General features: G+C 45.8%; 8 protein-coding genes and 1 pseudogene across 10 annotated transcripts in view; 5 read left to right on the forward strand and 4 right to left on the reverse strand.

Moving 5' to 3' along the window:
• Positions 1 to 7,893, forward strand: part of LOC125368171 — a 36,190-nt pseudogene extending 28,297 nt beyond the window's left edge.
• A 1,443-nt stretch (positions 7,894 to 9,336) lies between these two features.
• Positions 9,337 to 12,126, forward strand: LOC125368172 (zinc finger protein 471-like; the record flags this gene model as incomplete). Its single annotated transcript, XM_048369027.1, has 2 exons — positions 9,337 to 9,392; positions 11,298 to 12,126. Coding segments are annotated over exons 1-2 (885 nt in total), but the record flags the coding sequence as incomplete, so codon positions are not given.
• A 33,186-nt stretch (positions 12,127 to 45,312) lies between these two features.
• On the forward strand, positions 45,313 to 81,633 carry LOC125368173 (zinc finger protein 551-like). Its single transcript, XM_048369028.1, has 12 exons — positions 45,313 to 45,379; positions 45,481 to 45,512; positions 46,160 to 46,277; positions 49,519 to 49,656; positions 50,479 to 50,702; positions 50,829 to 50,996; positions 70,290 to 70,416; positions 71,692 to 72,483; positions 75,325 to 75,443; positions 76,263 to 76,301; positions 77,848 to 77,977; positions 79,208 to 81,633. The coding sequence occupies exons 1-12, from the start codon at positions 45,313 to 45,315 to the stop codon at positions 80,719 to 80,721; spliced, it is 3,468 nt and encodes a 1,155-aa protein (XP_048224985.1). The 3' UTR covers positions 80,722 to 81,633.
• A 220-nt stretch (positions 81,634 to 81,853) lies between these two features.
• LOC125367967 (zinc finger protein 883-like) lies at positions 81,854 to 89,489 on the forward strand. The gene is made up of 3 exons (XM_048368736.1): positions 81,854 to 82,028; positions 83,397 to 83,523; positions 86,483 to 89,489. Exons 1-3 carry the CDS (start codon positions 81,996 to 81,998, stop codon positions 88,309 to 88,311), a joined length of 1,989 nt encoding a protein of 662 aa, XP_048224693.1. The 5' UTR covers positions 81,854 to 81,995; the 3' UTR covers positions 88,312 to 89,489.
• A 945-nt stretch (positions 89,490 to 90,434) lies between these two features.
• Positions 90,435 to 110,706, forward strand: LOC125367983 (zinc finger protein 211-like). Its single transcript, XM_048368759.1, is given in 5 exon segments — positions 90,435 to 90,993; positions 91,374 to 91,495; positions 93,353 to 94,825; positions 99,414 to 99,515; positions 109,274 to 110,706. Coding segments are annotated over 5 exon segments (2,616 nt in total). The 5' UTR covers positions 90,435 to 90,898; the 3' UTR covers positions 110,098 to 110,706.
• A 2,362-nt stretch (positions 110,707 to 113,068) lies between these two features.
• Positions 113,069 to 114,602, reverse strand: LOC125368174 (zinc finger protein 551-like). Its single transcript, XM_048369029.1, is given in 4 exon segments — positions 113,069 to 113,982; positions 113,985 to 114,079; positions 114,081 to 114,236; positions 114,457 to 114,602. Coding segments are annotated over 4 exon segments (816 nt in total). The 3' UTR covers positions 113,069 to 113,563.
• Positions 114,222 to 117,049, reverse strand: LOC125367981 (zinc finger protein 551-like). The gene is made up of 4 exons (XM_048368757.1): positions 116,969 to 117,049; positions 116,387 to 116,507; positions 115,331 to 115,388; positions 114,222 to 115,275 (listed from the first exon to the last, which is right to left on the reverse strand). The coding sequence occupies exons 1-4, from the start codon at positions 116,987 to 116,989 to the stop codon at positions 114,888 to 114,890; spliced, it is 588 nt and encodes a 195-aa protein (XP_048224714.1). The 5' UTR covers positions 116,990 to 117,049; the 3' UTR covers positions 114,222 to 114,887.
• Positions 117,050 to 122,705: 5,656 nt separating this feature from the next.
• On the reverse strand, positions 122,706 to 128,587 carry C20H19orf18 (chromosome 20 C19orf18 homolog). The gene is made up of 4 exons (XM_048369030.1): positions 128,575 to 128,587; positions 126,908 to 127,007; positions 124,251 to 124,417; positions 122,706 to 122,821 (listed from the first exon to the last, which is right to left on the reverse strand). Exons 1-4 carry the CDS (start codon positions 128,585 to 128,587, stop codon positions 122,706 to 122,708), a joined length of 396 nt encoding a protein of 131 aa, XP_048224987.1.
• Positions 128,588 to 132,422: 3,835 nt separating this feature from the next.
• The window catches only part of Znf606 (zinc finger protein 606), an 18,081-nt gene continuing 8,407 nt past the window's right edge, over positions 132,423 to 142,096 (reverse strand). For 2 of the 3 annotated variants that reach the window (XM_048368732.1, XM_048368733.1), the window contains exons 5-7: positions 140,611 to 140,737; positions 140,267 to 140,362; positions 132,423 to 135,570 (exon numbers count right to left, since the gene is read on the reverse strand). In XM_048368732.1, the coding sequence (XP_048224689.1) occupies positions 133,610 to 135,570; positions 140,267 to 140,362; positions 140,611 to 140,737 (2,184 nt within the window). In that variant the 3' untranslated portion in view covers positions 132,423 to 133,609. Of the gene's footprint in view, positions 135,571 to 138,741; positions 138,767 to 140,266; positions 140,363 to 140,610; positions 140,738 to 142,096 lie in introns of those variants that run through there. The other variant, XM_048368735.1, reaches the window with a different exon arrangement.

The raw sequence follows: 142,096 nt of genomic DNA on the forward strand, positions 1-142,096 counted from the left end.
TGGTATATAGCATTGAAATTTTGAAAGTGCTTTTGAAATGATGTAAATGCCGATGAATGACCATCGACTGGCACTAGCTTTGAACAAATATGACTGGTATTTATAATGTAACCTGGCCTGAGCTCTATGTATCAAACTACTTTTGAACTTGTTTTCTTTGCTAGGTATTGTCCACATCTGTGAGCCTTCCTCTCCTCTTCCCCTCTTCCCCACCCTCCTGCAGAGTTGCATCCTATTTTATCACCTGATGGTCAAGAGATTTCCAGTAAAGGTCAAGACACCCTGACCTACATGTGACTGATTCCTATAGTTAGAATATAGGGGAAATTCCTGTGGTTTGGGGGCTTATAGGAAACCTTCTGAGATGGCTCAGGGCTCCATCTTGAGGTCCCAGCCTTGACCCTGCCTGTACTTTCTCTCTCAACAAAATTCTTTACATCCCCGATTGTCATCTGACTGAGTGGTCTCTTTGATCATCGATCCCTGAATGCCATAACACTATGGTAAGTATAGTAATACAATTTGATTGGACTCTACACTCTAAAAAACGTGGAGGCGTATCCCTGATCCTCCCAGGTAAAAGGCACCTGCATTCACAACCCAGGCCGCAGCTGGTTAAAACCAGGCTTGCTCAGTGAGTTTGCAGAGCAGGCTCCCAGAACCAGGCCTGGGTAAGTTACTAAAATCAAAACCACAAACTTGCAAAGCATGTCCTGAAACTTTTTGTTTTGGGCCACCTCCAACCCTACTTAAGACCCTTGAGCCCTGCCTGGAATTGTTTGCCAGGTCTCCTAACACTCCTCAGGTCACTGTGGTTCCAATGGCCCTCTTCAACTGTCCATTAATGTTTATCTGGTCTGTTGAGTTTGCTCTATTTATTCTAATATCCTCATGACACAGGTTTCCCAGCACAAGTTATAATAGAGGCACAGGCAATTATCTTCCGAATAGAAGTCCATGTGCCCTGGAAATGAGCCTGCCCTGGTGGTTGTAATTAAGATATCTCACCAGGCACTGTCTGCTCAGGACAACAATCCTAGCTACCAAGGGGCCGGATATTAGAGGATCAATTTCCTAAGCCAGCTCAGGCATGAACATCTCCCAGACTCTTACCTCCAATAAACTTCTTAGAAAAAAAAAAACAACAACAGAAATGACCCCTTGGCTCCAGTGGTAGAGGGCTATCCTTGGGAAAAAGACTCTCAGGATCAGATCCTAGGCCCTGCGTTCAGGACCCTTGCCAGGTTCACACACCAAATGTTCACACGTATCCTGGAAGAGGATTACTTGGGAAAACAACTCCTCCTTGTGGAACATGCATTCACTCTCAATGACAAACAACTGTTTTTAAATATATGGCAGGATGCATTGTCTCCTAAAATGGATGTCCACATATAATGGTCAACTATTTCAAGAAGAAGTCAGTTCTAGAGACCTGAGCTCAGGTAATAAAAATGTCACACTGAAGGTGATGAAGATCAAATGTAAACATAGCTGTTTACTTAACTACAGCAGGGCTGTCCACCCACCTTCCAATGCCCAGAGGGGAGACAATCCATCCTTTCAATTGCAGATGAAGGGGGTTGCATAGACCTAAAGGGGATATGTAAAGACATAGGGTTGTTTAGCACCAATGGGCACCACCTGAATCCCCAGAGTCTGGGGCTGGGACCTGAATTTCCTAGGACCAACCCCCCACCACACCAGTGGGCCAGTCTCTGCTTTTCAGAGGCCTGGCCTCTGGGGGCTGAAGGACAGCCCTTGGCCTGACAGTTCACCCAGTGCTCCACAGAGTTGTTGATTGGGTGGAGTACCACATGTGGGAGGAGCCAGGATTTCACTTTCCCTGGAGCTGGAAATCCTAGGCTGGAGGTGGCTGCTGGCTTCTTCCTCCCTCCATGCTTCCTTCAGCATAGCACTGGGACTGCCTGGGAGTGAAAGTCTAGTGGAGCACTGTCCTGGGATGATGGCGTCCCTGGTGAGTAGCAAAAGCCTTCCTTAAAGAAATGAGTTTGGCATTGGGTGTTTGTATCTTTTTTTCTTTTACTGTCAGTGGGAGGACTTGAACTCGGCCTCAGCACTGTCTCTGGCCTGTTTTGTTGCAGGCTAGCGCTGTACCACAGGGAGCCACAACTCCACTTCGAATATCCTGGTGGTTCATTAGAGATAAGACTCTTGAGAAGCTTCTGCCTGGGCTGCCATTGAGGCCCGATCCTCAGATTTCAGCTTCCTGAGCAGCCCAAATGGGCTCAGCTTACAGCCTAGAGCCAACAGTCTTCTCTGCGTTATCATATTAAGTACTAAGAAGACTTGTTCACCAGTTGGAATTCCAAGTACTGACTCTGAAGTGGTGGCCACTGATCAGAAAATTGTCCCGCTGCTAAATCATCCGAGTACTCTGGCCTGCAATTCACTGGTGTGTGGAAGGAGCACAGGGAATGTCTTCCTTTCCTTTTTGGTGGCCTCGTGGGAAGTGGCTTGTCACTCGTCACTGGTGAGGGTTTGTGAGGTTTCCTTTAAACATAGGGACTCTTCACTTAGGGTTGTTGACTGTGGAATAAGAATTTCTGGGCAAGGCAAGATGGTAAGCAAACATAGCAGAGCTTAATGGAGTAAGCAAAGTAGTAGACAAACAGAAGGGCAGTAGCACATACTAGCAGATTATGAATGCCACGCGAATATTCCTAACAGCCAAGGATCTGTTTCCCCGACTCTTCAGCTCAGCCCCACACTCTGTTAGAGTGCCCCTTCCCTTCTGACATCCCTTTGTGTGCTTGTCCATTTGCTTGCCTGTGCAATCAATAAAGCTCAGGCAAGTTCTTACCATGGTGACTTGTGCAGAAGTTCTCATTCTGTGATTGAAGTCACTTTTATAGGAAAACTTCACCCACCCTCCCCAATGTCCAGCGACTCATTCATTAATCATGCTGATGTGTGCAAATGACTTAGTGTGGTGCTAACCGTGGCGCCTAAAACTGAGTTCGCACCTGTTCCCACAGGCTAAGAGGCGGGACTTTCAGCGGTTCCCTGGGGAGAAACTAAAAATGGTAATCGCAGATTTGTAGTTACTAACTACTAATATTGCTTCTGTAAATGGCTTTGTGCCTAAGGACCTAGGAAAGACCATAAAATGCCCTCGGGCAGATGGTTTTCAGAAAAACGGTAAACAGCCATAAGAGTGACCAGCAGAGAAGAAAAACAAGTTTTACAATTACCAGAACTCCCCCACCCAGGTGTGGTTTCCTGTATCTAAAACCCTGCAGGGGTGCACTAACCCCCTTGCTACACCCTTAAGGCTTAACCAATCAGTTCTTTTTTTTTTTTTTTTTTGGCCAGTCCTGGGCCTTGGACTCAGGGCCTGAGCACTGTCCCTGGCTTCTTTTTGCTCAAGGCTTGCACTCTGCCACTTGAGCCAAAGCGCCATTTCTGGCCATTTTCTGTATATGTGGTGCTGGGGAATCGAACCCAGGGCTTCATGTATGGGAGGCAAGCTCTCTTGCCACTAGGCCATATTCCCAGCCCCTAACCAATCAGTTCTAAAGGTGTCTGTCCCTTGATCGGACCAATGACCATTTCCAGATTCCTTCCCTTCACCAAATGCGCCAAACATTATTTTATAATTTTCCCGAGGTGTGTATTGATTTGTTAAAAGATGCTATGGTGTATGCTAAGTCCTTTCCTCCCCAACAAAAAAAAATGTATAAAACAGCTGAAAGCCCTAGGCTCATGGCCTCTTAGCATCCGGTTGCCAAGTGCACGGAGGACCAAGCTCGAGCTTACAATAAATACTCCTTTTGCTTTTGCATATGTGTGGGTCTCTGGTGGTTCTTGTGGGTGTCTGGTGTTTGAGCATAACAGTGGTTCCTCTCCCCATGGCCCAGGTTGAACTGGGAGCTCGGGGCATTGCTGAGGGAAACTGAAAGCCTCAATGTAGCTCAGTCACAAGCAGTTGTTTGTTTGATCTAACTTTAAACCAGGTTGTAATGGGGGAAGGATCCGAGGGAGGGGGTCTCCCCACCCCTCGAAGAGTCCACCACTCAGAGACAGTCTACAGTAAAAAGATGGAGTTATTGGGGAAGTAAGGATAAACTGAGCAGCCAGGGCCACAGCCCAGGCGTGCTGGAACTGCTGCTTTATAGAGTTATCAAGGCCAAGGCCGCATGGACAAGCTTGCCGCAGGTACCTGGCCAATGAGGTCACAACACCTATAGAGTATGCTAAGCCACACGCAGGTGTCCAGTAGAGTTACAACCTGTTACATAGTATCTACTTGAACCAACCTTTCATCTAGTTAGAGCTGGCGGGTGGATTGGGGGGTGGTGGGGACAAAGGTTTCTATTGTTTACAGTAAGGGGGGAAAACTTCCCATTCTTCTGAGAAGTTGGGGCAGGGCCCTCAACTCTGAAGCTCAGGGCTGAGGGAGATAATGGAGATGGAGTCAGCTTCTGCCCTCTTTCACTGGCCAGATCTGACATCCAGGTCACCATCCTCCCTCACCATCTTGATGTTTAATGACAGGTTGTTACCCCTAGGAAACTTCATGAGCAGAATTCAGTCTGATGGGATACATGTAGAAGAAAATGGGAATAAATGTAGAATATAGGAAAAAATGAAAACATTAGGTAAAATTTTGAAAATTGGACAGACCCCAATAAAGAGGCTTCTTTTGTACTAGGGAGGTCGGATCTGGCTAGCGCCATCACTGGCCACACCGTGAATTGTACTATCTGCCATCTTGGCTTCATGGTGTGCCTGCGGGCCTATAGGTTACTGAACCTGTCAGTCAAGTGCCTGACTCTGGGAGCTTCCTGTGATCCAACCCCCGGACCTGATCTTATTTAGGGTCAGGCCAGCTCAGGTGCCATTGTTTGTGTCTCCATGTTTGCTTCCCCATGTCCTGTCTCCTGGCTGGTCTCCAGTCACCATGGCGTCCCACGTCAGCTCTCCATTGGAGCTGGATTGGTTTGCTGGTATGGTTTTTGTTCTTTTTTCCCCTCTCTGGCCTGTTTCCCGACCATGTTAAGGGTATGTGTGGGATGCAGGCCTTTCTAACCAGTGGCTGCCTGCAGACTGCTAGTGCTCTAATAAAAACTCCAGAACTCAATCCTTCAATATGTAGCTTCTAGGATAATTTACTATCATATAAAACACTTCCTACTTAGCAGAATGGAAAGAACAAGAAGAGAGACAGTGATGTATAATCCATGAGTTTGCGTAAGCACTGAGGATGACAAATGCCAACAGTAATGAATGGTGATCACTGGGCTCTCAGTGTCCCCCTGACTGGCCTTGCAGAAACTGCAGGTCTTAATGCCCTTGAACCTCATTCTGACCACCCCTGTCATGATCTGTGCCTAGAAATGACACCACGAAGAGCCCATGCTGGGTGGGAACTCCTTCATTCTAAAGAATGTAAGGATCTGCTCCAGCTGCTCCGGACTTTGAATAATACAGTGCTGGCTTTATGTTCTCAAGGAAGGAATGACTACTGTGTTGCTTGCTGCAGTTGCACAGGATATTAGGGCCCGGGCTGCTCTGCTTGCAATCCTAGCTACTCAGGAGCCTGAGATCTGAGGGTGGCACTTTTAAAGACAGCCTTGTGAGGCAACTGTGGAGACTCTTATTCAGTTGACCAGCAAAAAGCAGGTGTGACTCAAGTATTGGAGCACTAGCCTGGAACAGAAAAGCTCTGGTATAGTGTCAAGGCCCTGAGTTGAAGCCCCAGAACCAGCAAAAGAAAAAAAAAAGCATATAATATCATTGAAAGATTTTATTGAGTGATACTCTTAGGTATAGTTATGGAAACCATTCATTGCATCGAAGGTGCAAACAATGTTATGAATGGTTTTCTGAAGTTTTCATCTTTACTTTTTGACAGTGCTGGGGCTTGAACTTTGGGCCAAGGCACTGTCACTGAGGTTATGTGGCTCAAGGCTAAGGCTCTAGTGCTTGAGCCACAGTGCCACTCTTTTATCTTCTGTGCTGCTTACTGGAGATGTGAGTCTCTGAAACTCTCCTTCCCTGGCCTGGTTTGGAACAATGATCCCCAGATCTCTGTCTCCTTGCACCAGATGCAGGTGAGGGTTTGTGACATTTTCCTTTTAACATAGGGACTCCTCTCTTAGGGTCCTTAACTTCAATCCCAGAAAAAGAATTTCTGGACAATTCACAGTGATAAGGAAACTTGGCTGAGTTCTACTGAGGAAGTAAGCAAGCCAGTAGACAAAAAGCAGACAGAAATTCAGAAAGCAAGGGCACACTCTTAAAAGAGTGCAGGTCCTGTCTTGGAGAGACAGAGATAGGCATTTCTTTGGCTGTTGAGACTATTAATATGGTAAAGGCAGGGGGTGTGACTTCAACTGTATGCCAAGATAGGTGTTTTCTCTTTGCCCTAATCACCAACAGTTTGGGGCTGGTGTTATGTCTTGAGTTTCTGGGTGTTTGGGGCTCTCTTGGCAGGTGGAACCCATCCTGCCATGGAGCAGTTCCTTTTCCTTGAGATAAGGAAAGCCCCCTGTTGTCTACATTTTGATTGGGGGTTTCTTAAGTTTGTGGGGAGCGTTTACTTGGGAAGGCATACATCCTGCCAGACAAATGTTATTTCTTGGTTTGAGAAATGCATTTCTCGGGAAGGGATGCATCCTGTTGCGCCTCTGAAGCTGAGATAGTGATTGTATGTTTCTAAACACCACATTTCTGAGTAGCCTTCACCAGGCCTCATTCTTCTGAACTTATCCGGCCTCATTTCCCCATGAATAACTTTGGTCCCTTTATCTTAGGAGAAGTTGATGGACTAGTTTTAAGCTTGAGTTTTTTGATTCCTGGCAGCCTTTTACCCTACTTCCTTTGCTATAGTCGATCCTGCCTTATCCCTGAGTGGGTAAAATGAACCACCAGTGCCTGAGTGCTTCTAGTAACATTTAAGTCTTAGAATTGAGCATAAGTGACTCACAGCAGTAATTCTATCTACTCAGCAGGCTGAGACCTGAAGATCTCAGTTCAAAGCCAGCTTGGGCAGGAAAACCCATGACATTGATTTCTCCACTAAATTACGAAGACGAAGAAGGAAGGAGAAAGAGAGGGAGAAGGAAAAGGAAGGGGAGGAGAGGGATGGAGAAAGAGAAGGAGGGGGAGGAGAGGGAAGAGAGGGAGGGGTGGGTGAGAGAAGGAGAAGAAGAGAAATGGGGAAATGAATGTATAGCTCTGTTGGGAGAACACTCGGGTTTAGCACAGGAAACTCTGATACAGTATGTAGGTCATGTGGTCAAAGCCCAATGCCTGCACAAACATTCTTCTAAAGGAGTCATAACCACGTGGCCCCAAAGGCTGAGGACTGGCCAGTGCTGCTCAAAGCCCTGCAGAGATATCCCCCAGACTCTTTTTTTTTTTTTTTTTTTTTGGCCAGTCCTGGGCCTTGGACTCCGGGCCTGAGCACTGTCCCTGGCTTCTTCCCGCTCAAGGCTAGCACTCCGCCACTTGAGCCACAGCGCCGCTTCTGGCCGTTTTCTGTATATGTGGTGCTGGGGAATCGAACCTAGGGCCTCGTGTATCCGAGGCAGGCACTCTTGCCACTAGGCTATATCCCCAGCCCCCCCCAGACTCTTATCTCTCATCAACCACCAAGAAAAGCTGTAAGGGAAGCTGAGGCTCTATCTAGGGGTAGAGCACAAACTAGCCTTGAGCAACCATGCTCAGGGTCAGCAGCCAAGACCCGAGTTCCAGTCCTAGGAGAGGAAGGTGTTCCATGTGGAATGTGGGTTACTCCATATCGTCTCTTCCACATGCCATGCAGTATTCTGGGGTGCGCCTTTCTCATCTGCCCCCTTCACACCTCTGTACAGTGTGGCCATCGCTGAGGCCACTCACTCCAAGGGGGCCCCATTATTGCCCTGAAGAAACGTTGATTTCTTTTTTTTTTGGCCAGTCCTGATCCTTGAACTCAGGGCCTGAGCCTTGAACTCAGGGCCTGAGCACTGTCCCTGGCCTCTTTTGCCTGAAGGCTAGCACTGATCCACTTTAGCCACCATGCCACTTCTGGCCTTTTCTATATATGTGGTGCTTGGGAATCGAACCCAGGGCTTCAGGTAAAGGAAGCAAGAATTCTTGCCATTAGGCCAGAGAACCATTGGTTTCTGTGCATACCCGAGTCTCCCCTCTACCTACATCAGTTGGCGTCATCTCAAGGCTTGTCTGTTGAACTTGTCCCTGTTGCCCTGTCCAATGGGAACTGTCTTGGGTGTTGTAGGAACCTCTGAACATTGAAGATGTAACTGTGAACTTCACCCCCAAAGAGTGGGACATGATGAACGCAGGACAGAGGAAGCTGTGGAGAGATGTGATGTCAGAGGTTGCCTGTCTGCTGGAGTCCATCGGTGAGTACTGGGACCTGTCTAGTGTGCATATATACTTATCAATGTGAGTGTATAAAATTAAGCACATATATACGTACATATACATCCACTCAGCTTCTTTCCACTGGAATTTCTACGTGAATTCAGTCTGTCAGAATATACTTTTGACGGTAGCTTGTATTTTGTTAAGGCAGAAATAGAAAATGAGGGATTACTTCTGAATCCACCCCTAGACCATATATTGTATTTTCCCATTGCTTGTTTACATGGAGTTACATGAACAGCATCTTAATCTAATTTGGAGCCACTGTGGGATTCCTAAGATTCAGTTGTATTATCTAGATTATAGTTATATTTCCTTCTCTTAGCTACTCTCTTTGCAATTACAATCGTAGCTACACAGGAAAGCTGAAATCTGAGGATGGTGGTTTGATGCCATCCAAACAGGAGAACTCTGGGAGACTCTCTTACTCAGCACAAAAAAGCAGAAAGTGGGGCTGTGGCTCAAGTGGTGAAGCACTAGCCTTCAGGCAGAAATCTCAGCAACAGCACACAAGTCCTGATTTGAAGCATCAGTGATGACAGAAATTATTGATGATTGTGAATATGACAGGAGGTGCTTTTCCTAAGAATTGTTTCCTTTCCTTTGATTCATTGAATGACTACACAAATGCAGATTAAGATGCTTTTAAAAAATTTCCTCCCGGGGGCTGGGGATATAGCCTAGTGGCAAGAGTGCCTGCCTCGGATACATGAGGCCCTAAGTTCGATTCCCCAGCACCACATATACAGAAAACAGCCAGGAGCGGCGCTGTGGCTCAAGTGGCAGAGTGCTAGCCTTGAGCGGGAAGAAGCCAGGGACAGTGCTCAGGCCCTGAGTCCAAGGCCCAGGACTGGCCAAAAAAAAAAGAAAATCTCCTCCCGGTTTCATGCAAGGTATGCTTTTAAACATTTCTTACAGGCATTTTCATTCCACATGGCAAAGATGGCCGTCTTTACATACAGCAAGTCAGCGGTAAGGTCCATGGGACCCCATCAGTGGTAAGTTACACGGATGTGACTCCTGTCATGACCAGTGAAGACCTGGCAGTGGAAAGAGTAGCGGGAAAAGCAAGTGCCTGCCTCATTCTTAGCTGAGGAAATTTCTTGGTTGAACACTCCACATAGTTTGAATTTTGTAAGGACAATAACAGGATTTCAAAACCTTCATCTCAGGGTCTGAGAATGTGGCTTCATGGTAGAGTGCTTGCCTAGCATATGTGAAGCCCTGGCTTTGATTTCTCAGTACTATATGAACAGAAAAAGCCAGGAGTGGTGCTGTGGTTCAAGTAGTAGAGCACTAGCCTTCAGTAAAGAGAAGCTCAGTGACAGTGCCCAGGCCCAGAGTTCAAGCCCCAGGATTAGCAAAAACAAAAATAAAAACAAACTTAAACTCAGATTTGCAAGACAAAATAGTCTGAAGCCCAAATCTTACCTATCTATGTGTCTCTCTATTTCTCTCTCTTCAACTATGTGTATACTCTCTCTTTTTGTCTCTCTCTTTTTCTCAATCTCGCTGTCTGTCTGTCTATCTGTCTGTCTGTCTCTCTCTCTCCCTCACACACACACACATACACACATGCCTATCTGGAAATTAACTTGATTCTTATGTTTTTGACATCTTACGTGGAGTATGTCTTTGGCACTTTCAAGCTGGGGATATAGAAGAAAAAAATAAGTTGATTGTTGTTTTTGTTTGTCCTGAGGCTCAAACTCTGGGCCTTGGTACAGTCCCACTCCTTTGTTGCTGAAGGCTAGCACCCTCCCACTTCAAGTACAGCACTGCTCCCAGCTTTTTGTGAATGGATTATAGGAGGTAAGAGTCTCATGGACTTTCCTGAACTTGCTGACTTTGAACCATGATTCTCAGATCTCATCCATGTGGGTAGCTAGAATTACAGGCGTGAGCTATCAGTGCCAAGTTATAATATGTTTTATGTCTAGGCTAAGTAGTCTAGCATTCTTATGTAGAGAAAAGGCCATAGAGATGAATGTGAACAACTGATAATCATGTTTCATCATCTTCCCACAGCAGAAATCTCTTTATCTGCAAGACTCACTTGACAGGAATGACTCAACAGAAACGAAGACTCACAGCTATTCATTGACACAGAGTTTGCTAAAGGATGCAGAAGCCATCTCCTGTGTTAGCCTACACCGGGGAGAGAACCACCATGAATATTCACGTACTCCTGAGCACATGGAACACAAAGAAATTGATCATCTAAATGGCAATGGCATTATAAAGAATTCGTTAGATATTACACAATGCAGTAAGTCTTTCAAGGAAAACAGACAGTGTGACTGTGGTCTGTGTACTAAAGTCTTTGTTGAGAGCAATGAATGCTGTAAACACAATGTAACTCACACTGGAGGGAAATCACATGGTTGTAGATTGTGTAGGACAGCCTTTGTTCCTTCAAAGTTCAGTCACCATAGGACTGCACATGATGGAGACAAAGCCTGTGAGGATAGTGACCTGGGGCATGTAGTCAGTAAACCCAAGGAGGTCAGTTGGCAGGATGGAGGAGACACTAGCCAGGAAGTTGATGACAGCCACCAGTGTACTGCCCCCTCCATTCAGCCAAGTCACTTCCGGCAGCAGGAGGACATGCCCACTGGAGGAGGGGCAGATGAAGGTCCCCTCTGTGTGTGGGAAGCGGTCACTCAGCGGTGTCATTCTGGAAGTCAGGAAGGAGCACATGCCAGAGAGAAAGCACAGGCATGCCCTCCCGGTGGGCAAGCCTCCCAAAGGCCCAGTGACCTTAAGACACATAACAGAAAACACACTGACGAGAAACCGCATGAGTGTCTCGTCTGTGGGAAAGCCTTCAAATGGGCCTGGTATGTTAAGAAACATAGCTTAGTGCATACTGGAGAGAAACCCTATGAATGTCGCACCTGTAGGAAAGCCTTCACTCAGCCATCTCACCGTGCCATACACGAGAGAATACACACTGGGGAGAAGCCCTATGAATGTCGTACCTGTGGGAGATCCTTCATTCAGCTATTTCACCGTGCCAGACACGAGAGAACACACACTGGAGAGAAGCCCTATGAATGTCACACCTGTGGGAAAGCCTTCCCTGATCCATCTTCTCGTTCCTCACATGAGAGAATACACACTGGAGAGAAGCCCTATGAATGTCGTACCTGTGGGAGAGCCTTCAATCAGCCATCTCACCGTGCCAGACACGAGAGAACACACACTGGAGAGAAGCCCTATGAATGTCACACCTGTGGGAAAGCCTTCCGTGATCGGTCTTCTCGTTCCTCACATGAGAGAATACACACTGGAGAGAAGCCCTATGAATGTCGCACCTGTGGAGAAGCCTTCACTTACTCATCTCACCGTGCCAGACACGAGAGAACACACACTGGAGAGAAGCCCTATGAATGTGGCACCTGTGGGAAAGCCTTCACTGTGCAATATTCTCGTGCCACACATGAGAGAATACACACTGGAGAGAAGCCCTATGAATGTCGCACCTGTGGAGAAGCCTTCATTTACTCATCTCAACGGGCCACACACGAGAGAAGACACACTGGAGAGAAGCCCTATGAATGTCGCACCTGTGGGAAAGCCTTCACTCAGCCATCTTCTCGTGCCTCACATGAGAGAATACACACTGGAGAGAAGCCCTATGAGTGTCACTACTGTGGGAAAGCTTTCTGTTTAGCCTCCAGTCTTTTTCACCATATGAAAGTACATACTAGAGAAAAAAATGATGCGTGTCATCAGGGAAGGAAATCATTCAGTATCTCATTTAAACCTTGCCAGGAGAAGAAATGAGAGCAATCACAGAAATGCAACCTGTGTGTGGAAGTATTTTGTACACCTTTTAACCTTACAAACTAAGAGCAATCCTCCCGGAGGGAGAAATCAGGAATCTCATCTGTATGGGCAAGTCTTCAGTCAATCAACTCATCTAAGACAACACCAGAGGACATACACTAGACAGAAACCACCAACAGAAACCATCTTTGTGAGAGGCTTTAGGCCTGACTATCAGTGGGCGAGAAAGACTATGAACATCACAGCTCTGGAAAAGCCTTCAGTCATCATGGAGGGTTGGCTCCCTCAAAGAACAAACGGCAGAGAGAAACCGTGGGTGCCATTTGGGGGAAAGCTGTGAACTGATCTCCTCAAATACAGAATCAAATGATGCACACTGATGAAAATCCATGAGAACATTTTTCATGTGAGAAATCCTTCTGTCTATAGTCAGCCCTTCAATGTCATGTGGGAATATAAAAAGGAAAGAATATAGCTGTGTGGGGTACTATATCTTGCTCGTATATTATGCACACAAGAACTATGACTATGACTCAATCTTTAGTGTAAATTTTAATATGATGAACTAGAACCAGAAAGGCTAACTAGAGACCCAAACTCAGTTTGGCTAGTCAGTCCCTATACACAAACACATTTAAAGATGTATGTGTGTAATCTGCTTGGATTCTAGCGAATGTAGGAGTCTGTAGTTACAACGTTAGTTTCAATTACCCTAAGGGCCTTAGCAGGAAGGAAACTCCTCATCCATACTTAATGGAAAAATCTTGTGTTTTGGTTCTTTGTTGGTCTTCTGGCTTGAACTTGGTGTGAGGGCTGTCAACTATCCTTTAGCTCTTTTTTTCTCTAGACTAGCACTCTACCACTTTGAGCCACAGCCTCAATTCCAGCTTTCTAGGTTGACTCGAGAACTTACCTGGCCCAGCTGGCTTTCAATTTTGATCCTTATGTAATCAGCCTCGTGAGTTGCTAGGATTACAGGCATGAGCCACCAGCACTGGAATACAATGTATTTCTAAGTAATAGGAGAGCACGTCACTTGACATACCTCATTTGTCTTTAATTTTGTGAACAAATATTCATCTAAGCTTCAGGTATGGCATGCAAAACACCCTCTAGCGACAACTTCTAAAAACTCTTAAGTATTCCAACTAAAAGAATGATGAACTTTACTGAAAACCCCCAAATACAACAAGTGTTTCAACAGTCAAAAAAAAGAATGATGAACTTTTATAATTGATAATTTTTTTATTTAACAGCTAAGTTTGTGGTAAATGCAATGTTCCCTATTGTATAAGATGTTTAGTGTCATGAGTGATGAAAATCTCTGAGTGAATAACGATGTATTTTTCAACAGTAAGATTCACTGAGAAAGCTTGATCTTAAAAAGAAAGTGGAGTCATTTCTGATTTACTGGATGTCAAAGTATCTTTAAACAATATATAAGTATGTATGAATATATATGTACAATAGTGAGATTGCATAAAATTAATAAGAGGAATCATCACGTGTAGATTTGGATGACATGCAATCCAAAGTAAAGGTCCATCAGACAGAACCTAATTTGCAGATAGAATTAGGAATACAGATTTCAAATAATTGAGAGACTAGTTTGAGAAGATCTGACATTTATTTTGTTCTACTTTTTTTTTTTATGGCCAGTCCTCGGGCTTGGACTCAGGGCCTGAGCACTCTCCCTGGCTTCTTTTTGCTCAAGGGTAGCACTCTGCCGCTTGAGCCTCAGCACCACTTCTGGCCATTTTCTGTATATGTGGTGCTGGGGAATTGAACCCAGGGCCTCATGTATATGAGGCAGGCACTCTTGCCACTAGGCCATATCCCCAGCCCTTGTTCTACTTTCTATCATGAAGTTTTAACCAGAACATTGGATCTGAACTCCTTGATAGGTAAGAAGATATTGAGCCCATACTTTGGGCCATCCCTTCCTTCAATATTTTTTCCACTGAGATAATTTCCAACTTCTTCACGTCAGCAGAAATCCCCAAGTGTGCTGAGAAACACAGCACAGGGTTTTGTCTCCTTCCCAAGTGTCTAGGAATCGCATGATTTTGTCAAAGGTGAGTGCCTGGGTATGCAGCCTAAGGCATTTGGGGCTCCTCCGTCCTCCTCAGTAGTTGGGTGTTACCATGTCTTTTGGTCAGGCCCTCAGAATACTCCTGATGTTTGTACTTAAACATGTCCTTTGGGCAGAGTAATGGTGGGAGCTCCTCTAAGTCAAATCATCATGATAGCCCTGAGATAACTTACATAAAATATATGGAAACATATCATTTACATCAAAAGTGCCTGGCTGGAGTGTCTTCAGATATGTAATCCCAGCTTGTCAGGAAGCTGAGAACAGAAGACTTTTGTTGTTGTTGCCAGTCCTAGGCCGTGAACTCAGGGCCTGATCACTGTCCCTGGCTTCTTTTTTTGCTCAAGGCTAGCACTCTGCCACTTGAGCCACAGTGCCACTTCTGGCCATTTTCTGTATATGTGGTGCTGAGGAATCGAACCCAGGGCCTCATGTATACCAGGCAGGCACTCTTGCCACTAGGGCATATCCCCAGCCCCAGAAGATTATTTTTTGAAGCCAGCCCAGGCCGGAAGTCTATGAGACTCTTACTGACTGCCCCAAAGTCAGCTGTGGAAATGATGGCTCAAGGGGTAGAGTGCTAGCCTTGAGTAAAGAAGCTCAGGCCCAACACACAAACCCTGAACTCAAGCCCAAGGAATTAACAGAAGAAAAGAAACAAAATGAGAAGCTCCTTAATGAAAGAGTTTACCGATTTTATGTAAGTAGTCACTGGTGTCATATTTTTAATAATGTAGAAAAAGTGTGCTTCTGAAGAGTTAAAGCAAACCCCATTTTCAGGCACCCCTATTTTGTTGTCTGTTTAAACTATGAGTAAACCCAGGACAAGCTTATTAGGGCCCAGCCAGTCAAGAACTCTAACCACCCCCAGAATGCCTCGAGCCCTGAGCCAATCAGATTTGTACCTGTGTCCTAATCTTGCTTGCTTGAACACCTGATAGCAGTAACTTTTTTTTTTTTTTTTGCCTTTATAAGCTCTGTGCAATCGTAGGTCAGTGCTTCCTGCTAACCTCCGCTGTGTCGGTGGGTAGGACGAGGCCCATGTTACAGCTCGCCTGAATAAAGCCTTGCTTTTGTATTTTGGAACATTTGGCTCTCGGTGGTCATCTTGGTGGTCTTCTCGCGACTGGGCACAACTCTTCTCAAATTACCTATATTCAGTTTACTGATGAGCAAATCTTTCCAAGTAACAGATGGTGCTTAGAAAGTATATTAAATAGCATTATAGTTTGCTGTGAGATGCACATATATTTTTAAAATTAGGAATAAATGACCAAATGCCAAAATACCAAGCATTTTCAAAAACTTTTCACATGGGGCTGGGAATATGGCCTAGTGGCAAGAGTGCTTGCCTCCTATACTTGAAGCCCTGGGTTCCATTCCCCAGCACCACATATACAGAACTCGCCCAGAAGTGGCACTGTGGCTCAAGAGGTAGAGTGTTAGCCTTGAGCAAAAAGAAGCCAGGGACAGTGCTCAGGACCTGAGTCCACGGCCCAGGACTGGCAAGAAATAAGTGAATAAATGAATAATTGTTCTTCTGAATTACAAGTACTCTATTAGAAGTCCCTGGTTTCAGCTGCAGTATAATAAATTCACTTGAGTTGGAGACAACAATCACGTGAAAGGGGTAAATTTTGAGTTGAGTGCCAGTGACTCACTTGTAATCCTAGCTTCTTTATTTGTCTAGTCCTGGGCCTTGAACTCAGGGCCTGAGCACTGTCCCTAAACTTCTTTGTGATCACTCTACCTTTTGAGCCACAGAGCTACTTCTGGGTTTTTATATTTATGTGGTGCTGAGGGATCGACCCCAGGGCTTTGTGCATGCTAGGCAAGCACTCTACCACCAAGACAAATTCCTAGCCCATAATCCTAGTTTAAGAGGCTGAGATATGAGGATAGAGGTTCAATGACCTCCCAGGCAGGAAAGCCCATGAGACTTATCTCCATTAAATCACTGAAAACCTCCAAATTGGGCGGTGGTTCACATTGGTAGAGCAAGACCCTTGGAGCAAAAGAGCTCAAGGGACAGTGCCAAAGCCCCTTAGTTCAAGCCTTGTTATGTACCAAAAGAAAAATGAATTTGCTAAGCATCAGACAATCTGCAAACATTTCGGCTATCATGTAGAAATCTTAAAATCAGCTGTACACCACTGGTTCACACCTGTCATCCTAACTATTCAGGAGGGTGAGATCTGAGGATCGAGGTTCAAAGCCAGGCCAAGTAGGAATGTCCGTGAGACTCTTATCTCCAGCTAGCCACAAGAAAATCGGAAGTGGCACAGTGGCTCAAGTGGTACAGCCCTAGCATTGAGTTGAAGAGCCAGGGACAGCGCCGCGGCCCAGAGTTAAAGCACCCCTCCCCAAATGGAAATTTAAAGTTCACTCAAGGCCAAATCTTGAAGAAGGCCTGGCCTCTTATTAGTCCATAGGGAATTGACCCATCGCACGTGGAAAGTAGAATTCTAACTTGTCTTCCAGCCTCTGGCACAGAATTCTGGTTTTTAAAGTATTTTGTTGACTACTGGTGAGGATTTTGTCTTTTTACTCTCTACCCAATGCTTGAATTTAGACCACTCCACCTTTTTTTCAATCACCTATTTGGATACCATAAAAATGTCGACTAAGGTTTTCTGCAAAAGACAATATCTGGGCTGAGAATATGGCCTAGTGGTCGAGTGCTTTCCTCGTAAACATGAAGCCCTGGTTTCGGTTCCTCAGCACATGTATTGAAAAAGCCAGAAGTGTTGCTGTGGCTCAAGTGGTAGAGTGCTAACCTTGAGCAAAAGAAGCCAGGGACAGTGCTCAGGCCCTGAATTCAAGACCCAGGACTGGCAAAAAAAAAAAAAGACAAACATCTCCGTTTTGAATTATGTATTCTATTGCAGGTCCAGAACACATAGTTCTGTTCCAAAATGCATTTCACTTTTAGAGTTGTTGCAACCTGTCCACAAAAAAACAAAAACAACAATCTACAACAAGTATTAGAGTGTATATAGATAACACATAGTTTCAGGATATCTGAGCCTCTCTGCAGCCCTCTGGGTTTATTTACATGGATGCCTTGTCTAGGTCTCTTTTGAACCTAGAATTACTTCTACTCTGTTGACGGTAGGTGGCACTCATCCTACATTTCTCCTGTCAATTTGCAGCCATAAAAGGTGTTCTAGAATAACTAATGAAGAAAATGGCTACTGGTTTCCTTAAGGCATCATCAATAGTGTTATAAAAACTCTTAATCTAATCGCTTAAAATTCCTCAACTTCTCTCTGCCCAGTGGAATTCTGTAGCGTAGCACCATCATGTTGACTGGCACTCCCCGGCCAGGCTGATTGTATGCCAGGGAGGCACAGATGGCTCAGGGCAAACAATGCAAAGGTCTAATAAAATTACACTGTAAGTTTGTGCACATTTCTCTATGTGTAAAAGTCACATGCCAAGTCATCACAGAAAACATGGCTGCCTGAGGCTGTGCATGCAGATGGAGCCCTCGGGAATTTCCCATGGGTGGACAGTACCTTGCTCTTGCCCTGTCCCCAATTCTGCCCCTGCCCGCGGGGTCACGTCAACAGGAGCCCAAGGGGGAATTGACCTGAATGAGAGTCAAACCTGACACAAGGAAGGAGACCAAGACAGGATTCTGATCAAGGTCTCAAACTTTATTTTTGCATGGCAGCTTATATATTAATCAGCAAAGGGTAACTCAGTAGACAGGGTCATTAGGTTGCTAGGTTACAGAACCGTGGGATGCTCTTTCTCAGGACAAGGACTGGGTAAGGTCACAAGGTTGTTAATTCAAGCTAGACCAGATGTTAGGCTTAACAGGCAAAGTTGTAAAAGTATCAAGTGTTCTTATCAGTTAAGTTTTAGAGTTTCTTTATGTTACAACATGACAGCCAGACCCAGATGTCCTTATCAGTTAAGTTTCGTAGTTTCTTTAAGTTACATCTCGACAGCTGTTTGGGCTCCCAGCATCTCCTCCCTTTTTATTATAATTTAAAAACCAATTATTACTTTGGTGGGGGTGGAAGGCCCACAACATAGCCAGCGCTTTAGAAGACAGTTTTTGTACAGTTATGTCGGGAATGGGGGCATTAACCCATGGAAGGAAGTAGGGACCCATCCCCCTAAAGTGTTTTAATGATCCTTTTTGAGGGGAGAGGATTTTAAACAGATCCAACCTCTATGCAGATGGGTATGCTTCCATGAGCCCGAACGGCAATTGTTTATAGCTCTCGCTGGCAGATACCGCTAGGTTCTATCCTCCCATAGGTGCCCATGGCATATGTGTCTAGCCAGTCCAGGTTCCGGCCGCCTTGGAGGCGCAAGGCTCTCTGTCCTGGCCACACAGGTAGCAGGATACAGTGACCGCACCGCTGTTGTCCTGTCTTTGGCTGGCCAAATCCAGCCTATGATAGTTAATTTGAAGGGGTTTAGATGCAAGGGAGTCAATTTGCTGTTTTACAAGGCTCATAATTCTATTAAAAATACAGGGGCCGACGGCCACAACAATTACAATTCCAAGCAGAGGGCCTACTAAAGGGAGAAGACAGGGAAGGAGTCCCTTCAGTCTGATCCACAATGGGCTGTCAAATAGTTCTTGCCTCCCTTTGATCAGGTCCTCCTGGAGCCTTTTGACCTTGTCTCTAATGATCCCAGATTTGTTGGCATAGAAGCAGCAGCGTTCCTGTAAAGCTAAGCAAATCCCTCCCTGTTCTGCAGTAAGTAAATCCAGTCCCCTCCTGTTTTGTAGGACTACTTCAACCAGGGAGTCAATTTGATCTTGAAGATCGTTTATGGTGCTGGATAGTGCCTGAACATCCTCTAACAGTTGATTAGACAGTTTTGCATAAGAATGGACAGCTAGGGAGGGAGGGGGGCATGAGGGACAAGGCAACAAACAGTACAAGAAATGTATCCAATGCCCAACGTATGATACTGTAACCTCTCTGTACGTCAGTTTGATAATAAAAATTTGAGAAAAAAAATAATAAAGTTTAAGAGGAAAGAAAAAAAAAAAAAAAAGAATGGACAGCTAGTCCCAGGCCTGCAGTTCCTGAGCCCAGGGCAGCAGTTACACCTAGTCCTGCCAAAAGGGGTATAAGTTGAACTGTTCTTTTCTTTCTTCCTCCTATCATATCAAAACTAGGAATGGGTAATGGTTCACTACCTGGAACAAGGTCTATGTCTGGAAGTAACAAAGCAACCACACACAATCCAGTCCAGTTAGCAGGAAGCATGGAGAAAGCCAAGTTTCCTCCACATACAAAGATCCTTCCTTTTGAGGGGCAAAGGGGGCTTGTGGGAAAGGAATAATTAGTTACTTGTAAGTATTTGCCAAATGAGATCAAGCCTACATCTATATCTAGGCAATTATTTTGGAAATCACCATATATGCAAATAGAAAAATTACCAACAGGTTGTGTTTTAAAAGGCAGACTCGGACTGCAAGTAAGATTCTTATCTGTAAAATTAATTAAGTTATCAGAGGGAATAGCAAGGGGCATGGGCATTCCTAAAGATATGCATAACCAGCAATCATTAGCCAATTCGGGGTTGGAAGTATTTAGGATGTTAAGTGTGGCCTTTAGGATATCCGAGGTATGGACATCTAGATCTGTTTCCTTGGGCCTTGGGAGGCCCAAGGGGTGGTAATCAATTTTGGGTTAAATTTGTCTTTCTAGTTCCTCAAGCCTTTTTTGTACTTCAGCTTCTCTAATTATATCTGTAGGTCCTCCTCCATCAGAGATATGAATGGGGGCTTTAGTGGGCCAACAGGCATCAGCGCCTGAGGTGCCCATTCAGGAGGCTTGAGTATATTTATTGTTGCCCACTACTTGAGGAAAATTGGAACAATCGCCTCCCTGAACTGCCAGTTTATTTTTTTGTAATATGGCAGTAAAATCTCTTTTGCCATTTGTGCCAGTGCATTCCTGTACAGTGGAATAACAAGAGGAGTGCATTTGGGTAACATAGCTACAACTCTGGGGACATTTTCCAGGAATGCCATTATTGGATGGTATAATTTTTGGTTTATCAATGCATATCCATTTTTGTTTTCTAAAACCTCCTGCGTTACTAGGCTCCATCTGAAGGTATGCAGTGCTAGTGCCACAGTCAACAACATTAGTATATCGTTTGGGGATGGTCTTAAATCATCCTCCCTGACACTCGCATGGGGGACCAAAAAGGGCTTTAAGCTATTCTTGTTTGTTTATCGGGGCCCCCAATCCAGCATGAGTTGTGAAGGGCAGAGCCAACAGGATTGTTGTTATAAAGGTCCAGTCGTCATTGTTATTCCTGGAAAAGAAAAAGATGTTCTCAGAGGGTCATGTTTCCGTGGAAGAGAGGTTATGAGCAACAGTTTTAATCAAGCATTCAGGAAGCCAGCGTGCTGCACCTTCTTTGTTGTCAAATATACAAGCGGACCCTCGTCCCCAGATTAATACAGGGTCCGGGCCTTTCCATTGAAAGGTCAGTGGATCTTTCCACATAACAGTAGCATAATTATGAATTGTTTGTGGATGCCAGAGACGACCGGCTGCAGATTTTCCATTAGCATCCAAAGTTAAAAAATTAATGACAAACAAGGCATGATGAAGAATATTTTGGGGGGATCCTTTTGTGGGGTAAAATTCCCCCAATTGTAATTTCTGAAAGGTATTTTTAAGAGTTTGGTGAGCTCGTTCAACAATTCCTTGGCCTTGAGGGTTGTAGGGAATGCCACTAATATGTTTTATTTGCAATTGGCGGCAAAACTGCTGAAAGTTTTTCCCTGTATACCCCGGGCCATTATCAGTCTTAATAATTTTGGGCTTTCCCATGACTGTTAGACAATTAAGTACATGGGCAATAACATTTTTAGAGGCCTCTCCAGTGTGGAAGCTGGCAAAAATAAAGCCACTAAAAGTGTCAATGGTAACGTGAAGATATTTAAGATTACCAAAAGAAGGGACATGGGTAACGTCCATCTGCCAAATTTCATTAGGGACCAAGCCTCTGGGGTTGACACCTAAGTGAGGGATTGGCAAAAAGGTGACACAATTGTGACATTGTTTGACAATATGTCGTGCCTGCTCCCTGGTAATGTTATAGAGGAGGCGCAGGGTTTGAGCATTAAGGTGATGTAGAGAGTGAGCTTCTTTTGCTGGAGCTACAGGGTCACATTTGGCCAAAAGGGCAAGTTGAGTTGCTTGATCAGTTACTTTATTGCCTGCTGTCAAAGGCCCAGGGAGACCAGAGTGAGCACGAATATGTCCTATATAAAAGGGACAATGTCTAATTAAAATATGTTGTTGGATTAAGGAAAACAAGGGAGTGGCATTTGTAGTTGGTTTAATATAGGATACAGTTTCAAGTAAGGGGATGGGAGTGGGCAATGTAAGCTCTATCTGTATACAAATTAAAGGGAGTAATAGGTAATTGAATAAACACTTGTAAAACAGCAAAAAGCTCAACCATTTTTTCACCCCTTTGGCCAATCCTGGTCCTTGGACTTAGGGCCTGAGCACCATCCCTGGCTTCTTCCCACTCAAGGCTAGCCCTCTGCCACCTGAGCCCCAGCGCCCCTTCTGGCCGTTTTCCATATATGTGGTGCTGGGGAATTGAACCGAGAGCTTCATGTGTAGGAGGCAAGCACTCTTGCCACTAGGCCATATTCCCAGCTGTGCTCAACCATTTGTGCAGAGCGATAAAGGGATTGTAGGGAAGTGGTTTGGTTGTCAATAGTAAAGGCTGCTATTCCATTTGAGGATCCATCAGTAAACAGCAGGGAAGCATGGGAAAGAGGTTGACAAGAAGTTTGAGTGGGGAAAACAAGGGATTGGTATTTTAAAAATTGGAGGAGTTTATCAGCAGGGTAATGATTATCAAAGATTCCTTGAAAGGAAATACAAGACACTGTCCAAGTGTCATCATTTTGCATTAGCCACTGAATCTGAGTGGGAGAATACGGCAATATTATTTTATCAGGGTCTCTGCCAAACATTTTTCTGCTATGTTCTCTTCCAACTTTAATTAGTTCCGCCACCCAGGCGACATAAGGGGTGAGAACTTTAAGCGGGGAGGCAGGTAAATGTACCCAAAAGAGGGGTCCCTCTTGCCAGAAGGCTCCAGTAGGTGTAAAGCTGGTGGCACAAATAATAAATTGGAGGGGTTTATTGTAACAAATAAAAGTTACTTGTTGATTTGTGATGGCACTTTCCACTATCTTTAAGGCCTCTGGGGTGGGGGCAGTTGGTGACCGACTAGAGGTTGGATTTGGGTCCCCTTTAAGGATGTGAAATAAAGGCTTAAGTTTGCCAATGGTTAGTTTAAGGTACAGCCAAAGCCAATTAATGTCTCCTAAAAGTTTTTGAAAATCATGCAAGGTACACAAATGAGAAGTTTTAATCTGTAATTTTTGACTAGTGAAATAATAAGGACCTAAAATAAGACCATCAAATACTTGCCAGAGTTCTGCTGTAACACTTAAGAAAACAGCAGACTGAATGAGATCCATGTGCCATTAAATCAAATTATATTATTTAACCTTACCTTACCAGTAGGTGGAAGAGAACACGAATGAATAACAATCAAGAGGGCAAAGGATCAGGACAATGTAAAAGTCTCAGCTTCAGTGGATCCCAAGTGGCTTATGTCTTACATCCCGAATCAGTAGGCCAGCAGGAGGGATGGGTTGGATCTGGGCAAGGCTATAGTGGCATCTCTGAGTCCCCTGGATAGATTGTCACACCTTCTTCTGGGTTTCCTGAAAATTTCTACACAGACTAGTTAAAGATATTTGAAACCTTCCAGTATTCCTTGGTTGTTTACCCTGAGTACTCTGGCTTTTGTTGGCTGGTGCCCTACTGGTTTAAGCAGGGTGACAACTTTAAAAGATTTTAGAAGGCTTGGGCCTTTAACCATCTTCTTAGTCACAAAATCCACAAAGACCAAACGCCAACAAAGTCTGCTCTCTGCAGCAGCCACGACAGTTTCTGAGACATGGAGGGGGAAGATACCAATGCTTCCCCAATGCAACCCTGTGGCCACCAAACACACTGTGATGCTTTTAACCTTGGAGTAAATCTCGGTTGCAACTCGCAACTCTGTCATGATAGGCCTGCTATAAATCCAACTCTAATCTTGGGAGGGGGTGGGGCAGAGCTGGGCCTGTCAAAATCTTTACAGGACTCCTAGATTTCCTGAGCAGTTTTCCATGAAAGAGAGAGAGAGTAAGAAATCAGTGGAACCAGGCAGTTTGGGAGCAGACTGTGGAGGCAGCTTCCTGTAGCCACGGACTGCCACAGTCCACACAGCTAGCGCAAGTGCAACTAGCACATATGTCGACCTGAATCCTATAAAGCAAAGTATTAATTCTGGGTCAGGAAAATATAGGTTAGCAGCCACATTTGTATACTTGTTTTAAAATGACTCTGGTCCCTTGATCTTAAAGAGTTTATGAGAGCACAGAAAAAAAAATGGAGAAGCAAAATCTTAATCTATACCAAAGAATTGTCAGGATTAGATGTACACTTGACTTTTAGCATAGATAGAAATAAAGAATAACACACTGGTTTTACATCACTGTACTTACATCATGTGCTGTATATTAGAACCTTTTGGAGTTTTTCTTAGACACATTTGCTTGCACCCAAACATGGGTTTAAAACCTGTTTTGTTTTTGTTTTTGTTTTTAGTTTTACCGACAGACAGACAGACAGAGAGTTGTGCCCAAGCTTTGGGGCGCGCTTAGAATTGTTTTTTAATTGGCCATGTAAGTTTTCTGGAATTCCAGTGGCAAAATGATATTATTTTGCCCATATTTTAGAACCACGTGGTTAGAAAACAACTTTTTCAGCAATCAAAAATTTTCACAGAATATCTGAGAAGCCACATTTTGAGAAACCAGTTTAGCTCCAATGGGGAGCTGAAGTTGGACGCTATGACCAGAGAAGGTCCAGGAGATGGGAGACAGGGCATGAACAGAAAGAACACAGACATGTGGCAAGGCATAATGGCAAAGGAGCTGGTCAGAGCCTTAGCAGGCTCACAGCAAGACAGCTTCACCTCCCAGCATTTGAATTGCAAGGCACCTTTGAAATGCAAGACCATAGTTCCAGAGTTCAGGGTGGGCTTCCACCTCCAACCAATTCTATTGTTCACCATGTGCTGAATGCTAGAGAAAACTTAGGATTTAGCCAAACAAGCAGAATTTAATGCAATCTCCAAACTTAACAAACATCAATAACAAGAATAGAAAACCTTTCTTTGTGTCTTTCAAACAGATGTTAAACAAGCATTGGTACCTTTGGAAGCTAGCACCAGCCCATCACATATCACAAGCAGGCAGGCAGGCAGAGTTTAGAGAGAGGCACAAAAAGAGAGAGACAGAGAGAACTTCGTCTGCCCAAGTGCTCATAGAAATTAAATATAATATTCCAAATTTGTAAGGCTGGGCTCAAACTTGAGCAGCTTTTAGATTGTGCTCCTCCCATTGTAGAGCACTAGGTCAGGAGAAGTTACCTCGGTGGTGTTAGCACTTCCCTAGCCTCAGGTCCCTCCCCTCTGTGAGCAGCCTGCACCTAGGAGAGCTGTAACTCTGCCAGGACTGATGGTGGGCTGAGATGTTAACTCTAAGTCAAGATCTCGCAACTGTTTAAGTAGCTGAGACTTTTCCTTTTGGCTTGAAGGAGGGCTTTTAAAGACTGAGCCTCCCAGGAGAGTTTAACTGTTGCTTGCCTGGTTATTTCCTCCAGATAGGGCAAAGAGGCAGGAGCGGGAGCACAGTTAAGTTTTATAGTTTCTTTATGTTATATCAAGGCAGCTTCTTTGGCTCCCGGCATTCTCCTGTGGATACTTTTGTGGTGAGTTGGACATAAGCAATGTATGTTGAATTTTCCAAGAAGCCTTCTGGAAAGCCATTTCCTAAAACTCCGCACAAGAGCGTTTCCTTCGCTTTCCTCTGGGAAAGACAAAGCCAAATCACAATCACAGCACACGTTTCCAAAGACGTTTTGTTCCCATTCTTTTTCTTTTGTTGTCATTGCTGTTGTTTTTTAATTAGAAGTTTATTATCTTCAAGTACTTGTACAAAGGGTTTACAAGTCAATATGTCAGTTTATGAATACATTGTATCTTGATTGATATCACCTCTCTCTTCATTGTCCCCTATCCCGCCCAACCTCACCCCTCCATTCAATTTTCCTAGTTTCATAAGGAATGCATTGAATATCATGGCTGAATTCTCCCTGCTTCTTCTCTTCATTTATTTACCCCCCTCCTTGACCTCCCCATGCACGTACCTGTAGAACCAGCTTCCTGATATTGATTTGGTTAGAATATAAGTTAGTTGTTCACAAAGGCTATGGCATTTGATTTCTCCCCTGGATACACCACCAAGCAGATCATAGGACGGTGTCCGTGTGCATATGACCTTGTATATGTTTACACAAATACTTGTTGGATCTACCTTCCGTATAAGAGTCTCACAGACTTTTCTACTTGGGCTGGCTCTGAACCGTGATCCTCAGATCTTTGCCTCCTGAATGACAGGGATTACAGGTGTGATCTATCACACTGGAGGCCATGCTTTCTTGGTCCATTCATCCCCTGAAGGGCATGTTGGCTGTTTACATACCTTTCACCATGATGTGAATAGTGCAGCAATGAACATGGTTGTGCAACTGGCTTTCCTGTGTCCTGAATTTTAATCTTTGGGATAAATAGTGAATTTAGGGTAGATCTCTTAGGTTTTTTAAGGAATGTTGAAATGGCTTTACATACTATTGAAACCAAAACAGATGAATTTTTAAGTAATGAGGAATTAGTATATATTCTCTGGTGTGTGTGTGTGTGTGTGTGTGTGTGTGTGTGTGTGTGTGTGTGTATAAAACTGAGTATCTTTGGGAGCTTCTAAGAAAGAAGAGGGCATTAGATGGGAAAGACTTAGAAAGAGAAGAGGGAGGAAAGAGAGAGTCAGGGAGGGCCAGTGTGTGATGAGATGAACATCCACAGGAGGAACTGCTCCATCTGCAAACCTCTGACTCTAGATGTGGCAGGAGGTCAGACAGTACCACACCACAACCATGACCTTCATGTCTGAATGTCTCTGAGACACACACAGGAGACACCTGTAATAGAATTTTTTTTTTTTTTTTTTTTTTTTTTTTTTTTTTTTTTTGCCAGTCCTGGGCCTTGGACTCAGGGCCTGAGCACTGTCCCTGGCTTCTTCCCGCTCAAGGCTAGCACTCTGCCACTTGAGCCACAGCGCCGCTTCTGGCCGTTTTCTGTATATGTGGTGCTGGGGAATCAAACCTAGGGCCTCGTGTATCCGAGGCAGGCACTCTTGCCGCTAGGCTATATCCCCAGCCCCCTGTAATAGAATATTTAACAAGAATAATTTAAAAAAAAAAAACAAGCAGTGTAATTGTTAGAATGAGTAGAAGATATCTCAGCTTCATGATGCTCCTCAGCTATCAGCTTTATCCTTTCTGTGGAGACCTGGGCAGGACAAACATCCACAAGCAGGCAATTTCAGAGCTATAAACTCCTAAGATCAGGTACTCACTTCTCTGAGGTACATAGATGGAAGGAATCGTCTAGGTTGCATGAGAGTTACATTTTAGATATGTCTTGAAAAGCAGTTGATCGCCTATAAATAGGTCTGATAATAGACTCAACTTAAAAGTTGAATCAGAGACCAGGAGTGAAGAGTTCCCACATTAGTTCCACAAAAATAATCTAAACAGCCGATGAAAAACTGAAGATGAAAATCGAGAGCCATGAGGAATCCCTGTCGACAGTCATGGCTGGAATGGTAAGAAGGGAGGAGATGTGCTTGTAAGTGGCAGTTCTGGCGGGAGTTGACTCCTGGGAGCGATGATGGGACCCCCGGTGGACATACCCTGAGTCCGTCCTCTCTCCTGTTTAACCACTTTACCATCAGACATTTTATTGACTGCCATCCTGAACTCGAGAAGCTTGGTCAATTACTTGGAGAAAGTGGAATAACAAGGCTACTATGTCAGGACACAAGAAACAGGACAGTGTCTCCATGATGCATGGTGAAATCTCCACTGGACACCAGATCTGCGGGTGCCTTGACTGTTGACTTCCCTGCGTACAAAACGAGGATAAATAAAGTAGTAGTTTTTGCTTTTTGTATTACCACCCAAAACAGATTAAGATACGATCCTACCTGAGAAACAATTGCTTTCCAAAGTGAAATAGCAAGAGATGAATTGGGCTGGGAACTGGTGGCTGACACCTATCATCCTAGCTGAGATCTGAGGATCACAGTTCAAAGACAGCCCGGGAAGGAATGTCTGTGAGACTCTTTTCTCCAATTAACCACTAGGGAAAAAAACAAAACAAAACAGAAGTGGCACTGTGGTTCAAGTGGTAGAGCACTAGCCTTGAGCTAAAGAGCTCAGGGACAGCACCCAGGCACACAGTTCAAGCCCCATGACCCCCTCACACCCCCCCAAAAAAACACAAAACAAACAAATTGGGACACATAAAAGATAAATAATGTTAAAACTGAGACATCAAGTTTGAGTTCTCTGACTGACCATGTTGACCTTTATTTTGAGAAGTGACAAAGTATTCATTCAAATAGCAAAGGAAACACAATCATTTGTTTACAGTCAGTGACAAGTATTTTAAATTGCTACACAGCCATTTTCTTTAAAAGGAAGAGTAGAAATGTAAAATCAGTGTCACAGACATTAACTGAGTGCATGGGGTTGTTCATCAGATACACTATGAATAGTGGAATCAATAATTGGCCTTATATTACTGTAAGAGAAATCAAGTGGATTAAAGGAATTTCCTGTATCCTGTATCTTTTTTTTTGGGGGGGGAGGGCAGTCCTGGGGCTTGGACTTAGGGCCTGAGCACTGTCCCTGGCTTCTTTTTGCTCAAGGCTACCACTCTGCCACTTGAGCCACAGCGCCACTTCTGGCCACTTTCTATATATGTGGTGCTGGGGAATCAAACCCAGGGCCTCATGTATACAAGGCAAGCATTCTTGCGACTAGGCCATATCCCCAGCCTTGTCCTGCATCATTTTAACTCCAGTGACATAGAGGTGATGCCACTGGTGTCTCTATCTTCATTCTATAAGAATTGGTACATGCAGATAGATACAGAGAAAATGACAGTAGTGTGCACATCATTCTTTGGCTGCTCACTATAGTTCTAACTACATAGCAACCTCCTAGGTCTCAATGTCTTTTAATAGAAAGGGAGATAATAATCCCTACCCTCATATACAACCTTGAGACATAAGAGAAAAGTATTACAAAAGAATAAATTATAAAACGCTCTACAAATATACACCAGTCCCTGACTGAATTGCCATTAGGTATTTACTCATGTCTTGATTTTTGAAGAGATCATCATAAAACCAAAAGTAGACAAAGAAACAAACACAAGCAGAGAATGAAATGAGGTCGATCCAGAAACTCCACCTGTGATCCGGGAAGCAGATCTCTTGTCTTCTCTTGTTCTTCCTTGGAGATCTGTCCACCCCCAGCTCTTGGGCCTGAAGAGGGACAGCCTCCTCCGTCGGCCACAGAAAATGTTCAACTTGCAATTTCCAGCCACTGTCTCGTCCTCCATGCGCAACTACCTGCATTTACCCCGACCGAGTCTGCAAGTCTCACACACAGCGAACTCACCTGAGCCAAGAAGAAGCGGCTAAGATACCTTTGTGGGCAGTCTGTTGGGGAGGGGGAACGTGTGGAAGTCCAAAAGAACGGAGAGGGCTTGGATGTGCAAGTAGGTTCAAGAACCAATCTAGATTTTTCTTCTCTGTTTGGGATTAGCTTATATTGATTGTACAAAGTAATTCATGCACATGTATGAAACTAGAATAACGAAACCCATTAAATTGTTTTACATTGTTTTAAGAGGGTGGTGAGGGGAGAAAATAATAGTAGGGTTGAATTTGATCTAACAATGTATATACATGCATGGAAATATCATAGTAGTCCAGAGTTGTCTTTTTTTTTTATATTGCCTTGTCTTTGCAGTATGCATTTGGGTAGAATTATAAGCAAGAGTCCCAATTTCTGCTATCTATTTCGTTCTTGCATAGGCCAAAAGTCTATGTGTCAGGTAGACAAACGACAGGACTACAAAAATACCTACTAGACATGATGGAATGCTTGCTAGACAAAAATAAGAGGTATATCATGTAACATTGAGAAGATTCTTGCAAATATCATTAAGAATTTTAGACTCAATTCCTGTTTGGACCTAGTAATAAGCACATTCTCAGTAAATTGTCACAACTTGCTTATTTGTCCCAAGGACATTCTATAAATGCTCTTCTACATTTAAAAATTTGTTTACTAGTCAAAATAAGTGGCATATGACATTAAGGTTATTATAGCACCTACCTATAAGGGTGTTTTGAAGGTTAAATGGCAAGGTGCATATTACAGATACAAGAGTACCTGGAACAATGATGGAAATTTATTAGGAGCATTTGTAATATTACCAAGAAGATTTGCAGTTACCCAAGAATATTTGCTTCCATTCTGTCTACCAAGTGCTCTCCTCCTGTAAAAGAGATCTCTACAAAGTAAAGTTTGTGGCTATACTGGGCCAGGATGGCAGACGCCTGTAATCGCAGCTACTCCGCAGGCTGAGATCAGAGGACCAACCAGGGGAAGGAAGTATGTGAGACTCTTATCTCCAGTTAATCACAGAAAGGTCCAGAAGTGGAGCTGTGTCTCCAGTGGTAGGGTGCTATCCTTGAACAAATAAAGGAGCCCAGGGACAGCACCCAGGCCCAGAGTTCAAACCCCAAGACTAGCACAAAAGCAGGGTGCGGGGCGAGGGGGAGGGGAGGCTGTAGCTACTCATTATGAATCATTTTTCTGTAATAATGAGTTCCTATAACTATTTTCATGCCTTCAGAGGATTCTGTGTGAATCATAGGCAAGCAGCCCTGATGGGCCTCATCAGATTGAGGTTGTGAGAATCAGATATGCTCACATGTCCTGTGGCCACTCTGATTCGCTGGCACACAGGGAGCCTGAAGCTCTGGGCTGTAAGCGAATGGGGAAATGGAATGGGGAAAGCCAATGGAGTCCAGTCCCGATGGCCAGGATTATGTTCCCATGACAAAGATATTTCTATGTAAATGGAAAAATCCAAATATGATTCCGCCAGCAAGGGGAAGAGAAGACGGCTGTTAGTGGGCTTTGTTTCAGTCCACTTTTGTTTCCATTACTGCTTTCCTTCTTTGCCTCATCTGACATACATAGCGTGGGCAGAGTTCCCAAGAAGAAAATACATTTAACCAATGGAACTCACCTCCTGGAAATGACTGGGAATACTCAAGGCCGGCCTCACATCCTAAAATTTAAAGCACAGCAGATTTTAGGAAAGAATACCAATGCAAGAAAATGGCATACGAACAATATTAGAGGCTGCATATGACAATGCCTCAGTCTTAATTCTGTTTCTCAAGGTCAGGTCTCTTGGCAATTTGTAAGACCAAGTTACAAACAAAAGGAAAGAAAAACATTACCACAAACAATTGTTGTCTCTTAGAAAATGTCACTCCAGGTCTGAGGAATTCTCAGAAACACTATCTGGCTGACCAGTACTGCTAATTTCAGGGTGATGAATAGAAGAACCATGGGCACTATGACCTGACCCCATCAGAGCCCCATCCACTCTCACTTACCTGACGGCATATGAGCCATAATGAAGAACAGAGAGAGGATTAGACACAGCATCATCCTGCTTGTTACCATATTTGAAGGGAGGCTCTTGAAAACAGATGCAACACTTGTTTAGAAGACACAAGAGGCTCATTTATATTAGAGAGTAATGAGGTATGCTCTTGGTCCATGGAGTGAATCAATAAAACATTATTACACACTCCATTTCCCAGGATCAAGGGCAGCTATCACAGATAATATTCTTGGCATCCATAAAGGCTTGTATTCTGGAGTGTCTGCCTGGCAGTCTACTTCTTCCTAAAACAGAGATTTGTGCTGATATTTTTCCTGTTTTCCCCCCTGTAATTTGCAAGCATTTCAACTTCAGAAGTTAATACATGTGTTCTTGGAGAATGGAGGAATTGAAATGAAGGATTTTGAGTCTTTATATATATTGTTTTTAAGCAGCTGGGATCAGGCCCAGTTTTGTGGGTCTGTGGCAGATGTGCACAGTTACTCGCCCACCCTCCAGTGAGCTCAAATCTCTTTAGTGAATGTACTGGAATGCTTAATTGTTTTATTTGGAGCATGAACTTCATGGTGAGTGTTGGGTGAGACAGTGCAGTTCACACAGAGCATGGCAGTTGGGATTCTGCACCCTGGGTGTCTCAGATAAGGCACCTCGGTGGCTGGTGGCAGGCTGCCTGCCAGGAGCAGACGTCCCCTCCAGTCCAGATTCAGTGCCTCATGCATCCCAGACCGTGGCAGCTGCAGTCCTGCCCATCTCCCTGTCACAAGGGAGGGACGATGGCTTGCTCAGGCCTGGGCCTGGGCGTTGGGTCCAGCGGCTGGCTGGAAGAAGCAAGGGCACTGAACGGGCCACAGTGAATGTACACGTGGGCGTCCCAGAAAGGTACCACGGGGGTCTTCAATTGCCTCCCGTAGGCCTCTGTATCCTAGGGAGTGGGACAGTGAGTGACAACAACAACAACAAAGACCACGTCAAAAGGTAGAAGACAATTTCAGCCGTTCGATGGCACCCTTTTCCTGTCACTTTACATGTTTCTGAGATGATAGTTCATCTGCGGACATGCAAGGCCTACCTGCTCATAAGGAGTCACAGGCCTCTTTGCAACGTTCCTGGGTCCACGTGGCCCTGGGTTGGACCCTGACGGTGTTTACTTCTTTAGCCCTCTGCTCCCTGGGTTGGGACTCAAGTCGTCCCATCTCTGTACTAAGTGTAATCCAACTTGAATAGGCGCGTGTTCGGTGACTTAGAGCCGGCTTTGAGTTTACAGGAGAAGCTGCTTGAAAACAGGAACTACGTGGAATTTCCATTGACTTAACTGTCATGCTTCCCACCACAGGACTTCTTTAGGTTTGTAACTTAAAACTTCCAGCAAATTAGACTCGCCGTTCACAACAACAAAAATAAGATATTAAGAAAAATTAAAATGAGATAATGTATGAGGAAAGATGTCTCAAAATTGACATTTTTTAGGAATCTCTTTTTAAGTGAGAATCAAGAGTATTTGTACTTTCAATCTATTATTTTCTTTCTTTCTTTCTTTCTTTTTTTTTTTTTGCCAGTCCTGGGGATTGGACTCAGGGCCTGAGCACTGTCCCTGGCCTCTTTTTGCTCAAGGCTAGCACTCTGCCACTTGAGCCACAGCGCCACTTCTGGCCATTTTCTGTATATGTGGTGCTGGGGAATCGAACCCAGGGCCTCATGTATATGAGGCAGGCACTCTTGCCACTAGGCCATATCCCCAGCCCACAATCTATTATTTTCAATGAAGTTATTCAAACTATAAAATGAATGTTTACAAAAATGCCCAACACACAGCATGATCCTGGAGGCAAAGAATAAACAGGGATACTCTTTACTAATTCCTTAAATAATAGGTTGCTGGAATAATTTTAGAGACACTGGAAATGACAGAAACAGTATAACATTTTCCTATACTCTTCCACATGCTCCCTGTGCCTTATATTAACACCCATGTAACCATGATGCTTTGAGAAAAGCCACGGCATGCTCATTGGTGCATTACTGCTAAATGAATTCAAGCCTAATCATGGAGTCCCATGACTGTACTGGGGTGTGGGTTCAGAAGAGGAAAAGCACAGCTGAAATGTTCCCATCTTGTTTATCAGTCCCTCTGGGCACCTAAGCAACCTGGACCTGCCCCAGGTCCACGCTCTTATTCTGGGCTTCGGTTGTGGGGTTCAGTGATCACTGCCCTTTCACTACTGGCACTGGGGATTGGGCTTCTGTTTCCATAGTTAGTTCTGAGGAGGAAGGTCACTTTCAGTTTCACTGAGGAGAACTCAATGCCATCTTTGTACACCACTTGAAATACCGCTGTTAAAAGCTCCTCTTTGTTCACATACATGTATTTCTTTATCCACACAATAGTGATATCATCAGTGTGAAGGGAAGAACCAGGTTGATGGTCTCAGATCACATGGGAAAACCTGGTTCAGAGGAAGAGTGATTAGTTGTGTGTTAGGACTTGCATTTATTTATTTATGTGACTGCATTTTAACAGTTGCGGTGGGGGTGTTCTCATCGATAGGAGGAGGAGCAAGGAAGAGGAAGGCTCACCTCCCAGTCTCCCATTTTCCAAGAGAAGCACATCTCATGCTTTGTCTCATAAAGGAGGGATTCAAGTGGATAATGTGGACCCCCGTACCTGATTTAGCACAGAATAAGAATAGAGCTCAGAGGGGCCGAGGGGACTGTGACGTCAGAGTGCTTTTTCTCCCGGCTTTTCCTTAGGGTTTCTAAGGATGTGCAAGGTCTACAGCAATGTAATTGTTGAAGAACACACAACGTGCACTCCAAATCTTACCAAATAGCCCAAATGCGAAAAACTGTCTAGGATTAAATCTCATGACAGGCGTCACCCTTTAGGGCAGCATGCAGCAAGGTCCAGAGGCTGTCATCATGAAGTCTGTGTTTTGGGGAAGCATTTGTTACATGGCCACTGCTCACAAGGATCCAATGTGATTGCAGGAGAGGAATAGAAAGGAACAATGCCACGCACCTCCGATCATACAAAATAATAGATGGATCAATAATAGATGGATCAAAACGAACTCCAGGCAATGAAAACAAGAGGGTTTCTGTTTTCCTTGCTTTCTGTTCTGTTGGTTCATTTTCCTGTCTTTAGGAGGGGAAGGAGGGAGCACAGAAATGGAGGGACAAAGGGTGGACAAATGCAACAGTGGCCCTCATTGGACACTATCTTGAAAATGAAGGGTACAGCTTGTGGGAGGGAGCTGGAAGGAAACACAGGGAGAGAGCAAGGGAAGGGGTGACATTGTCCCAAAACAAATGGACTCTCTACCTGACTTATTTAACGATAACCCCTTTATAATAACAATAAGACCTACAAAAAATGATTGACTGGAATTCTGAGTGCATCAGACCACGAGGCACTCAGCCTATCAGAAGCACTGCAGTGTTTGTAATTACACGTATCACACACACAACGGCACCACCAGGAGCACAGTCGAGACGTCCCCAAACTATCACAGCTAGATGTTTACTTACTGATTTAGTTTTCCTAAGGGAGCACATACACACCCAGACATGGGTCTCTACCCCATGCTGTTCCCCATGCCCCTCTTCCTTCTTGGCAGATTTCCAGAGTCAGAACATTGAATTGTCGGCTGGCGCCCATTGAGGATTCTGGGCTTTGTGTGGCTGAGCTTGGAAACATGCTCAAGTCTGACAAGCCTCGCTGATCAAGATGCCATTCACGTTACAAACTAAAGATCATTTGTCTGGAGGAAGGCATAAATGTGGGTGTCACTGGCTTCTCCTCAGGGCTATGGTGCTGACATCCCCTGCGCGCATCTCTGGCCATGAAGACTTTCCTCTTCCTCTTAGCTGCGCTCCTGCTTCTGGCCCCAGGGAAACGTTGGTCTTCACGGTGAAGGCGATCAGGGGGGTGGCACTCTCTGTGCAGGTACTGGGCGCCATTGGGGCTGGGACGCAGAGGCCCCTCTGCTCTGGTCATGGCTGGGGAGCACTTGCTGCAGAAGGCGGTGCCCGCTGGTGAGTCTCCCATCCACTCTGGTGTCCCCCACTGCAATCCAGGAAAGCTTGTCACCAGAGTGCATGGATGGAAGGATGCTGGCCCAGAAGCCCTTCGGCTCAGGTTCTCATGCTTCCTAACAAAACAGGTGAACAAAGTAAAGTCAAGGGAAAAGCTAGTGGTAAAATCAAGGGGAAAATGAGAAAATCTGAGGCATATAATATAAAGGGAATAGGGAGAGAGAGGGGGGAGAGAGGGAAAGAGAAAAAGAGAGCGAGAGTGGGGGGAGGTCTGGAGGATTCATGTCCCCCAGGACTCTGGAGAAATGGCACAATGTACCTTGTCACCTTTCAATCCCATCCCATAAAGGTGAATACTATAGTCAGATCCCCACATAATAAAATGCATTCGTTGTCCAGAATCAGCACCTTGAATGAAATCTCTTCCCTCCTTCATGTTTAATGATTCTCAGAGGAAAAACATGTGCACGGCAGGCCCATCTCTAAATATTTTATAGACCCAGGACTTGAGGCGAGCTCCGCATCTTCTCAAAGTCCTACAGGTCAGCATAGAGGAGCCCAGGCATAAGTAGCCGGGACCGGGGCCCATGCTGCCTCAGTGCAGGGAGAGGCACAGTGGGAATCAGGATTCCACCTCCAGGGACTCTTGGGGGCCCCATCTGTGTCCTTCTCCACGGCAAGGTGCAGTCCAGTTCCATGCCCGGTCCCAGGGAGCTGAAGGAAGGGCTTCCCAGACCCCATGGTAGCCAGATCCGCCCCATGTGCTAGTGCTGTTTCAACCCATGTGCACAGCACAGAATGTTCACACAAGCTGCTCACTTCATATTTCTATGTGAAGAGAGTCTGTGTTAGAATCTGGGGATTGGGAACTTCAGAATTCATGACAAATGGACTCTGCTGGACTCTGCTGGCTCTCATGAGAGGAATCAGAGGTCTTTTTTTTTTTTTTTTTTTACAAATGACTCATACTCAGAACTTATTCAACACAAGATTTATATAAAGTTACATATACAAAAATGCAGCCAACATTTTTACCTGACATATGCACACACGTGCACACACGCAGTCTCTTCACAGGTGTCTCTCATGTTCCACTAGAAGTCTGTGGGCACAGTGGCTCAGGAAGGCACAGACACTTCCTAAGCTAGATACGCCAATGCGAGCTCATCCATGAACATATGGCAGCACTTACCTACCTGGCTGTAAGTTTTGCACAGATGTGAATTAGGTGTTTCACGCGTTGCCATTAGATGCTCACCTTAGCTTAAAGCAGGCTGCTCTTACAATTACTACTGATAAAGTGCTAAATCCAGAACTGGAATTCTATCTCAAATAAGTGAGAAGTCTTAGGGAGTCAGTACCAAAACCACCACCCCCTTCTGATCTGAAGTGTGTGTCTTCTGCAATCCAGTTTTTCATGAAATGTGGAGGATAAATTGGTCCTGGCCTTTCCAAGCAGCCTTTTCAGGATCTACTCCAGTAAACACTTTCACACAGACACATGGGCACATGCGAACACACACACACACACACACACACACACACACACACACACTCCCTCTTTACTATAGCCTGATTACTTTCCTTAGCTTCAGATCTTGCTCTATGTGAATCCCAGTGCAGTTCCTTACTCTAGAGGTGTATACAGGAACACACCGGTAAATCGCCCAATAGATTTGGATGAAAGGGTATTAGCAGCTATTTCCAGAGAGTTTAAAAATGTTCAAAGAGGAAGCAATTCATCTTGGTCTTTTACCTAATGCCACATAGAAAACACCCCCTGTCACTTTACCTACTGGAATCTCACAAGTCCTCTCACCTGCCCTTTGCTCCCATGTGAAGGTTTGACCTTCACCTGACTGCTGGGGAAGTCTATGGCTGGGGCCCTTTATTTTTTTGTATAATTTTTTTTCCTTTTGTCAGTCCTGGGGCTTCCTTTTGCTCAAGGCTAGCACTCTACCACTTGAGCCACAGCGCCACTTCGGCTTTTTTCTGTTCTGTTTATGTGGTGCTGAGGAATCAAACCCAGGGCTTCATGCATGCTAGGCAAGTACTCTACTGCTAAGCCACATTCCCAGCCCCTTTTTGTACAATTGTAACTAAAGATTTTTTACTATTGTGTCCCCATATACCTGACAGAGACAAGTCTCACCATTTTACAAGGATCAGATCCCTCATCTGAATGTCGAGAAGGTTTTCTTGTTGTTGGAAATGTCTTGCTAGTAAACAGGATTCCTGACTTTCAGGGATGATCCCCTGGGAGCCATGACTAGATCAGAGGTGCTGCGGGGACTCTGCTGCCTCTCAGCTGTGTGCATGTTGCCTGTTAAACTTGCCCCATGAAGGGGAAGACTGCAGGACTTTCCCCTGAACCAGAGGTGTTAGAGAAGACAAGGCAAGACAGTTCCAACAGCTCGAAAAGTATGTGCAGCTAGAAGACTCCAAACCAATATTACTTTGTGAATTACTCATACAACTATTAAAGATTTTAAAGACATGGATCTGTTGGGGGAGAAGCATATTGTTCTTTTAGATCTCTCTGTACTATGCCTTTTTTCTTTTACTATATGTATATTTCTACTTTTATTTAAAATATAAGGGGGGAAAAACACAAGGAAAAAATACTTCAATCAGTCACAGGGAGAGGCCCAGCATGCCTTGCGTACAAATCTTGTGTATGACTCTTGCAGATTCTTCTCACCATTTAGTGCCTATCAGCAAGTGTGTAGCTTTTCAAAACTTAATTGGAGTTGAAATTGAAAATCCTTGTTTGTTTTTTTTTGGTACTGGTGTTCACAGCCAGAGCCTTGCCATTGCTATCCTCCCATCTGTAAGTCTTTACAGCTTCTTCTTGTAAATTGCCATTGGAATCATCCAGAAATTTTAACTCAGAGGATATATACTATATTATTCTTAGTTGTAAATCGCACAAGGCATATCATATCAGTTCAGGATTATAAAGTGCTTTTTTTGGTGTTTTCATAAGTGTTTTTAAATCTTTGTAGAGAAGTAACAAAAGTAATTCTTTAATGAAAATATTAAAACAATGTTACTGTTATTGCATAAAGAAATCATAAGTATTTTTATAGGTTAGCCTGAAGTTCCTCATTACACTGTTTGCACAGCCACAATTTAAACAAGAGTATTGAAGGGTATAAATTTCCCATGATGGAGTAGAGATAAGTGCATCAATATCTTTCCCTCTGTTGGAAATGAAAATAATGTGAGTCATTTCCAAAGAACTGGAATGTGCCACTCAAAGGCCAGAGAGGAAAACAGACCCCTAATGACAATGTCCACCACAGACAGGCTAAAGGAAAGAGCCAGGTTCTAGCGTTGAATAATAATTTTAACAATTTGGAAAAAAAGTTCTCTCATTTTGACATCGTTGTATTTTATGTAGATCTTTAAATAAAGTTTATCCTTTGTTTATGTTTAAAAAAAATAAAGGCACCTAACCTAGGGGGTGAACTCATGTAGTATTGTTTCCTTGTGATTGGTTTATTTTACTGAATGGTATAGTCTCCAGTTCCATTCATATTCTTGAGAAACAATGACAGGATTCATATCCCACTATTGCTGAATGAAGAAAGTGAGCCACAGAGCTTCCAGAAAGGCTCAGTCCTGCTGATTGGGGTCCCCTGAGATCCATGCCAAACTTCTAGTTTTGGTGGTACTTGGATTTGAACTCAGTGTCTTACACTTGCTAGACAAGCGCTCCTACCACACGTGCCACACTTACTTTTTTTTTTTCCTTACTTTTCAGCTAAGTCTTTAAATTCAGACCGGCCTTCAGATGTGATCTTCCTAATAATGCCTTGTTTGTAGTTGGGAATACTGACACATATTAATATGCCAAGCTTATTTGTTGAAATGGAATCGTATTCACTTTTTGCAGGGAGAAGGAAAGGGAGAGGGAAGAGGAGCTGAGTTGGCCTTGAACCCCTTTTGTCCAATCTCTGCTTCCTAAGTAGCCAGGAGAGGCCTGAGACACCATTCCTGGCCTCTGTGCTAAGCTTCTAACCCTTCAACCTGGCAGAAGACAACTCCTGATTGCTTCAGTTGGCTAAGGTTGTCGCAATTTCTCACAGCAGGTCACAGAGAAGCAATGCAGTGTTTTATGCAATGGGAGAAAATGCTCAGTAATGGGGACTGGCTACTAATGCTCCAGGGCCAAAGTCAGACATGGATTTTGATCCATGCACTCTTTTGATCCGAGCACTGTTGTGTTCAGGACCCGGATCTATGGTAATGGCTGACATCTGGTTTTTCATTTGGCCTTGGTCAGAGAGGGAAATCTGGACAGTCTGCATGGAAGAGGGACATGCCTCCTCCCTTGAGTGGTGGAGGGCTTTTGTGTGGCACACACCCAGCAGCTGTGGTGAAAGTGCCCTGCCCAGCTTGGTCCCAACCCCACCCACTGGAAGAATGGAATGGGCTGGGAGCCAACCAGCTAGAGGGTAATACCTTTAACATGAGTTTTACAATAGGTATTTGTTTAACTTTCTTTATTGGTTATTGAGGAATCAGAACAAATATCGGTGAGAAAAAGAAATATGGGGGGGGGAGAAAAAACATTTAAACAAACAAGAGGTTTCAGTTACTCCTGGGGGTGGTGTTCTCCATCCTGGGATGCTTGCCCAGGGGTAGGCAGCAGAATCTGTTGTCTAAACACCTTCTTGCTAATTGTGTAATACATCTTAGATTCCCAACTGCATTCTCCCCCTGCCACACCTCTTTTTCCTATAGCATTTGCAACATCAGAGTTGTTCTTAAAGCTGCCCCTTGCTACCCCGCCTGAAGTATTATTTACTCGGCCACAGGAGATGGATCACAACTGCGCACATGGAAGGAGAACCTCTGGATTCACAAGGGATAGTCGTGCTTCACATTACATTTTCTGTTGTAAACTTCAGACCTGTCTGTTTTACCCCAAACTTTACATTAGCAGTTGCTAAAGATATAAGAAGGATCTCCTATGCTCTTAAATAACCATGACTTTTCTACCCTTTCTTAACATGCGAGGTTCTGAATTCTTAGGAAAAAATGAGAAGATAGATATTCCCACTGGTGTGAAGCAGTGGGTCTGTTCACCTGGGCATCATTGTCAGGAGCCCCTTCCAGTTATTAGACAAAGAAGGGGCTGTTTCCAATGCTTGCAAATCTCTTTACTCCAGTGCCAAAGCCATACCAAAGCCCTAGCAAAGGAGCCACGCCAGTACAGACAGGCAGAGAGAGGCCCAGCGAAGGGCATTTCCTGACCAGACTCCTATCATCTGGAAGCTCCCAGTCTACTGCCCCCAACACTCTCGGTCCATTGGGCTGCACTCTATGCTTAGAAGTTGCACCCAAATCCATGTGTTCCTTCTGCCTTTTAAACATCCAGTCAGCTAAAGCAGAACTTGGATGTGGGCATGATTTACAGCACTGTAGCCCTCATAGTCAAAGACCTTCCAAATTTCCTGGGAACCACCACCCCTTCCCCTTTCATGGCATAGTTGAGAGGGGATGTTCACTCCTGACATCCTACCAGGCCCCAGGCCTGCACTCTTACCTGAGCTCCTCCACACACAATGTTGTTACCTGGTAGAACTTGGCAGAGAATGAAGACCAGGAGGACAGCAGGCTTCATGGTTGGAAAAAGGAAAAGCTTATTTGTAGGAGGCAGACAAAGCTTCCATCTGTGGCTGTGTAGAATGAGGGCAATGTCTTTGTCTGGGCAGAGAGAGTCCCTCTGTACCTCATTAAGGGACACTGGGGCCAGATATGCTCTTGGTGTGCTCAATAGCGTTGGGGGAAAACTGAGAGTGCATGCTGGCCTGAACCCTCAGGGCCTTGGGAAGATGTGGTCACATAATTCTGACCATAGAAGGTTCTGCAGTAGAAACACAATCTACACACATTTCGGCAGCAGGTGAAATCTTATGCAGTAAATTACAAGCAGTGGGGTTATAATGAGCAATGGTTTTAGATAGTGTTTCTGTCCCCAGGGTCGCAGTGGGAGCTCTGTTCTGTCTGAGCAGCATGCAATTTGATGGCACTTCTGTGAATGAGGAATTGAGTCTGAAGTATGAGGAGCAGGAGACAAAGGCAAAGTTAATGTGTAAAGGGCCGTGCACACAGGAGGAGAAGGTGAAATGGAGCAGGGACCAGAGACAGGCCAGAAGTATTAGGGCTATCGACAGAGCCTCAGTGTTCCCACTGGGGGGCTCATGTTATTCTGTAGAACACAGTGTCTTAAACTTCACCATGACAATGTACATTCCTCTTGTAAATGAGTACCAGCCCCGAAGTTTACCAAATGGACTCTTATGCATTAAATGGATGTTTTGAGCAGGATACTTAGATAATACTTAGAATACTTAGATTTTTTTTTTTTTGCCTGTGCTCAGGGCCTGAGCACTGTCCCTGACTTCTTTTTGCTCAAGGCTAGCACTCTGCCACTTGAGCCACAGCGCCACTTCTGGCCATTTTCTGCATATGTGGTGCTGGGGAATTGAACCCAGGGCCTCATGTATACAAGGCAAGCACTCTTGCCACTAGGCCATATCCCCAGCCCTAGCCCTGCTCTCTGAGTCGGTGGTGGTGTTTACTGGAATTGGGGACACATCAGTCTGGTCCTGAATAGGAACGAGGTGAGGCGGGACCCAGGGGGAGGAGAGGAGCTGATGAGCAAGGGCTCTGGAGAGGGCAAGAGCTAGTTACAGGCCCTGTGGCTGAAAGAGGCTGTGTGAGAGAGATGGCTGGAGGAGGAGGGAAGGAGGAGGAGGATGACAGGGAGGAGGAGGAGCTTGGCAGGGGTGGGTGGTGGGTGGTGTCTCCGCTGAGGCTGGGGCTGAAGGAGGCTGATGGAGTTAAGCTGTGCCCCCCACCCTTAAGGGTTAAGGTGGGGGCTAGTCGGCCTGATCCAGTGAGAGAGTCTAGCGGTTCCGCAGGTACTAAGTATTCAGGAGAGCACGGAGAACAGAGCGGTTTAGAGTGGGAAAGGAGAAGGGACCTAAGTTGGGGAGCCCGTCTACTTGCTGAGTGTAATAGGGAGGTCAAATTTGGCCAGTGCTATCATTAACTGTGGAGGGACTTCAGGCTGACTCCAGCTCAATTTAAAGCAGAAGCCAACTCCATCTCCACTAACCTCTCCTCTCTATCCAGGGAAGCTCCCCTTTATTATGATAAATTATGTAAATTGACCACCTGAGGCCTGGGAGCTTCAGGGGAACCTGTGCCCTCCCATGGGTAGGCATATCCACCTGAAGTCAAATCTATGCACCAGTATGAAGAATAGTGGGGGTTCGCTATATACCCGGCCCCCCCCCCCAAGGGAGGGGATGCCTGGTTCCCCCAAGAGTCCACCACACAGTCTCCAGCTACAAGATGACAAAAAGATGGATTTATTGGGGAAGTAAAAAGAGAACAAAAAGTGAACCGACCAGCCTTGGTCGCAGCCCAGACTCAGGAGCCGAAACTGCTGACCCTGTGTGTAGGATCAGGACCCAGATTCAGGAGCTGGAGCCGCCTGCACATGTGCACCCCAGACTCGGCAGCTGGAATTGCAAGCCTGGTTATAAGGCAAAAATCACAGTCAAACTTGCCACAAGCAGGTGGCCAATGAGGATACAGCACTTACAGAGCATGCTAGGCCACATGCAGGTGGCCAATAGAGTTACAGTCTGTTTCATGGTATCTATTTGGACCAACCTATCATTCTAGTTAGAATTAGCACATAGATTTGACATCAGGTGGATATGCCTACCTATGGGAGGGCACAGGTTCCCTGGAAGCTTCCACCTCAATTTACATGACTTATCATAATAAAGGGGAGCTTCCCTGGATACGGAGGAGAGGTTAGTGGAGATGGAGTTGGTTTCTGCTCTAATATGAGCTGGAGTCAGCCTGAAGTCCCTCCACAGTTAATGATGGCACTGGCCAGATCTGACCTCCCTATTACACCAAGCACCTGCAGGAGATGTGTCGGTCCTCCAAGATGTAGGGATCCACTGTCCCATGACCGAGACACCTAGACTCATTGTTCAGGAAATACTGAGGCCAGATTTGATGACATGAGCATATTGGAAGGTTCGCCGGGAAGGAAACCTGCCACATGGTCCAGGAGAAAGGAGTTTGGTGGGGGTGGGGGAGGAGCAAACTGCCAGCCCACACAAGATGGAGGCATGGGGAGACAGAGGGGAAAGAAACAGAGAAAAGAAAGCAAAATAGAGCAAAAAGGAAAGGGGGGGAGGTGGGTGGAGGGGGGAGGCGGCTGTTAGATTATGTAGAGATAGGCGGGAGATCTGGCCAGGTGGATTGCATGTGACCTCAGAGAAGACAGAGGTAGCTGCCTCCAGGTGTGTCAGTTACCTAGGTAACTAAGGACCTGGGGGCAGAATTAAACCGGTGGGGGCGTCTACATGGAGCCTCCCGGGGTGGACCTTACATGTATGAGTGTATGAGGCTTTATGTCACAGAGTTTAGTGACTCCAGGTTAGGCAAAAGACATCCAGGAGGACAATCCAGAGGAATTGGATTGGGCCCCTCCTGCGGCCTCTGTGGGTGTCCTTTCAGATCTTTGGTCAACTTGTTGAAACCAAGTAAAAGGCATAGGCGAGCCTCCTTTTTTGGGTCCCTAGAAACAGCAGGCTTAGACAAGGTAATTGACCTAGGGAGGGGCAAACCTGAGTGGAATAACAGGAGCCCCAAGCAGCTGGGCCTGGAGCTGCTGGAGCTTGCAAAAGAAAGGAAGGAGAGAGATCAATCCTGATAGTTACTCCATTTGCATGTTTTAAAGAAGTTAGATGGATTCTCAGTAAGTACCAGTTACATCCAGAACCAACAATTGAAGAGTATTTTGATTGCTTTAATGATTGTCTTAATGGTTCAGTGCTTTATTTGCCAGAGTTTTACTGGAATTGCTATTTGTGATCACTAACTGCCAGTTCCACTTTTGTAAGTCTGTTGCTATCACCTGCGTGTGGTATGTGTGGAAGTGAGCAGATGGTGAGCACATCTAAATGAAAGACTCCTAGCCCGATAGACTGAGTGCTGCTGACTGTTGTTGTGTATTCGAGGCCCACCTGGGTATCTGGTATACAGCAAATATAGCATTGAAATTTTGAAAGTGCTTTCGAAATGATGTAAATGCAGATCAATGACCATGGACTTCTTGAAAAGCCAAAATGACTCTATTTTCGGGCAGCCCCCATTTGTTGATTGTTTAAACTATAAGTAACCCAGAACCCCCCCACACCCCCAAATTCCAGTAACTAACTTGGTTGTGCTGAATCTAAACCATTTGTGCTAAAATTGCTACACCATAAACTACTTGACAAAGCCATTTTGAAATCAGGCTCTATAGCTGACTTAGATTCCCACAGATTCTAGGAAATGCCTGAGATAAGCAAGCCCTGAGACAAGCAGATTAACTATGTCTTCTGGTGTGAACAACTAATTAACTCTTCAGGAAGCTCCCTGCTAACTCTAACCACCCCGAATGTCTCCAGCCCTGCGACAATCAGATATGCCATATCCTCTTGTTTGAACAACTGATTGCTGTAACTTTGCAGGAAGCCCCCTGCTAACTCTAGTCACCCCGGAATGTCTCTAACCCTGAAATAATAACCTGATTTGGGGGTTCTTTGTTCCCTCAGGGTAGGGAGGGGGAGGGACGGAGATCTAGCTTCTTTGTAGGGCTTGGGTCTCTGATAGCTGGTCTCCCGTTGGGTGAGGGGGTAATGGGGGACTCACTGATCCCGGATTGTGTGTGTGTGTCCCGCGCAGCCGTTGGTCCTTCAGGGGGTGGCGAAGTGTCGTGGTGGCATCCCGGTTCCCTCCTTCTGCCGCGCTGGGTTCCCCAGCCGCCATCCGTCCAAACCCGGTGTGGACCCGAACTTCTCATCACTGCCATCATATGTCTTGGTCCGCACCCTCCCTAGTGACCGTGGGGTCCCCCGCTGTCTGAATTCTGCACTCCCGGCAGCCTGTCTGCCGATCACCGGGTTCCCCTTTCCCAGCCTGGCCCTGTTTGGGCCAGGGTCGGCTGGTGGGGGGAGGGTGCCTCAGAGATTCTCCGGCTCCATGTAGGTTTTTGGCTCTTCTTTTTTATTCCTTTGTGTTTTCCTGCGTATCTCCACTGCTTCTGGCTGCTGGTTTTGCTGGGTTCTTGATGGGGTGTTGGGTGTTGGCGTTCCCAGCTCGCTATTCAGTTGGAGCAAGTCGGGGTGCCTCCCTACTGTGTCGGCGCCATCTTTCTCCTCCTGCTTTTGCATTTTGGAACGTCTGGCTCTTGGTGGTCTTCTTGGTGGTCTCCTCGCTACATGGGCATTTCATTTGGTGCATTGGCCGGGAAGCCCCCAATGATCCCTGAGACCCCAGACCCCGAAGGTAAGAAACAGCGCTGTTGATTTTGTGTGTCTGTGTCTGTGTGATTTGTAGTTTCGTTTTCTGTTTTGGCCGTCCACCTGAATCTGAATCTGAACCTGTAGGTAGTGAAGGAGCAGCCGGAGCGGACGCGCTCGTATAGGCAGTCCTGGAGGACTTGGGGGACACCTCAAGCCCTCCACAGGGGGCTCAGAAAGCTTCCCACTACCAATCTGAACCTGAACCTGAAGGAACTGACCGGGAAGGCCACCTGGCAGTCGCCCGCCCAGTCCACTCTGTATTCAGGGTTGTCTGGCTGGCTCCTACAGAGGAGCAGGAGAGAGACAGTCTAGAGACTGTGTGGTCTGCTCCCTCACAGGGGCAGGAGAGACACAGTCGAACCTGTAAGCCACAGCTCTCTGAAAAGTCTGTCTGTAAGTGTTGCCTGTTCTTTGTGCCTTTAATTATGTTTGTGTTTCTTTATTGCGCTGCGCCTGACTGACAGACTGACGATAGGGAACGTCCCTTCCACTCCCCTAGACTGAACTCTAGCTCACTGGAAAGAAGTTAAGAAAGGAAAGTGTGTGACTCTCTGCTCTTCTAAGTGGCCCACTTTCCATCTAGGGTGGCCACCAGAAGGGACTTTTGACTTGAGTACAATTCTCAAAGTGGAGGACTGTGTTTTTAATTCCTTACATAGTCACTTGGAGAGAGTTGGTAGATAACAACTTCTCCGGGCCCCTCCTGTGGTTCCGTCCCTTCTTACCCACCCCTCACCCCCAGTCCTCCATAGTCTCTTTGCAGGTTTTTGTCCAGAAGGAGAAGAAAGAAGATCATGGAAAAGAAAAGCCTCCAGTGTTCCAAGGGGGCTCCGAGGAAGCTGAAATCTTTCCTCCACCCTATGCCCCTCTGTACCCCCTTTGTTGGCGCAGGCAGCCTAGGACATGGATGCGTCAGCCCCAAGTCCTGACCCGCAGCCACTGACAGGGGCGGTTGAGGGGACAGCCTAAGCCACCAGTAGGCAGCGGGGAGTGACCCACGCAGCGCTGTCATCTCTGTGTTGTTTGTGATTCTCACAGTCTCTTTTGTGTCAAACCTGAAACCTGCATAACCTGTTTTGTTATTTAGTTCCTTTATATGTTTTGCATCAGGCCTGTATGTATTGTCTATTCTGTTTTATTGGAATTGTTTTACCTCTTGTTATTTTGTGGACTGGTCATGATGTGGTTAATTGGACTTTGATGTAAAAGAGAAAAAGAAATGAAAGCAAAAGGGCCTAGGACAAGATTGAGTCCTGAGGAGACTAGGTCTGGTGGTGAATTAGGAAAGGAAGTAAAAGTAAATCTAATCGGAAACTAGAAAAGATTGTAGAAGGTATAGTTGAGGTGCATGTTCCTTTTTCGCTAAATGATTTATCCCAGGTTGAGGCCCGCCTGGGGTCTTTTTCCTCCAATCCCACTAGTTACATCAAGGAACTACGGCATGTGCTCCAATCATATGAGGTAACATGGCATGATGTGTATGTAATCTTGAGTGGCACACTAATGCCAGGGGAACAGAGGGAGGTTTGGGAAAAAGCCCGCCGCTATGCAGACGAGGCCCACCAAACCACCCCAGATCACCCAATTGGGATAGAAGCTGTGCCAGACCACTGGGATTACAATTCCCAGGAGGGTTGCCAAAGCTGGAATCGTTTTATTACCTGCGTGATGGAGGGTCTCAAACAGGCAGGCCGCAAAGCCATTAATTATCACAAAATGACTGAGGTAATACAAAATAGAGACGAGAGCCCATAGGCTTTTTGGGCTAGATTATGTCAGACTATCCTCCAATATACTAACTTAGACCCAGGGTCTGTTGATGGACAATGCTGCTTAATGACCCATTTCATTAACCAAGCAGCCCCAGATATTCGAGCCAAGCTAAAAGCACTAGAAAAGGGGCCCCTAACACCTGCGGGTCAGGCTATGGAGGTGGCCTTTAAGGTGTACCATGGCAGGGAGGAAAAAGCCCAGAAACTAAAGTACCAAATGCTAGCAAAGATCCACCAGCCTCAGACCTGGCAACCAGCCCCTTCCCGATGGGGTCTACCTGGGTCCTGTTATGGATGTGGAAAAAGGGAACACTGGAAGGGATCCTGCCCCTAAGGAAACCATGCTACTGATGTGGCCAGCGAGGCCATAAGGGCACAGACTGCCTGCAGCCAAGGAAACCAACTGGGCCATGCCCGTGGTGTGGAAACTTAGGGCACTGAGCTGTGGACTGTCCTCTCAGGGACAACGGCCATCCACCCATGCTCCAGTGCCCCCTTCCAATATTCTGGCACTGGCTGCAGAAGAAGACTGAAGGGGCCCTGGACTCCTGGACCCAACCACTCCCATCACCACACAGGAGCCCAGGGTAGTGATCATGGTTGCAGGTAGGATGACCTCATTTCTGGTGGACACAGGTGCTTCATATTCGGTGCTCACTGAGATTCAAGGCCAAACCTACCCAGCTGAAACCTCCATAGTCGGGGTGGAAGGTAAACCTTACAAGCCCCAAAAGACACCCCCTGTTTTTTGCCTTTTCTCAGGAGTGACCTTTTACCACTCCTTCCTTGTTATCCCCCATTGCCCAATCCCGTTACTGAGTAGAGACCTTATGGCCAGATTTGGGGCCTCCATTACCTTATGCCCCTCCCAATTGACAGAACAAGATAATAATTTGGCCTCCCCTATGATTTCTCTATTGATGGCTTTAGTGGACTCGCCTGGAGACTGCTCAGGGTTCCCTTTTCCCGCCTCCAAAGTGGATCCCACAGTGTGGGACACCCACAACCCTCTGTTGCCAAATACCACCCCCCATTCACATCTCTCTGAGGGACCCTAGACACTTCCCTTCACAACCCCAGTATCCGCTCTCCCGCCGCAGCCTCTTGGGGCTACAGCCAATTATCCAAGAGCTACTAAGGAAGGGGTTATTATGCCCTGCTAATTCCCCTTATAATACACCTATCTTAATGGTGGCCAAGCCTAACGGCTCATTCCACCTGGTGCAGGACCTCCGCCTTATAAATGCTGCTATTATTTCTTTACACCCCATCGTGCCTAACCCTTACATGTTACTTTCTACAATCCCCCCAACAGTTACCTTTTATTCAGTATTAGATTTAAAAGATGCTTTCTTTACTATTCCCGTATCTCCTTCTTCCCAGGACCTCTTTGCATTTACGTGGACTGACCCTGTCACCCAAACCTCAACACAGCTCACCTGGACTGTGCTGCCACAGGGGTTCTGGGACAGTCCCCATTTGTTTAGCCAATCCTTAGCAAGAGACTTAGAAGACTTGAACTTAAGCCCATCCACCCTTATACAATATGTGGATGATCTTCTCCTTTGCAGCCCCACCAAACTATTGTGTTACAATCATACTGTAACACTCCTTAACTTTCTGGCCTCCGGGGGATACTGGGTCTCACTCAGTAAGGTGCAGGCTGTCGAGCAGTCTGTGACCTACCTGGGAGTTCAACTTACTCCCACACACAAGGCCATTACAACCCCCAGAAAGCAGTTGATTGCTAACTACCCTACTCCCTCCACTAAGTCTGAGCTTCGCTCCTTTCTGGGCTTGGCTGACTATCTCAGGGCCTGGATCCCCAACTACTCTATCTTGGCTCGCCCCTTATATGAAGCAGCCAGAGGATCACTGAAGGAACCCCTTTTACGCCCCTCCTCTCTCATCTCCCCTTTCAGGAGGCTACAACAGGCCCTGTCACAAGCCCCTGCCCTCAGGTTGCCAGATCTTACACACCCATTCCTTCTGTATGTAACTGAAAATCAAGGCTTTGCATTGGGTGTTCTAGGCCAAAAGAGCAGACCTTCATTTGCTCCAGTTGCCTACCTATCGAAACGTCTGGATCCAACTATTAGGGAATGTGCCCCTTGCCTCCGCACCCTGGCTGCCTCCTCTGTCTTAATACAAGAATCAAAGAAACTAACCTTTGGCACAGCTCTCACTATTCTCTCCCACCACCACCTTTCTGAGCTGCTAACCTACAAGGGGCTACATACAATGCCTCCCTCCGGTATTCTCTCTCTACAGGTGTCCCTGATAGAGGACCCGACCCTAACCTTCCAAACCTGCCCCCAACTAAATCCTTCTACCCTACTACCCATTCCAGATATGGAAACCTCGCTGCTACACTCCTGTGTGGAAACCTTGGAGGACCTGCTGCCTCATCCAACCCACATCAGTGAAGGACCACTAAAGGACTCCCATTTTACTTGGTTTACAGATGGCAGCTCCCTCTTCTGGAAAGGTTCATGGGTGGCTGGGTATGCTGTGGTGTCAATCTCTGGTGTTGTGGAGTCTGGTCCCCTGCCTCTCCAGACCACCAATCAACAGGCTGAGCTAGTAGCCCTAACAAGGGCTTTTCACCTGGTTGCAGGCCACTCCCTGACAGTATATACAAACTCTAAGTATGCCTTCTATACTGTCCTTTCTCACACAGCCATCTGGAAAGAATGCGGGCTTCTGACAACCAAGGGGACCCCGGTCATAAATGGCCCCTACACTAACAAGCTTTTAGAAGCCTCCTTTCTGCCCTCAGCCATTGGCATAGTCCACTGCAGAGCCCACAGGTCAGATGACTCCTTTATAGTGGAAGGAAACAACCTGGCTGATGAGACTGCCAGGCAGGCTGCTATGTCCTCAAAACAATGGGCACTAGTACTACCAATGACAGAATGTTCTACCTCTCCCACCAGACAGGACATTCTTAAATACTTACACCGTCTTTTTCATCCTCACACAGGCTTCTTAAGGGAATTCCTTAAGCAGAGCCTCCCTCTAACCCCGGCCAACATACAATTTCTCACACAGCTTTCACAAACCTGTAAGGTGTGCCAAAAGGTGAACCCCATCACCAATGTGTGCCCACCTCCTTTTCCAGCCCATCAGGCTCAAGGTAACCTCCCAGGGGTGGACTGGCAAATTGATTTTTCCCACATGCCAACAATCTGCAAGTACATTGTAGACACCTTCACGGGATGGATAGAGGCATTTCCCACCACAAACAAAAGAGCCTCCTCTGTGTCTCAGCTTCTTTTACAGGAAATAATTCCCCGCTTTGGCCTTCCAGCCTCCATCCAGACCGATAATGGCCCAGAATTCGTCTCCTCTGTAACCCAGCTCCTGGCCAAGTCTCTAAATATCTTCTGGCACTTTCATATTCCCTACGACCCTCAGTCCTCAGGGAAGGTGGAACGTGCCAACCGGTCCCTCAAACAGATTTTAACCAAGCTGTCCCTTGAGTTACAACTAGACTGGTTAAAGCTCCTACCCCTGGCCCTTCTCTGCCTGCAGGTTCTACCTAGAAGGCCTTTGATGATAAGTCCTTTTGAGGTGATATATGGCTGCCCACCTTTGACTCCCTGTTCCAAGCCTCAGATTCCCCCCTACCCCCACCTAATGCTGTCTTCCCTCCTTCAGCACCTGCACACTTTCCTTTGGAAGTATGCTAACCAATGCATCCCCAGGCCCTCCTCATCTTCCGAGCCCTCCATTAAGGCTGGGGACCTGGTGTACATTTCAAAGAACTACCTGCCACAGACATCAAGTCCCACCAAGCTCTCTGCTAAGTGGGATGGGCCTTATCCAGTAACCCTCTCTGCCCCTACAGCTGTACAGGTTCAGGGACATCCACACTGGATCCATATCCACAATGTCAAACGACACCTATCTGAACCACCCTTGTACACCTGCAAGCCAACTGGACCCCTGTCTTTACGGATAAAGTTGGGACCCAGCCTCCCTCCAGTTACTGAGGACCCAGAGGATCCCACAGCAGACAAATAACACCTCTATGACCTCAGCCAACTTGGACAGTACTGGGTCTCCTTTTTTCCCCTTTCTGACTACCTTGCCCCCTTTCAGCAGGAAGTAGATCCAGAAGAAAATACCTTTGCCCATACCCCCTTGCCTGGTACTGCGCATAATAAACAACAAAGGGGGTAATGTAAGCTTATAGATGTCCCCCGGCCCATAAGCTCTGCCCTTGGCAATGCGACTCTGCCCCTGGCTACCTGAGGGGCAGGCAGAGCATCTCCCACCTTAGTTGCATGAGGGTATAAAGACCCCCCAAAAGAGAGTTCAGGTGCCATTTTCCTCTCCTCTGTGGGAACTTGGCCTTGCCAGTCCTGATGGCAATAAACTCTTTGCTCTATATGACTTTGTCTATGATCTGTGGTTCTTCGGGGACAATTTTCCTTTCAATACTAACAGTCTTGAACATGTTCACACTCACATGCACACACACATACATATTCAAAAGATCTTAAAGCGCACAAAATAAACATCAGCCATACATTTTCCAGTGGCAAGAGGTATTTTTGTCAATCTTACTCCTGCAACATGCAAATTTTAAGACAAAACTTTAACAAATGATTTTAGCATTCTCCAGCCTTGTTTTCCAGGGCTTGATAGTCTTAGTAAAACATTTTAGCACACCAAATAATTTTCTGCTGAAGAAGGCTGGGTGGGGGGTCCCCCAGAGTTCTTTTTGCAGACACTCACACTGATTGTGAGCTCTCGCCTGTATATCTTATGCAGGTTTGACACAGAAGAGACTGTCAGAATCACAAACAACACAGACAACAGAGCTGCACGGTGGGGTCACTCCCCGCTGCCTGCAGGTGGCTTGGGCTGGCCCTGTGTCCACCCCTGTCGGAGGCTGTGGGTCAGGACTTGGGGCCGAGACGCCTCCATGCCCTGGGCTGCTGACACCAGGACTGGGCGGGACCCTCCAGAGCAGAGGGCACAGCTGAAACATTCTCCTAAGAGTCCTCCTCTTGTAACTGGGGTGGGGAGTATGGTGGGGGAAACATTTCCTCCTCCGTGCTTCCTCCCTGGAGGACAGGTGGGTACAATTTCTTCTCTTCCTTCTTGGTTTCTCTCTTGTCTGGATGGCCCGAACAAGGGGAGTAGATTAGGTGTTGCAAAGTCCTGATCTTACCTAGGTCAAAGCTCCCCTCGGGTGGCCAATTAGTTCCCTCAAAGGTGGGCCACTCTGACTTGCACAGGGTGATCCACTTTTCCTTCTTAAGGGCCACACCTTGGTTCTGAGCTATCTCCTTAACCTCCGTCCAGTGAGCTAGGATCAAGTCTAGGGGGCTAGATGGAGGTTCCCAAGATAGAATGTTACCCATAGCTCTGATCAGATGTTCAGTCCAAAAGGCTACAAAAAAACAAAACAATTATAACAATACAAAAGGAGGAAAACACACAGGCCTGAGAAAAAGAAAAGCTATGAGTTGGAGATCTCCCAAGTTGGCCCACAACCTACTGCAAGATGCAGAAGGAGTGGACCCAAGTTGGCTCACAACTGCCTGCAAGGGTGCAGAAGGAGTAGACTCAAGTTCAATGCAGGGTTCCAGGGGTCCCACTTCAAGGGTGGAGAGTCTGGGGCTTCCCCCAGTCTCTACAGGATTGCAATGCAAGTGCGTCTGCTTCGACAACCCCTTCAAGAAATACGAGTCAGAACGGCCATCCTCAAAAAGGAAGCAAAGCAGACAAACAGACAAATGACAGGACAAGACAAATGAACAGCACTGTTTTCATACCTTCGGAGTCTGGGGTCTCGGGGGTCTCCAGGGCTATCCCGGACGAGCCCCCAACTGTTATGCCCAAGTCACGAGAAGACCACCAAGAAGACCACCAACAACCAGACGTTCCGAAATGCAAAAGCAAGGCTTTATTCAAGCGAGCCGCAGCTCGGGCCTCATCCTACACTCCGACGCAGCGGAGGTTAGGAGGAAGCCCCAAGCTGCAATTTCACAGAGCTTATAAAGGCAATAAACAAAGTTACAGCAATCAGGTGTTCAAGCAAGATTAGGCCATGTAGGCTCTATTGTTGATGATCCTCCTGTCCCTTTCCTGTGATTGTACCTGCACTATCACTGTATCTTATCTGAGTACATTGGAAACCGTGTATACTGTATTAAAACTAGGAAAGTGAAAGGGAAACCAAAATCGAGAGACACAAGATAAAAAGACAAACAACTACAAAAGCAATACTTGCAAAACTGTTTGGTGTAAACCAACTGAACAACTCATGGGGGAAGAGGGAAAAGAGGAGGGGGGAGGGGGGAAGAGGAAGGAGGTAACAAACAGTACAAGAAATGCATCCAATGTCTAACATATGAAACTGTAACCCCTGTGTACATCACTTTGACAATAAATAAGAAAAACAAAAACAAAGGGCCAGTGATGACCCACAGGGTTCTAGGATGCTGGGTCGATAGCTGCATCCAGCCTCTCTACTATGGGTACTACACAAGAGGGCGCCCCACTCACACTTACCTCTGGAGGTCTCTAAGAACAAGAGACGTTCTATGATGTCAAAAATAATTTGAGGTGAAAGCATTGGGGGCCCTCTAGAGCAGCAGGGAGAAGTGAAGTGCAGCTCTTGGGGCCTTGGAGTTCAGGGGGTACCTCCCCTAGGAATCAAGTTAGTCCTTCTCTCTGGTGCCTGGCCACCTGCCAAGACAACCTGAGGTCTGGGGTCTTGTCTCCTGGGGAATCTCACTGGGTCCTCCATAATGTTCATGGGGGACCAACAGGAGAGACCATGCAGACACTGAGTACAGCCGAAAGGAAGTCTTTATTACTGGCTGGGACTCTACTGGACAGCTGGGCACCCACAAAAGTGCAGTGTCCAGTCTGGTCTCATGGCCTTTTTTTTTTTCCAGTCCTGGGCCTTGGACTCAGGGCCTGAGCACTGTCTCTGGCTTCTTTTTGCTCAAGGCTAGCACTCTGCCACTTGAGCCAGAGTGCCACTTCTGGTTGTTTTCTATATATGTGGAGCTGGGGAATTGAACCCAGGGCTTCATATATAGGAGGCAAGCACTCTTGCCACTAGGCTATATTCCCAGCCCATCATGGCCTCCTTTAAAGCAGAAAGCCCATCCCCCTTATTTGTTCAGGAGAGAAAAGTCCCTAATGGTTCTTTACTACAGGTGCAAGCCAAGCATTAAGTTACTGGAATTCAAACAATGCTGTAAGAAATTATGAATGGGGCAACATGAAAGTTACCATGGCATTTCTATAATACACTACTATGTTTATCTCTATAACTTGTTATTATGATCATCTCCACAACCCCTTACTAAGGTTGCTACCTAGAACCAGAAAGGAACAGTGGCTACATATATCTTTAAATGTCAAACTATAAGGAACTTGTCTCACGGGTGGGGGTGCAGTCCTTTAAGATGAAGTCACAAAAACAAAATGGAGTTATAGAATCTAAGAGTTAACTCTAAAATTATGAAATTTGACAATCCCTATTACAGTAGTTTTGTTTATATAGCACTTGATTTAGACTCTACACTCTGCACTCGCCAGGGACAGGATCTAGTTCTTTTTCACACTGGTAATGGATGAGATATAGCCTTGCTTTATACCCAGGTCGGCCTGTACTCTACTACACCTATTATGTGTTTCCTGAAATATCTAGGATGACAGATGTGAACCAAGATGCTGAGATTTGTTTTTTGTCACACGGAGTCTTATGAAAGTGTTTTGCTCAGGCTCACTATCACTGCAACCATCCCCGTTTCAGCCTTGTACATGGCTAGGATAACAGGCATGCACCATCTCACCCATCTAGTACTTGAGATCAGGTTTTATGAGCTTCTTGCCTAGGCTGGGCTTGAACCTGAACCCTTTTTTTTTTTGCCAGTCCTGGGCCTTAGACTCAGGGCCTGAGCACTGTTCCTGGCTTCCTTTTGCTCAAGGCTAGCACTCTGCCACTTGATCCACAGCGCCACTTCTGGCCGTTTTCTGTATATGTGGTGCTGGGGAATCGAACCCAGGGCCTCATGTATACGAGGCGAGCTCTCTCGCCACTAGGCCATATCCCCAGCCCCAGAACCTGAACCCTTTTGATTCACCATCACAGTGTGAGCCACTGCATCCATCTTGCATCAGCCTTTGGTTTAAGTTGTTATTATTATGATTATCATCATCATCATTATTATTAGTCAGTTGGGAGGCTTGGATTCAGGGCCTGGACACTGTCCCTGAGCTCTTTTGTTCAAGGCTAGCACTCTACCATTTTGAGCCACAGAGCCACTTCTGGCCTTGTCTGAGTAGTTTATTGGAGATAAGACTTTCCTGCCAGGCTGGCTTCAAAAGGCAATTCTCAGATCTCAGCCTCCTAGTAGCTAGGATTACAAGTATAAGCTACCAGTGCCAGAAATACTTTTTTTTTTAATTATTATGTCATAAAAGGTAGTCTGGAGGAATCTTTGTAAAACTTACAGAAAGGGGGCCATGGGAGTATCTCAACAGTGAAGTTATTGTCTTCACAAGACACTGAGTTTGCTGCCTGAACCTCAAACAAAATACAGTTAGAGAAACTTTCAATGTAGTTATTGAGACCCAATGATCTTTTACTGTTAGGTCACTAAGCAAACAATGAGTAAGGAAAATTACAACTGCTACCTAACTAGCAGTAACCGAGGCACCAGAAGATGAATCTTTTAAACTTTTTACAGAATTTAACACTGAATTTTTCTACATTACCTAATGAATTGTGCTGAGTAAATATAAGGAGTAGAAGTACTATACTTGGAAATAAAGTTCAGTATTTACCGCAAAACAAAGTGTCATTACTTGTTGGTTTTTCAGACAGGTACTTGAAAACATATAAGCTTCAAACATATATAGATCCAGCATTGTGATATAAAGAAAAGAAGTACAGAAAGATCTGTTGTGAGGAACACGGGGATTTTAGAAATCTTAAGCAATCGACCATGTTTGACATGGACCAGGAGACATAGTGTCTGGTCAAGCAGTAAACCTGTGTAACTGCTGGTTCATGAACATAATGCAGGATCAGCTCAGAATTCCATCATTGTCCTAAAAGTATGACAGGCTGCGTATGAGGTCTAACCTCATGTACAATATCAGCAGGTCTACCTAAAGATGATCTAGTTGATGTTCAACTAAAATGTACCATGAATTTGACAAAAGTCACAAGTTTTAGTTTTATTATATTACTATAATCTGTTATACATATATATATATATAAATTGATAGTGGTGATTCAAATGTAGGTTAAAAGAAAACTGTGTGTCAGCTTTTCTGTACTAGGTGGCTTTTGACTGCAGATTCAGTCTCTCTCTTCTTGTAGATAATCAGAATTACTTCTCTTTGCTGAGTCCATTTTTTTGGTAGTTCTAGGGCTTGAACTCAGGGTTTGGGTGCTGTCCCAGAGCTTCTTTGGCTCAAAGATAGTGCTCTAGAACTTCAGATATAGCACCACTTCCAGCCTTTTCTGAGTAATTTATATGAGATATACTCACATACTTTCCTGCCAGGGCTGGCTTCAAACTGCAGTTCTCAGATCTCTGCCTCCTGAGTAGCTAGGATTACAGGCATGAGCCAGCAGTGGCCATTGTTTGTACATAGTACTTTGGTAAGAAAAGAAATTGCATCATGAAGTGATGACCGACATGAACCAAGATAATGGCTTACGATTTTTTTTTTTAACCCAAACTTCCCTATTACTACAACCATCCCAATCTCAGCCTCCCACATGGATGGGATGACAGATGGACACCAACATACCCAGCTCGTACTTGAGATGGCCTCCTATGAACTGCTTTCCTCAGCTGACTTTGAAACTGAATCCTCCTGATTCAGCCTTACAGGTGTGAGCCACGGCATCCATCTTAGATCAATCTTTCATTTAAACTACTATTAATAATAATAATTGTTATTATTATTAGTCAATCATGGGGCTTGAACTCAAGGCCTCCATGACATCCAAGAGCTCTTTTGCTCAACACTAGCACTCTACTATTTTGAGCCACAGCTTCACTTCCAGTTTTCTGGTGATTAATTGGAGACAAGAGTCTCTCAGACCTCCCTGCCTGGACTGTCTTCAAACTGCAACCCTCAGACTTCCTGAGTAGCTAGTATTACAGGAATAAGCCACCAGTGATGGACATGAATTTTAATTTTTTAAATTAGTAAATAAAGGTCTGGGGATGGGGCTTAATGATAGAGTACTTGCCTTGCATGCATAAAGCCCTGGGTTCCATTCCTCATGAACCACATGAACAGAAAAAACTGGAAATGGTGCTGTGGCTCAAGTGGTAGCGTGCTAGCCTTGAGGCTCAGGGACAGAGTCCAGGCCCTGAGTTCAGGCCCCAGAACCAGTAAAAAATATTATTAAGTAAATATATTTTTAAAGTATTCCTTAAGAATCTATAAAAAGGCACTGATTTCTAAATTCAACACTTGGAGACACTAGTAAAATGAAAATAATTCAAGAAATATTTTAGATTCATATTTAAGTATTAAAGATTATTTTTCAATAAAATAATAAATTTAAACAACCTTTTTTCTAAAATATTATTTTAAATAAAAAAATTATTGTTCTTATGAGTCCCAGATGTTTTTGTAATCATTACTTACCCTCAAAATTGAAGATTGTAACCTTAAATATTATGTTCTGATTTTACTATATAACTGGTTTTTTGTGGTACTATACATCTTGATGACCCTATTGAACACAAAAATACAAAAACAGAGAAAATATTTCAAACACTGTTTGGTGGTTCTTACATCATATTTCATTTTTAATAAATGGTAAAGAATATTTTTAAAGTTTAAAGGATCATCTTAATTTCTTTAAAAATTAAGTTCAATCAGTATAAGTTACTTCTAATTAAAACAAAAATTTTGATATTCTAACCAATAAATATACATCTGTCATTTGCAATTATACATTTGTGAAAGATTCTTAAAATTATTTAATCAGACAAATTTGTAACTCTAAGAGATATTTTACCTGACAATAAAACCTAACCAAATCATATTGTAGCTAATTATTAGTTTGTCAGATCATTTTTAGCTCTTAACTTTAAATTCAAATATTAAATATTTCTTAAAAACTAGTTAAGTAAATATTTATTTAAATTTAGTAAAATTTATCATGTGGTTAAGTGTGATAAAATATAAGTGCATAAACATCTAATATGTATATTTTGAATACGATATTACTTATTTTTTTATTAATTGAACACAATTTTTTTGACAAGGTGTTGTGCAAAAAGGGTACAGTTACATAGTAGGGCAGTGTGTACATTTCTTGTGATATCTTATGCCCTGTTTTTCTATCCCTTCTCTAGGTCAGGTAGACATATATACAATATACAAGGTATCAAGAACATATACAGTAGCCACGTGGCCACGCCCAAGAAAGTTCGCCTAGGGCTTTAAATGTAATGTCAATATTAGACAATATGTCGACAGTAGTCTTATATGAACGTACATACATCGCTTTTGAGCTATTGTATTCCCCTGAGAGGTCACTAAAAAAATAAAAAGAATCTGTGCAAAGAGGGGCATAAGAGTATTGCAGCAGTTAAGTACTTGCCTATGCAACACCCCCAAGTTTGTTGCCTGAACCTCAAATGAAATAATTATTTAAAATTTCAATGTAGTTTTGAAGGCCTAGAGATCTTTTATTGTTAGTTCGCTAAACAAATAATGAATAGCAAAAAGTACAGTTGCTGTTTTTTAGCAGTAACAGAAGTAACAGAAAATGAATATTTTCATCCTATTTTACAGGACTTACACTTCATTTTTTTCCATTACCTAATGTATTTTGCTGAGCAAGTGTAAGGAGTAGAAATATTAATATTAAATAAAGTTCAATGGTTGCACAAAAACTAATGTTATTACTGGTTGATGTTTCACATGAGTACCTGAAATCATATGAACATTACATCAGATTTTACATTTGCATCATAGTTTTCTTTTTTGTAGCACTGAGATTTGCACGCTGCCCTCTGAACCCTCTGGGGCAAGCAAGGTTCTACTCCTAGAGAAACATGCTCGACTTTTTTACTCTGGTTATTTTTACCCAGGTCAGCCTGCACCCTAGTACTCCTATTATGTGTTTCAGAATATCTGGGATAACAGATGTGTACCAAGATGCTGAGATGTTTTTGTTGTTGTTGACATAGTGTATGAGGAAATGGCGTACACCATCACACCCAGCTAGCACTTGAAATGGACTCTTATGAATAGTTTACCTGGAGTGGCCTTGATCCTCAATCTTCCTGATTCAGTCTTACAGGTGTGAGCCACTGCATCTATCTTGGGTCAGTCTTTGATTTAAACGATTAATAGTAGCAGCAGTAGGAGTAGTAATAAGCCATGGGGTTTGAACTCAGGGGCTGGGCACTATCCCTTGGCTCCTTTATCTCAAGGCTAGCATGCTACCATTGTGAGCCACAGTCCTACTTCTAGTTTTCTGGGTGATTAATTGGAGATAGGTGTCTCTTGGACTTTCCAGGCTGGGCTAGCTTTGAACCATGATCCTCAGATCTCAGCCTCCTGAGTAGCTACGATTACCAGTGTAAGATACCAGATCCAGGCATAATTTTTAATTATTAAATGAGTATATAATAAAAGGAATTCTGTAAGAATCCATGTGAAACTGACAAAAAGAGGGTGATGGCAGAATCTTAGCAATGAAGTACTTGCCTACACAGAACCCTGAGTTTGCTGCCAGAACCTCAAATAAAATAAAGTTACAGAAAATTTCAATGTCATTATTGAGGCTTAATCTTTTAGTGTTAGTTCACTAAGTCAATAATGAATAAGGAAAGGTAAAAATTGCTGTTTAATTAGCAGTAACAAGAATTAACCAAACAGTAATAAGAAGATGAAGGTTTTCACCGTATTTTACAGGACTTACAATTAATTTTTCTTCATCACATAAGGAAGTGTGCTGAGTGAATGTAATGAGTGGAAATATTAAACTTAGAAGCCAGGTGCTGTTGGGTCACGCCTGTAATCCTTAGCTACTCAGGAGGCTGAGATCTGAGGGTCATAGTTGAAAGCCAGACCAGGTAAGAAAGTCTGTGAGACTCTTATCTCCGATGAATCACCAGAAAACTGGAAGCAACTCTGTGGCTTAAGTGATAGATTGCTAGCCTTGAGGTGAAGAGCTTAGGGACAGTGCCCAGGCCCAGAGTTCAAGTTTCATGATGAGAAAAAAGAAAAAGAGAAATATTAATCTTGGAAATAAAGTTCAATAATTAGCACAAAAACAAAATGTTATTACTTGTTGATGTTTCACATGAGTATCTGAAAACATATTAACTCCAAACATATTTAGACCCAGCATCCTAAGGTAAAGAGCAGTCTAGACAGATCTCTCTTGGGGGACATGGGGAGTTCACAGATCTGAAGAAATCCACCACGTTTGACATGGACCAAGAGACATAGCGGCAGTCAAGCAGTAACCTGTGTAACTGCTGGTGCCTAAATGTAATGTAATGAGGTGCCAGACTTTGAAGTCAGGCCCCACCACGTGAACCCCATTTTAGAATCGAACCCTGAGCCAATCAGATTTGTACCTGTGTTCTAATCTCGCTTGCACAGCTGATTGTTGTAACCTTGTTCTTTGCCTTTATAAGCCCTGTGTAATCACAGCTCGGGGCTTCCTCCTAACCTCCGCTGTGTCGGTGGGTAGGACGAGGCCCGAGTTGGCAGCTTGTTAAATAAAGCCTTGCCTTGCTTTTGCATTTCGGAGTGTCTGAATCTCGGTGGTCTTCTTGGGGGTGGTCTTGCAACTTGGCACAACATTTGGGGTTTCGTCCGGGATAGCCCCAGAGACCCCGAGATCCCAGACTCCGAAGGTAAGAAAACAGCGCTGTTCATTTGTCTTGTCCTGTAATGTGCCTGTTTGTTTGTCTTGCTTTTGCTTATTTCTTGAAGGGGTTGTCGAAGCAGATGTACTTACTTGACAATCCTGGTGAGACCGGGGGATGTCCCAGACTCTTCACCCTTAAAGGGGGATCTCTGGAGCCCCGCTTTCAACTTGAATTCACTCTTTCTGCATCCTTGCAGGGGGATGTGTGGGCCAACTTGGGAAATCTCCAGTTTTTCTTGTTCTTGATCTTGCCTATGTTTTTTTCCTTCTGTATTAATTGTTTTGGTTTCTTTTCTTTTGTAGCCTTTTGGACTAAACATCTGATCAGAGCTATGGGTAACGTTCTATCTTGGGGTCCTCCACCTAGCCCCCTAGATTTGACTCTAGTTCACTGGAAGGAGATCAAGGAGATAGCTCAGAACCGAGGTGTGGCCCTTAAGAAGGAAAAGTGGATTACCCTGTGCAAGTCAGAATGGCCCACCCTTGAGAGAGTTAATTGGCCACCTGAGGGAAGCTTTGACATCATTAAGATCAGTACCTTACAAAGCCTAATCGAAGCCCCTCGTTCAGGCTATATAGACCAGATTCCTTATATAGACACCTGGAAAGAACTAGTTGACAGGGACACTCCAGCTTGGGTTCGGCCTTTCTTACCAACTCCCTCCTCCACTCCTTCCCCTACCCCAATATTCACTCAAAAAACACGGGGTGCCAAGAGAGAACCTAAGAGGGGAGAAAAGAAATTATATCCACCTGTCCTCCAGGGAGGAAGCACAGAGGAGGAAATGCTTCCCCCTCCATACGCCCCACCCCAGTTAACTCTCCAAGAGGAGGACTCTGAGGAAGATGTTTCAGCTGTGCCCTCCGCCCCGGAGGGCCCCGCTCAATCAACTCGCCGGCGCCAAAGAATTACATCTCTTCACAAATCTACTACCCTTCCCCTACGCCCTATAAGTCCTGTGGATGCGGACAGTCGACAACAATTCCAATACTGGCCATTTGCTACTAGTGATCTTTACAATTGGCGTGCCCAAAATGCCCCCTTTTCTGAGAAACCTCGGGACTTAATTCGCTTGTTTGAAACTATACTTTTCACTCACCAGCCCACTTGGGATGATTGTAGCCAGCTTTTACAGGTACTTTTCACCAATGAGGAGAGAGGTCGTATTCAAGAAGCGGCCCGGAGACTTATCCCTGGCCCCAACGGAGCACCCATCACGGATCCTGCCTTGATTGATACCTATTTTCCCCAGACCCGACCAGCATGGGACTACAATACGGCTGAAGGTAGGGAGCGACTCCTTGTCTATCGCCAGGCTCTGCTGGCAGGTCTCAAGGCGGCGGCTCGCCGACCTACAAATATGGCCAAAGTTTATGATATCAGACAGGGAGAAAGTGAAAGTCCGGCAGCATACCTTGAGCGTCTTATGGAAGCCTTTAGTCAATACACCCCATATGATCTTGAGACCCAGGAATCTGCTCAGATGATTATGTTTGCCTACGTAAATCAAGCCGCACCGGATATAAAGCGGAAATTGCAGGCTCTAGACAGGCTTGGGGAAAAATCTATTAGGGATCTAGTAGCAGTGGCGGAAAAGGTTTATAATAAGAGAGAAACAGGAGAACGAAGACAGGAAAGGAGTCTGGCTAGGATTTTGGAACAACAACAGAAGGAACTCAGGGAAATCCTGACCTCTATGCAGGCAGGAAACTTTAGACAGTCCTCCTCTCCAAGTAAGGAGCAAAAGCCCAAACCCCAACCAAGGATGGGGAAGAATCAATGTGCTTATTGCAAGAAGGAGGGGCATTGGATCAGAAACTGCCCAGAGCTAGCCCAGGAAAAGGAGGAAAAACATAAAGTAGGATCAAGAGTGTTGTCAACCTTAGAGATGGCTGAGGACAGTGACTGAGGGAGTCGGGGTTCAGATCCCCTCCCTGAGCCCAGGATAACATTAAAAGTGGAGGGGAATCCAGTCATGTTCATGGTAGATACGGGAGCAGAAAATTCAGTATTACTAGCCCCGAGAGGGCCGATGTCCACTAAAACAACATGGGTCCAAGGTGCAACGGGCACTAAACCCTATAAATGGACTACTCAAAGAACAGTGGACTTGGGAGCGGGCCAGGTAACCCACTCGTTTTTAGTCATCCCTGACTGCCCCTATCCATTGCTTGGACGTGATCTCTTAACGAAAATGAAAGCTCAGATACAGTTCACAGACAGTGGGATTTCTGTGACGAACTCAAGAGAAAAGCCTGTTAGTATACTAATAACTAGCAAGTTAGAAGAAGAGTATAGGCTATACCAGCATCTCAAGCCCGAGTCTCCAGAAAATGAGTGGCTACGGGCGTTTCCCCAAGCATGGGCAGAAACTGGGGGAATGGGACTGGCAAAACATCGTCCTCCAATTTTTGTGGAACTTAAAGCCGGAGCTGACCCAGTAAGAGTTTGCCAGTACCCTATGTCACTAGAAGCAAAGAAAGGGATCACTCCTCACATCAGAAAATTATTAGATTTAGGAGTTCTGAAGCCCACCCAGTCAGCCTGGAATACTCCATTATTGCCTATAAAAAAGTCTAATTCCAATGATTATAGACCAGTGCAAGACTTGAGAGAAGTTAACAAGAGAGTAATGGACATTCATCCAACAGTCCCAAACCCATATACCCTGCTGAGCTCCCTGTCACCGAGCCATGTGTGGTATACTGTGTTGGATCTAAAGGATGCTTTCTTTAGCCTGCCCTTAGCCTCACAGAGCCAAAGCTACTTTGCATTTACTTGGCACGATCCTGAAATCGGGATAAGCGGTCAATTGACCTGGACCAGGCTGCCTCAAGGATTTAAGAATTCGCCTACAATCTTTGATGAGGCGTTACATGAAGACCTAAGTGAGTACCGCTCCCAAAATACTGAAATAAGTCTATTGCAATATGTAGATGATTTGTTAATAGCTGCTCCAGACAAGGATAGTTGTTTAAAGGGAACAGCTAGGCTCTTAAAGACTCTTGGCAATTTGGGCTATAGGGCCTCCACTAAAAAGGCACAAATTTGTAAACCTGAAGTCACCTATCTGGGCTTCATATTAAAAGAGGGCAAGCGTTGGCTGTCAGATGCACGTAAAGAGACTGTGCTAAAAATTCCTGTGCCTAAGTCAGCGAGACAAGTCAGAGAATTCCTGGGAACGGCGGGTTTTTGCCGGCTGTGGATACCTGGGTTCGCTGAGATGGCCAAGCCTTTATATGAAGCCACCAAAAACCTCCCAGAATTTCATTGGACTGAGCAGATGCAAAAAGCCTTTGAGGCAATCAAGAAAAGCCTTCTAGAAGCCCCAGCCTTAGGCCTACCTGACGTGAATAAACCATTCACATTGTTTGTGGCCGAAAAGAAAGGAATAGCAAAAGGGGTGCTCACCCAGCCAATTGGGCCCTGGAGACGACCGGTCGCCTATTTGTCAAAGAAATTGGATCCTGTCGCCGCTGGGTGGCCTCCGTGCTTAAGAATAATAGCTGCAGTAGCCCTCTTGGTACCAAGAAAGGGGGCTACTGACAGCTGAAGGAAAGGCCATTAAAAACAGACAGGAGATTTTAAGCCTCATCCGGGCCCTATGGGAACCAGCAAAGATTGCCATTATGCATTGCCCGAGTCATCAAAAGGGAGTTGATTCGGTGACTAGAGGGAATAATCTGGCTGACCAGGCAGCTAAGGAAGCAGCCCTCCATCCCAGAGCAGAAGTATTGACTGTAGTAGACCCAGGACCACGAGCTTTGCCTCCTGTACCCCAGTATTCCCAGGAAGACTTGGAGTGGATAAAAAAAATTCCCATGACCCACAAAACCCTGGACAGAGAAGGAAACGATGACTGGTGGAAAACTGGTGAAGGGAAACTTATCTTGCCACAAAGGCTAGGTAAGGGGATCCTTAAAAGAATCCACCGAGCTTCTCACATGGGAACCCGAAGAATGCAGGACTTGCTCCGACATTCCAAAGTAAAAATTAGACAAGGAGATCAACTTATTGAAAATATTGTTAAAAATTGCAAGGCCTGTCAGCTTACCAATGCCCCCAATCAACAAGTTACTAAAGGAGCTCGCTTCCGTGGGGATAGGCCAGGCGTGTATTGGGAAGTAGATTTCACAAAAATCAAACCTGGAAAATTTGGATACAAATATTTGCTAGTTTTTGTAGACACCTTTTCAGGATGGGTGGAAGCCTATCCAACAAAGCATGAAACTGCGAATATAGTGGCTAAGAAGATCCTGGAAGAAATCCTACCCAGGTATGGCTTCCCATCCACCATTGGGTCGGACAACGGACCGGCTTTCGTTTCAAAAGTAAGTCAGGGAATAGCCGCTGCACTGGGGACAGATTGGAAATTGCATTGTGCTTGTAGACCCCAGAGTTCAGGACAGGTAGAGAGAATGAATCGGACTCTAAAAGAGACCTTAACTAAATTGGCCTTAGAGACTGGCGCAGACTGGGTGTCACTCCTTCCTTTTGCTCTACTTAGGGTAAGAAATTCTCCCTATCAACTTGGCTTTACTCCTTTTGAAATAATGTACGGGTACCCTCCGCCCATTATCCCTAGCCTTCAGACTGAATTGCTCACTGATTTGGATAATGCTGAATTTTTGTGTAAACTCGATTATTTGCAGCTCGTGTACAAGAATGTGACCCCAACTTAAGGCATTATATAATTCTGCTTCTGTCCCTACTCCCCCATTTATTCAGGCCAGGAGATTGGGTGTTCGTCCGGAGGCATAACTCCAAATCCTTAGAACCACGATGGAAGGGACCCTACGTGGTGCTACTGACTACTCCCACGGCCCTTAAAGTAGATGGCGTCACCACTTGGGTCCATTGCTCCCACGCCAGGCCAGCTGACCCCTTTGCCCTGGATGACAACTACCGTGATGGAACATGGGAGGTCTCCAAGCACCCAACTCAGCCGCTTCGCCTTCGCCTCAAGAAAAGAAAGTTAGACTGAATATTGTTATAATTTTCTTTTTGCCTTCTTTCCTTACTACCCTGGCTAGTGTTGATGTCATTTTGGCAGCTCACTCCAAAGTGAGGTGACCCCCTTATTTTAGGTAGTTTTGAGCTTGCTCAGGAATACGGGTATAGCCACCCGACCCTTAGAGCACAGTTGAGAAGTTTATGTATTATTTTGTTGCTTACATTTGGATACTAAACACTATAGAGCTAATGGTAAGTCTGTATAGCTGAAAGTTAATTTTCAGTTTGCAGCAATCCTGCAGTCCCTTGGAAAAGTAGACTAAGGTTATAGGTTCCTGGCTAGGTAAGGTCAACGCCCCTGAGTCAGCCTGAAGAAATTACAGAAGATGGATGATCTTCACCCATCAGCCCCCCTTTAAAATCAAGGGACCAGAGTTGTTTTGGGGAAGATGAGGCAGGATAAACTAGAGGCATGCAAAACAGAAGTACAGAGACTATTCTTGTAAGAAATGGTGACAGGCCCTTTGGTTACTACATTGGGCCCTACTGGCCCATGCCTTACCTCTATATCATCCCCTAGACATGCAAGCCATTGAAATGGACAGAATGGAGCCATGATTGGCTCCCAAGGTACCAAAAAGAAAAAGGGAGAAATGAGGTGCCAGACTTTGAAGTCAGGCCCCACCACGTGAACCCCATTTTAGAATCGAACCCTGAGCCAATCAGATTTGTACCTGTGTTCTAATCTCGCTTGCACAGCTGATTGTTGTAACCTTGTTCTTTGCCTTTATAAGCCCTGTGTAATCACAGCTCGGGGCTTCCTCCTAACCTCCGCTGTGTCGGTGGGTAGGACGAGGCCCGAGTTGGCAGCTCGTTAAATAAAGCCTTGCCTTGCTTTTGCATTTCGGAGTGTCTGAATCTCGGTGGTCTTCTTGGGGGTGGTCTTGCAACTTGGCACAACAGTAAGACCAGCCCAGAATTCCATCTTTGTCCTAAAAGTATGACAGACTCAGTATGAGGTCTAACCTCATGCAAAATGTCAGCAGATCTACCTAAAAATGATCTAATCAATGTTGAACTAAAATGTAGTACGCGGGCTGGGGATATAGCCTAGTGGCAAGAGTGCCTGCCTCAGATACACGAGGCCCTAGGTTCGATTCCCCAGCACCACATATACAGAAAACGGCCAGAAGCGGCGCTGTGGCTCACGTGGCAGAGTGCTAGCCTTGAGCGGGAAGAAGCCAGGGACAGTGCTCAGGCCCTGAGTCCAAGGCCCAGGACTGGCAAAATAAATAAAATAAAATAAAATGTAGTACGCATTTGACAAAAAATGAGTTCCACAAGTTTTAATTTTATAAAGTTACTATAAATTTGATTCAAATGTCAGTAAAGAATTCTGTGTGTGTGTGTGTCTGTGTGTGTGTGTGTCTGTGTGTCTGTGTGTGTCTGTGGGCTTTTCTGTATTGCGTGGCTTTATACTAGAAATGCAATCTCTCTTCTTGTTGTAGATATTAAGATTTATTGCTGTTTCTTGAGTCTTTTTTTCCCCTGGTCCTGGGACTTCAACTCAGGGCTTGGGAGCTGTCCCTGAGCTTCTTTGGCACGAGGTAGCACTCTACCACTTCAGACATAGCATCACTTCCAGCTTGTTCTTACTACTTTACTGGAGATAAGAGTCTCACAGGCATTCCTCCCAGAGCTGGCTTTAAACTGTGATTCTCAGATCTCAGCCTCCTGAGTATCTAAGATTAGAGATGTAAGCCAACAATGGCTGGATTTCTTGAGTCAATTTTCACAGGAGTAGCATGTAAGTTATAAAATTTTCTGTCAGCATAGACCTGGTTTCTATTTTCATAGACAGATGCCTCTTAGAATTAGACAGAGTGGTCATCCAGTGTTCAGTGGGAGAGTTGCATTCAGGATTTCTATAGTCTGTATCTTAGAAGGTAAAAATGTCTAGAATAAGTGAGTGTGTTGAAAAGCTCACAAAGATAATGGGGAAACATTACAAAGATGTAAAACATGTCTCTGAGCCTTGATTATTTAAACTTTGTTAACTAGCAAATAGAACTTCAACTTGGAATATGATCTTGTTGCATTTTTTTTTCTACAGTATTCAACTAAAACGAACTGACACAAACAACAAGTAACCCTTTATCAGTTTAAAGTAATCACTGGGGTAATGCCAGATGGCAGTGAATTTGGATAATCTCGAGGCAAAGTGGGAGAGCTATCTCCATTCCTTTCCCTAGTCTAGCCTGGTCTCACATAACTACATAGCCCCAGCAAAACATATGTTACTCTCTCCCACCATTTAAGGAGCAGAAACCAGGGGCAGATGACAGTGGAGTCATGTTTGCTCCCTGCTCTCACACACATGTCCAGAGGGCCCAAAACACCATATACTTCTCAGGAGTTGATCTGTACCTTAAAGTGCTTATGCAGAAACTTACACCAGGCTTGGCCTTGTGAGTTAATATGTCTAGACAGCTAAATACCAGCTGGAATGCTCTGATGGCTTTGATGGGAACAGCCTCAGACCCACAGCATCATGAGGAGAAAACTATTTTAGAGGCACTGGGGTTAGAACTCAGGGTTTCTGATTTGTAGGAAGGTATGCTTCACCTTAAGTAAGACAAACGCTTCTCATTTGTGCTTTGTGTTACTTTTCTTTAAAAAAAAAAAAAGGGGGGGGGGAGGTAATACTTCGTGAATTTGTATGTTATCCTTTCCCAGGGACCTTGCTACACTTCCGTGCACCGTTTGCACTTTCAGCACACGCTTCCTCGGACAGAGGATCTCCATGCTTGTCCACTGCCCTGAGACCTGACTCCTGCAGGCAATACCCCGGGTGCACCCGGGGGTAGAGTGCCTTCTCCTGGGAGCCTTGGGGCGGCGCGAACTACATTACCCACAATACATCGAGGCGAGTGGCAGCAGGCTGAGCCAATAAAGTTTAGACAAAAGAACTTCCGGCACCCTGTGCAGGTTGTGGGCGGAACTTCCTGCGTTCCTGCAAGGTGTCACTGTAGTTGATCGCGGGTCTCCCTTAGCACCTCCACAACATTAGGGTCATGACACCCCGACCAAGGCCATGAGAGGTCCCAGGCGCGAGACGAGAGTCCTGGGCGCCCCGGCTTCCCCGGAAGATGGCGGCGGCCGGGGCCCCACTGCCCCCTCCGGCGGGTGATGACCGCTGCGGCGCAGCACCGGGTTCAAGTAGGGGATCGCATCCCTCAGACTCCCCCCGAGTTCTAGACCCGGAACCCGGGGGCGCCCAGGTCACGGGTGCTGGTCCCGAATCCACTTTTGACTCTGGTGCAGCAACGTGTGGACAGAGTTACAGGCAGGGGGATGTGCGTTATTCTTTTGGGGGGCGCTGAGTTGGGAGCACACGGGAAGAAATCTACCTGTACCCTAAGGATTCTGGAGCTGCGGAGGCCGTGCATGGAGGAGGAATGCGATCTGAGTTCACTTAGGCTATTCAACATTTCCGAAAAGCTGTTCTTGGTTAGTGAAGACTGGGGTGAGTCAGGGAGGATGACTGAGCCCCTGGAAGATTGAGGCTCATGTACCAGCCCAGGTGGGCAGAGTCAGCGTTGGGAACAAAGCCTGGGATAATTCTAAGGACACTTCACGGGGATACAGGGAGACCGGAGTCCATGAAGCTCCTGCCATGGTTGCCAGCTCCGCCACCACCTCCCCTCACATTCCCATGAAGCCCCTGCTATGGTTCCCCAGCCTCACCACCAAATCCTCTCACATCCCCATGACTGTCCACCCTTATGGACCAGGTGTTATGAGTGATGTTCCAGGGCCTCACCCTAGTGACCTCACACTTGGTCTCTGGAATTGTGTCCTAGGTAGACTTTGTCTCCCACTCTCAAACTCGGTGGGCCTGGGGATCCTAAAGAAGTGACTTGCGTATAGAAAGAGCTTGTGGTCCTGTGGCTTTGCTTTTGGAACTTGAAGGTAAGAAGCCATCTGCATCTGAGTGCCATCTGGAGGACCATCATCTGACAAAAGTGTGTGCTAGGCCCAGAAGTTAGATGATGTCCCCTTGCTCACCTGCCTGTCATTATCATGGAGGAAATGATCAAATCTCACTTAGGAGACTGACCATCCGGGACACCAGAGTCTGGCATCTTCTCTGGAGAAGGGAAGGTGACACACATTTCAAAGGGGGGAAGAGTATAGGTGGATCAACCTGGAATCAATCCAAGGGCAAAAGCTGATTGTGTAATGGTCTCTTTCAATCCTGCAGGCCTGTGCAACATTTGAGGATGTGGTCATTTTTTTCTCCCAGGAGGAGCTGGAGTTTCTCAGTCAGGCCCAGAGGCTTCTCTACCTTCATGTGATGCTGGAGAACTTTGCACTTATAAACTCAGTGGGTAAGTCTGCCACACCCACCTCTGCCCTGGCTCTGCTCATCCATCCCTTTCTGCCTTCCTTCCCTCTATTGCTAGTCCTTGGGCTCTTCTGACTTCTCCACTTTTTTTTTTTTTGTCGTGTGTGCTGTGGATACTGCCACTGAACTGCTCACACTTGCTATAATGAGCACTGACATGGATTGGAGGCTAGGATGTCTAGAAGTGTGGCTCTTGCCTTGCTTATACTTCTCCTGAGTGGGTGTCTGTGAAGATCCATGGTGCCATTTGTTCCTCATTCTCCCCATTTCTTCTCAAGGACATTTTTTCAAAGCTACCTGTTTAAAGGACTCCAAGCATTGCTGTAAATTATACCCACATAGACCACGAGCTTTTTTGTGTTTGTGTTTGGATTTTTTTTGCCAGACCTTTCTTCTGGTCTCCCTTGAAATACTGCTTTTCTTTGCTCTGGTCTGTTTTGTGCTGAGTGCTCACCTGCCCTGTCCTCCCCTTGGGACTTGGGTTGTGTACTTTTCATATGATACACAACTGGGATGCAGGAGGAATCTTGGTTGCTTCATAGGGCAGACATGGTGGGACAATCTCAGAAAGACCTCTTCCTACCAAGGAGAACCAAGGAGAGGGTGTCACATCTTAGCTGTTTTCATACACCAAGAGACTGACCTGTGTCCTTACCATCTTAGTGCAAATATCACTGTGGGCAGCTTGGTCTGCCTTCCAGTGCCTGTGCCAGACAGGTTCCACCTTCCCATGATGTGTCACATCCTCTGGGCCTCTGGAGCCCTGGGATAAAGAGGCATCTGTGAAGAGTGTTTCTCTGGAGGGAGTGTCACGTTCGGAGCCTGCAAAGACTGGCCCATCCCTCCACAAGACCCAACCTTGTCACACCTGTGACTCCATCTTGACATATTTTACACCTGGCTGACCCACCTGGGTAGAAGCTCTACTCGGTAAGAGCATATGTGCGCTATCCTCAGCCTCAGAGGGATCCCCAAAAAGAGAGCTCTTTGAGAAATGACCTGGCCAGAACTGCATCTTTGAAGAGCTATGAATTTTGTATGTCGGGGAAGCCCTATGGTTGGGATGACCTGTGGAAAGAGTTTGCAGGTTTATTGGACCTTCTGCAGCTCCCTGTCATTCCTAAAGGTGAGGAGCCAAACAACACTGGATGTGGGAAAGCATTACACCATGGGAAAAGTTGTGACAGGTTCCATGAAAGCAGAACAGTGTCCAGCCACAAAAACACAGCTTGTCATAACCTTACCGTCTACACTCCAGAAAATCCTTGTGAGCCCAGCAAGTGTAAGGACGTGTTCCACGGCAAGCCCCAGCAGAGGCACACCGAGGAGAGGCCTTACAGGTGTCGAGAGTGCAGGAAGTCATTTAAGGAAGTCCATGCACTCACTGTGCACCAGAGAGTCCACACCAGGGAGAGGCCTTACAGGTGTCGAGAGTGCAGGAAGTCATTTAAGCGAGGAGATGCTCTTGCTGCCTACCAGAGCGTTCACACGGGAGAAAGGCCCTACATTTGTGGCGAATGTGGGAGATCATTTACTCGGCGTGCCTACCTTGTGAGTCACTGTGGAATTCACACGGGAGTAAAGTCTTATGAATGCAACGAGTGTGGGAAAACCTTTAGGCAGAAGTCCGTTCTCCTTAGGCATCAGGTGGTTCACAATGGAGAAAGGCCTTATGAGTGTTTCGAATGTGGAAAATCCTTCAAGCAAGAACGTGACCTCACTGTACACCAGAGAGTCCACACTGGAGAGAGGCCTTACAAGTGCAGAGAATGCAGGAAGTCCTTTAAGCAGAGAGATGCCCTTACTGTACACCAGCAAGTCCACACTGGAGAGAGGCCCTTTAGATGTGGTGAATGTGGGAAATCTTTTACCCAGCATGCCAACCTTGTTGGGCATTCCAGAGTTCATACTGGAGAAAAGTCTTACGAATGTAGTGAGTGTGGGAAAGCCTTTAGGTACAGAGCCAATGTTGTTCATCACCAGGAAACTCACAAAGAGAAAGGGCTTTACGAGTGTGAGCAGTGTGGGAAAGTCTTTGGACACAAAACAAGTATTATTTGTCATAGGAAAGTGCACAATGAGGGAAAGCCCCAGATTATGTTCAGCATAGGAAATGTCTTATCCAAAGATCTTACCTCGCTACACGTGAGGCGGTGCACACTGGACAGAGGTCTTGAGAATGTGGCAAAGGTCAGAAATGTATTTCAGAACACTCTGGTCTTCAACACCAACACTGTCTCACCATAGGAAGGCCCTGCGAAGGTGGCAATTGTAGCTCTCAGCCCAGGTTCAAGTTTACTAAACAGCCGGAAATCTCTCCCTAGGAACAACCTGAGCAGGGAAAGGAATGTGCTTTCTTGTAGAAGTTCCATACTAGAGAGCTCCTGCTAGGGATCCATCTGCCTGTTGGTGAACTTCACACTTGCTATGTGCAGTTCAAGAGATTCCCCACAGGGAGATTGCCCATGAGCTGTAGGGAAAAGTCACGTGAGGCTCACGGGAGCTGCCCTGCACATTCTGGACTCTGCAGCGCTTTTGATGCAGAGTATTCATTGCCCCACTGCCTTAGAGAAGCCATCCGTCCCTCTGTACCATCTTACACAGTGGATGAATGATACACTTGAGAGACAGCACAAGGCACACTGCCTGTGTCTCTCCCTGGTGGAGATCTTTAGCAGCTTGAGACATTAAGACAACTTTAATGTGTTTGCTGAATAGTTATGTCCTGGCTGATACCATTAAGGCCAACAAGGTTTAGAAGAAGTGGTCATTAGACTGCCTTACCTGGAGCAGATTTTTAAACTCTGTTCTATAGGCAATGTCCTTGATCGCAGTGCTGCTCTTTTGCCATTCTCAGAAGCTATACTTCTGCAGAAAGTCAGCAGACAGTTACAAGGTTTTATTGGGAAAATGCTAAACAAAGTTAGCAAAAGCAAATTATTTGAAAAATTAACTCTTTTTGACAGATAAGTATTTGCCAGTCATTTCATGTTTTGTGTTGGTTCCAGGGTTTGGACTGTCGACTTGCTTGCTCAAGGCTAGTGTTCTACCGCTTGAGCCGCAGCATCTCCAGCCCAGCATCTTGCTGGTTAATTGGAAATGGAGTCTGTGGACTTTGCTGGGTTTAGTTTCTAACGTTTAACTTTAAGGTCTCAACCTCCTGAATGTCTAGGCCACTGACACCTAGCTCAGAGTTTTTGTTTGTTTGGTTTTGTTGCCCCTCCTGTGACTTGAACTCAGGGCCTGAACACTGCCCCTGGCTTCTTTTTGCTCAAGGCTAGCACTCTTACCACTTGAGCCACAGCGCCACTTCTGGCTTCTTCTATATATGTTGTGCTGAGGAATTGAACCCAGAGCTTCAAGTATACGAGGTGAGCACTTTTACCACTAGGCCATATTCCCAGCCTCTGCTTTTTAAAAAATGGGCCCAACTACTATATGTATTACAGAGAAGGACCAAACTGTAGATGGCCAAAAAGTAGCCTGGTGCTGGTGACTCATGATTCATGCTTGTTAGTCTCCTAAAGCTTTGCATTTTAGAACACTTGAATAACATACATACACTTATTAGGGTTGAGAATATGGCCTAGTGGTAAAGTGCTCACCTCGTATAAATACACTTGTTATACAAAGAAGCCAGTAAGAATTAGTCTTGTAGCTACACAGATGTCATACAGCCATATTAATTTACCTTTTTACCTTTGGAGTCAAAATTTTGAATCTCTGGCTAGATAGTAAATCCACAGCAGTGACAAAAATCAGAAGTTTAGATCTAAATAATACTAATTTGTGTAACCACAGTTCTAAGGTGTTCATCAAAGAGACTTGGACATAAAAGAACCTTGACTCAGGTAAGACTTAGTTTCTTTAGTGTGCAGAATCTCATCCACATCAGCAGACAACTTAGGCAATTAATTGTCTTGTAAAACATAATCTTTGTCCACTAAGCCAGTATATATATATATATACATATATATATATATATATTTTTTTTTTTTTTGGCCAGTCCTGGGCCGTGAACTCAGGGCCTGAGCACTGTCTCTGGCTTCTTTTTGCTCAAGGCTAGCACTCTGCCACTTGAGCCACAGCGCCACTTCTGGCCCTTTTCCGTATATGTGGTGCTGGGGAATTGAACCCAGGACCTCGTCTATACGAGGCGAGCACTGTTGCCACTAGGCCATCCCCAGCCCTAAGCCAGTATATTTTGTAAATATTACTACAACAGAAAATAAATAAGTTCGCAGCCAGAATGGTTTCTGTTCTTACTTGAAGGAAAAGGCAGGGTTTGGCATGCATGCTGATGGAAGATTGTGAAGTTGCAGTCATTTCTGTTGGGTCTAGTACAGAAGTATGGCCCCTTCTCTGGCTTCATTTTCCTTGTGTGCAGTCCATCTCCACAGTCAATTTCCCACTCACTAGCACCATGACAGTTTTCAGTTTTCATTACAGCCACCAGAACTGGCCAAAGAGAGATGGAGAGGAGTTGGGTTGGGAGGGATGGGGGGAGGGAGGGGAGAGAACGATAAATGGGATGGCATTGATCAAGATGTATTCTATTGTCCCAGGCTTTAGAGACCCAGATTGTACCGCCAGGCCTGAGGATGCACATAGGAATTGACATATTTCCAACCCTGGCAGCCACCCCACATCGTTCAACATACTAATTGTATCAAATGTCCCTGACGGTATGGAACCTGAATTAACTACCTGGACTGGGTAGCAAACGTGCGCATCCTTGGTGTTGGTACTTAGTACATGAGGGACAGGGAAGAGGTGTTTAACCTGTTGGCCAGTTTGTTTAACCTACATGATTAAAAAAATATAGATCTGTGAACTACATTACCCAGAAGGCGTAGAGGCGAGTGGCAAAGGTCTGAGCCAATGAATTAAGAAAAAACTACTTCCGTGTTCGGCCGGGAGGCGCTGGGCGGGACTTCCGCACAGCATTTTCTGGTTTGGCCGCTGCTCCTGGAGTGTGCAGGTGGTCCGAAGCGTGGGGGCGTGGGCCAGGTGAGGCCGCCGGGCGGCGTGTGTGCGAGGGGTGGGCATCCTTGTGTCCACCTGCTGGCGGCCCTGGCCGTGCCTGGGTTTCCTCCCTGCCCGTAGGCTGCCATGGCGGCTGCCACGCTGAGGGACCCGGCCCGATGGAGCCCGCTAGCTCCCTGCTGGCCGGATTGCGGGACGCGGGCTGGGGGCGCAGCGGCGGGCCCAGGCCCCCGCGTCTGCATTCGAATCAGAGGAGGCTGAGCGTGCTCCCCGCAACTGAATGTGGGCCGAAGGAGGCTGTGTGTGCCAGAGGAGGCATCTGTGTGGGGGGCACAGGTGGCCAAATGTGCCAGAGGAGGTCGAGTGTGATCTTGGCACCTGAATGTGGGCCGGAGGAGGCAAAGTGCAATCTCCCTATCAGTTTGGGGCCGAAGGAATTGAATGAGGTCTCAGCCACTGCGATGGGGTATGGGTGATCCAGTCTGGGCAGGGCCTTTGAGCATGTGTTCCCGAGGGGATTCAGGACTTTCATCTTCAGAGGGCTGGGAACCAAGAGAGCACAGCAGAGAAGAGACACACAGTCTGAGGTTAGCTTTTTTTCAGAGTTTTCTAAAAGCTTCTTACCGTTGGTTTCTGGCAAGGGGAGGGCGGTAAGACACAACAGACACTGAGCACACAGAGAACTTTGGCCCTTGCCCATGTTCCCACAAGTAAATCTGCAAGTTTGGAGATAATGCACTGATTCCTCAGACACCTGAGACCTAGGTTGGACAGGGGCATGGGGAACCCAGAGCCCGTGGGCCTACTCTGGTGCCTGCCTCACATGCCTTGTTCTTCCCACAGATTCCCATGACTATGGAAGTGCTGGGAGACCCCACACAGGTGAGTGGAAGATGTTCTGGGTCCTCCTTGTAGTTGACCATGCCCCTTGCATCCCTTCTGCTTCTGGATCCCTTCTGGGATCCTTCTGCTTTTCCAGTCCTTGAACCTGACTGAGGCAGTTATCAAAGTTGACAGTGAAGGGTTAGCCATATATGGAGTGTTTTACATTGCTTGCAGCCATACGTTAAAGTATGAAAGGTTGCCCCAGCTTTAGGAATTTGAATAAGTAAGTGTGTGGAATGAGGATGAGTTTGCTGTACATTTTCATTGGCACTGGGGGCATAGGTGCAGGAGTCAGAAGTGCTGTCTCTCAGATGGGCACAGTTTGAATGACAGGACCCAGGGCTTCCCCCACCATGAAGACAAGATGCCAGACCTGAAATGGACATGCTCAGGTACCAGCAGAACTTTTCCATTTAGGGAAGCTCGGCCTCAACCTTCCATATAGGGTATATATACTTAGCGGCTACTCAAGAGGCTGGTGATTCAAGCCATTTAGAAGCAGAGCATTCTCTATATGCAAAGCTTTCCTAAGGCTATGACATCTGTAATAGAAAGGATGGCTTATCTCACCTCTAGGCCTTGGTGCTGGGTGGACAGCCCCCAATCTCCTGGCTGGGAGCCAGCACCCAGCACCTGGCCAGGCACTGGGATTGCTGTGAGAAATGACTTAGATCTACAGTGGATAACATGGTCCCTATCTCGGGTGATGCGAAGATGGAATTGTGCTTTGCTTGTGTGAAGGCATTCATAGTTTCTGCTAGGTCGCAGTGTTGTAAAGTGGGGATGCGGCTCTGGCAGAGTGTTGTTCTGATTTTTACCTCCTGTGTGTGCCTTGGCTCCTAAGAAACAGCCCAGGGCTCAGTGCTCCTACTTTGTACCCGATGCCTCCATATTTTATGAAGTAAGAGGCCACTCTGAGGAAGGGTCTTGCTAAGTACTGTGGAGAGCCATGTGCTTTGATGTTCTGATGATTGTAACACCATAGTTGATGCCAATGATAAGACTTTGGAGCCTGGTACGGTTCCTCCTCATCATGATAGCCAACGATGCCATGGAGGTGTGCCTTCTGTCAGTGTGCCAAGCACACTGGATAGCGTGTGCTGAGGACAGTGTGGGGGAAGGACATACCTGTATCGTGGGGTGGAAGGTTGGAACTGCTGTGGGAGTGTGCATACTGGAGAAACTGTGGACCTGAAAGAACAAATAAGATGCTGGCCGTGCGGCCCGCTGATGGTAATGTGGGGGGAGGTGACTCCTCCTTTGGTGATGTCTGAGAATACCATATGAGGGTCTCATGGGCAGTTGTGTGACAAATGGATACAGCCCTACATGCTAGGACTAGAAGTTAAGTGGTGTCTCCATGCTCATTTTCCTGCTAGTGCTGTGGAAAGAAACTGATAGATAACTGGGAATGAAAAGCACCTTCTCTGAGTGGGGAGATGGTGTATTGAGTATACCGGACAGATGCAGAGGGCCAGGATGGGATGCTTTACCTGAACTCAGGGAAAGGAGCTGATCACAGAATGTTCTGTTCCAACCACAGCAGGCCTGTGTGACTTTTGAGGATGTCGTCATTTACTTCTCCCAGGAGGAATGGGAGTTCCTCAGCACAACCCAGAGGCTCTTGTACCTCAGTGTGATGCTGGAGACCTTTGCACTTGTAACCTCCCTGGGTAAGACCCTCATACCCACGTGGTTCATGGACTCTTTTTCCACTGAGGCAGCTTCAGACCTTCCACCACTAGTCCTTGGGCTCTGCTGACTTCTCTGCTTTCTGTCACGTATGCTATGGGTGCTGTTGCTGAGCTGTGCACACTGCCCTGAACAGCCCTAATGACTGCCAATCAAACGAGAACAGGCATGAGTCTGGGCAGAAGTTGGCTAGCAGTCAGCTTCAATGATGTCCCTTGCTTACCAACACTTCCAGATCGGGTAGCTTCTCTGTGACACCTTTTTTTTTTTTTTGGCCAGTCCTGGGCCTTGGACTCAGGGCCTGAGCACTGTCCCTGGCTTCTTCCCGCTCAAGGCTAGCACTCTGCCACTTGAGCCACAGCGCCGCTTCTGGCCGTTTTCTGTATATGTGGTGCTGGGGAATTGAACCTAGGGCCTCGTGTATCCGAGGCAGGCACTCTTGCCACTAGGCTATATCCCCAGCCCCTCTGTGACACCTTTTGATGTTTCTTCAGTTGCCCGTGTTTTTGAGATCCATATGAACCAGGGGCTATGATCACTGGGCCCTCCTCCCATTCTTTGGAATGCTGTTTACCTTCCTCTGATGTATTGGGTCTTGATATGTTCAGGGCCACTAGGGTGTCATTTGCCCCTGCCTTTCCCCCAAGACATAGTTTACTCACTTCTTAATCTCGGCAACTGGGTGTCCAGAGAAATTCTGGTTGCTCCATAGACATGTCAGGATAATGTAAGAAAGGCCGTCCACTTGAGGGGCACCTGACCTGCAGGAGGCCCTGACATCTGACTGTTACCCTGGCCTTCCAGGAAACAGCCCTATGTCCTTGGTGTTTGTGGTGCAAATGCCACTGGACACACCCTTCTACCTTGTCATCCCCACTTAACATTGACTTGTCATATCCCTTGTGCTTCCAGGCCTGGTGCCACCTGTAGTTCTGTATATAGAGAAATGTGCTCAAACCCCTGCCTCTTCCCTGCACAACTATTCGTTCTTGTGTCCTCTGAATGGGGAGGTTTGCACAGGGGCCCAGTGCTGCAAAGCGATCCCTTCTGCACCTGCATTAATCGTGTGGGACCAGAGTTGAAGTTCAGTGGTAGAATACATGCCTGACGTGTGCAAGGCCCTGTGCTTCATCTCCAGCACCACCTTCTCTTTGTGGTTCAGCTTCCCACCATCACCTGCCTGCATTTAGTTGTCATTTCTCTGATTTCAGGTTGTGAGTATGGAATCGAGGATGAGGAGACATCTGTACAGAGCTTTTCTTTGAAAGGAATGTCACACTTGAGGATTCCAAAGCCAGGTATACCCACCCAGGACACTCACCCTTGTGACATCTTGGTCCCAGTCTTGAAAGACATTGTGCACCTGGCAGAACCACCCATGCAGAAACTGTGCTTGGCTGGAGCATGTGCTCGCCTTCCCCAGACCCTGAGCCATCGCAGTCCAGAGAAACCCCAGAAGATGGACAAGGATCCAAACTCATTTTTGGAGAGAGATGGACTTTGTGTCTCAGGGAAACCTTTTGGCTATGACGGCCTTGGGAAAGAGTTCCCACCTTTGCTGGACCTTCTGAGTCCCCAAGTCCTTCCTAAGGGTGAGAAGCTCAGCAATGCTGAGTTTGGGGAGGCCTTTCACCATGGGAAAAGTAATCACAAGTTGGTTAAGTGCAGAAAATCTTCCAGGCCCCTAAATATGTCTTTTCATAACCCAAGAGGCTACACCGAGAAAAGTCTTTATGAGCACAGCAGCTGTGAGAAAGAGTTCCACGATGATCACTCTCTTACCCACCATCAGAGAACACACACTGGAGAAAGGCCTTATGAGTGTAGAGAATGTGGGAAGTCTTTCAAGGAAAGATTTTCCCTGATTGCACATCAGAGAGTGCACACTGGGGAAAGGCCTTACCAATGTAGAGAATGTGGGAAATGCTTTAGGCGAGGATGTTTCCTTACCATACACAGGAGGGTGCACACTGGAGAAAGGCCTTACGAGTGTAGAGAATGTGGGAAATCCTTCAGGGAAAGATGTTCCCTCACTAAGCACAAGAGGGTCCACACTGGGGAGAGGCCTTACAAGTGTGGGAAATGTGGGAAATCTTTTACCCAGCGCACCCACCTTGTAAGCCACAGCACAATTCACACCGGAGAGAAGTCTTATGAGTGCAACGAGTGTGGGAAAACCTTTAGGCAGAAGTCTGTGCTCATCAGACACCAGGTGGTTCACAATGGAGAAAGGCCTTACGAGTGTGGCGAATGTGGGAAGTCTTTCAATCAGCGTTCCAACCTTATTTCTCACTGGGGCATTCACACGGGGGAAAAGTCCTATGAGTGCAGTGAATGTGGGAAAACCTTTAGGCAGAAGTCTGTGCTCATCAGACACCAGGTGGTTCACAACGGAGAAAGGCCTTACGAGTGCAAGCAGTGCGGCAAATCCTTCAAGCGAGGGTATGCCCTCACAGTACACCAGAGAGTCCACCTGGAGAAAGGCCTTATCCGCATGGAGAGTGTGAGGAATCCTGCAAGCGAGGAGATGCCCTTACTATATGCCACAGGCTTCTCACTAGAAAAAGACTTGATGAATGCAACAAAGGTTCATCTCCTTCAACCTCAGCACTACCATGCCATAGAGAGGCCACGTGGAGTTGGCAGTTACCAGGATACTTTCAGACCAAGCTCCAATCTTACTCAGCAGCAGAGAGTCCATGCTTGGGAACAGCCTCAGACCTGAAGGGAGTGTGCTATCCCAGACAGCCTTGACTAGTGAGCCATCTGCTGGAAGTTGAACTGCACACTTCCAGGGGTCTGGTGAGGCCTCCAGGAGCTGTTATGCACATTATAATGTCACAGTGAAATCATTGCCACTCTGTGTTAGAGAAACCATCATTGTACCATTCTTACAGGCAGAACCTACACTGATGAGGTAAAGTAAGCCAGGTGCATCTCTGCTCCGTCATTCTGTAATGGAAGTCTTGATAGCATGAACCATTAGGGGAACTGCAGTCCTTTTGCTGAGTGACTGTGGATGTCATTAGTACCAGAGGAACTCAGGCCTGTTTCAGCTTGATGCTTTCAAGAAGGCTGAGCCCTTCCTGGAAGTTCTTACCCTCACATGAACTTGTACTTGATGTTCCTACCTGCATTGCTCTTTTGTCACTAATAAAGGCCTTATTGTTGAATACACTTTGAGCACAATAATGGTAACTGTATAGGGTGGGATGGAATAGAATTGTGTTACATCTACAGGAGAGGATGTACAATGAGATCAATATTCTGTGCCTCAGTAGGAAGATTATAATGGCAGACAGTAATACTTAATACTTCTTATCCACTGTGGTTCCTTTATTCCTTGTTAATAAGTCCTGTGCTCTAATGTACATGGATCTGTTTCATGACTCTGATTGTTTTAGCTTGGACCTCACCAACATAAAACACATTTCTCAGGAATAGCCTGGGGCCAGAGCACAAAGCCCGGCTCCAGGATCCAGGTGGGAGACTCCAACCATGGAGGGCTGCCAGTGACCTCTTAGATGCCTGAGAGCTCCAGCCATGACCCTGGTGGGCTCTGGGGGTTCCCCTGCATCTACAGCCTCCATGAGCCCCTACCCAACGCCAGCTGACCCTCCTGACCTCGTCTAGATAAGGAGTGGGGCGTCATAAGAGGATGGCATCCCTGGATGCACAATAAAAGAGGTGCAGAGATTCTCTTACTGAAGCTACGTTGCCCAAACTACATTACCCACAATTCAGCGAGGTAAATGACAGCAGACCTAGCAAATGAGCGCGGAGAATTGCCGTTTTTCCTCTGGGAGCCCAGGTTCTAGCCGGGACTTCCGGGCCCGGTGCTGTCTTGGTGGTTAGAACTATTTTGGGGGGCGGTTTCTTGAGGTGGAGCGGGTGGGGGGCGCGGCGATCGGCGCGGACGTGTGCGGGGTGAGGGCCCAGCTTGCCTCCCGCCGGCTGGGCTGGGGCACACGGAGGCAGAGGCGCGGTCTGCGGTGTGCGATGGCGGCGGCCGCCCCGAGGCCCCAGGTTCCGGTAGGTGCCAGGCCGGGAGGGGAGAGGAAGGATGGCGCCCCTCGGGCTCCCCACGGCCGCCGGCCCAGCCCCGTGCAGGGGTCGGGGGAGGAGACCGGGCGGGGACTGGAGCCAAACTGGGGCGGAGTCCCTCTGCTGTCCCGGGCGGGGTGTCCAGGGCGAGCTCCCCGCCGCCTCCGGCCTAGGGATGAGGTAGAGAGGATGGGCGTGCACTGAGGGAAGCAGGAAGGAAGGATTCTACCTCTGTTCTCGCCGTGAGTGGAGGAGGAACTCGGTCTGACTTAGGTTCCCAAGGCCGCAGTTAGAAACGCCTGAAAGGGGGGTGGTCGGGTGGGGACACTGAGACCCGGGAAGGTGGAATCTTCGTGCAATTTTCCACAGATACGGGGAGGAACGGGGGTTGGGGGGAAGGGCTTAAGTGTGGAGACACCCAATGTGCCCTAGCAAAGAGAATCAGGTCTCCCACTCCTTTTTTCAAGTGTTTCTCTCCTTGTTCCAGTGCTGACAGTAATGGGTCCAGCTAGGACCAGGTCTCAGGCTGGAGCAGAGCTTGTGGGCATCACAAAGAGAGCTGGAGGAACTGTGAGAAAGGGGATGACAGGCAGGTGCTGTGGCCTTAGGGTAAGTGAGGTGAGGTGGTAGTGAGGCCTTATGCCATTGCTGGGGTCTTCACCAGGCTTTGGGCTCCTGCCATTTAGGAGTGACTGTTGGACTGTCTGGGAATATTTGGTCAGACTGGTGGACAAACCCCACTGGCACAAAACCAGCCCTGGGATTACAGTTAGAGAAGAAGGCTGTGACTTGTGCTGAGGAGTGGACATCAGGGTGGCCTAAGTGGAGGGAGGCCATCATTTCTGATTCCAGCAGGTGGTGGTTGGTGGAGGATGGTGGCAGCCTCTGATACTAGGAAGCATAAGAGGTCTGGGTAGGAATGGATCCTGCGATGCTTCCTTTTACCAGCGCTGCTCAGGTTGTGTTGAGCTAATGTGGGAAGACCAGAGAGGTATCTGTGGTGTGGAGCAGAGGTTAGAGGTACCTGTGGGACACAGGTGTGTGAGACAGGTATGGTCCAGGAATACATAGCAGATATGTACGGAGGGTGTGTGTGAGCTTCTAACCGGTGAAGATGGAGCTCATAATTGGTTGTTTACAGGACCCACAATCTATGGACCCCTAGGTAATAGCCTGGCAAAAGGAGCACATGCTTCTGGCATGCCTGCCTCTTGTGCCAGTGGGAGGGCACAGTGATACTGGAACTGGTGATGTGAGATGAGGAAGAGGGTGAGACAGGGGGGATGTGGAGTTGGGTGACCCTTGGGATCCTAGGAGAAAAGTTGATGGTTGGATGATCTGTCCCCATCACAACAGGGCTTTGTGACCTTTGAGGACGTGGCCATTTGCTTCTCCCAGGAAGAATGGGGGCTCCTGGGTGAAGCCGAGAAACTCCTGTATCTTGATGTAATGCTGGAGACCTTTGTACTTACAACTTCAGTGGGTAAGTCCTCACATCAGCTTTTATGTCCTGGTTTCTGTGTACTCTTTTTCCTCAGAAGGCAGCTCTCTGCCCTTTCCACAGCCAGAGAGTAGCCCCACCCACTTCCCTATGCCACTTCCCCAGAGAGAGCCCATAGCCCTGCCTACTTCCCCATAGATAGACTATAGCCTTGCTGACTTGTCCTCATTTTGTCCATAAGACTTCCCCAATAGATACATTTTAATCTCTGAAAATCACTAAGTGCCACCATGAATTAATGACTTTTTTTTGGCAGTACTGCCAGGCAGATACTATACCACTTGAACTATACCACCAGACATTTTTTTACTTTAGTTATTTTTATGGAGAGGATCTCACATTTTTGCCTAGAGCTAGTTTAGACTGATTCTTCTTCCTATGACCTCCCTGCTTAGCGGAGGTAACAGGTGTGAGCCACCAAACCTAGCTTCTGTGTTAAGATGGGGATCTCACTTTTTGTCTGGGCTGGCCTTATCCACCCAAATGAGAGGAGGTGCCCCAGGCTTGGGAAAGAGAAGCAGGAAGGACTGGAAGCATCACACCACAACCTCTATTGGGGTTTCTGCAGGGACGCTGTACAGGGTGAGCATGGTGAGACTGAGTAATTTGGAGGACTTTGGGAGATAGGGCCTGGCCTTAGTTTTCTGGTACCTGTGTCCATCAGGACTGTTGAGCTGAGGAGTATTTCCTTTGGCAGTGTAAGTAGCACATAGTAAAGTGCTATACCTTGTGGTACTGGGTAGTTTTCCTACGACTCAGTGGATTCCTGACCAAACCTGTCTACAAATTGACTAAGAATGTGTGCAGCGCTCTCTCTCTCTCTTTCTCTCTCTCTCTCTCTTTCTCACCATAGGGTTCCTTACAATGCCCAAATCTCAGAATACTCAGAAGAAATTTAACCTTTTTAATTAATACATATTTTTGACATATTGAAAAAACTTGGGGGTGATGATAGAGGAGAAATTTTGGAATTCTCCAATCAAGATAAATTACCTAAACAGAATAGAAGTTATTTGATTATGAGAGTAAGGCAGGAGTAACACAGCTTAAAGGCACAGCTCTTAGCTGATTTTTCTTTGTATATGGTATTAGCCAATATCTATCTATCAGACTACCGCATGGGGCTGGACCTCAGGGGCTGGGCAGTGTCCCTGAGCTCTTTTGCTAAAGACTAGCACTTTACCACTTGGAGCCACAGTGCTACTTGAGTGGCTAATTGGAGATAAGCATCTCATGGACTTTCTTCTCTGGCTTCAAACTCCAGTTCCTAGATCTCAGCCTCTTGAATAGATAGGATTACAAGTGTGAGCCAACAGTGCCCAGATAGATAATAGCTTTGTAAAATATTCATAAACACTAGTGTCATTGTGTCTGACCAAGAAGAAAGAGCATTTATGGGATTTGGGGTGTTTTTATAATACCAACAACCAGTTCTCGAATTCTGCAGGTACAAACTGGCAGCCTACATTTGATTCAACTTTTACTGTCTATAGACAGTATGAGATGGATCCCAACAGTGAAAAGTTGCATCCTCAAAAAACTGCCATTCCCTCCCCCCATAAATGCCTATTGTAAATAGAGTGACCAAGTTACTTCATTTCTGCTCAGCCAGCCCCCAAAACCAGGGTTCCCACAGCCCTATTCTGACTTGATAACTTCCTAGAACAGCTCACAGAACTCCAAAAGTACTGTAGGGAGGGATGCATCTCAAGGATGACAGCTGGAAGAGATGTATCAGAAAACATCTAAACAAGCCGGGCACCATGGCTCATACCTGTAATCCTAGCTACTCAGGAGGCTGAGATCTGAAGATTGGGGTTTGAAGCCAATCCAGCAGAAAAGTCCTTGAGACTCTTGTCTCCAATAAACTACTCAGGAAAAGCCAGAAGTGGTGCTATGGCTAAAGTGGTAGAGCACTATCCTTGAGTACTAAATAGGCTCAGGGACACTGCCCAGGCCCTGAGTTCAAGCTCTAGGACTGGCAAAACAAACATATCTACTCAAATTTCAAACCTTAGAACTTTTTTAAGTTAGTGATACATGCAGTTATCTGTTATATATTTATATTAAAGTATTATCAATATCATAAGCGAACATAATTTGTTATCTATCCCTGTATGTAAGACTTGGTTTTTGCTTTTCTGCTGTCCTCAGACCTCAATCCTTGGATCTCAACCTCCTAAGTAGCTAGGATTATAGACATGAACCAGCAGTGCCTAGCTAAGTCTTTTAACATGGACCCACAACTGAGTGCCAACATGAAGAAGTAAATGCTGTTGGAAGAGAATCTTATGCCGGTGCCAGTGGCTCAGCTCAAGCTGAGAGCTGAGGATTGCAGTTCATGCCAGTCCTGGCAGGAAAGTCCTGGAGATTCTTATTTCCAATTAACCACCAGAAAACGGGAAGTGGAGCTGTGGTTCAGAGTAATAGAGCTCTGACCTTGAGTGAAAAAGCTCAGAAATAGCATCCAGGCCCTGAGTTTAAGCCCCATAACTGACAAAAAAGAAAGAGAAACTTATTACTATAATATCTGAAAGTGTTAGGCCACAGGCTTTATTGGGGTTTTTGCATGAGAGACAGCAGAACAAATAGCTTATAGTGACTGGGTCAAATGATTTTGGTAGGTTTGGGAAGGGGTCTGGCCTTGTCATCCACTAACTATTCCCAGGATGCTTAGAGCAAAGGAGTACGCTCCAGTAGTACAAGACACAAAAACCAGGTTTGTGTGTGGGCTCTAGATCAGTTATTAATTTGCATATGAACTGCGTGCTTTCGACTGAACTGTGGTCTCTGTAAGGAATCAGCTAGCCCTCGTGGGGAAGGGGACAGTATATCTGGCCAATAGTGTTTCACCACACAGAAAAAATGTAAAGCATGTTTAGGACACGCCCACCATGCCTTCATGCTTTCAGCATGCCTTTCATCCATGTCTCTCTTTCAGTTTGGCATGAAGTGAAGAATGAAGAGACATCTTCTGCACAGTTGGATTCTATGGAAGAGCTGTCAGTGGTCTGGACTCCAAAGGCAGCACCATCCACACCAAAGACTTGCCTCTGTGACATCTTTGTCCCAGTTCTGAAAGACATTTTGCATCTGGATGACCTACCTGGACATAAGCCATACTTTATGGGGACCTGTGCACACCTTTGCCAGGACCAGAGGCAGCAAACTGGTGAGAATCCAGTAAGAAGGGTTGTGGACAACTGCTTGAAGACCAGCATAGGACCCTTCCTCTGCAGACAGTTTGGGAAGGACTTCTCAGCCAGGTGGGGTCTTCTTGAGCCCCAGGTCATTTCCAGAATCACCAAGTGTGGGGAGGCCTTCCACCATGGAGAAGGTCACTGTCAGTCAGATGATCACCGAAGAACTTCCAGCCTCAAAGACTGCAGCTCTGAATCTAGCAAATGTGGAGAAGCTTTCCAAGGTAGTGACTCCCTTGATCCACCCCAGAGGTCCCACATAGGAGAACGGCTTTATCAGTGCAGCGAGTGTGCAAAGTCCTTTGTCCAACAAGCTTCTCTCATTACCCACCAGAGGCTTCACTCTGGGGAAAAACGGTACAAGTGTGGGGAATGTGGGAAGTCCTTTCATCAAAGCTCCAACCTCATCGAACACTGCCGAACTCACAGGGAAGAGAAGCCCTATGAATGTGGGGAGTGTGGGAAAGCCTTTGGGTGCAAGTCCAATCTTCTCCGACACCAGAGAACCCACACGGGAGAATGGCCCTATGAGTGTGGTGACTGTGGGAAATTGTTTAGGCAGATCTTCAGCCTTGTTAAACACAAGAAAATCCACACGACAGCAAGGCCTTATGATTGTGGCCAGTGTGAGAAATCGTTCAGTCAAAAAGCTACTCTCATTATACATCAAAGAGTTCACACAGGAGAAAGGCCTTACACGTGTGAAGAATGTGGGAAGTCTTTTAGCCAGAGCTCCAACCTCATTCAACATTGCAGAATTCACACTGGAGAAAGGCCTTATGAGTGTGGGGAGTGCGGTAAATCCTTCAGCCAGAGAGCAACCCTCATGAGACACCAGAGAACGCACACTGGAGAAAGGCCTTATGAATGTAGGGAATGTGGGAAATTCTTTAAGCAGTACTTCTACTTTATTGAACACTGTAGGAGTCACACTACAACAAAGATTTATGAGTGTGGCCAGTGTGGGAAATCCTTTAGCCAAAGAGCCACACTCATTAGACACCAGAGAGTTCACACAGGGGAAAGCTCTTACGAATGTGGGGAGTGTGGGAAAGCCTTTGAGTACAAATCCAAACTTGATCGACACCAGAGAACTCACAGTGGAGAAAGGCCTTATGAGTGTGTGCAATGCGGGAAGTTCTTCAGGCAAAGCTACAGCCTCCTTGAACACCAGAGAATTCACACTAGAGTCAGGCCATATGAGTGTGACCAGTGTGGGAAATCTTTTAGCCGAAGGGCGGACTTCATTAAACACCAGACAGTTCATACAGGAGAGAGGCCTTACAAGTGTGGTGAATGTGGGAAGGCCTTTAATCGAAGCACCAGCCTCACTCAGCACTGCAGAATTCACACAGGAGAAAGGCCCTATGAGTGTGAGCAGTGTGGGAAATCTTTTAGGCAGAAGTCTGACCTCCTTCAACATCAGGTAGTGCACACTGGAGAAAGGCCTTATGCATGCAGCAAATGTGGGAAATCTTTTAGCCAACGCTCTAGCTTCTTTCAACACCAAAAGAGTCACACGGTGGAGAGACCTGGGAAATGCCTCAGCCTGAGGTCTAACATTACTTAGCCTCTGAAAGCCCACATTAGAGAAAGGCTTTAGACCTACCAGGAATGGCCTGTCCCCTCCATTCACTGGAACAGGCTAGGGAACCTTTGTGAGGGCTTCTCTGCCCCTGGATGAGCCTCCCACCTTAGCAACCAGCGTTCCAAGAGTTACAGGCATGAGGAAGGCATAGGGGCACTGCCCTGCAGTTTAGACTAATGCCCTTCTAGAGTTATAGCAGTTCAGCACAGCTGTCATGGAAACTCTCTGCCTTCCCTCTAACAAAGTGCTCTGTGTGCCCACGCACACAGCATACTGCGTCCGCCCCTGCCCTGTGCCTTATGAGTGACTCTGTTCCCTGTCCGATGGCTTTGGAGCACTGGGTCTGGATCTAGCTGGAGGCTTGTGGGTGACATTCTCACCTTTCTTCACATTCATGGTCATGCAACCCTGTGTCACACAAACCACTAGCTTCATGTCTTGCATGCTGTGGTTTATGCACGCACAGTGTCACCTGCTTTGATCAGGGTGTTGATGCACAGCCCCAGTTGGGTAGAATGCCAGTTCTGTGCCTGTCTGTATGTGTGGAAACCCGTAATTGCAGAGCCTTAAAGTCTGCCTTAGAGACTTGAAAGGCCATTCTCTGTCCCTTGGAAGGCTGAGGGCAGCCCTGACAAGACCTATTGTGCTTAGCATTACAATGGCCACAGTTCCCACCCTCATTATAGTCCCATCTTCACTTGACCTTGGAGCTTACAGGTGGCCGGTTCAAATTGGCTATTTACTGCTCATCTTCACATCCTGCTTTCTGGAAGTCACTAATCCTAGGATTGTTCTCCCCACTGTGGTGCCCTAATCTCAAAGATGGCTACCTATACTTTCCTGTTTGATAAAGAATAAAAGCCCTGTTCATGGGACCCTCTGGATCTGCTGCTGGAGTGAAAGCAGTTCCCTTGGTACCCCCAAACCAGTTCCACAGTCGGGTCTCCATCATTGCTTTGCTCCTGGCTGCAGCAGACTAGGCGCTTGCAATGGTTTGCAACAGTGTGGAAGGGTGAATAATTTCATGAGTTCCCTAATTTATGGACCTCATCACCACCTGTCATAGCAAGAAACTGGTTTTCATTTGAAGTTGCCTAATTTGCATTGCTGCCCCAATATCTCCAGTGGAATAAAACATCATTGCAACTCTAGGTTTGGACTGTAGTATCTTTTGTGTTGTTGCATACCAAATACCCAGGTGGGCCTCGAACCCACAAAAATAGTCACCAGCACTCAGCCAATTGGGCAGGAGTCCTTATTTAGTTTGCACAGCGTCTCCTCACCACCACCAGGATGGTGACAAATAGGGCTGAGCTTTTTAAGGGCAAGTAGCACATGTACCACTCGCAGGTGGTCTTGGGGTAAGAATCATATTTACCACACACAGGTGGTCTGGCAGGTTAGGCCAAGCAAGGAAGCAGAATTACTGTTAGTGATTACAATTTCAGCAAACCCCAGCAGCCAAAGCAATACGATTTCAGTAAATTCCAGCAAAACTCCAGCAAACAAGGCAAAGCAATACAATTGCAGTAAGCTCCCGTAAACAAGGCAATACAATTCCTGGTTCGAGGTGTGATTTGGGCTCCTGTTATTCGGCTTAGGTTTGCCCCTTCCTAGGCCCACTACTTTGTTTAAGCCTGCTGTTTCTACGGACTCAAAAGAAGGGGATTCCCCTACACCTTTCACTTGTTTTCCACAGAGTCCGAATGCCTGCCCTTTACGACGTCCACGAGGCCACCTAGGCAACTCCTAATAACCCCCAGGCACCAAGCCTTTTTCTCCATACATTGCTCTTTATCTGTGCTGCTCTTGAAGAGTACAACTACATTACCCAGAAACCTTTGCGTGGAGCGGCTGTGAGTTCATCCAGTGGAAAATCCAGCACGGAAGCATCCAGGTTCCAGGGGAGGGACTTCCGGTTCCTTCTGGGTCGTCACCTCCGCCGGACCCCGGATTCCGCACTCTGACATCTCTCGGGGCGGGGCCTCGGAGGCGGCTCTGGTGAGTCTGGCCGGAGCTCAGGCCCCGCCGTGGTCGCCCCGCTTCTGCCCCGCTCCGCCTGCGGCAACGGCGGCACCAGGAGACTTGACTCAGGTAGGCGCCGATCCCAACCTCACCGGAGCCCCTCTGCCTGGCGCAAGCCGCTTTGCAGCCCGGGGTTCCGGTGTCACGGGGTCCCGGCTGTACGACGCCTGTCGGCGGTGCTCCATTTCCGAGGTCTGAGTCCTGGGGTGCGAGACCGCCGGGGCAGAAGCTCGGAGAAACGGCTGAGCCTCTGGGCTCGGGGTCCACGCTGTCTCCAGCGGGGACCACAGTGAAGTAGACGCAGACCCGCAGTGGCTGAGCCGAGGACTTGTACCCCTGGACCACGAAGAGTGCTGAGCAGAAGGGAGACGCCATCCGAGACAGGACTTGGACAGCTCCCCTGGAGTTTGTTCAGTGGTGAAAAAGCACGGGGGAAAGGGCAAGGAGAAATTGATACACCTTCCAAGGCCACACGACGTGTAGGAGGTCGCATGTAGGTTGGACAGGCATCAGGTTGTGGGACAGAGCTGAGCAAGGAAGGCTCATGGGAGCAGAGCCCTCCCAAAGTCATGCCCCTCTGTGGTCTGCCCTTCCCCGCAGGTCCCTATGGCTGCAGACGTGCTTTTGGAGCCAATACTGGTAAGTGGAGGGCAGCAGCCCAGTCTGTCACTGCTCTGGACCCCCACGCACATTCTCCCAGGATTTATAGTGTTCAGACCCCTCACATGCTCCTCCTAGACCCCGGGGTAGAGAACGCTGTACAATTTAGAATTTTAGATCAGAAGAGGGAGGTTGTTTATCCGCTGTTAGCGGGTTGTCTGGTTGCAGAATGGAAAACAGCGTGAACAAACACAGTGGCTAACAGAAACTGGCACTCATGGGACTAGGGGCTGATGTCTCCTCAGTGTTTGGGAGCCCCAAAGGAGGGTGGTTTAGGGGGTAGGTGTGTGGGATGTGGATTGTGGGTCTCCCAAAGTAAGCTGTCCATGCTCTCATCAGTCCCTGCCTTGCCAGGACAGTGTGTCCTTTGAAGATGTGGCTGTGTACTTCTCTTGGGAGGAATGGAATCTTCTTGATGAGGCTCAGAGATGCCTGTACTTCAGTGTGATGTTGGAGAACTTTGACCTTACATCGTCCCTGGGTAAGTCCCTGGTTCTCACCTAGGAGAAAGGTCCTCTGCACTGAATGGGATGTTCATGACTCCTGCCTGGTGGCCAAAATGGGTTCGGAGAGATCCTGGCCAAGGGGAGAACATGACAGCTTGGCTGATTCCACGGTTGGCTATCATGAATGGTATGCAGGTGTCTCCACTGTGTGCTGGTTCACATTCTTTCTATGTCCAGGAATGTATAGCAGGATCCTATGCTAGTCCTCTTTTGTTTCTTGAGGAACTTCCATGATTTACATTCCCACCCAGAGTTTATAGAGGTTCCTCTTTCCCCACATTCTTGCCAGCATTTATTGGTGGTGGGGTGTTTGTTTGTTGTTTGTTTTTTTCTTGATGGCTGCCATTCTGACTGGGGTGAGATGGAATATTGGTGTGGTTTGGATTTACATTCCCTTCATGACAAAAGATGTTGCATATTTCTTCATGTATCTATTAGCCGTTAGTTTTTTGTTGTTTTTTGGTCAGTTGTGGGGCTTAAATTCAGAGCCTGGGTGATGTCCCTGAGCTTTTGTTTTGTTTTGTTTTTGCCAGTCCTGGGGCTTGAGACTCAGGGCCTGAGCATGGTCCCTGGCTCCTTTTTGCTCATGGCTAGCACGCTACCTCTTGAGCCACTTGCAGCTTTTTCTGTGTATGTGGTGCTGAGGACTCAAACCCAGGGCTTCATGCATGCTAGGCAAGCACTCTATGGCTAAGCCACATTCCTAGCCCTTGTCCCTGAGCTCTTTTGCTCAACGCTGGCACTGTACCACTTTGAGCCACAGCTTCACTTCCAGTTTCCTGGTGGCTAATTGGAGTCTCATAAACTTTCCTGCCTAGGCTGGCTTTGAACTGTGATCCTCAGATCTCATCCTCCTGAGTCAATCTCCTGAGTAGCTCAGATTAGAGGTATGAGCCACTAAGTACCTGGCTCCATTTGTACTTCTTTTGAGAATTATCTATTCAATTCAGTTGCCTAAAATTAATTTTGGGATCTTTTTTGTGTGTGTGTGCCAGTCTTGAACCCAGGACCTGGGTGCTGTCCTTGAGCATCTTTTGTTCAAGGCTAGCCCTTTACCACTTGAGCCACAGCTCCACTTCGTTTTCTGTTTTTTTTTTTGTTTTGTTTTTTGTTTTGTGATTCATTGGAAATAAGTCTCACAGATTTTCCTGCCTCAGCTGACTTTCAACTGCAATCCTCAGATCTCAACCTCCTGTGTAGCTAGGATTATAGTCATGAGCTCCTGGTACCAGTTCCACTGTATATTTTTTGAATGTCTTTGTTGAAAATCATATGGCTCTAGCAGCCACACTTTATACCTTTGTCCTTTCCTAGGGAAGATTTACTCTGCTCTGTGACTTTGGGGACTTGGTACTACAGGGCAGCTGTGTTTCCACCAGGAAATTGGAAGTGGAGCTGTGGCTCAAAGTGGTACAGTGCCAGCGTTGAGCAAAAGAGCTCAGGGACAAGGGCTAGGAATGTGGCTTAGCCATAGAGTGCTTGCCTAGCATGCATGAAGCCCTGGGTTTGAGTCCTCAGCACCACATACACAGAAAAAGCTGCAAGTGGCTCAAGAGGTAGCGTGCTAGCCATGAGCAAAAAGGAGCCAGGGACCATGCTCAGGCCCTGAGTCTCAAGCCCCAGGACTGGCAAAAACAAAACAAAACAAAAGCTCAGGGACATCACCCAGGCTCTGAATTTAAGCCCCACAACTGACCAAAACCTGATTCCCAACTCCTTTTTGTGACAAATAGCCCTATGGACTGCTTCTTTGCTATACCAGGTGTCCACACAAGGTTGTTTCCTCCTGCTAATGAAAGCAACATGTAGGTAACCATTATTTCTGTTTTCAGGTCACTCATTAGAAGTGAAGCATGACGTGGTGCCTTCTGAACCAACCATTTCTGTAGGACTGTCACAGGTCAGGACTCTCAAAGAAGGTTCAACTCTCCAGAATGCAGGCCCCTGTGAAATACACAGCCCCATCTTGAGAGATACTTTTCGCTCAGCTCAGCACCATGGAACACACGGCAGGCAAAAGCTGTACACATATGGGGCACAGCCATACTTCACAGCAAGTCTACAGCATCACCGGAAGCACATTGGAGAGCTGCCATTGGGAAGCTGTGTGGACAAAGGTTCACCCACGAAGTGCTGCATGATCCACATATCAGCAAAGCCTTTCACCTGCAAGGAAGTTGAGAAGGGCTTCTTGCCGAGCGTGTGGTTTCCTCATCAACAAGGCCATCCCACAGGGAGGAACCCAAGTAACGGTGACAAGTGTGGGGTGGCCTTGCTCAGTGGGAAAAGCTGGGGAGAATGTAAGAAAGCTTTCAGCCACATCGACACGCTTGTTCAGGACCAGAGTATGCTCACCCGGAAAGGGCGTTTTCAGTGCAACCAGTGTGGGAAAGCCTATACACGACGGTGTAATCTCATCCAGCACCAGAAAGTACACAGTGAGGACAGGCCTTACGAGTGCAGCGAATGTGGAAAGTGTTTTGTCTACTACTCCAGCTTCATGATACACCAGCGTGTGCACACTGGTGAGCGGCCTTACGCGTGCAGTGAGTGTGGGAAGCGCTTCAGGCAGCTCTGCAGCCTCAACATCCACCGGAAACTCCACACTGGAGAAAGGCCTTATGAGTGCAGAGAATGTGGGAAATTCTTTAGCCACAGGTCTAAACTCATTCAGCACCAGCGAGTCCACACTGGAGAAAGGCCTTATGAGTGTGGAGAATGTGGGAAGTCCTTTCGCCAAAACTTTAGCCTCATCTACCACCAGCGAGTCCACACTGGAGAAAGGCCTCATCGGTGCAGTGAGTGTGGGAAAGCCTTTAGCCGCAGCTCCAGCCTCATCCACCACCGGAAACTCCACACCAAAGAAAGGCCTTATGAGTGCAGTAAATGTGGGAAATCGTTTAAGCAAAGCTCCAGCCTCAGCTCACATCGGAAAGTCCACACAGGGGAAAAGCCCTATGTGTGTGGGGAATGTGGGAAGTCCTTCAGCCATAGCTCCAACCTTAAGGTCCACCAGAGAGTCCACACTGGAGAAAAGCCCATCGAGTGCACTGAGTGTGGAAAGTCGTTTAGCTCCAAATCTAACCTTATCAAACACCTGACTATTCACACTGGAGAAAGGCCTTACCAGTGCAGTGACTGTGGGAAGGGCTTTAGCCGGAGCTCTGACCTTAATCAGCACCAGCGGCGCCGCCCCGGGAAGGAGCCTTACCAGTGCAGTAGCTGTGGGAAGGGCTTTGGCTGCAGGTCTGGCCTCATTCAACACCAGAGAGTCCACACTGGAGCAAAGCTTTAGCTTTTCTAATGTCATGACACCAGAGGAGACCACATGGTAGAGCTGCCCACCTGGACTGAAGCGCCAGTCCCTGAGTTCAGGTATGGGGAGGGCCTTGACGTTCATACCCTTTCCCACAGCTTCCAGGCAGAGCCATTTTGCTGCTGCTACCACCAAGGGGAGACAGTGTGATGTCGCTGTCACGTCGGGGAAAATAACCTCCCTTCTGCTGTCTGTTGAGCCCTCATGATGTCCCTTTCATGAAATAGAACATGAACTTGACCCCATTTGATACCTGCCACCCCAATAGAAGTATCTGGGGCAGCTTGGCCAGGACTGTCTTCTTTGTGGATATGGTAGTCTCAGGGATACTGATTTTTCTATTCTCCAGGTCACTGATTTGAAGTCACCTGCCTCAAGTTGTTTCAGTTGTTTGCCAGGCCTGGGGCTTGAACTCAGGGCCTGAGCACTGTCCCTGGCTTCTTTTTGCTCAAGGCTAGCACTCTACCACTTGAGCCACAGCGCCACTTCTGGCCTTTATATATCTATATCTATATCTATATCTATATCTATCTATCTATCTATATATATATATGGTGCTGTGGAATGGAACCCAGGGCTTCATGTATATGAGGTAAGCACTCTTGCCACTATGTCATATTCCCAGCCCCTTGTTTGTTTTTGTAATAATAAAGTTTCTATTTAAGCTACCTGTGATCTTGGGATTCTGTTTGCTGTGAGCTGAGCTTGAGAACAGAATTGGGCCCTGCCAGCTTTGCATAGTGTAGCAAGCAGCTTTCAGTGTTGAGGGCAGGAGACCCACATAATTCTCATGTCTTGGAGACAGCACTACAATGGAAGTGTGTAACTCTTAGTTTTGGCATAATTCAAACCATGGCCCCAGTCCTTCCAGGAAGGACTGCAGATGCTTATGGTCCTAAGTGGGGAACTCGGTGCCAGAATTTTTTGTGGGCTTTGGGCACCTTGGGCAAGTAGGATTATGACAACCAAAGCTTTGGGGAACCATGAACTGGTACTGTTTGTTTGCTTGGGGTCCTGCAAAGGTAGTGAGTCCCCACACCTATGACTCGGTACAGATATGTCATGTACCATTAATTACAGCAGCCAGAGGGAGCCAAGGTTGGTACAGAAACACTGCTCCTGGGGCGGAGAGGAGACTTCAGGAACTGGATGATGCCTGCACCTTGTGAACTGTGACCGCACAAGACCCACGTAGGCAAAAGCCTTCAGCATTTCCAGCGATGTGGATGTTCTGTAGACATCGGTGTCAGAAAAAGTAAGCTAAAAGCTTATGTATTCCATTCCAGAAATCTCTCTGGAGGATCCACTGAAGGCTTTTGCCTGAAAGGCCAAGAAGATAAGCATAGAGAAGAGAGATCCCTTCTTCAGTGAGGTAGCCTTGCGACCTAGCCTTCATCCTGGGTGGGAAGGAAATTCATGTGCTGCCATTGAGTCAACAAAGACAGGGAGTTAATATTACTAGCTTTCCTGGTATTAATAAGCTCATTAGTAGGACATCTTAATTATGACAATAAGCACATTGGTAGTTTCTTTCATGTCCTTTTCTAATAATCTCTTCCTCACATTCCTGGCCTTTGGGCACATTCATTGATGTAATAGATTGTATTTTCTGGGGATTTTATTTATTTATAATTTATACTTTATTATTTTATTTATTTATTTATTTTTAACCAGTCTTGGGGCTTGGACTCAGGACCTGAGCACTGTCGCTGGCTTCTTTTTGCTCAAGGCTAGCACTCTGCCACTTGAGCCACGGCGCCACTTCTGGCCATTTTCTGTATATGTGGTACTGGGGAATTGAACCCATGGCTTCATGTATAAGAGTTTCTGGGGATTTTAGATAACGTGTTTCACCAAGTTTTTTTTTTCCCAATTTATTACGAGAGCTGGGGATCTGGCTCAGCGGAAGAGCGCCCACCTGGCGAGCGCGAGGCTCTGAGTTCGGTCCCCGGTTCTGGAAAAAAAATCACAAAACTATAAAAGACCAAAAAAAAAACAAGGTAACGGTGCCCAATTTATTACAAGAACCTGTTTATTTTGAGAGTCTTTAAAGCTTCTTACCTGAATTGTCCACTTTATTGCTGAGCAGTTTGCTGGCTGTGGACGGGCCAGTTGCCTCGCCCCTCACCTGCCCTGCCCGTGGGCATTTGGGTTGTTTCTGGTTTGGGGTAAGTGCAAGTACAGCTGCTGCAAATATGTGCAGTTTAACTTCATTTGTGTTCATGACTCAAAGAGCAATACCTAAGACACGGGTAAATGTTCTCCTGAAGAAGAAACTATCAAACTGAACCAATATGATTATTTCCTTTTGTGACTCACCCGTAGTGTGCAAGAATGCTGCCTCTATACCCTTGCCACACCTGTGTAATCTGCCTTTTAACCACTTAGTCTTTTTTTTTCTTTTTGCTGGTCCTAGACCTTGAACTCAGGACCTGGGCTCTGTCCCTGAGGCTCTTTATGCTCAAGCACTCTACCACTTGAGCCACAGAGCCACTTCGAGCCTTTTCTGTTTTATGCAGTGCTGAGGAATCAAATCCAGGGCTTCATGTATACTAGGCACTAAGCTTCCTGAGTAGCTTAAGATGTGATTCTGCAGCAGTCTTTAGTTCAAACTCCAATACCACAGAACAAGAAAACTGGACTTTGGAATGGACTTGTACCCAGACAGAAAAGAGAGGCAAGCAGGGATTTTTACCCTGCTTCTCAGAATGCTGCATGGTTTAAAATGACAAATTATTTCTGTTTGTTGTGTTCTATTTAAGACCTTGGGTGATGATGCTTTGAGCTGGGGGTGGGGAGGGCAGGGAGATAGGCATGTTCGGCAGCCAGCCTGTGTCAGTAGTCACCTAGTGCTTTTTGTGTATTAACTGTTCCTGCAGTGACCCTGGCAGCTGGGTGTCTTTAGAGATTTAAGGCCCCTTGACACAGATGGGGACCTGATGGGTGGGTGACACAACTGGCTTGCACGTCTTTTAACACCCGTTTTGAGAAAAGAAACCTCTGAGAACGTGGCTTTGAACTCCACGGTCCTAGTTGCATGATCCTTGGCAGCTTCTCTCTGTGGTGGACGGTGTGCACTGGGGGGATGGAGGAGGTTCTGGGAAGAGAGAGTTTCTATGAGGCCCAGAGGAAGGTGGCACACGTCTCACATAGAAAGATACAGAGAACCCAGACCAGTCAACCTCAACACCAAGCCTGAAACCTGAGATAGAACTGGAGAGGCTTGGAACTGGCCCAGAAAAGCTCAAGGAAGGCCTCCATACATTTTCCTGGGGGCTGGTGGGTGAGGAGAGCACTGGGAACTAACTGGCAAGACCAGGGACCAGGAGCATCGTGATAAAATGGACTAGGGAAAGGCGGGGAACACACTCAATGCTCACCTAAGAAGTTGGTATTGCTATTCCTGTGTTCCATTTGAGGATTCTGAGGATTGAACCCAGAGCCTTGTCCTTACTAGGTGACTACTCTACCATGGAGCTGTATTCCCAGCCCTTCTAGACCAGAATTTAAGGGAGTGATATTTGATTCATTAATTCATGACATCATGGCGGTTATTGTAATGCAATGTGAAATGACATCCACTCAGAAATTGATTAGATGTTTAAGGGTTTATGGATCACTCCTAACAAATACCCTCTTTTTTCTGAGTTTTTACAGCATGAACTTTGTGTTCCTAAGTTTATGTGTTGCCTGTGTTTCATTCAGGTATGCATTTTAGGCTGTTGGCCATGAGTTCTATGCTAAGTAATCAAAAACGTGGCTAATTGACAGTATTAGAGCCAGAAACTCACAAGAAGCCATGCTTACATTTTGCCTCAGCAATGATCTAACATTTGCAAATTTGGTGTCTGTACTGATTTGACAGAATATGAAGTCTTGTGAGAATAACACCATCAGAGAGAAGAGCTGGGAAAGATGCAGGGCCCTATGCATAGATGAGATCATGGGGAAGCTCACTGAGGAAGAGTTTATCTGCCAGGTAAACTCTTATCTGTCAGATAAAGGAATCCTTTTTCCTTTTTTAACAGGTCCATGTCCACATGCAGGGACAAGAAATCCTTTTTTCTGAGAATATGCCCATAAGAGAAGTCATCTTTCATCTCAAACAATGTTAGCAGAAACCCCACAAGGAAGGAATTCAGGGCCGCTCTGGGAGACTGCCTCAGACCCAGCGTTGGGAGCAGGTGAGTCCGGCAGCTCGGAGCTCAGGAGGACCTTTCCTAGGACATACTTTTATGGTGTTAACTTATTTCCACAGGAAATGAAGGTGGCTACGGAAATGACTGGAAAACCACCCAAGCAGAGGACAGTGTTGCCTAACCAGTAGGTCAGGAAAATCAAACACCTTCCCTCTATATTTATCGTGAAAGAAAATGGTTCCAGGTAGAAGAAGAGTGTTTCTCATGAGGAGACCAGAAGAACCTTCTGACCCCAAGAAAAGTCCCTGAAGAGACGGGACAATCACGATTACCCTTTGGAGGGGCACCCAGGCTTTTTCTCCAGGTCAGGCCGGTCCTCTCCTCAGCTCAGCCCCACTCACCAAAGCAGTGACAGACATCAAGGAAGATCCTCCCGAGCTCAAAAACCATACGAATGTAAGGAATGTCCCAAAACCTTTGCGTATCTTTCTTGCTTTCTGGCCCATCAGAAAAGACACAGGAACGAGAGGCCATTTCTTTTCGGCGAGTGTCACAAAGGCTTCTACCAGGCATCAGACCTATGAGCGCATCAAATAATTCACACAACAAAGAAGGCTTTTTGTGTGCAGCACGTGTGAAAAGTCCTTCAGCCACAAAACCAACCTGTGGCTCATGAGCGGATTCACACTGGAGAGAAGCTCTACACCTGCTCCCTTTGCCAGAAGAGTTACTGCCAGTCATCCACGTACCATCACCACCTGAGGATCCACCAGATATGCCCGACACACAAATGTTTCTCCACCAAAAAACAAAAGCAAACTCAAAAATTTTCCTTCTCTGAGCATGAGGGGCTCAGGACAATAATCTCAGATACTCAGGAGGCTGAGGTCTGAAGCTCGAGCCTCAAAGCCAGTCTGGGCAGCAAAGTTCATGCATGACACTCTTATCTTCAGTTCACCACCCAAAAGCTGAAGTAGAGCTGCAGCTCCCGTGGTGAAATGAAAGCCTTGAGCAAAAAAAAGAAAAAGGCAAAGGAAGAGCGCCCAGGCCCTGAGTGTAAGCACTAGTACCAGCACACACACACAGAGAAGTGTTCCTTCCACGGCATGCGTCCTTAGTTATTGCCATGTAATGTGTACATACCTGAACGTGTATGTGTGTGTATATGTGTGTTTATATACATATGTATTTTTTATTATCATTAAGTGGCTGCTTAAAGGATTGTATGTGTGTTTGTAGATAGTTCTGTCATTTGTCTCCCTCCACTAAATGTAGAAAGGACATGAGATTTCTCATCTTTTGTTCACTAAAATCCTTTAAATGTGTAGAAAGTGGCTTCTCTTTCATGTCCAAAAATATCTGTTGGATAAATGAATATGTAACTCTAATGCCTACCTCTTACAATTCAAGAATGTGTTCCACGTGGGAAGACAATTTTATTGGCAAAGAGATACCAAAAGAGTGTAGCTTTCTAATCATTCGTTCCAAAAATGGTGGGTGGGAAGTAAGGGAGATGCTTATTTCCAAGTTAACTTGAGAAAGTTGTTTGGAGAGAGTTCTGTGTGGAGCTGAGGTAAGTGGGCACGAGTGTGGTCAGCTTGTTGGAAGAGCTGTGAGAGCTGGATTGCACAGCTCAGCTGGGTCTCAGTTCCCCCAAGCACCTAAACAGTGCTATACAGAAATGACTCGGGCTGGGAATGTGGCTTAGCCGGAGAGTGCTTGCCTAGCAAGCATGAAGCCCTGGGTTAGATTCCTCAGTACCACATACACAGAAAAAGCCAGAAGTGGCACTGTGGCTCAAGAAGTAGAGTGCTAACCTTGAACAAAAAGAAGCCAGGGACAGTACTAAGGCCCTGAGTTCAAGCTCCAGGACTGGCGAAAAAAATGACCCAAGTCGGTCGGGAATTGGATTTACTCAGGGCAAGATGATGAGGAAATGATCCTCAGGTGAGTTTGGTAACATTCTCAAGCATAAAATTGTCTTAAAAACAGACATCATTGAGCTGAGGATATGGCCTAGTGGCAAGAATGCTTGCCTCCTATACATGAAGCCCTGGGTTCGATTCCCCAGTACCACATATACAGAAAATGGCCAGAAGTGGCGCTGTGACTCAAGTGGCAGAGTGCAAGCCTTGAGCAAAAAGAAGCCAGGGACAGTGCTCAGGCCCTGAGTCCAAGCCCCAGGACTGGCCAAAAAACAAAAACAAAAAAAACAAAAACAGACATCATTATAAAGCTTCATGTTGATACTGCAATCACAGACTGCATGGCTGTGTTCATCTTTTCCATTCTTCTGTGAGCCTCATCAGTCTGCACATGGTGGAGAAATGTGCGTGATAATGTATTACAGCAGACAGATGAAGATGAGAGTTGAGGGAGATCTCTCATTCCCGCAGGACACTATCCGTAATGTCCTGAACAAGAACTCAATCCTACTTTGTGTGTGTGTGTGTGTGTGTATGTGTGTGTGTGTGTGTGTGTGTGAGAGAGAGAGAGAGAGAGAGAGAGAGAGGCTTGAACTCAGGGCCTGGGCATCATACTTGCACTTTTCGCCCTAGGCTAGTTACACATATCACCTGAGCCACAGCTCTACTTCTGGCTTTTTACTGGTTAATTGAAGATGAGTCTCATGGACTTTCTTGCTGATAGTGGCTACAAGCTGAGATATTCAGATCTCAGGCTTCTTAGTAGCTAGGATTATAGGCATGAACCACCAGCCCCCAGCTTCATCCTGATTTTTTTTTTTTTTTGTCTTGTCCTGGGTGCTGTCCTTGAGCTTCTTTTGTTTAACACTAGCGCTCTACCAGCTCTATCACTTGACCCACAGTTCCACTTCAGCTTTTTCTGGGTAGTTTAATTGAAGATAAGTCTCATGGACTTTTTTGCCTGGCCTGGCTCTGAATTGCAATCCTCATATTTTAGCCTCCCGAGTAGCTAGGATGGTAGGCGTGAGCCACCAGCACCTGGCTTGCATCTTGGAGACAAAGAGAAAAAAAAATAACCCTTAAACTTCATCAAAGCCATTTTCTTGTACATATATATTCCCAAGGTCCTGAGGACCTCTTGTCTTATTTCACCATTTACTCTGTTGGGACTGTGTCTATTTTTCCTATTTTGAGTGCAAGCCAGCGGCTGTTGATCACTTCCTATTGTTGTGGCTTTGCTAAAACAAATCCATGCTGACACTATCAAAATAAAATAAGACAAGATTAAAAAATAAAATAGTTGGGCACCAATGGCTCATACCTGTAATCCTAGCTACTCATGAGGCTAAGATCTGAGGATTGTGGTTCAAAGCCAGCCCAGGCAGGAAAGTCTATGAGACTCTTATCTCCAATAAACTACTCAGAAAAAGCCAGGAGTGGTGCTGTGATTCAAGTGGTAGAGCGCTAGTCTTGAAGCTCAGGGACAGAGCCCAGGCCTAAAGTTCAAACCCCAGGACCAGCAAGAAATAAACTTAAGAAATTTTTCTTAATACATAGAAAATACTAAGCTTGTCAGGTGTCAGTAGCTCGCGCCTGTAATCCTAGCTACTTAAGAGACTAAGATATGAGGATCAGGGTTCAAAGTCAGCCTAGGCAGGAAAGTTCATGCAATTCATCACCAATTAATCACTGGAAAACCGGAAGTGACGCTGTGGCTCAAATGGTAGAGTGCTAACCATGAAATGAAGAGCTCAGGAACAGCACCCTGGCCCAGAGTTCAAGCCCCACTACTGACAAAAAGAAAATACTAAGCAGTTAATCCTTTCCCCCAAATCATAAAACAGATTATGCATATTGGCAGTTTGCAAAATTTATTTGTTTTACCTCATATTTTAACTTTCAGTTGTATGTGCTATGAAAAGTTGATTTTTTTTCCCAGATAAGCCACATATATCTCACTAGTAAGAATAAATATGGCATTTAGTAAAATGATTATACATCAATACTATGTGATTTTTGCCTCATTGGTTGAACCTGGAGCCTGACAGATTAGGGAAAAATGAGGACTAATAGTAAGATTACAGCAAATACAGGAGGTATTCCTTCATGGCCTTCCCTTAAAATTAAGAGAACTAAAGTCATGTTAGGGGAAATGAAACAGCATAACTTGAGGAAGCTGAGGCCTGGTGAAGGCAACTCAGAAATACAGTATTTAGAAACAGAGAAGTGCCATTTTTGCTTCAAAGAGAGACAACTGGATGCATTCCTTCCCAAGATATGCAGCCCTCACCCCAAGAATTAACATTTGTCTGACAGGATGTATCCCTTCCAGAGAAAAATGCTTCCTCCAAACTTAAGCCACCTTCCTGCCCCAAATGCAGATAACAGGGCGCCTCCTTATCTCAAGGATAAGAATCTGTTTTGTCACAGGATGCATTCTTACCTGGAAACTCAGAAGGTAACACCAGGTGTGATTAGAACAAAGACAGAACACCTATCTTTACATAACTTTGAAGTCAGACCCCCTGCCTTTGCCCTATAAATATGCAAACAACCCAAGGAGTCTCCTCTCTCTCTCTCTCTCTCCTCTCTCTCTCTCTCTCTCTCTCTCTCTCTCTCTCTCTCTCTCTCTCTCTCTCTCTCTCTCTCTCTCTCCCCACACTCCGCTACAGTATACCCTTCTGCTTATCTGTCTGCTTCTTCTCTGTTTACCTACTTGCCTGCTTGTTTACTTACTCAATAAAGCTCTTCCAAGTTTTCTTACCACTGTGACTTTTGTCCAGATATTCTTATTCTGCGTTGGAAGTCTTAGGACCCTAAGTGAAGATTTCCTGCCTTGAAGGGGAAACTTCACTAACCCTCACGGTGACAAACCCAGCTAATAAAACGAAAAGGACACCTGTATTTTTTCTTTTAGACGTACTTTCTCCAACAAGCTCTCTCAGTCGTGCGGAGCTAAGAGCCCGCGTCTTTCTCTCGGGTCCTGGTTTCTTGGGTGTCTCTCCAACACTGTCCTGTAGACTGCTGAGGCTCTACCTCAGTAGTGGGTAAATAAGTAGGCTTAGTGTCAGCAGAGATGAAAGTTAGTGGATGTGATTGTCATAACTATACAAATGCAACAAAAAGGTAAACACAGATACCGCTACTCAGTGCGCCCTTAAATCCTAGCCCACCGTTCCTAGCCTTGGGGCTCAGACTTCCTCCGCAACCGTGAGCAACCTTCTGCGGGGAACTACACTTCCCAGAATGCTTGGAGCTGAGCCCCCGCCCATAGGAGTGTGAGCCAATGAGAGCTCTGCATTTGGCGTTTCCATGGAAGCAGGGGGTGAGAGCGGAAGTTCGGCCTCGGCTTTGTGTCGGCCATTTTCCCGGTAGGGTGGCGAGACTGTGGCGGCAGTGAGTCGCCGTCCTCCCCACTGCACCGAGACCGGCTGCCGGGCCCGGGCTGGGGACTGCGGTGCCCGGTTCCCTGCTCAGCCCTGTTGCAGAGTCCGATGGCGGCGGCCGCGCTGAGGAACGCGGCCCAGGTGAGCGCGGCGTCCCCGGGCCCACCTAAGCCCTAGGTGAGGGGTCTGCTAAGGTCTGTGTGTGCGCGCGCGGCCTGTGCGTGCGCGGCCCGTGCGCGTGCGCGGCCTGCAGCCCCAGGCTGGGTTGGTGGGGCGCTGGTGGTCAGGTCCCGTGACGCCTGAGGTGAGGTGCGGGAGAGGGAGGAGCGCTTGGGGACGGCGGGCCGAGCTGGCCTGGAGCCCGTGGAAATAGCAGTGTTGCCATTGTGAGAGCGTTTTGAGACAAGGGACAGCACCTCTGTGAGGTTTCAAAAGTTTCCCAAAGGAAGAATAGGGCGGAAGGGGCGGTAAGGACATTGAGGCCCCGGGAGGTTCCGTGTGTGTGTGTGTGTGTGTGTTATAGTGTCCCTTGTGTAAGAGGCGACAATGAACACAATCGGGATGTAAGAAGGCCAACTGGTCTTACAGCCAGGCCAGATACAGGGCAGGCAGGACTTAGCCATAAGTCCACCTTGTGGCTGTAGAAGGGCTGGTGGAACCTATATAAAAAGTGGAGAACGTTCACCCTCTCAGTGGCCCCGGTTCCCACCATGACCCTTGGATTATTGTGTCATGGGACTCTTAAGTCAATTTTTCTAGTTGTTTATTGTCAAATCATGGAGAAACCCCCAAAACCTTCCACCTGATCCCAGGATAGGAGGTGCCCGGTTCTGACACCCAGTCTAGCCAGTTGTAGAATCCCAAAGCAGATTCCAGGCCATTCTTAACACCTAGGTAGAACTAACCTGGGAATATTTATTTTTTATTATTTTTTTAAATTAGCACCAAACAGTACATTTAATTTCCTGCTTTTCTTGATTTCATGCTAAATAAGTGTGAATCCATTTTTAAACTCCATCTTCATTGCAGGCTATAAGTTAATTGGATAAGTGTTCCCAATAGCCCTTAAAAATAGCTTTATGGTACATTGGACTTATTTGAATTTCGTGTAGTGCATACAGCTTGACTTTCTTCACTTGGATGTGAGGCAGTTGCGTCTTTCTATACCTTGATTTTTTTTTTTTTTTTTTTTGGCCAGTCCTGGGCCTTGGACTCAGGGCCTGAGCACTGTCCCTGGCTTCTTCCCGCTCAAGGCTAGCACTCTGCCACTTGAGCCACAGCGCCGCTTCTGGCCGTTTTCTGTATATGTGGTGCTGGGGAATCGAACCTAGGGCCTCGTGTATCTGAGGCAGGCACTCTTGCCACTAGGCTATATCCCCAGCCCCCTATACCTTGATTTTAGCTTCTAGTGTGTTTGGCTGTTGGCATGTCTGTGCACCCTTTGTCGAGTCTCTTTGAAGATGACTACAGGAAAGTCACAGAGGGCACTACAATCTATAATCTGGTTATTTTGACATTGTTAATCCCAGAAGAGAGGCATTAGTAAAAGTGTTGTTACTATTATGTTGGACCTAAGTCAGTTTCTATTATTTTACTTCAGTATTGAATATCAATAGTAGAGTATTGGCAGTTTCGTGTGATTAAACCTATAGTTTACTTTCACAGGGTTTACCCTGTAGTCTGAGAGGTTTGTAACCATTTTTTTAATTAAATTTTATTGACAAGGTGATTTACAAAGGGGTTACAGTTACATAATAATAACCTGGGAATATTTAGGACACTACCAGGCTCTTTCTTTGAGGTGAGATAAAGGAGTAGGGAAATCACAATGGCTGCTTGAGAAGTTGATCATCTGTTCTGTATGATGGAGATTTGGGTGAGAAGAAGAATGTGACCATAGTAAGGTCTTCATAGTCTAGCATGAGTCTGGAGAATGTAGGCAGATTTGGAGCTGAGGGAGAAGGAAAGTCATGCTGGAAGCTGCTGCCACAGTGCAGGTGAAGGTTAATGCACCAGGGTTGTGGCTTAGGGGATGTGATTCTGGATGTGAGTTTTTAAGTGATGACTAATTTTCTAATGTGGACAGTGAGGGAGTGAAATGGACAGTGGACAGTGATTCAGAGATGACGCTAGGGTTTTTGTAGGAATGCAGGTTCTGTCAACGAAGATAGAGATGTTGGAATTGAGAGTAATATTTAACGGGACATAATGGGGTTGGATATGGTCCTGATAAACAGTGAGAAGTTTCAGAGACCACTGAGTAGTGGAATTAAGTGGGGAGCTGTTGGGAGCTGAGCACAACAGTCATGGGAATCAGTAAGCAGTTGACTATGAAGGCATCTACAGTGTGGTATTATTGGACTAAGGGAGTGGATCTCATTTAGGAGGCAGCCTTTAAGGGCTGCTTGGGAAGTGGGTGGAGCTGAGGACTGAGAAATTGGGTTGTATAACCCAGATAGGGGGGTAAGTGGCCATGTAAGTAGAACGTATTACAATTCATAGTTTGGCAGATTTCATAGGCTTTCAAGGAGGAAGGCATGTGAGGTAGGAGCAGTTGTGTATTTGAGAATGGTGACACTCTCAATGAGTCTTGGTGCTTATTCACTCTATATGAATGAGTCATCAGGATTTTGAGGTTTGGAGTGTTTTATTCAGCCTAGAAAGTCAGCACAGGGTAAATAAGATTATCTGTGATACTCACTTAGCCGTAAGTTGAGTGTGCATTAGGAACAGTTAGTCTCTGTTTATTGCGTAGATAAGGGAAGTTTGGACAAGTGCAGAATAGAAGTTGGACAGGGTCCTGGGAGCTGAGGTAAGCACACGTTTGTGTGACCAGCTCAACTCTTGGGCATGAATGGAGCCAGGTACAGAGCTTTTGTAGGGTAGTCTCCCACCACTAGTGGGAGAGTGTATAGAACAGGGTACTCTGGACAATGAACGTACGCTAAGTTACAGTGTGAGACTCGGAGCCAAGGCTAATATGTAGTGACTAAACATCTATTGAGAGTAGGATGATAGCAGACAGTGAATGCCCTCCTGCTGGTAACATTGCCAAATGGACACCTCTTTTTTGTTTTTTTTCAAATGCAACCTTATTCCTTTGTAGCAGATTTCAACTCCTGCCAGCACATTGAGTTACTGAGGCAGGTATACCTTAGCCTTTTGATCTTATAACACTTATATCCCAGTTGTTGAGATTTTCTGTACTTTTACCTCAGTGTGGTGCTGTGTGGTGTATATTCTTCTCTCCCATCATGTGTGTAATATAATTGTATAACAAATTGCTATTTCAGTGACAGCATTCAGTGTCAGGGAATGTGTTTGTCAATTCTTATAATCCTAGGATTTAAATGCTACCACAGTAGTGTGACGTGGTGGTGATTAAGACAGATCACATGTGGGGAAATCAAAGGTGTCATTGGTGTGGGGCAGTGAGGGGGTGGTAGCCATGAGAATGGGCTGTAGTATCTGGAGTTAATGAGGGATGTGTAGTCTAACGAGTGATGCACGCTTAGCCAAAAAGCAACATAGCCCTAGAGCCCTGACCTTCAGTCAGAAAGATTGCTGAAGGCGGGAGGGTAGATCTGTCAATGCCTGGTCCCTAGCTCAGTTATGTATTTCTCCATATGTACCACATGACCAGTAAGCCCGAGAGGACTGTGACACTGCGGATCTTCCCTGACTCGAGGAGCCTGGGAAGAGGATGGGCATGATATAAGTATATGGCGGAATTGATTGTGTGTCCTAAAGAGAGGCTTTTGTGATTTGGTAAGTCTCTCCGTGGCACTGTGACCTTTGAAGATGTGGCCGTCCACTTCTCCTGGGAGGAATGGGATCTCCTCGAAGAGACTCAGCAGTGCCTGTATCGTCATGTGATGATGGAGAACTTAGCACTTGTGACGTCCCTAGGTGAGTTCTTCACAGCTGACTGCCTGGAGCTTGTCTTCAGCCCCCTCTTACACCTGTATCCTTCACAATGCTTCCCCATCTGCAAGCACTACTATTTGTCATTCTCACACCTAAGCTGGACCTTAGCCCGCGTCTCTGGGGTGCACTTCTCCCCAGTTTTTTCACTATCCATCTGAGTGGTGGTCTCCGAAACAAATCTCAGTATATTATGTCATAATGTATGTATGTATTCTTACACAGTCCTCACATTTTCTTGGGCCTGGACACACCATCCCACAACAAGACCTGTGTGGACACCGCATTCACACACAGCACACATGGACACACCATCCCTCACACAGCATATACCTGTCAACAGCAAGGTTTCTGGCAAAAGTTGTTGCACAGAATCCAGCTTTTCACCCCTTCCTCCTCTCTGTCCCATATATGGTTGTGCCCGTTAGCTCATGTGCTCTCTCCATGATGGGATTTCATCATCTGTCAAAGGCACTGTGCGCTTACAAATACTTCTTACTTTCAGGTTTTAGGCATGGATCAGAGGAGGAAAAGGCATCTTCTCAGCCGAGTGTCACTTTAGAACTGTCTCAAGCCAGTACTTCAGGGGAAGGTCTGTCCTCCCACGAGTTTCATGCTGGTGTGACGTGGGACCCAGTCTCGAGAGGCATCTTGCACACAAAACATAGCCAGGAGGGACCACATCTTGAACAGGCAAGTGAAGCGTGGGGGAAGCAGTTCTGTTCCAGCACAGACACTCATCCACACCAGGAGAACTTTGGAGAGAGAAGCATCACAAGCAGTGTGGGCCCTGCCTCTTGTGTGAAGTCCAGCAAGGTCCCTATGTCAGGGAACACCCTCCCCCGTGAAGAAGGTGGAACGGAGTTCCTGGCTGCCTCCGAACTTCCCCAAGAAAAGCCCACTTATACTGAGGAGCAGTCAGATGCCAGCAGTAATGGCGCAGCTGTCTGTCACAGTGGAAAACCCGATTGCAGCTATGGGGCAGCTGCAGAAGCTGTCGGCCATACACGCTCACTTGGTCAGCAGCAGAAAGCCCTCCCTCGAGAACGATGCTACACGTGCAGTGACTGCGGGAAATCCTTTAGCAAAAGCTACAGCCTCAGTGATCACTGGCGGCTCCACACGGGGGAAAAGCCGTATGAGTGTGGGGAGTGCGGGAAGTCCTTCAGACAGAGCTCTAGCCTCATTCAGCACCGGAGAGTTCACACCGGAATCCGGCCTCATGAGTGCGAGCAGTGTGGGAAATTGTTTAGCAATAAGTCCAACCTCATTAAGCACCGGCGAGTCCACACTGGAGAGCGGCCGTACGAGTGCAGTGAGTGCGGGAAGTCCTTCAGTGAAAGTTCCGCGCTCCTGCAGCACCATAGTGTGCACACGGGAGAGCGGCCCTACGAGTGCAGCAAATGCGGGAAGTTTTTCACCTACCATTCCAGCTTGATAAAGCACCAGAAGGTTCACAGCGGAGCACGGCCCTATGAGTGCAGTGAGTGTGGGAAGTCATTTAGCCAGAACTCCAGCCTCACGGAGCACAGGAGAGTTCACACTGGCGAGCGGCCTTTTAAGTGTGGCGAGTGTGGGAAGTCGTTTAGCCAAAGCTCTGCACTCCTTCAACATCAGAGAGTCCACACCGGAGAAAGGCCCTATGAGTGCAGTCAGTGTGGGAAATTCTTTACCTACAGTTCAAGTCTCCAGAAACATCAGCGAGTTCACACTGGATCACGGCCTTACGAGTGCAGCGAGTGTGGGAAGTCCTTTACTCAAAACTCCAGCCTCATTAAACACAAGAGAGTCCATACTGGAGAAAGGCCTTATCAATGCACCGAATGTGGAAAATCCTTTAGCCATAGCTCTAGCCTCATTAAACACCAGAAAATTCATAGTCGATGAAGGCCAGTAAGGGTTTAGGATGAACAAAGAAGCTCCAGCTTCGTTAGGCAGCGCTAAGTGAGAGCAGTAAACATCAGAATTGACTCAGCTTGTCTTATTCCAGTGGATTACACAAAGGTCACAGGAGAAAGTGTACCTTTGTCATGTGCCAATGTGCTAGTTCCTTGTTCAGTACAACACTAGAGAGTTGATGTCATGTCTTTAAAAATCACCTCATCCACCCAAGACATGCATGTGAAGCCCAGGTACGTGGTAGCCACATTGTTCAGTGCTGCCAGGGCCCGTGTTCTGCCGCCGTGGCAGCTCAGTCCCCCAGCAGATGCCGGTAGTGCATTGTTCACCCTGCATAGTGTGTGCAGGCAGGTGAGCCCCAGGGCTTTTCTGTGCAGGGAGAGAAGCTGAGCAGACGGCCCTCGTTCCCCTCTCATTTCTTTGCTGACAACAAAGGGCATCAACCTGACCCACTTTGGCCTGGAGGACTAAAAAAGGTAGACTCCATATTTCAGGGGTCTTGTTCATGTCACATGACTTAATGGACTTTCCTAGCCACAATACTACCACCTGCCTCCCAGGCTCTGGTTGTGTAATAAAAGTCTTTATTACTTAAGCCACCATTTTCTTGGGAGTTCTGTTCACTGTTTGGCATGTTTTCAAAACATGGGTTTTGCTAACATGATGGGATGTTGGTTTCGGGGAAGGAACCCAGTTTTTTTTGTGTGTGTATCTTAAGGGAAAGTATGGTGGTATAGCTCTTTCTAGTCTGGATGTAGTTTACTGTGCTGTCTGAGGCCTCCATGGAGAGCTGAAGGAAGCTGTCTTCCTTGGACTTGGGGTCAGCCTGAGGAGAGTTGAGGGCAAGGTGATGATTGGGTGCTTCTGACACAAACATGAGATTCTCTGGTGTACAAGCATTACTGCACCATGCCCAGTGCTGGGTGGGGAAACTTGCCAAGGTCAGTGTGTCTTCATGTCCTGAATTCTGAAGGGTCACACCACAAACTTAAGATTTGTAATGACATTTATGACAAGGAAACACTGAGTTACTGAGGAGCATGAGAGGCAGCCACAAGCTGGTGAGAAGAAACCCATTATACCTCCACAACGCATGCTGTCACTCTGTGAAAGATTAATAGGTACCTAGACTCTCAGGAGTTCCAAAACTGGATGATGTAGCTGAGGGGGGTGTCAGAGCAGATCATCTAATCATGGACATGTTCCTTTCCCATGCTCATCTCGGGGCTGCTGCTGGGCAGGCAGTGAGACTGAGTTAGAAGAGGATCCTGAGGCACTGAAGGGACTCCCAGCAGCCAGCCTTCCTGCTCAAGGCCAAGTCAGACTCAGCACTTTCGACGTGGCACTATATGGTGGCCTTTTCAGTAGATTCTATTCTCCAATACATACCTATGTATGCTCATCACTTCTACCATTTCTCAGGTGAGCATCATTTGCCTTCTCTCCTCCCTCAGCCCCGCTTTCTGGTAACTGTCTCTGGTCTTCTTCCTGGGTAATTCAGAAGCCAAGTCTCCTTCATCTACCAAATAACCACATTTTACTTTCAACTCTGTCTGGCTCTCCTATAGTTATCATGCAGGTGTTAAACAGCACGCCAGTCCCATGCTTGCATGTTGAATTCTTTGAGAAGTTTTAGCGGCACACTTTGTTCTGTCATGATGTGCCAGAGGAACATTCACCTATGTCGTAACTGGCATTATAATTTAACACAAGACAACTATGTATATATCCATATAAAAGCTGAAATAATCACAACAGCTTTATTTGTAATATTTTCAAAACATATAAGCAACACAAATATCCTGAACAGTGGACTAGGAATATGGCCTAGTGGTAGAGTGCTTGCCTTGTATACACGAAGCCCTGGGTTCGATTCCTCAGCACTACATATATAGAAAAAGCCAGAAGTGGCACTGTGGCTCAAGTAGTAGAGTGCTAGTCTTGAGCAAAAAGAAGCCAGGGATAGTGCTCAAGCCCTGAGTTCAAGCCCTAGGACTGGCAAAAAACAGAACAAGAAAGAAAAAAAAAATCACTAAACAGTGATTTGTCCATAGAACAAAATTTGACTTAAGTTACCAGTAAGAACTTTTCATATAAGCATTGTTCTTGAGTCTCCAAATAACTATGCAGCTCACACACACATATACACATACACACTTTAGTGTAAGTCAATTCCAAAGAGTGCAAATATTTATCAAAGGAAATCACTGCTACCTAGAGAACTGGAGAGTGAGGTGAACATTACAAAAGAGAACAAGGTAGACATACCAGGTGACAGACAAGCTCACTTTTTTCCCCCCAGTCCTGGGGCTTGAACTCAGAGCCTGGGCACTGTCCCTGAGCTTCTTTTGCTCAAGGCTAGCACTATACCTCTTGAGCCACAGCAGTACGTCCAGCCTTTTCTGTGTATGTGGTGCTGAGGAATCAAACCCAGGGCTTCATGCATGCTAGGTAAGCATTCTACCACTAAGCCACATTCCCAGCCCAAGTTCACTTTCTTGATTGTAATGATGGTTTCACATAAGCACTGTTTGCCAAGTTATGTTCACTTTCTTGATTGTAATGATGGTTTCACATAAGCACTGTTTGCCAAGATATGTTACCTTCTAAGCTAGGAGGCCCAGTTTGGCCTCAAATTCCTGGTCTCAAGTGAGCCTCCTGCCTCAGCCTCCCTAGAATCTGGGACTACAGGCTTATGCCATGCAACAAATGGAAGGTTAATCATGCAAAAGTAGTTTAACAGGGGCTGGGGATATAGCCTAGTGGCAAGAGTGCCTGCCTCGGATACACAAGGCCCTAGGTTCGATTCCCCAGCACCACATATACAGAAAACGGCCAGAAGCGGCGCTGTGGCTCAAGTGGCAGAGTGCTAGCCTTGAGCGTGAAGAAGCCAGGGACAGTGCTCAGGCCCTGAGTCCAAGGCCCAGGACTGGCCAAAAAAAAAAAAAAAAAAAAGTCGTTTAACAGAAGCTTTTAAGAAGTGGCCTGGGTGTCCTGCTTTTTTTGGAAAAGCCCAAGTCAGCAGCATCAATTACTGGAAAGCAATTTAGGCTATTACCACTTTTACAGCAGGATTTCTGACTGGGCCACAAAAGCCACATCTCTAGACCACACAACCATTTTTCTGTTCTAGTTTGCTGCCTATAGAGCACTGGCCAATGGATGAACAGACCAGAGTGGATATAGGAATCTGCAAAACCTTTCCATTGTTTCCTCACAAAAGCACAGCTTCAGGAAGTGGCTCCGGAGAGCCTCAGAATTTGTTACAGGGCTTGAACTTAGCCTCCTTAAGTAGCTCAGAATTTGTTTACACTGATCCCATGGCCATTACCAGTGAACACTTGTGGATACATTTTTAGGGCACATTCTATTTTACTATAGGGTCCTTGTTTTTATCCTAGTGACCAATAACACTGTGGTTCAGTACATCACAGCAAAGGGCTATAGATTGTTCTCAAGTGTGAACTCTCTGGTGGCAAATGAGGTTAGATTTTCGGCTAAAGGATTTCTCACATTCACTGCATCTATAAGGCCTTTTTCCAGTGTGGACTCTTTGGTGCTGAAGGAGGTCAGATCTGTGAGTAAAAGGTTTCCCACACACACTGCACTCATAAGACCTTTCTCTAGTGTGACCTCTCTGGTGCTGAACTAGGCTGGAGCTCTGGCTTAAGGATTTCCCACATTCCTTGCATATATAAGGTCTCTCTCCTGTGTGCACTCGCTGGTGTTGAGTAAGACAAGCACTCTGGCTAAAGGCTTTTCTGCATTCCCCACACTCGTAAGGCCTTTCTCCAGTGTGGACTCTGCGGTGCTGAATGAGGCCAGAGCATTGTCTAAAAGACTTCCCACATTCCCCACACTCGTACGATCTTTGCCAGTGTGAATTCTCTGGTGCTGAACGAGGTCAGATTTCCGGGTAAAGGAATTTCCACATTCCTCACACTCATAAGGCCTTTCTCTAGTGTGGACTCTGATGTTGAATGAGGATAAATTTGCAGCTAAAAGATTTCCCACATTCACTGCATTCATAAGGTCTATCTCCAGTATGAATACTCTGGTGTCGGATGAAGTTACAGAACTGTCTAAAGAACTTCCCATACTCACCGCACTCATAAGGCCTTTCTCCACTGAATTATCTGGTGTTGAACCAGTTCCAATTTGCAGCTAAAAGTCTTCCCACACTCCCCACATGGGTATGGCAGCTCTCCAGTGTGAATTCTGTATCAAATGAGATTGAAGATCTGTCTGAAGGCTTTCCCACACTCCCTGCACTCAAAAGGCCTCTCACCAGTGTGTACTCTCTGGTGTCAGAAGAGGCTGGAGTGTTGTCTGAAGGCTCTCCCACACTGCCCCCACTCGTAGGGCCTCTCTCCTGTGTGCACTCTCCAGTGCTCAGTGAGGTTGGACTTGTATGTGAACCTTCTCCCACACTCCTCACACTTGTGAAGCCCTGCTCCCTGGTGACGGCTTCTGCGGTCAACAAGTTCAGACATATGGACAAAGTTTTCCTCACATTTGCTACACTCACAGTGTGCTGCCCCAGTACAAATTCTCTTGTGCACAGTATGGTGGCGGTTTCTGCCAAAAGACTTCCCACAGTCAAGACACTCAGGGGTCCTTTGTCCAGCAAGAATAATGTCCTGGTGCTGGCCACATGTGCATGTGCAGGCGGCAGCTTCCTCAGGCTGGTTCCCCTCCACAGCCCTTCTCCAGGGCAGAGCTGCACACAGTGAACAAGTGTCTGCGGGTAACGGGCTGCTTTTCTGCATGCACCCTGCTCAGAATACCTTTCCTCGCTCCAAAGCACTGCCCCGCACCTGCTGCTGCTGCTTCCTGGCTGCTGCTGGAGGACGCCCGTGGAGGCCAAGGAGACCTTCCCAGCCCCCCCCAGAGGGGACCAGCTCTTTCTGCATGAGGCTTCTGCAGCTTGTCAAATACAAGGTCCTGTCCATGCACTTTGCCCAGGGCTTTTGGTTTTGGTTCTGCTGAAAGTCTGCATTGAAACAGAAGCCTCTCACACGTGCATTGCCCACAAACAAGTTCTGCACAGAGCATGTGGTTTGGACCCTGGCCTGATGCAAAACATTTCCCAAGACTGGGTCACCTATCTCACAGAGTTCAGTCTCCTGGGATGTACTTGCTGTGGGGGCACTGCCCCATGACAGCTCTCCTGTGGTGACATTGTGCTGTACTTGCTGTGGGGGCACTGCCCCATGACAGCCCTCCTGTGGTGACATTGTGCTCAGGAGTTAGCACTTCCTCACACCCTGGGCTGTAACCTGAAATCAGAGAAACACTAAAGAAATGTATGTTAACATCTGTGGAGAGGGAAAGGCCTATCAGGAGCTAGGTGTGGTAGCACACACCTGTAACCCCAGCACTAGAGGACAATGTAGGAGGATCACAGTTTAAGGCCAACCTGGACTACAGAGTGAGGCCCTGCGTCCACATGTAAAAAATAAAAAGCAACAAATACCGTGGTACTATTCTGAAAACAGCAGCGTAGGCAGGTTGAAGGAGCTGCTCTGAAGTGATGAGACTGAATCAAAGGACCCAGGAGGAGGGAAGGAAGTAGTGGAGTGTCCAGCGCATTCCTGTTTCCCTGGTGTCCACTGAGGGCACATCGTGCTGTGCAAGGCTGTGGGAGCCAGTTCAAGCCTAATTCAAGTGGAATTAAGTAACTGGCAACAAAGGTTTAAGGACATGTGCATGTAGTTCAACTGTGAGTAAAAATTGGAGCACAGTGCTTTTTTTCTGCTTTTTACAGGAGTCAGAGGGGCACAGAAAGGGCATGAAAAAGGGTGAACAAATGCAATCATGGTATCAGTGTACACTATGTAAAATGAATTACACAACTTGTGGGCAGGGACGGGAGGGGGAAACGGGGAAAGTGAAGGAAGAAATGACATTGTCCAAAAGAGAAATGTACCCATTACCTGAATTGTCAGGCAGTAACCCCTTTGTACAACACCTTAATAATAATAAAATCATTTAAAAAAAAAAAAACAGCAGAGTAGGCAGTGGAGAACAAGTATAGAGACCACAAAGTAGCCTGTGCTGATGAAGGCCCAAGTTGGCAAACACCATCATGACATGTAAAGTTCCTCACTGATGAGTAAGGTAGGAGGTCGGAATTGGGACACAAGACAAGAAGGCATTCAAAATGAGACCCAGGAAGCTGACAGCAAGACTCCTGAGATGGAAGTAAAAGGGTGGGGAGGGGAGAGGGAAGGCAGAGGTACCACCCTTGACCCTGAGAGGGGTGTGAGGGCCTTACCTAGGCATGCCAGGAGCACACAGGTCTCCAACATCACACTGCAGTACAGGAGAGTCTGAACCTCATCGAGGAGCCCCCACTCTTGGGAGAAATAAATGGTCACATCCTCAAAGGTTATACCCTGTCATGAAGGGGCTGTTCATTTCATGATCAGCCTCTCCTGCACCTGCCATCACAAGTACTAACTCGGCAAAGTGGCTGCGGGTAGATGGCCACACACGTCTTAATGGAACTCCCCTTCCTCCCCATGGACACACAACAAAAGACCCAAACAGGAGCGCCAGTGTGCATGTAGCCCGGCCCTCATTTCCCCTTCCTGGCCAACTGCTATTACTAAGGTCGTGCCCAGGCCTCCCTTCCACTAAGTGTGCCCACAGTTCTGCCCCTGGTCCAACGCCTTTCAGCCCCGACCCAGTACGTAGGCTTTGTACCTGTTGAAGATTTCCCAGGCCCGGGGATCGGGGAGTGGGCAGGTGAATTCCGAGATCCCCAATGCCTGGGAGTCGGGATCCGGGGGATGGGCGGATGGACTCGAGATCCCCAGGGCGCTGCACGAGCAGCACGGGCAGCGACGCCCCTTACCGGCTCCGGCTCCGGCTCCATGCGTGGCTCAGTGTCGCGGGAGCCTGGACCGACCAAAGCGCTTAAGGGCGGCCCCCCGCGGGCTGGTTCCCCACACCCGGCCGCAGCGCTCTCGCCTGCTCGTCCTCGGAGCGGCTTCCCCAACGCGTTCAGGTTCGCGTCTCGGTGCCCGGCACTGCAGCTACAACCTGAGGACGGAGATCAAGTTCGCACTAGGCGGGCACCGGCTGGGCCCCGAACCCGGAGCCCCGCGTCTCCAGTGCGCGGCCCTCGCCCGCCAGCGCGCCCACCGTGGCCCGTGCAGCCACCCCAACAACTCCGCGCCCGAGGTCAGAGACGCGGCCCAGTCGAGTGCGCCCCACAGCCCGGGACGGCATGGACGCGGACTGGCCGCTCACGTGGCACCCGGTCCCCGCGAGGCCTGGGCTGAGGACGCCGAGGGCGGCGGCGCCGCCGGAATCTATCAGCAAGGTAAACACCGCCACGCGGAGCACGCCGGAAGACCCGCCCCGAGTGACGCGAGAAGTGCCCGCCTCCTGGGCTTCCCCCGGCTCAACTCGGCCGTCCTTGGGGCGTTGCATCCCGGGTAATGTAGTTTACCCAGCACCACCAGCGACGTTAACGTGGAGCTGAAATGACAGCTGCAAATTTCGGGTTACAAGGAACCCGGCTAGGTGATGAGTGTGTGGCGATCAGCTTCCAGGCTGGCAAGGGGGTACTTAAGAGGTAGTTCTGCAATATCTGTGGAGTATTGAGTGTCAGACTCCATGAAACACAATGAGCTCCCACGTACATGCAGAGTCAAATGCACACATTCCGGAGTAGTTCACACACAAAGAGAACACAAGCTTTAGGCTGATACAGCATAGCCACGTTCAAATGCATATAGCCCAAAGCACTAGTCAACTTCGTATTTCCCTGGATGTCCGGGCAGGTACAAGGCAAAAATAAAATCCTTTAAAAAAAAATAGACAGGTGCTGGTGACTCTCGCCTGTAGTGAGATCTGAGGCTCACAGTTCAAAGCCAATGCCGGGTATAAATGTTCCCATGAGACTCATCTCCAACTAACCACCACAAGTGGAGCTGTGGCTCAAAGTGGTAGAGCACTAGCCTTAAGAGATAAAGCTCAGAGACAGCACCCCCTCAACAGACAAAAAAGAAGAAGAAAAGGGGGGGGAAACTATTAGGGTTGAAAATAAACTGTGCAATTTGTGGGTGGAGACAGAAGGAGAAAACAGAGAGGGTGAGGAAAAGGATGACACTGTCAAAAAAGGAATATACTCTTTACCTGACTTTCCAACAATACTTACTCAGTTAATATTTCTTACTCCATACCCTAAGGTACTTCGTTTCCTTAGGAATTTCAGATTGTTTATGTATAAGAACAGCAAGCACACAGGAGTAAAGGTTGTCAATTCTTTAGGTAAATTTTATTTCATCTATGACATTTGCAAAGTGTATATAATTGTCAAGTTGGCCTTAAAATTTGCAAGGCAAAAACAAAAAGTTCATGAGACCTCAGCTCAACCAATAGCTGGGCTTGGTAGTGCCTATCATCCCAACTATGGCAGGAAATATGAATAAGATTTATCTTCGGGGAAAGATGCCATAGTTGTGGTGTGTGGCCTTTGTCCAGCATGAACTTTTCAGTACTGAACAAGGTTTGGCCTCTGGGTAAAGGCTTTCTTTCTTATACTCACTGCACTCATAAAGCCTTGCTCCTGAGTGAATTCCTGATGGCAAATGAGATTGGACTTACTGCTAAAGGTTCTGTTAAATCAATACCCAATATACTACTGAGTGGTAAGTGCTTTGCTAGAGAGAAGTGTGCCAGCTTAGAGAAATGATACACTATTAACCGGAAACTCCTGACAAGCAAGTATTTCAGACAGTACCAGAAGAAATACTGCACCACATGGTATTTATGTATATGCTCCATACACAGGAAACAGCTAGTGCCATATTCCAGGCAAAGGAAACAGCTCAAGACTGAGAGCTTTGAGAGGCAAGTCGCTTGCCTCAAGGCCAGGCCAGGCACCTCACTTCAGTACCACCCCTGTACCAACAATCCCATGCCAAGCCAGAAAAAAAAAAGGTAACAATATGTATGCCTGCCATTCCTAGTAACAAGTAGAATTATTACAGTTCGGGCCAGGCAAAATGTAAGATCCTACCTAGAAAATAACCAAGGCAAAAGAGCTGGAGGTGGAGCTTCAGTGATGGAGTGCTGGTCCTGCAAAGCCCTGAGTTCAATTTCCAGTACCACCAAATAAAGTGCTCAGGTGACTCACCAAAATTATATTAATAACCTAGACTGCCATAGCAAAGTATCAAGAGACTGGCTGGCTTCGACAATAATATTTTATGACAGTCCTGGACGGTGAAATCCCATGGTTGACACACCAGCACAACCAGCAGGTTCTGGTGCGTGCAGGGCCTGTCTTGTGTGGTTGGATCGCCTTTGCTCTGCACATGTGCAGTGTGTTATGCTGCCTAAGAACAGCTGCTGTGTGGGGTTAAAGTTCCACCTGCATCTTCATGCAACGTTATTTACCTTCTTAAATGCTTTATGTTGATACAGGGATAGACTTTTTTTCTCTCGCAGTGCTTGTTACCACTACGCCAGTGCAATGTCAGCCCACAGCAGAAAGGTGTTGAGCCCTTGTGAACACTGTTATTTCAAGAAATGGAAGTTCAAGGACTCTCCACATTCACTGCACTTATAAGGCCGTTCCCTGCTGGGAACTCTCCTGTGATCAGAGGTGAGAGATGTAGCTAAAGGGTTTCCCACATTCGCTTCATCCTAAGGCCTTTCTCCCATGCGAACTCTTCAGTGCATACAGAAGCCATTGCATTGTGTCTCAAGGGCTTCCCACATTCACCACACTCATGGTCTTGTGCCAGTATGAATTCTCTGGTGCCTAATGAGGCCAGGACTCCAGGTAAAGGATTTTCCACATTCCTCACACTCATAAGGCCTCTCTCTAGTGTGGACTTTCTGATGTTGAGTGAGATTGCACTTCTCTCAATATAATTTCCGGCATTTTTCACATTCATGAGATTGCACTCTATCATGAATACTTTGGTGTTGGAGGAAACAGGGATGATGGGTAAAGAATTTTCCACGTTCTCGATACTTATGGCCCTTCTCCTGTGTGTAGTCTCTGATTAATGAGATGACAGTTCTAAGGGATTTCCCACACTCGTTTGACTGTTCTCTGTATGGTCCATCAAGAACAGAAGGGAAAATACTGTAGCAGAGGACTGTGGAGCAAGCAGGGCACTGGAGCTCTGGCAGGGGTACAAAGGCAGACCTCTGTAAACACAGCTCTCCTGCCTGTAATCAATTAATGTGTTCCATTTTATACATCCCCTTTATGTATACAATTTCTATCTCTCCATAGATTTATATTTACAGAACCTTTTAAAAGTTTACTCCAGGGGCTGGGAATATGGCTTCCTGGTAGAGTGCTTGCCTCATATACATGAAGCCCTGGGTTTGATTCCTCAGCACCACATATATAGAAAAAGCCAGACATGGCGCCATCGCTCAAGTGGCAGAGTGCTAGCCTTGAGCAAAAGAAAAAAGGAGCCAGAAACAGTGCTCATGCCCCGAGTTCAAGCCCCAGGACCGGCAGGAAAAAAAAGTTTATTACATGGTGCCAAGCTTGCCCATTTGGCACCTCTCTCGCAGAAAGTGAATACAAATAAACTGATACTTCCTTTAACTCTTGGTCAATTTTTTTTGAGCTCTTTTACTCAAGGTTTAGTGCTCTACTACTTCGAGCCAGAGCTCCATTTCTGTTTTTCTGGTGGTTAACTGGAGATGGTCTCATGGACTTTCCTGCCCTGGCTGGCTTCAAACCAAGATCCTCTGATTTCAGCCTCCTGTGAATGCTATTATTTGCTGATAAATATTTATGTTTGCTTTGCCATATTGTCTCTCAAATGAGCAAGCTGCTCCTCAACAAGCAGCTGTGAGTAGGTAAGGAGAACAGGGGAGTTACTCAAATATTTTCGAAGCAGCTACTCTTGCAGGCCTGTAACCACTTACTCAGGGAGGTGAAGACTGGGAGGGCTGAGGTTCCAGGCCAGCCAGGGCAGAGAAACCCCATCTCAACAAAGAAGATTGTGGTCCCTGCCTGAAAAATAACTAAAGAAAAAAGGGGCAAGGATAGTTTTAGTATTGTGCCTGCCTAGCAAACTGACCTCAAACTGCAGCACTACCAGCACCACAAGTATGCACTTGTAAATACACATATTAGTGCCACCTAGTACTGAAACTATGTATACATATGCACATATATTACTACCCAGTATTGCAAGTATGTGTATGCATGCATGTATATGCATATATGTACATGCAGGTGCTACAACCCTGAATGTGTCCACTCCAATCTTTCTCCTCTTTTTTACCAGAATCCACCCAGGCTGTCACCCTGACCTTGGATTTCCAGCTGTCAAAACTGTAAGAACCATTTTTTCCTTAAGTCATTTGTATGCCATGTGTATCTAGCAGGTTGAGCAGACTTCCTGGGCTGGGATTGTCTCAGAGCTGGTGTGGCTTTCACCTGGGGGATGAAGCTGAGGGAGGAGCACGGAAGATGGGTCTTGGCTATAGGAATGTGACTCCATGGAGTGCCCGGACTCACATGGTGTCCACCCATCCACAGCAGGTCCTCTCTTGGCTGAACTACCCAAGCAGATGCGAGCTGTTGGCTTGCATCATGAACTGTCCCAACATCCAGCACATAGTACCATTGTTCGTATTATGTCCTTTTATTTCTTTTTTTAAATTTAATTTAGGAAGGGCAGAAACTAAAAGAACATGTCAGGGGACTTGAATCTAGGGTTTGGGGTGGTTTTTTTTTTTTGCTGGTCCTGGGGCTTGAACTCAGGGCCTGGGTGTTGTCTCTGAGCCTCTTTTGCTCAAGCTAGTGTTCTACCACTTAAGGCACAGCGCTACTTTGGCTTTTTCTGAGTAGTTTATTGGAGGTAAGAGTCTCACAGACTTTCTTGTACAAGCTGGTTTTGAATATGATCCTCTCAACCTTCTAGGTAGCAAGGATTACAGGCATGAGTCACCAACGCTTGGTAGCTTCATTGTTGTTTTTTCTTTTTGCCAGTGTTGGGGCTTGAACTCAGAGTCATGGCACTGTCCCTGAGGTTCTTTTGCTCAAGGCTAACACTCTACCACTTGAGCCACAGCACCACTTCAGCTTTTTTGGTTTATGTGATGCTGAGGAATCAGACCCAAGGGCTCCATGAATGCTAGGCAAGCACTCTACCGCTAAGCCACATTCCCAGCCCAGATAGCTTCATTTTTAAGTTAACCTAAATCCATTTTCCATTAATGGCATAAATGGGACCCCTAAGTCATATAACTGTAGTCAATAGGAAATAGCACCAGGCAAGTTTTGTTTAATGAAAGAAATTTGCTGATACGGTCTGGAGGGCTAGCCAAAGAAATTATTTGAATTTCTGGTCAGCCAGAAAGGAAAATTCTGCCCATTCCTCTTTTCTACCTTTAACAGACTTGGATTCTGTTTTCCAGTTAAGGTCTATGAGCACCAAGAAGCATCACTGGGCATATTATATACATTTATTTTCTGTCACATCCCTCTGATGTTTCTCCCTGTGCAGTGCTTCTCGGGGAGCAAGTCCTGCTCGTGTCTCCACCCTCTGTCACCCCTGCAATTTGATTCTCCACCGTGGCTGGCACATCTGGCATCTCTTTCACAGACTTTCCATTGTTCCACTGTACACGTCCTGCTCGATGCTCGACGTGGGTAAATGTTGCTGTTCTCTCTGTTTCTTCTTTATACTGTTTTCCCTCCTCTTTGCTCTAATAACTAAAATGTAGAGATTATGTTGAGACTACAGTACAGGAAGACAAAAGGAGTGGTGGTGGGGAAGTATGAAAAATAAAAGCAATGAGATTGTCAGAGATCATGAATGCTGTTTGACAAACGACAAGGTTTTTTGTTGTTGTTGTTGTTTGTTTTGTTTTTTTGCCAGTCCTGGGGCTTGAACTCAGGGCCTGAGCACTGTTCCTGGCTTCCTTTTGCTCATGGCTAGCACTCTACCACTTGAGCCACAGCACCACTTTAGGATTTTTCTATATATGTGGAGCTGAGGAATCAAACCCAGGGCTTCATGTATACAAGGAAAGCATTCTTGCCACTAGGCCACATTCCCAGCCCACAAATGACAAGTTTTTATGTTCATTTTTATATTCTTTCTATTTTTTTTATTCAGGGCTGGTAGTCTACTACTTGAGTAATACTTGCACTTCCTCATTTTTGGTTTTTGAAACTAGGTCTCTGTGTAACGCAGGATAACCTCAAACTTAGTCCTCATGCCTGGGCCACCAAGCACTATGATAATATAATAGACATGCACCAACCACACTCTGCCGAGGAAGAATTTTAAAATTATTTTCCCACTTCCTATACTCAAGCTTTACAAATGCCCAGCTGTTAAATAATTTAGAGAAGGCATAAGTAGATGTAAGAAAATGACATTAAAACTTTTTTCAGGCTGGGAATGTGACTTAGTGGTAGAGTGCTCGCCTACCATGCATGAAGCCCTGGGTTTGATTCCTCAGCACCACATAAACAGAAAAGGCCAGAAGTGGTGCTGTGGCTCAAGTGGCAGAGTTCAAGACCCAGGACTGGCAAAAAACAAACAAACAAAAAAAACTTTTCTCTCCTGGGAATGTTAACAGTAACACATACCAATGATCTCACATTACTGCCTGTCTTTTGGGGGGGGGGGCGGGGGGAGGGCAGTCGTTGTGGTGCTTGAACTCAGGGCCTGAGCACTGTCCCCGAGTGATTTTGTTCAAGGATAGCACTTTACCACTTGAGCAACAGAGCCACTTCCAGCCCTTTCTGTTTATGTGGTACTGAGGATTCGAACCCAGAATCTCATGCATGCTAGGCAAGCACACTACGACTAAGCCACATTCCCAGCCCCTTCCTGTCTTTTTTTTCTAAATGTAATAATAATGTTATAGGAACAAGTGTGTGTAAAGAAAAGGCTTCAGTGTGAAAAGTTTCCTAAACATTACCTTAAGATCCTTGGAATTGTCCTGCATTAAGGAACCAATCTGTTTACCTCTCCTTTGACTGCATGAAAACAGCTATATTTATGGAAGTACAAATTAAGTCTCTATCTTTCTTACCTTGCCCTATTACTACCTTTGAAAATGAAGCCATTCATTATTGCCAATTGAGTTGTCTTGTAACCTTAGATCTGACAAGCCAAACTGGTCTCTACCTGAACCAATGAACTTTCCCAGTTCCTTCTCATTCTCTGGAAGCAGGTAAGCAGACTCCTCCAGGCAGTCGTCCTCAGAGCCCTCCTTTTCATCGCCTAAGAACGGTATCTCAACATTCTCATAGAGCATTGCAAGCTGCTGGCTTTCCTCTGACTTCACCAGTAGACTAGAGAAGGATATGGATGAACTTAGAAGCAGTTTCCACAGGAATAGTCAGGCTTTAATTATGAGACTTTCTGACTAAAAAGAAATGGTTTGAGCTGGGCACTGGTAGCTCACACCTGTAATCCTAGCTACTCGGGAGGTTGAGATCAGAGAATCACAGTTTGAAGCCAGCCTGGGCAGGAATGTCCAATTAACCACCAGAAAGCTAGAAACGGTGCTGTGGCTCAAGGCGATAGAGTGCCAACCTTGAACAAAAGAGCTCAGGGACAGTGCCTAGGCCCAGAGTTCAAGCCCTCAGACCAACAACAAAATAAAAGAAAGAAAGAAAAAAGTAGTCTGGGAATATGGCCTAGTGGCAAGAGTGTTCGCCTCATATACATGAAGCCCTGAATTTGATTCCTCAGCACCACATATATAGAAAAAGCTGGACGTGGCGCTGTGGCTCAAGTGGTAGAGTGCTAACCTTGAGTAAAAAGAAATCAGGGACAGTGCTCAGGCCCTGGGTTCAAGGCCCAGAACTGGCAAAAAAAAAAAACAACAACAAAAAAGCGGCTGGGGATATAGCCTAGTGGCAAGAGTGCCTGCCTCGGATACACGAGGCCCTAGGTTCGATTCCCCAGCACCACATATACAGAAAACGGCCAGAAGTGGCGCTGTGGCTCAAGTGGCAGAGTGCTAGCCTTGAGCAAAAAGAGGCCAGGGACAGTGCTCAGGCCCTGAGTCCAAGGCCCAGGACTGGCCAAAAAAATAAAAAAATAAAAGAAAAAGAAATGGTTTATACATGATGGTAAGTGAAGAAAAACAGAAAGAGTGTGAGTTTGTGTGTGTGTGTGTGTGTGTGTGTGTGTGTGTGTGTGTGTGTGTGTGTGTGTGTATGTGTACTGGGGCTTGAACTCAGGGCCTGGGTGCTGTCCCCGAGCTTTTGCACTCAAAGCTGGCACTCTGCCACTTGAGTAATAGAACTCTATTATCAGCTTTTTGGTGATATAAGTCTCATGGACTTGCATGTCAAGGCTGGCTCCGCAGTTCAAAACCAGCCAGGGCAGGAAAATCTTTGAGACTCTTTTTTTTTGTTTTTTTGTTTTTTTTTTGGCCAGTCCTGGGCCTTGGACTCAGGGCCTGAGCACTGTCCCTGGCTTCCTTTTGCTCAAGGCTAGCACTCTGCCACTTGAGCCACAGCGCCACTTCTGGCCGTTTTCTGTATATGTGGTGCTGGGGAATCGAACCCAGGGCCTCATGTATACGAGGCAAACTCTCTTGCCACTAGGCCATATCCCCAGCCCCAGAGACTCTTATCTCCAATTAACCACCAGAAAACCAGAAGTGGCACAGTGGCTCAAGTGGCAGAGCACTAGCCTTGAGCTGAAGAGCTCAGGGACAGCACCCAAACCCTGAGTTCAAGCTCCATGGCCAAATAATAATAATAATAATAGTAATAATAATAATGGCCAAGAAATCCATGATAAACAAAATATCATCATTTTAAATAAAAACAGATGGATATTACTGATGACTGACTTTTCTTTCAGTTCAGACTCTATTATGGTTTGGCCAAGCACTGGCACTGACCCTATACTTAAAATGTTGACTTTCTTTTCACCATGGATATTGTTTGGCACTAATCTAAAATTTAAGTGCTACCCTAGTCTGTATCCTGATTATTGAGTCCGTCAATGCCCCTGAGGTGGTGCCTGGTTTATGTCCCCGTGGGTCCAGTCCTGAAAGTAGATCATTGAATGGCTTTCCCTGCTTAGTGTGGAAGTAGATGCCAGTGTTTTACTTTTTGCTGATATGCCTACCTGCTTAGGTCTACGCGACTTAGCCAAAAGAAATATATATAAATACTCAGGATTCGCTTATCTGTGTTCCAAGGAGCAGAGATGGAAGAAAGGGAGGGACATTCTAGAAGCATGCAGTGAGATGGCAAGAACTTCCTGGCCACAAACATTAAATACAAGACACTGGGACAGAGAGAGAAGAGATATAGCCTTGGGTCAAAAAACTTAAAGGGTCCCCAAAACACCCAGGAATGAAGATAGTTTACTCACTGTTTTTATTTTTTTTTAAATCTGATATGAACATAAAAATCTACAATAAGCCAAATACCAAAATTATAAAGACAGAATCCAACAGTTCTTCTAAATGTTAAGAGATTTTTCTTATCCAAAAATACTAAAGAAGCTGAGAATGTGTGTGAAAAATAATGACATCAGCTTCCCAAAGGCTGGGGTTAGAGGTGTGCGGCACAACACTCAGCTTCTGATGTTTTCTAGTCTACTAAATTTTATTCTGTCCTGTTTATTTTATTTCATTATACCATGACCCAATGTAAGTTCAATAAAGATTTCGAAAAATGCTGGACTGTAAATTCATAGTTGCGATGATAATGTAGTTATAAGAATCATTGTCGTCATCCTTTGGCACTAAGTAATTCCCTAGCAAAATCGTATTGGCACTTAACGGTGGCTGGCATTATTTAGCACAAACTTACTGTATTATATAGAAGACCAAGATGCCACATATAACGGCAATGCTGAGGGATATACACGCAATGAAAATTACTTGAGCGAGAATAGGTCTACGTGGAATTACTGCAAAAAAAATGGAAAGAAAACAAATTCTCAAAAAATGTCATCTTAGCTGTGTCTCTTCTCATTTTTCATGTTTGTTAATAACACTATTACAGAGAAAAATAGTGATAAAACCAGAAATACTTGGAAAAATAACACTGTTAATAAAATACCAAGACTAGGCCACCCACATCTGTAAGCCCAGGTACTCAGGAAGTAGAGATCAGGAGAATCGTGGTTTGAGACTAGCCAGGCAAAAAGTTGGTGAAAGCACTATTGCAATCAATAAACTGGGCTTGACTGTGATCCTGGCTACACAGGTGGCCACAGATAAGAGGATCATGGTCCAGGCTGGCCCTGGAGAAAAACATAAGACCCTACATTAAAAAATATATCAATGCAGAAAGATAACTGGGAGTGTAGCTCAAATAACAAAGCACCTGAATAATCCCTGACTCCATTCTGGTGGTCATCACCCATTCTTGATATTCTAGTAAATGCTCTCAGTGGATGTTATTCCCTAGAGCAGCATTTAATGTCTGTAGATATACAGGCCCTGCAACACCTGTAATCTTTACACAGACATAGGTTGAAGCACCTGCCACCTGCAGATATACTGACCCCTGTACTTGCCATCTATATACTGACCCAATCATCACCTTTAGATATAACAACCACTACTGAATCCAATGGTAACACCTGTCACCTATGTAGCTGAAGGAAGAGTGACCCCCTAGCACTCTCAAGTCGTGGTGCTGGGAGGAAAGGTGAGTATAGGGCAAGTTAGTAGGGCATTCTGGGCACCTGCATTCCAAGACTCGCCAGCCCTCGTAGCTATGGAGAAGGCAAAAAAGGCATGGCTGCTCTTTGTAGGCTCAGGTGTATTGTCCTTGGTGTTTGCTGAAACTTGGAAAAAAACCACAGAATTATTATTTGTACAAACTGAACCAAACAACAATTACCAAATAGTTACAATATATAAATATAAATATATAAATAAAAATAAATATACAAATATAAATATAAACAAATAGTTACAAGGAAAATGAAGTTTTATTGCAACCCAGCCTGCCTATGTAAACCATGAGAAACTGAGGAGAGATAGCCTTTAGAGTTGAACTGTTATACAATCTTGCATTTAGAGTCATTTTCACAGAAATGAGGTAAATGGGATGAAATCCCACATGTTTAGGCATAACAGTCTAAACAGACAGAAACTAAGTTGATTGTAGATTAAAAGTCAAAACCTCTTGTGAGCAGGGATAGCCATGCCCTGGAAGAGGTGCAAGAAGACCTTATTAATCTGAGTATAATAAATCCTTTTACCCAGGCTGTGCTGCAGGCCCCGCCCTCCTTCAGATGGCCAGGCTATGGATACACCTTCTCCTGGAGGAATGAGAAGAATGGAGGAGGCATAAATGAAGATGAGCTGAGACTCTCCCAGTTAGGAGTCGAGGACAGAAATAGTCTTCCCTGTTAGCAAACTTTGTTGAACAACTTGTTTGTGGCCAATGAACACTGACATACAATAAATAAGAAAAGAGGAGACACAGCACTCTGAAGTAAAACCTAACCAAAGACTTCTTACCTGATTTGGCCATATCAACAGGGTAACCAAGTTGGGAATCCTAATGTAGTAGATGAAGGTAATGCCAGGATAAATCATTACCAGAGGTGCATGCATCTCCATGGGACTCTGCAGAGGAGTACCCAAGCAGAGAAGCAAGAATTGCAACAAAAGGCTAATCAGGACACTCGGAATTTTACAATAGATTAGTGAGGCTTGCAAGGAAATTCACCAACTCTGACCTGGAAACTCCTGAGAACCTGCATATAATTGATACAACTTTTATTGGTCAGAGTGCTCCTATCATCAAGACGGTAATCTCAACAGGTAGAGGAAGCAACTTATTGACATTGTTTATAAAGTTTATGATGCTTGAGAGGAGAGAAGAGAGGAGAGGAGAAGTGGAAATCAACTGTCTTTTATGCAACCTCAAAGAAAGAGGACCCTATAGAGGTGACCTATAGGTGACATACACCTGTTATCCTAGCTACATGAGAAATATAAATAGGAGGTTCATGTTTCAGGTCACCCGAACATAAGCATGAGATCCTATTTAAAAAAAGGAAAAGGACCCAGGTTGAGGGGTGTGGTAGATTGGTTGCCTGGCAAGTTCAAGCCATGAGTTCAAATCCCAGCACCACTAAAAAAAAAAAAAAAGCATAGAAACAAACAGCTATCAAGAAGATACCTGGTAAGTCTGTTGTGCTTTCAGAATACTCAGGCTCAGGTTCATCTGCATAAGCCAAATGTAAATAAAGTAGGCATTCCAGTAGAAACAAAAATAAAACTGTGAAAGAAATCTGACCCTTACCCTCCATTCTAAAATTGTCAATCCTTCATCACATGGATGAAGGAAATATTTAGTTGCAGTACAAAGATTTGGAGAAGCTCTGCTCCCTGCAGAATGTTTGGGTTCCAAGTTGGAGCCATCACTGTGAGGTCAGCGCCTGTTGCTGCAGTAGAATTTTTTCATGGAACCAGGTCAGCCAATGAAAAGATTAACAGAAGGAAAGACATCCTGAGTGAGGTTCCACTTGCAGGTTCAGAAACAAGAGAGAGGAGGTCTCTGCCTGTGGAGTGTGCAGACCCAGGAGGCCAAAAGAAATGCTATTCATCTTGATACAGAAAGCAAGAAAAGGCAGCAGAATTATATTGGGGTGGGGGAAGCTGGACCCAATCCAGACCACATCTCTGGCTTCTTAGATACTTGAGCCTCATGGTCAGCTAAATCTCTAGTTGAGTTTCCAAGTGTGTAAATTACAGGAAGAAATAGTACCTACCTCATGTACTTAGTTATTAAATAAGGCAATCTGTGCCTAACTCTGAAAACAGAATAGGTATTGAATAGATGTCATCTCTAATCAAGTCAACAAGCATTTTTTTCTCACAAGTCACATCGAGGACCACATTGAAGATCACATCCTGGGGGCTGGGAATATGGCCTAGTGGCAAGAGTGCTTGCCTCGTACACGTGAAGCCCTGGGTTCGATTCCCCAGCACCACATATATAGAAAATGACCAGAAGTGGCGCTGTGGCTCAAGTGGCAGAGTACTAGCCTTGAGCAAAAAAGAAGCCAGGGACAGTGCTCGGGCCCTGCGTCCAAGGCCCAGGACTGGCCAAAAAAATAAGATCACATCCTGGACCACATCCAGGGCCACATCCTTTCTCTCAAAGTGCTTTTGAGGAAGATCTTCAGGCTGCTTGACTAAGTCACCTGCATCCTCAACTCTTCCTGCTAATGTCAGTTCCTGGCCGCCTTGCCTGAGCCCTGCTTGGGTGGACCCATAACTCTAGGCCTAGCTGGCTTTCTAGCTTGTGTGGGGTTACCCATGTTAGGACCTTTGGTCAAACCATAGCAAGCACAGAGGTCTGCTACCAGAAAGACAAATAACCAGAGCACTAGGTTTATGGATCTGAGAAGGGGGAAGATCAGGGCTCTACTATTATGAGTCTCCATGAGATTTTTAGGATCAGGAGTTAGAGGAGCACAGCCAAGCTTGGCAATTCCTAGATGGAAAACCAAAGCAAGCCCCAGATTCTCCACCAAGAAATCCTCCCACTTTGTGGTACAAACCTCTTTCCTGATTCCCCCCACCCCCACCCCAGTCCCCGCCAAAAGACTTACCATGAAAGAAGGTTCTTGACACTGCATGCTGCTTACACTACCCAAGCAGAGATTTTTCTATGATGTCACAAGGCAGGGTGGTTTCTGGGTAAACACAAGCGTCTGGAGACCTGGGCCTTCACAGCTCGAAGACAGTGCTACTAGAAACTCGCAGCCCTCCTTGTCCCATCACTGCTGGCTTGGGTCCACAGAACCATGCTGAAGGGTTCCCAGTATCCCCTCACTTCTGTTTTGTGCTCCACAAGGCAACACTCAAGCCCTCCCATGTCCTCTCACTTTTGGTGTGAGTCCACAAGGCCACAGTGAAGTCTACCCAGCATCCCATCTCACTTCTAATGTTGGCCTACACGTTAGTGCTGAAGCCCCCTCCACAGTGTCCTCTCACTTATGGTGTCTTCTCACACAGCCATGTTGAAGCCCTCCCATCATCCTCTCATTTCTTGTCTGTCCACAGGCATCGCTGAAGCCCTCCCAGGATCCCCTCATTTATGGTGTGGGTCTAGTAGGCCACACTGAAGCAGCAGCATGCCCCCATTTCTGGTGTCTGTCACAGTGATTCATGTAAGCCCTCCCAGTGTCTCCTCTCACATCTGGAGTCAGTCCACAAGGCCATGCCAGTGTGTTTCTCTAAACTGACTACCTGAGACCTCATTTGTCCATCTGCTCAAAATTTCTATCCCTTCTCCGTGTAGCCCCTTCTTTGGGTAGCCTGTCTCCTCACAATGGACTCTAAATGTCTAACACAGACTTCTTCATATTCCAAAGGGAAATGAGCTCTCATTTGCCAGAAATCTGCAGTATTCACAGTCTTGTCAGTCAAGGGGCTTGAACTCAGGACATGGGTGCTGTCCAAGCCTCTTTGTGCTCAAGACTAGCACTCTACCACTTGAACCATGGTGCTTCTTCTGGTTTTTAAGTAGTTAGCTGGATATGAGTCTCACTTTTCTGCATGCTTTGAACCATGATCCTCAGATCTCAGCTTCCTGAGTAGCTAGGATTACAGGCGTGAGCCACCAGCACCCAGAGCACTCTACCACTTTGAGCTATAACTCCACTTCCCACAGTAGTTTTAAATGTCTAACCCAGACTTCCTCACAATCCAAAGGGAAAGTAGCTCTCATTTACAAGAAATACACAGAGGGGCTGGGAATATGGCCTAGTGGCAAGAGAGCTCGCCTCGTATACATGAAGCCCTGGGTTCAATTCTCCAGCACCACATATACAGAAAACAGTCAGAAGTGGCGCTGTGGCTCAAATGGCAGAGTACTAGCCTTGAGCAAAAAGGAAGCCAGGGAGAGTGCTCAGGCCCTGAGTCCAAGCCCCAGGACTGGCAAAACAAAACAAACAAGAAATACACAGAGCTGTGGATTCACTGTGGAATCACAGTGATTCTTTTTTTGCCAGTCCTGGGCCTTGGACTCAGGGTCTGAGCACTGTCCCTGGCTTCTTTCTGCTCAAGGCTAGTACTCTGCCACTTGAGCCACAGAGCCACTTCTGGCCATTTGTCTATATATGTGGTGCTGAGGAATCAAACCCAGGGCTTCATGTATACGAGTGAAGCACTCTTGCCACTAGGCCATGTTCCCAGCCCCTTCACAGTGATTCTTAATGTCTAACCCAGACTTCCTCATATTCCAAGGGGAAATTAGCTCTCATTTACCAGAAATCCTTTGGTACACAGGAGCCAGTAACTTAACTTCTCATTGCTTAGGATTTCCTTATATTTTATTGTCAAATCTTTACTAACAAAACACTGAAAAAAACAGAAAAAATATTAGAGGTTAAATATTACTGGAGAGACAGCATTACACCGTGGTTAGAAAAACAAACAGCTCCCACTCATTACTAGCTATGGTCCTTTGGTAGGTTCCCATAATCTCTGCTTCAGTTTCCCTATTTAGTTAACTGGATAGCATCTACCTCAGAGTTAAGGAAACTGCACAAATTAATATCTAAAGAAAAATGTAAAACAAGGCCTAGCACATGGTAAGCACTATATGTACTTATAAAACAAAACTTTTTACTTAAATTAACTAGGCTAATTTCTCCATGATCTAACAGATCCTTCTCCATATGCATTTATTTAGATTTCTTATGGTAAATATGTACAGACAATTACATGTCCTTTCTATCCTTTCATGTTATGTATATTGCTGTAGTGTCCATAATTATAATAGACCAAATTACACCTAAACCAAATTATAAACTAATTGCAGTTGACACCATGTCTGATACTATGGGTTGTTAAATATCACCTTTGTTCTAATATCAGTCATACTTCTAGGTGACAACCTTTCCACTATTAGTAACTTCATTTACTAAGCTTTTCTAATGAGGCTAATTTTGATTAACAGTCAATACCCTATTCAATATACTATTTTCTTCCTTAAATTCAGGTTAGTATTCCATATTTTATCTCTTAAAGAGCACCTAGACTCCCCATTTAAATAGAATAATCTATCTGTACTTCTAGAATTACAAACAAAATGTTATTGTAAAGCTTTCCATCCAACCTTCTAGCTAGATGAAAAACAATCTGTTTCCCATTGTTAATACTTTGTCAGTACAAAGATTTCCACTTAACAATGTACACTCATCTACAAACAGGTGAGAGCCCTCGCTAAATAATGCTTCATTCCTAAATAATTTTCTTCAAGTTGAAGACATGTGGGGAATATACAGCTTTCTTCTCTATAATTATCCGGTGCTAAATAAGGGCTATATAATTGATGAAAGCTTTTCTCTGTTACTTTCCTTCATAAGGTTTCTTCTAAAGGTATTTCCTATGGAATAATAAAGGCAGAAGTTTTCCTGAACTCTCAGTAAAAAAACAAAAAAACAAAAAAAACTTTCCCTCTTGATTATACTAATAGAGTTATTTTTTAATGCTTTATGAAATGTCTATCAAAAGAAAAATTTGGAATCCTCAGTTACAGTTTCTCTTCACTGTGGTTCCTCTGGTGTTGGAGCAGGGCCGAGTGACCACTGAAAGCTCGTCCACAGTCATTGCATATAAAGCGTTTCTCTCCACTGTGCATTCTCTGATGGATAATCAGGGAAGAGTTCTTACAGAATGCTTTCTCACAATGACTGCATTTGTAGGGTTTTTCTCCAGTATGGTTTCTCAGGTGTACAATAAGGGAAGAACTCTCATTAAATGCCTTTCCACACTCATTACATCTGTATGGTTTCTCTCCAGTATGAGTTCTCCGGTGTGCAATGAGGTGAGAACTACAGTTAAAGGACCTGTCACACTGATTACATTTATAGGGCTTCTCACCAGTGTGAATTCTCCGATGAGCCACAAGGTGACAGCTCTGACTGAAGGATTTCCCACATTTATTACATTCATATGGTTTTTCCCCAGTATGTGTCCTTTGATGCCTAACAAGGTGAGCCATCTGGCTACAAGACTTTCCACACTTATTGCATTCATAGGGCTTAATTCCAGAATGAATTATTTCATGTTTGGTAAGGGCTGAGCGCTCTCTGAAGGCTTTGCCACATTCCTGACAGTTGTAGGGTTTCTCTCCTGTGTGAGTTCTCTGATGGGCAATAAGATGGGAGCTCCAGCTGAAGGACTTCCCACACTCAGTACATTTATAAGGCTTTGCTCCAGAATGTGTTCTTTCATGTTTACTAAGGGCTGAATAATCTCTAAAAGCCTTTTCACATTCATCACATTTAAAGGGCTTTTCTCCAGTGTGCATCCTCATGTGGGCAATAAGATGGGAGCTCCAACTGAAAGATTTTCCACATTCAGTACATTCAAAAGGTTTCTCGCCAGTATGAGTTCTCTGATGTCCAATGAGGTGGGAGTTCCAGTTGAAAGATTTCCCACATTCATTACAAACATAAGGTTTCTCTCCTGTATGAATTCTTTTGTGTACAATGAGATGAGAATTCCAGCTGAAGGCTTTTCCACATTTGTTACATTCATAGGGTTTTATTCCAGTGTGAGTCCGTTCATGTTTAGTAAGGGCTGAACGATTTCTGAAAGCTTTCCCACATTTATCACATTCATAGGGTTTCTCTCCAGCATGAGTTTTATGTTGGATAAGGTAAGAGCTCCAGATGAAAGATGTTCCACATTCGTTATACTCATAGGGTTTCTCTGCAGTGTAAGTGCTTGTGTGTTGAGTAAGAAATGAGTCATATCCAAAGACCTTCTCCCACTCATTATATTTATAAGCTTTCTCTGTAGGGCCAACTTTTTGATGCTCCATAAAGGATGAGAAATAGAAGATATTCTCATATTCTTTGTAGTCACACTGTTTTTCTCCACTACAAAGTCTTGAATGTTCATTAAATGATGGGCTCCGGTTAAAGATTTGATGGCATTCTTTATATTCATAGAGTTTTTCTCCTGTGTGTATCTCTTTATGATCACCAAAATGTATTATGTGGTTGAAGGATTTAACAGCATCCGTACATTTAAAAAGATTATCTACAGTCTGCATTCTTGCAGGCTGAATAGGTTGAATGGACTGGTAGAAGGCTTTATCATGATCAGTATTTTCACAGCTAACCTTATCTGCATACATAATGGCTGAGTTGTATCTCCAACTTTCAGCATGTGTTTCAGGCTTATAGAAGTGTTCTAACTGAGAAACTCTCTGAGATGGAACAAAATTTAAACTCTGGCTACACTCTGTCCCAAGTCCACAGAATTCAGAACCTCTTTGAGACAGTACTTGTTTTTGCATGAAGACCATCTGCCTCATCGCTGTACTCTGGTTCATTTCTAGCTGGTCTTTATATTCCCAGACTCCTAACCTGGAGAACCAAGGCTCCTCCCATATGTATTGTTCCAACTTCATGCCACAGGGTTGCTCTTCAAAAATACTCTGTGTTGGGATCAGTGCTTTGCTTTCTAGACTTCTCATCCACTCTGAAACAAACAAAAAAGCAGTTGTACACAGAGAAAGACCTTGGAATAGAGTGGAAACAGTTTCATGTTATTGAAAGCAAGAGTAAATTTGTTTTCAATTATAGACTTGAAAGCCAGAGAATCATCAAAATAGAAAATATTGAAAAAGGTTAAACAATTAACCAGCACACAGAGTATTTTAACTAAGTTATTTAACAGAGTATTTAACAGAGTATTTTTACAGAGTAAAATTTTTACAGAGTATTTAACAGAGTATTTTTAACTAAGAATGAGAGGGGCTAGGAATATGGCCTAGTATCAAGAGTGTTTGCCTTGTATACATGAAGCCCTGGGTTTGATTCCTCAGCACCACATATATAGAAAATGGCCAGAAGTGGCACTGTGGCTCAAGTGGCAGAGTGTTATCCTTGAACAAAAAGAAGCCAGGGACAGCGCTCAGGTCCGGAGTTCAAGACCCAGGACTGGTCAAGGAAAAAAGGGTAAGAGGTTCAAAAAGCCAGTGAAATTCTTTAACTGAAGGCCTGAGCACTATCCCTGAGCTTTTGTGCTCAAGGTTAATGCTCTACCACTTGAACCACAGCTCTATTTCTGGCTTTTTTGGGTAGCTTAGTGGAGATAAGAGTCTTATACTTTCCTTCCCAAGCTGGCTTCAAATCACAATCCTCAGATCACACTCTCCTGAGTAGCTAGGGTTACAGGCATGAGCCGCTGGTGCCCAGTAAGGACCAGAATTTGAAATGCAGAAAATATTTAACTTCAGGGGTAAGATACTCAAACCTTATAAAATATGAAGATGGCCTGTTTCATGACTGGCCCTTGGCCATCTCAAGGAATTGAGATCTTGAAAGGCTGTAACTGGTAAGAGACCTTTGTATGTTCAATGCCTTGAGTATACTGTACCAATTTCTCTAGATAGTCTGTGAAAATATTGTCATTGATAGTGAACAAACCATTTCTGTGTGTGCCTCCATGACCAATTCCTCTCCACAAATACCCTGGACATCCACTTAAGACTCAGGCAAGGTTCTGAGAAAAGACTAGTGGAAGCTTATACCAGACTTTCTCTCTGCCAATGTTGCATTGTATCCTTTTTGTGTAAGAAACTATAACTTTGAGGATGACTTTTGAGCCTGAGTCATTCTAATAAATCACTGAACTGGGGTTGGAGACCCCTGATAAAAGGACCCAGTAAATGTTATTAAGGCAAAAAAGAAAGATTGACTTAACAAAGGATGAGAACAGGGCCAGGGATGTGGCTCAGTAGAGTGCACAAGGCCCTGGGTGTGGTCCCTAGTTGCACAGGGTAGGGGAGTACTTGAGCCCCTGGCAAGTAGTATTTAAATCATTAGTGTCCTAAAAATGAATAGGATTAAGATAATCTTATTACTAAAATCAAGATTTCAAGTCAGGATGTTATCTATGATAAAATGCTATTATGTTATTTCCTGTTCCACTGAGTCCAGTAAAGCACACAAGGTTCAGCTGGATGCTGGTGGCTCATGCCTGTAACTTTACCTTCTTGGGAGACTAAGAATGGGAGGATAGATTCAAATCCAACCCAAGCAGAAAAGTTTACAAGACACCTCACCCCATAACTGGGCACAGTGGTGTATTCTGTCATCCTAAGCTATGAGGGAGGCTAAGAATGGGAGGGTCATGGTTCTAGGCTAGCCCAAGCGAAAAAGTGAGCGAAACTTTGGTTCAACAGAAAGAAGGTAGAAATGGTGGCCTGTGCCTGTCATCCAGCTATAATGGGAAGCCTAAATAGATGGATCACAGACAAGGTATGCTGTGAGGCAGGCAGAGACACCCTGTCTCAGAAACAATCAGTCCAAAAAGAGTTGGAAGCATCGCTTGGAAATAGAGTACCTTTCTGGCAAGCATGAAGCTCCGAGTCCAACCCCACCAAAACAAACAAAGAAACAAACAAAAACAAAGACCTGGCAGTGTGGCTTAGTGGTAAAGTGCTTGCCTAGAATGCAGGAAGCCCTGGGTTCAATTCCTCAGTACCACATAAACAGAAAAAGCTGGTAGTGGCACTGTGGCTCATGTATGGTAAAGTATTAGCCTTGAGCAAAAGAAGCTCAGGGACAGTGTCCAGGTCCTGAGTTCAAGAACCAATACTGGCCAAAACAAAACAAAGAAACACACAAGATTTACCAGCTCAAAGGGAAAATAGCATTATGATTTAAAGATACCTACCCCTAACGCAACAATTCCTCTGACCATCACAAAATCACTTTTAGAACAATTACACATGAGATAAGTTTACATATTGGCTCTGCCACTATCTTTACTGGACTTGCATTATGGTTGAATGAGAATGTTTGAATCCCACAAAATACCTAACAAATTATATATAGAGATATCAGCAGCAATGTGTTGTTACTGCTGAGGGGTCAATTTTCCGTTAACCAAAGGAGTCTGTATTAGCTCCCAACTGCTACTGTGATATGTTACCAAACATTTAATGGCTCACAACAACACAGGTTTATTACCCTATGGTTCTGTAAATCAGTAATCCAGAATGTCTTTCACTAAGCAAAAATAGCAATGAGAAGAGATGAGCTATTTCCAGAAACTCCAGGGAAGACCACTTCTGGATTCTAGAACCTGCTGGCATTCTTTGGATTACAGATCCTCCATTTTCAAAGCAAATCACCTCAACCTCTATTTCTGTCATGACATCTCCTCTTTGTGATATCAGACCCATTTTCCTCACCTTTAAAAATAAAACAAATTGCGGTGCTGAGATCAAACCAAGGGCCTTGTGCAAGTGAAGCAAGTGCTCTATCATTGAGTACATCCCCAGCCATGCCTTATTCTTATAAGGAGCCTAGTGATTACATTTATAGCCAAATATCCTAGGACAATCTTTCTCAAGATCCTTAATTTATTCATACCTGAAAAGCCTCCTTTTCCATATGAGGTAAAATATTCACAAATTATGGAGATTGAGGAATGATCATCTAATGGAGTAATCATTGTTTACCTCCCACCTGTCACTGTGGCTACACATAAATATTAATATCACAATCCAGCTCAGCCCATTTATAAATTTGGGACCCTATTTGAAAAATAACAAAAGTCCAAACATCTGGAGGTACAGCACAAATGTTAGAGCACCTACATAGTAAATACAAGACCTTGAATTCAAACCACAGTGTCTACCACAAAAAAATCCAGGTTCAGTGGTACATGCCTATAATCCTTGATACTTGGGAGGCTAAGGTAGGAAGACTGCAGTCTGAGGCCAGCTCTGGGAAAAAATACAAGACTCTATCTAAAGTAAAAATGGTTGGGGTTATGGCTCAAGTATTAAATCACTTACCTGCATATCAAGTGCAAGAAACTGAGTTCAAACTTCAGAGTCTCCAAAATAAAGATACACAGATGAAAAGTAATTTACAAATTCTTATATATTGTAATTGCACAAAGAAATCCTATAAGAGCCAGGTACTGGTGTGTCATGCCTAAAATCCTAGCTACTCAGAAGGTAGAGATCTGAGGTACAAAGCCAGCCCAGACAGACAAATTTGAGGCTCTTGTCTCCCAACTAGCAAAAAAAAACTAGTGGAGGTATGGCTCAAGTGGTGGAGTGCCATCCTTGAGCAAAAAAAGCTAAGCAAGAGCACGAGGCCCTAAATTCAAGCCACACTACAAGCACAAAAGAAAAGGAAAGTGGGAGAGGAGTCGTCACACTGAAACAGATGTGTGACAAGAGCAGGCCAGCCAGCTGAAGAGCCATCTCACCCACTCAGCCAATCGCATCACTAATATACATAATCCTCAAGTCTTTGAAATCAGCTCCTGTCAGCCACAGTTTCTCGTAAGAGGCAATGACCTTCTCTGAATCCTGATCCAGGGGAAGAGGGCCCTCTCTCATGGCCTTAGCTCCACAAGGGGAAAGACTTCATCCTCATGACTGCTTTAGCCTTTTTACTTTGGATGCAGGACCAGAAGGGCTTAAAGGATGATAAACAGGGCTGGGAATGTGGCTCAATGGTAGAGTGCTTGCCTAGCATGCATGAAGCCCTAGGTTTGATTCCTCACTACCACATAAACAGAAAAGGCAGGTTTTGGCACTGTGGCTCAAGTGGTAGTATGCTAGCCTTGAGCAAAAGAAGCTCAGGGACAGTGCTCAGGCCTTGAGTTCAAGCCCCAGGACTGGCAAAAAAAAAAAAAAAAAAGAAAAGAAAAGAAAAAGATGATAAAGAAAACATTCTATCCTGAAGCACAGTTAATGTCAAGTGACTACCTGTGCTGGTGGTTAAGAGCAAAATACAGATGAGTATATACTCCTTTTAGCTTACACATCTTCTGTGACTGTGGGTTTTTTAAACCATATGAATATATTACCTATATAAAAATAGCTTTGTGTTTGCTTCTTGTTTTTTGAAAGAAATGTTTGTGGCCCTAGAGTACAATTTGGCAATAAAGGAAATAAAAGATTAAAAAGTAGACAAAGAAATAAATCATTTTAAAGAAAGAAAACTGAGACTATGAGTGTCATGAAAAGAGCAGACACAAGGGAAGAAAACTCATTATGCAAAAATTACTATCTTATTAATAAGGCAAGATATCTAATAAAGTATAAATAGTTTCATTTCTACAGCAGCAGGAAAGTCAACACAATGAGGAAGAAACCTCCTCAGAAGGAATTCTGAATTTATGCAGAAGATAGCTAACGCCTTACCTGGACGAGGGCTTTGAGAATATGCTTGTTCCATCGACCATGGCTCTTTTCCTTGTTCCAACAGAGAAATGACCTCAGGCTTGGCAATCTGATTCCCTATACATGGAAGAAAAATATGAGGTTTGGGTTCTAAGCTTCACAGGGCCCAAAGGATGCTTCCCTTGCCTATTCCTCTCACATGGGCAGAATCAGCACTGCCATGTATACTTTATACATATTACGAATTCTGTGCCAGGGTCTCAGGGCTCAAGATCATCCCAACCCTTCTGAGACACAACCCTTTCTCCCAAGCAGTAGCTGAAGGCATTACTACAGCTTTGTTTACTTGGGTGGCACTGCCTTACCCACAGACAGGAGGTGCCCATAGGTCTCCAGCATCACATCCCGGTACAGAGTCCTCTGAACAAGGTCCAGTTGCCTCCACTCTTCTTGGGTGAAGTCTACAGCCACATCCCTGAAGGTTACTGGTTCCTAAAAGAGTACACATGTTCCTTCTCAGCCTGAGGCCACCCCCTCCAATGTTTATGGGGAGAGAATGAGGCTGAAAGCCCTAGGGAAAGGAGAAGGTATCAGAAAACTTCCTGTGTGTAATCAAGATTATGATGGATGCAGATCAGGTCTCAATGAAGACCGCCTAAGGCCCCGCATTTGGGATATTTGTGTATGTTGTTCTGGGGCTTGAACTCAGGGCCTCAGTACCACTTCTGAGATTTTTTTGCTCAAGGCTAGCACTCCACCACTTGAACCACAGCTCTACTCCCAGGTTTTTGGTGGTTAATTGTAGATAAGTCTCACAGACTTTCCTATCTGAGCTGGTTTTAAACCTCAATCCTCAGACACCACGTCCTGTGTAGCTAGGATTATAGGTGTGAGCCACTGGCATCTGGCTTGGGATATACTCTGAAGAAATTAAGAACAGAAATCATAGCAATGATGAGCTCTTCTAAGATTCTGGCCCCGATGTAGTAACTCTGGCCCATGTGAACAAGATTTCCACCTTCTCCACTTTTCTGACAATGCAGACAATAAGTTCAGGACCAAAGGAGACACAGGCTGAAAACACTACAGGCTACAGACCTTGGGTTGGGAGGGTTTTTGATCCAACATGTGAATTTAGAACCTGGAAAGTGATTCAAAGACATCTATCTTCTTGGGCTCAAAAGGAGGCTTCCATTCACAGAAGCCTTCAATCCAAGGACTGAAACTAAGGGTGAGCAGGACGGCCCTAAGCAGCCTGGGGCAAGGGGAATCAGTTACAGTAGTTGCACTAAAGTTGAATAAAATCCAAACTGGTGGGTTCCACTATGTCCTGTAAAACCAATAACCAGGAGGCTAAGGCAGGATAGCTTTAGCTCACAAGTTCAAAACCAACTTGGGCAACACAGCAAGAATCTCATTTCAAAAAATAAGCAAAGCACTGGGACTAACAGGTACATAACACTATATTCAACACGTACCCATGTTCAAGGCCAGCCTGAGCTACATAACAAGTTTGAGGTCAGCCTTGTCTACAGAAAAAAAGAAATTCATCTCCAAAAACCAAACAAACAAACAAAAAAACCCGAATCAAAGTAAGTAAATAAAATCCAAACCAATGCTTTTAGAAAATATGGGACCAAGAAAACTTACCAGAAAACAACAGGATACAATAAGTAAGGAGCCATGTGCTGGTGGCTCACACCTGCAATCCTAGCTACTCAGGAGGCTCTGACCTAAGGATTGAGGCTTAAAGCCAGCTTTAGGAGAGAAAATTTTCCAAGAGTCCATCTCCAATTAGCCAGCAAAAAGCCAGGCTAGATGCATGGCTCCTCAATTTGTTTAGCACCAGCC

This window comes from Perognathus longimembris, chromosome 20 (assembly GCF_023159225.1).
Source record: "Perognathus longimembris pacificus isolate PPM17 chromosome 20, ASM2315922v1, whole genome shotgun sequence".
Classification (NCBI taxonomy): Eukaryota; Metazoa; Chordata; class Mammalia; order Rodentia; family Heteromyidae; genus Perognathus; species Perognathus longimembris.

What these genes read in the sequence shown, in the direction of transcription:
- LOC125368173 (XM_048369028.1), top strand. Translation starts at nt 45,313, where the DNA reads ATGGGCATTTCATTTGGTGCATTGGCCGGGAAGCCCCCAATGATCCCT. An exon ending in TGAGACCCCAGACCCCGAAG is followed by an intron (nt 45,380 to 45,480) that starts GTAAGAAACAGC and finishes CTGAACCTGTAG; the next exon opens with GTAGTGAAGGAGCAGCCGGA. An exon ending in TGCCCCTCTGTACCCCCTTT is followed by an intron (nt 46,278 to 49,518) that starts GTTGGCGCAGGC and finishes TACCCATTCCAG; the next exon opens with ATATGGAAACCTCGCTGCTA.
- LOC125367967 (XM_048368736.1), top strand. Translation starts at nt 81,996, where the DNA reads ATGGCGGCGGCCGCCCCGAGGCCCCAGGTTCCG. An exon ending in CCCCGAGGCCCCAGGTTCCG is followed by an intron (nt 82,029 to 83,396) that starts GTAGGTGCCAGG and finishes CCATCACAACAG; the next exon opens with GGCTTTGTGACCTTTGAGGA. An exon ending in TGTACTTACAACTTCAGTGG is followed by an intron (nt 83,524 to 86,482) that starts GTAAGTCCTCAC and finishes TCTCTCTTTCAG; the next exon opens with TTTGGCATGAAGTGAAGAAT.
- LOC125367981 (XM_048368757.1), bottom strand. Translation starts at nt 116,989, where the DNA reads ATGGAGCCGGAGCCGGAGCCG. An exon ending in TGTGCTCCTGGCATGCCTAG is followed by an intron (nt 115,389 to 116,386) that starts GTAAGGCCCTCA and finishes CTCTGATTTCAG; the next exon opens with GTTACAGCCCAGGGTGTGAG. An exon ending in CACAATGTCACCACAGGAGG is followed by an intron (nt 115,276 to 115,330) that starts GCTGTCATGGGG and finishes CACCACAGGAGA; the next exon opens with GCTGTCATGGGGCAGTGCCC.
- C20H19orf18 (XM_048369030.1), bottom strand. An exon ending in TTGGTCTTCTATATAATACA is followed by an intron (nt 124,418 to 126,907) that starts GTAAGTTTGTGC and finishes ATCCTTCTCTAG; the next exon opens with TCTACTGGTGAAGTCAGAGG. An exon ending in GGGAAAGTTCATTGGTTCAG is followed by an intron (nt 122,822 to 124,250) that starts GTAGAGACCAGT and finishes TCTACATTTTAG; the next exon opens with TTATTAGAGCAAAGAGGAGG.